The 144,179-nt window shown below is 39.9% G+C and overlaps 1 protein-coding gene, 1 long non-coding RNA gene and 1 other non-coding gene across 4 annotated transcripts; 1 reads left to right on the top strand and 2 right to left on the bottom strand.

Annotated features, from left to right (window-relative positions):
* Positions 1-38,210: 38,210 nt before the first annotated feature.
* Positions 38,211-141,713, bottom strand: RERG (RAS like estrogen regulated growth inhibitor). 2 transcript variants are annotated; one of them, XM_036300465.1, is made up of 5 exons: positions 141,485-141,713; positions 137,436-137,599; positions 50,524-50,580; positions 41,877-41,950; positions 38,211-40,050 (listed from the first exon to the last, which is right to left on the bottom strand). In XM_036300465.1, the coding sequence occupies exons 2-5, from the start codon at positions 137,494-137,496 to the stop codon at positions 39,643-39,645; spliced, it is 600 nt and encodes a 199-aa protein (XP_036156358.1). In that variant the 5' UTR covers positions 137,497-137,599; positions 141,485-141,713; the 3' UTR covers positions 38,211-39,642. The 2 variants fall into 2 exon arrangements, with proteins under 2 accessions (XP_036156358.1, XP_036156359.1); XM_036300466.1 differs by having other exon boundaries at positions 137,436-137,591.
* On the bottom strand, positions 57,208-57,391 carry LOC118652410. Its single transcript, XR_004966636.1, has one exon. It is a non-coding gene; the product is annotated as a U2 spliceosomal RNA (small nuclear RNA).
* Positions 129,794-142,629, top strand: LOC118651372. The gene is made up of 3 exons (XR_004966211.1): positions 129,794-129,803; positions 134,843-134,846; positions 142,486-142,629. It is a non-coding gene; the product is annotated as an uncharacterized LOC118651372 (long non-coding RNA).
* Positions 142,630-144,179: the final 1,550 nt, after the last annotated feature.

Here is a 144,179-nt window from a genome sequence, read left to right as displayed (position 1 = left end):
TTCTGTGTCAGTTCACCTTATTGCGGCAGGCCCTCCCTTGTTTTCCCATGCTTCCCACGTGGAGTGCAGGGACATTTTATTATTTCTGCATGGTTGGTTTCTGTGATTAGGCTGCTCAAACTGCCGTGTCTGCCCCTGCCTATGTTCCACCTGCCTTTGTTTCCCCCTGGACCCTTGCCCTGTCTGTCTGCTTTTCAAGTTAACCCTCTCAGAAGGAAATTAACAAAGTATCTGCAAACACCCTGAGGCCCAACGCACATCCAGCTGTGAGACTGGTCTGACCAAATTTCATTATTCAAACATTCAATCTCATTTATTCTTACTTGTGCCAATAATTAACAATAGCAACAGACTAAACTTTTCTTGTTTCATTTAGCCACTGGAAGCATTAGTATTTGGATATATCTGTTAATTTACAATGTACCCGTTAGTCTTAAGTCTTATCCCTAACAAGTCTTTTGGGGTCTCAGGACTTTTTTTAACTTTAAACTTAGATTGTCCTGATTATAAATATAGGGCAATATACTTAACATTTTTAAAATTAATTTTAAAGATATATATATATATATATATATATATATATATATATATATATATATAATTAGAGGCCTGGTGCATGAAATTTGTGCACTAGGGGTGGGGGGATGATCCCTCAGCCCAGCCTGCCCCCTCTCACATACTGGGAGCCCTCAGGGGATGTCCTACTGACGGCTTAGGCCTGCTCCCTGATCCCCTTGGGGAGCAGGCCTAAGCCACAGTCTGGCCTCCCTTTGTGGGAGGAGACCGGGCTGATCAGGGGAAGGCTCCAGCCCCATCACCCCACTGCTGCTGCCACTGCCAGTCACCGCAGCCACCAAGGTGTTTTCATCAACACGGACTCCAGTCCCTTCACCATGAAAAAATGACAACTTTCTTTAGGCATTTTCAAGATGTGTCTTTCATAGGATATGACATTTCTTTATTATTATTTTTTTTTATCCTCACCTGAGGATATGTTTCCATTGATTTTTAGAGAATGTGGAAGAGAAAGGGAAAGACAGAGAGAAACATCAAAGTGAGAGGAACACTTTGATTGGTTGCCTCTTGCATGAGTGCTGACCTGGGCCCCAGCCAGGGAAGAGCCTGTAACCTAGGTACATTCCCTTGGTCAGAATTGAACCCAGACCCTGTGGTAGAAAGGCCGAGGCATTATCTACTGAGCCAAACTGGCTAGGGCAGGATATGATATTTCTTAGCCCCTCCAGCAGCAGACCTTCATTTTTTTCTCCAGGAGTGTGGTGGAAAAACCCTACATCACCTTCTTGGATTCTTATTACCCAAGTTACTAAAATATTACCAGTGGCATACAGGGAGCTTAGCCAATGAGCAGTCAGAAAATGTGTTTCCTCTGTAGTTCACACTGACCCCTGGCTTGGCCCTTGCCCAGGCCTAAGGTCTTAGGCTGGGCATTAGGCCTGGGCAGGGGACCCCCAGCCCTGTGCAATTTCTGGCTCCACCCCTGCCCAGGCCTCAGGCCTCTGGCCAGGGCATTAGGCCTGGACAGGGGACCTCCAGCCCACTTCAATTGCCTACCCAGGCCTCAGCCCTCTGGCTGGGGCCTGAGGCCTGGGCAGGGGACCCCCAGCCAGTTCCAATCGCAGGTGCTGCCCCTGCCCAAGCCAGAGGTGCATTAGGCCTGGGCAGGGGCCCCCCAGTCTGCTCCGATCACCTGCCCAGGCCTCAGGCCTCTGGCTGGGGCATTAGGCCTGGGCAGGGGACCCCCAGCCCTGTGCGATTGCCAGCTCCACCCCTGCCTAAGCCTCAGGCTTCTGGCTGGGGTGATCGCTGGCTCCGCCTCCCTGGTCCCCATCTACAGCCCGGATCCCACAGGTGGTGTCTGGTGCTGCCCGCCCCACCTGCAGTATGCAAATTTAATGGCTATCTTTGTTGGGTTAATTTGCATACTCTTCTGATTGGCTGGTGGGCATAGCGAAGGTACAGTCAATTAGCATCTTTATCTTTTATTAGTGTGTATATATATATATATATATATATATGAATTTGCTGTTTCACTTTTTTACACATTTATTGGTTATTTGTTGTATGTGCCCTGACTGGAGATGGAACCTGCAACTTTAGTATATCAGGATGACACTCTAACCAACTGAGTTACCTGGTCAGGGCCTAGAGAAACTTATTTATTTACTAGAGGCCTGGTGCATGAAATTCATACACAGATAGGGTCCCCAAGCCTGGCTGGCGATCAGGGCCAATCGGGGCATTCTGGCTGCCTACCAGGGCCTTCCTTCCCTCATCTGCCAGCTGCTGGCCAGGGTCTTCCTTCATTCCACGCCACTCCTTATGGTCAGTGCATGTCATAGCGAGTGGTTGAACTCCTGGCCTGTCAAACTCCCAGTTGGTCGAACTCCCAAGGGGACAATTTGCATATTAGCCTTTTATTATATAGGATTTGTTTATTTATTTTTATTTTAAATTTATTTTTATTGTTGAAAGTATTACAGATGTCTCCTTTTTTCCCCATTGGCCCCCATCCACCCCACACTCATGCAAACAGCAGAATGACCAGCTGCTATGATGCACACTGATCACCATGGGGCAGACGCTCAACACAGGAGCTGCCCCATGGTGGTCAGTGCACTCCTACAGGGGAAGCACCACTCAGCCAGAAGCCAGGCTCATGGCTGGCGAGCATAGCGGTGGTGGCAGGCACCTCTTCCACCTCTGCAACAGCGCTAAGGATGTCTAACTGCTGGCTTAGGCCCACTCCCCAGGGGGAACGGGCCTAAGCCATTAGTCAGGCATCCACCAAGGGCTCCTAGACTGTGAGAGGATGCAGGCTAGGCTGAGGGATTTCCCCCTCCCCCTCCCCCTCCACTGAGTGCACACATTTTATGCACCAGGCCTCTAGTCTATATAATAAAAGCCCAGCAACCATTATGGCAGAATGACCGGAAAGACCAGTAGCTATGGAGCACTGGCCACAGGAGCTGCCACCAATGCTTCTGCTGAGCCCAAGGGCCCCAGGGCCAGTTGCACGGCCGCTGCCAAGGCACTGGTAAAGAAGAATGCAAAGGTGGCCAGTGTGAGTGTGCAGCTTGAGATGAAGGCTCTGTGGGACAAATTCAATCAGCTGGGCACTGAGATGATCGTCACCAAGGCTGCTAGGTCAGGGAACCACTCTCCCTGTTGTGACCCTCCCCACATGGTGCCAGTTTTGGGCAGTGGGTTTTGGCCCGATCCATGTGAGCAAGACTGAGAAGCAGGGTGGAGGGTGTGGCCTGGCCACCTGCAGGTCCCTCTTCGCACAAGCCAGCTCCTTTGCTCTCTGAGTACTGGCTCTAGCAACAGCCACCTGGTGTGCTGGGCTGGAGGGTACTGCTCAGGAGGCCAGGAAGACAGTGGAGAGAAACCCTGTGGACCGCCACCCGACCAGCAGCCCAGGACCCAGCACTGCCAGAAACAGACCGGCTCAGACACACTGAGCTTGGGGGGAAGGCAGCCACCTGTGCGGGGCCTTGCCACCAGCTGGCTCCCAGTGGATCCCACCTCAAAGGAAACTCGGTCTTTGGTTCCTTAGTTCAGTCTATCCTGGCTAAAGAGGAGCAGCTGGGCACATTTCAGGGGAGAATTAAGACTCTAAAACAGTGTGTTCTGTTCTGTGGAGATTGCTACCCAGTTGTCTTAAGCCTAAATTCTGGGTGTTTGTGGGGCCTGGCTCTGCCACTGGGGCCCGTGTTTTCCAATTGGACTGTATTTGTTGTAAGGGCCCAAAGAGAAGAAGGGAAACAAGTTTTTTGATGCAATGGATTTGAGCAACAGACAAAGGTGAGTGCTAGGCTGTGTCTAATGTACACACAGAGACACCAGCTCTGAGTCCGCCTGGCCAAAGGGAGTTCAGGGCCTGTTTGCAGAGCCTTATGGAGGTTTCTGTTCCCTTGCTGAGGCTGTCCTCCCTGGGAAGCCTGGGGTCCATGCTCAGCTCCAGCTCAGTGGGTCTTCTCCAGGCCCCTCCCCCTACCCCAATCAGCCCCTCCCCGCAGATTGAGGGTGGGGCCAGCAGGCCAACCTCCCGCAGCCCCTCCTCCCAGATGGCCTGGCCCAATCTGCCCCAAATTCTGGGCCTCTACTATGCATATATGTTCCCCTATTAATCTCTCTCCACCCACCCCCACCCCTGCCTTCTCTCTGAGGTTCATTAGTCTGTTCCATGCTTCTATGTCTCTGGATCTATTTTGTTCATCAGTTTATTTTGTTCATTAAATTCCACATATGAGTGAGATCATGTGATACTTGTCTTTCTCTGACTGGCTTACTTTGCTTAGCATTATACTCTCCAGGTCCCTCCATGCTGTCTCAAAGGTTAAGAGATCCTTCTTTTTTTATAGCTGCGTAGTATTCCATGATGTAAATGTGCTGCAGCTTTTTAATCCATTCATCTACTGGTGGGCACTTGGGCTATTTCCAGATCTTAGCTGTTGTAAATTGTGCTGCTATGAACATAGGGGTATATATAGTATTTTTCAATTGGTATTTTGGGTTTCTTAGGAGGTATTCCTAGAAGTGGGATTACTGGATCAAATGTGAGTTCCATTTTTAATTTTTTGAGGAAACTCCATATTGTTTTCCATAGTGGCTGCACCAGTCTGCATTCCCTTTGAATCATTATGTTTATATGAAGGCAGAAGAGCTTTTTAGGCCTTTGGCTACATATGATGTCTCAGCCACAGGGAGAAATACTTCTATACGTAGGTGACTGACTCCATTAGGGCTGGTAAAGTCCAGATATCATAGGAGGTTGGCTTTACTTTAGGGCTATGAATACATTATGGAAGGAAATAGGGTAGACTGAAACTCTGTAGATTAAAAACTTAATTCAGTCATGGATGTGGGAAAACAACAACAACAACCAAAAAACCCCCACACTGAACAATCAGCAAACCATGGGTCTTGACATTTGCCTGACTTAGGTTCAAATCTCGCCTCTGCCATGAATAGATATGTAACTTTGGGCAAGTTACTTAAACGTTGATGCCAGTTTCTCTTCTTTAAATGGGGATATGAAAACATTCCTCAAGAGCCAGTGCAAGGAGGTGAATGAAATAAATCATGTGAAATGTAAGTGGGTTGTAGACCATCAGTAAAAAATAGGTACTGGCATTAAGGTTACAAATTTCTAAATTTTTCTAATCCACTTACTACCATCATCATGATGATTCTCCAAGTCTCTGCTTGCTTTTTTTACCCAGACATTTGATTAATTAGATCTCATTATTTTGAAAATGTAAAAAAAAACCCGACTCAAACTATTTTTGTCAGCCTTCTTTTTGTGTAAGTTGTACTATATTGCCAACATAAGGATACTTAATATTCAAATAGAATTGTCCAAAAACACTTTGCTCTGTAAAATATTCATTGGAAGTATTGTATCATCAACTTTGGACATCTAATAATTTATCTTATTTTAACTTAATAAGTTGGCTAATATTTCTGTTAGAATCTTTATTTGATAGCTGTTAGTTTCCTAAATTCACAAGGTGGCTCATGACCTTGGAAAAAAAGATTAAAGCATCAGTTAGATGCATATAAACATAAACAATGTACCCTTTTGTAGGGTTTGCCACTTGAATTTACTTTAGAAATACTTACTGTAAGCAAAAAGCAAAGAAAGGCCAGAGAAGGAGCAGTGCCTCAGAAATTCCACTCTCCATTTTCAAATAGACTCTGTCCTCACCACTGCCTCATATCCTATAGAAATTATTCAATGTGTTTGTCAGTATTGGAATTAAAAATAAGAGTCTTCATTAAAATAAAATAGACTAAATTAGTTCAAGTGATAAAACTATTTTACAAATTCAGTTAAGACCACAGGAGCCAAGTTTGGGGGGCACTTATTAAAACATTTTAGGATGGTGTGGGGCTTGTCTCTTGCATTTTAGATACATAATTGGTATTCTAGTTAAGGCTCAGAGCTAAATGGAAGTAGCTACCAAATGGACTACCTTTTATGACCTATAGATTTAAAGCACATATTTTCTAACTTTAAATAATTAAAAAATAGTTATTTCTGTTTAGAGAATTTAATATTTCAATTTCTTGTACATATGGAACAACTTTAAATTGAGAGTAGGACTGATCTATTGCAATCCTGATTTTACCCCCATTTTCTTGTTTGGATTTTTTTTTCCTTATGATTCATTTTGGGTCAGCTGTTCTACTTCAGGGATTTAAATTCTTGATCTTTAGGCTTTTGATATTAGAGACTTTCAGTTTTCTTTCCCTTGGCAACCAGCTTTAATTGCACCAATAAGAGTTCTTTCTGTGATCATAACTAAAAGGGCTATTTGTAGTTTGCTTTTAAAAATATTCCCTCTCCTCTAAGATCTCTTGTGTCCTTTCATGTTAAAAAAGCAGAAATTAGTCACTGCTATACAGGATGTCCCCCTAATTTGAATCCTGAGTATATCTTTTTTCCCCCCAGTGAGGTAGTTTCTGTTACTTGACTCCATAACAAATTATAACATTTTTGTACTGTCTCATTACCTATAAATCACTTTCATATTCTCATTTGAACTTTATAATAAGCCTACGAAATAGTAAACTCACTTGTTGAACCCCTGAACTTAAATATTGACTGAATAAAATGTAAATATTACATCTTATTTTTTAAAGTGGGTATTCCAAGCATTGCAAAGTTAAAATTATTTTTTGAAGTCACTAGGTAGAATTTGGACTCTTTTTTTCAGCTTTTCTAGATCACAGGGCGAGGTTTTTTCCTACTACATGATATCACACTGAGCATATTTGGGACTTCAGTTTTTGTAATTATTATTGTTAACGTAAAGTTTACATAGAGTGAAATATTCTGTTATTAAGTGTATAATCTGAGTTTTGAGAAATGGATTCACATGTACAAAACCAACATGCTAGTCAAGGTATTGAATATTTCTATTTCCCCCAAATTCTCTGGGGATCTTTCCTATAACTCCCACCCCAGACAATCAAAGCTCTGATTTCTTTTCCCACCATAGTTTAGTTTTGCTTGGTTGAAATATCCTTATAAGTAGGATCATATAATAGAGAGGCTACTCTGTCCTACTTCTTTCACCCAGCATAATGTCTAAATAGCTTATTGTATAAATGTTTATTATATTTTATTGCTGAGTATGTAGCACAGTTTTTCATCCATTCTCCTGTTCACGAGCAGTTAGGTTGTTCATTACTAGTATATTTAGCTATTATAAATCAAACTGCTATAAGCATTTGTGTACAAGTTTCTTTGTGAATACAAATTTTCATTTTTGCTAAGAGAGTTGCTAGGTTATCTATAATAATAAAAGAGTAATATGCTAATTAGACTGGACAGCTGAACGACCTTCTGGACGTCATTCTGGACGACCTTCCTGAACGACCAGTGGGTGGGGGGTGGGACCAGCAAGCCTGCTCTTCCAGGCCAGCCATGGTGGTCCCAGAGCTGCCCCTTCCACAGAGGCAGCCACAGAGGCAGCAGTGTGGGCCCAGTTCGGTGCCATGCCTCTGCAGTGGCAGGGGGACAGGGGGCGGTGCAGTCCTGGAGCCTCCGCAGAGGCTGGACGATGGGGTGCAACCATGGCATCTCAACCTCCCATAGCTCCTCCCCCAGCTGGCCTGGCCCCAGATCGCCCTCCCCTCACCAGTGGGTGGGGGCGGGGCCAGCGCTAAGAAGCAGCAAGCCCAGCTTCTGGTTGAGCCACACTCTCCCCTCCACCCCCATCAGCCAAAAGCGGGGCTCATGGCTGGTGAGCACAGTGGAGGTGGTGTGAGCCTCTCCAGCCTCCATGGCAGGCAGGCAGTAAGAAGCCAGGGGTCCTGGACTGCAAGAGCCCCGGACTGTGAGAGGGATGTTTGAGTTCCAGCTTAGGCCCAATCCCTGGGGGGTCCCGGACTGTGAAAGGGCACAGGCCGGGCTGAAGCCACCCCCCAGTGCATTAATTTTGTGCACCGGGCCTCTAGTAGGTTAGATAAAAAGCCAAGGCTTTTCCCAAAGTGGTTGTTCTATTTTATGTTTCCATCAATAATGTATACTATTCATTCCACCTCCTTATTGATATTTAGTATTGTCAGTTTTTAAATTTTAGCCATTGTAATGGGTATATAGTGGATGTCATTATGGTGTAATTTGCATTCCCTTGGTTAATATGTTGAGCTTTTTTTCTTGTCATATTATGCAATTCATGTATCTTTCTTAGTGTAGTGTTGAAACTTCCACCATCCCCCCAGTTTTAAAATAAATTGTCTTTTTGTCACTGAGTTGTAGATATTCTTTATATATTCTGGATACATATCTTTTGTCAAGTGTATGTATTGTGAATGTGTTCTCTGAGATGGTGCTTGCCTCTTTATTTTCTGACTCTGTCCTGATAATGGAGATCTAACATTTTTTCTGTTATTGTTATTGGTTTCTGCATTCTAAGAAATATTTGCCTCAACCCAGGTTTCAAAGATGTATTTTTTTCTGAATGTTTTATAGATTCAGATTGTACATTTGGGTCTGTAAATTTAATTTTTACATTGTGTCCATTAGTGTGAATTTTTCTGTATGGTGTAATACAGATGTCAAGACTAATGTTTTCCATGTGTATAGTCAGTTTCAGCAACTTTCATTGAAAAGGTGTTTATTTCCTTATTGAATACTTTATCTTCTTTTTAAGTCAGTTGACTGTATAAGCATATTTGTTCATGGACCATTTTTTTTGTTTGATCCTTATGCCAACATTGCAATATTTTAATTATTGTAGGTTAAGAGCAAGTCTTGAAATGATAGTGTCTTCCAATGATTTTGTCCAAATACTTTTGACTAGTGGAGGCTCTTTGCATTTCCATTTAAGTTTAGAAATAGTCTGTTAACTTTAGTGAAATCCTGCTGAGATTATAATTAGATTGTATCCCAATTTATAGGTCAAATTGGGGAGAATTAACAGTTAAACAATATTGAGTGTTTCAATCTACGAACTTAGCACATCCTTTCATTTACATAGGTCCTTGATTTCTCTGTGCAGTGCTATGTAGTTTTCAGTATATAGACCTTTAGATGTCCTGTTAAGTTTACTCCTCAGTATTTTGTTTTGATAGTATTGTGAATGGAATTTTTTAAGTTTATTTTTAATTGTGTAGCACAGAATATGGAAATAAACTGATTTTGCATTTTGACTTTGCATGGAGAGCTTCATAACTTCACATAGTTGTTTCATAGGTTACTCAGATGCTAAGCGACCGGCTGATCAGCTGACCAGCCGGTAGCTATGATGCGCACTGACCACCAGGGGGCAGACACTCCATGCAGGAGCTGCTGAGCGACAGCAACTTTGCAGAGTGCCCTCTGGCACTCCAGGACTTCTCAGAGGATGTCGAACTGCTGGTTTCGGCCCAATCCCACAGGCCAGGCCAAGGGACCCCACCTGCCGGAGGGGCCCCGCTCACTCCACAGATGCTCTTTGAGCCCTGGCGCTGCCCCAGGTGCGGCTGGCTTATTGCACTGTATTACATAACTTAAATAAGTTTAAACTTTTAGGAGAATTTTCTTAGTTCTCTAGAGCAATGGTTTTCAAAGTCTTAGACAAACAGCTTCAGTATCATCTGGGGAACTGTTAGAAATAAAAATTTGCCGGGAGCCGGTCCATGCTTGCTGTTTCAAGGGACCTGGCATATATAGCATACTGTTCTTAATATGTTTGCTCACCTTCTTGGCACTATGTGTTTTAACCAAGGTCTCTGAGAAAGGTTGTTTCCCCAGGTAGGGATTTTCCCCTGAAGTTAGGGAGGGAATAAAACCTCTTAACTAAGTGCCAGGTGGGTAATTAATCACTTTAACTATGAACAATCATGCTTAAGCTACATAATCTTTACTCCCTGGAATGGAGATAAGAAACGCCCTAACCTTTGGAATAGAGATTGATAGGATTGGAATCAACTGGTATAAATACAGATGTAAGAAGACAGAACCAAGGAAGACAGAACCTACATAGAACCTAGAGACAGAGGAGCTTCGCTGGAGAGAGCGTGGCAGAGGATCCTGGACAGAAACTGGCAACAGAAACTAGAGACAAAACCTAGCGAGAGAACATGGCAAAAGATCCTGGACTGAACCTGACTATAGAACATGGCAAGAGAACCTGACTAGAACCTGGTGACTGAACCTGGCTGGAGAACCTGGAGAACCTAGCAAGAGAACATGGACACAGAACCTGGCTGGAGATCCTAAGCAGAACTTCGCTGGAGATCCAGACCAGAACTTGGCTGGAGATCCTGGCTAGAGATCCTGGCTAGGCTGCTGATCAACTGAACGCTGTCTCTGTGTCAGTCCTTCTTCGCCGACTCCGTCTACACCTTTGGGGACCCCTGGACCTGCTGGGGTTGGACCCCATCAAAAATTGATTGGTCTCCCCCAGCTGGTGTGACTCAGTGGTTGAGTATCATCCTGTGACTCAGGAAGTCACTGTTCAATTCCCTGTCAGGGCACATGCCCTGGTTTCAGGCTCCATCCCCAGTGGGAGGCATACAGGAGACAGCTGATCAATGATTCTCTCTCATCATTGATGTTTCTCTCTCTCCCCCTTCTAATATTGGCGTATTCAGAAACATAGCTTGGGATACTGGTTTGAAAATTTTATGCTTTGTAGTTTAATATGTGCCTATTTATTGTTTTGGTAAAAGTAACCACAGTGTACAATCCTATATAATAAAAGGGTAATATGCAAATTGACCCTAACAGCAGAATGACCAGAACGACCACTCAACCAGTCACTATGATGTACACTAACCACCTCTCGGTCCCTTTCCCCAGTCGGTGGCTCCCATCACCCGGTGGCGAATGGGGAACTGGGGGTGGGTGGTGGGGGACACAGATGGTGCTAGGCCAAGGCCCCTACCCCGCCGGTTGCCCCACACAGAGGGCAACCTATGGCAGGGCTGGGACAAGTGAGTGGGTGGGAATGGCTGACCTCTCCATCCCTCCCCTAGGCCAGCAGGCTTTAATTGCCCGATGGCGAATGGGGGACTGGGGATGGGTGACGGCGGGGAGTGGGACCGGCTGCCAGCAGCTAAGGAAGATGGCCCTGATTGCAGACCAGGCCTATATGGACCATACCCACTCACGAATTTTATGCACAGGGCCTCTAGTATTTAATAAAATGTTCACCATTGCTATAGACATCCTAAGCACCTATATCATAACTGCAAACACTGAAAATGTTAGCAGCAAATGCTTGTTTATGCTTCAACTTTTAAAATATGAAATCTAGCCCATATGAATAAAATGAGATTTTAGTTTCTCAGGCAAATCTGTTTTCACTATGGCCACAGAGAAATAAGTTACCATAATAGGCAAGATTATTTGCTCATTCATTCACTTATTAAATTACTGTCTAACAATACTCATTTCTACTTCCTCGCCCAGGAACACAATTTGACCTTTCATTATGAATTGCTAAATAAAATTGAAAATTCATGTATTCATTGTCCTATTTGAAAATAATGGCATTTATGTTTCCTTGCTTGTCAAAGTTAATTTTGGGGAGATTGGTTGTAGTCAAGTCTTGTTAAATGAGCTTTCAAGAGTGGAGTCATAGGTTTGTTGGGATTAAAAAGACTCATAAAGATAACTACCTACAATGGAAACTGAAGTTTCTTTCCTATGAAAATTATAAGATGTTGAGTGTCTGATGCTGGCATTACCGCCACTCACATATGGGATTTTGTACATTGAAATGAATTCCATCAAGTTAGCTAGAAATAACCAGATGCATTCTAAATAATTGCTAAAAGAAACCCTCACAAATTAAGTCTGAGGTAGGGTTATATTAAACAGTTACGTTTGCTGTTATGGTAAAAAAACTTTATATTAGTAATAATGCTTTTAGAAATGAGACATGTGCAATATTTTCCACATTGTTTAGATTGCTTAATGCTTATACTCTCCTTCAGGCTCTATGGCAGTGGTTCTCAACCTTCCTAATGCCGCAGCCCTTTAATACAGTTTCTCACATTGTGGTGACCCCCAATTTCACTGTTAAAAAATGAACATAATTAAAGCATAGTGATTAATCACAAAAACAATATGTTGCCGGAAGCCGGTCCATCCTTTCTGCTTGACACAGTCGCTGCAGGATAGAAACATCTGCACAGCATATGTTTCAAGGGACCTGGCGTCTATGGCATACTGTTCTTAATATGTTTGCTCCCCTTAGCGCTGTGTGTTTTAACCAAGGTCACCTCTCCGAGAAAGCTTGTTTCCCCAGGTAGGGATTTTTCCCTGAAGTTAGGGAGGGGATGAAACTCCTTAACTAAGTGCCAGGCGGGTAGTTAATCACTTTAACTACAAACAATCATGCTTAAGCTACATAATCTTTACTCCCTGGAATGGAGATAAGAAACGCCCTAACCTTTGTAATAGAAATTGACAGGATTAAAATCAACTGGTATAAATACGGATGTAACAAGACAATAAACAGCAGAACCTCTCTGGAGATCCAGACCAGAACTTGGCTGGAGATCCTGGCTGGAGATCCTGGCTAGGCTGCTGATCAACTGAACACTGTCTCCGTGTCCTTCCTTCTTCGCCGACTCCGTCTACGCCTTTGGGAACCCCTGGACCTGCTGGGGTTGGATCCCGGCAATATGTAATTATATATGTGTTTTCCGATGGTCTTAGGCGATCCCTGTGAAAAGGTCATTTGACCCCCAAAGGGGTCGTGACCCACAGGTTGAGAACCACTGCTCTATGGGGTCCTGTGAGATTCCTAAAGAAAGGTGTTGGAAACTTTTGAGCTTCAGGGGAGGATACAAAACTAATTCACTAAAATTAGGTATACTATAATGTATTGTAATTCTAATAAACACTGAAAGAAGAATTGATTGAAATGATTAAAGCAGTCGATTTAGGTGATAGTGGCACTGAAAGAAGGGAGGAACACTTGGCCTAATTGCCTTCATCTATAAGACTTTTCTGTGTATGTTAATCTCCTCTTTTGTAAGATGGCTATGTATGTCACTGGAACCTTCTGAAGAACTGAAACTAAAAAGATGAATGAGTAAATGCAGCGCTAAATATCACTGCTAACCACCAATATTTGTAAACCAGTGTTAGTCTAGTGTGTACAAGCTAGCTCAAAGATCAGGTTTTGGAAAGATTCCTAATCAGCATTCTATCTCAGTGACTGGGACCTGTAGGAAGGTCACATGTCCTTTCTGGTCTCAGTCTCCTTCCTTATAAACTAAGGTTGTTGAACTAGACAATCTATGTTTCTTTCTGGTATTTTATCTTACATGTTGAATTTCACAGATTAAACTTTTATCTTTCTGGTTACAACTGTGATCATTTGAATTTATATAGGTCTTCATGACAATTGGCATCAGAAATTTCAAGAACATTTGAAAAATACCAAGTGGAATTTTCTGTCAGGTTTAGTTAATTACAGATACAAATGTATTTTCAGTGGAACTTATAGAGAAAGGAAATCAAATATCTTTCACCCCAGCAGTGCTGTCCAGCCCTTAACTAGAAGTGAAGTGTTTCATCATTTTAAAGTATAAAATGCCTCTCAGTGCTGCCCTTATCCAGTGCCCTTCTGCTATTTATCCTTTCTGGCATGTTAACTTTTTTACTTGATTAATGAGTAAATTGAGATTGAAATAGGAATGGAAAGGGACTTGTGTTTAAGTCATTGTGAATAAAAATGGCTGGTAGGTTGTACTGCTTTTTACTATTTTGAGAAAGGAGTGTTTATCTTCTCCACACTGTTTAGGAATAAAACAACTTTCCATCAAATGCAGATATACATGTGCGACCCTAAAATAAGGTGGTTTGGGATATGAGAAGAGTCTGTGGTTGGTGTGTAGTCTTCTGTTATTGGCCAAGCCCAAATGCAGCTATGTCTTCTAGAACACTCAGGAAAACTACTCTTAAGAGGTAGAATTCTAATGAAATAAAAGTGCTCTTGCTTTCTTTCATACACTTACAATCTTCAATATTTGTAACAGTTTACTATAATGAATAGGAATCTTGCCTTCTCTTACTTTATGAAAAAGTATAGTTTACAATGCATAACTAGATGAAAGGAGTGTTTAGCATAATTTGAGGACAAAAATCTTTATCATAGGTTTTTAAAAGAAGATGGAGTACAGCAAATTTCCAAAGTATCCTGAAGGTATTCTGCTGTAATTGTATTATGCTAGAGTTATGGCTTTGTTGACCAGTGTCGACATACGTATTTATATCATTTCATGAATAACTATAGTGAGTCTTCACTTAATGTTGTTGATAGGTTCTGTGACTTTAAGTGAAATGATGTATAATGAAACCAATTTTACAACAGGCTAATTGATATAAGCAAGAGTTAAGTTCTGCTGGCATCTCATCAACATTATAATGAAATGATGTTATTCGAGGACCTGCTGCATTTATGATTAACAATGACAAAATTCTATGCCAAAGCAGCTTTGCCTATATGTAACTATTATTTGCTCCCAACTTGTATGATATGATAGATGGCTCACCGTTCTCATTCTGCATGTTTTTTACATAATCCTTTTGAAACATTTGCCCTCCTTTTATCTGCACCGCTCTCACACCCATCCTGCTGTGTGGGTCTGGTCCTCTATCAACAATGACCTCTATCTAAACACAACATTAAATCAATATCAATTAAATGTTAAAATTTGTCTTTCTCTGAGGGCAGACATTTGTCTCATTTATCTTTGTACTGTGGATAGCACTGTGGCCAATGGAACACATAGGAAGAGGTCTAGACTTGTGGTCCTAAACTTTTTCTTAGGGTCTTGCCTCAAAAAATCAGCTTCTTGGAAGCTATGAAATTATTGAAATAGCACTGAGCTGAGCATTTCTGTTATTATTTTGTAGAAAATTGAGAGCAATTTGCCCAATTTCTCTGAAGTTTTCTCTCTTTGTCCCAACTTTTTCCCCCATGAGGATTTACTAGTTTATAAGGTCCATAAAGGCAAAGGCAGACTCTTTTTCATCTGTGTGGACTTTGCAGTGCTCTGGACACAGCAGATAAATATTTTCTTGAGTAAATGCTCACCAATTATGTCCGATTGAGAGTCTTATTACTATCTCAAGTACAGTGTTTTGCTAGCCACGAACTAGATTATGAGGATGCCATATTTGTGGTTATAAGAGGTGAACATATTATTATAAACATCAGCACAAATGTGTCCCTTAGAGAAGATTTTATTGGTTTACAGGAAAAAAGAAAACCTTATTCAGGTTTAGAAACTGAAACCCCTGGGCATGGTGGCAAGCAGGAGGATGATCAACAATTCAGATTGTTGGCTCTGCAAAAGAAGGGATAAGAGTGAGGTGAGCGGAGTCAGGAGCCGGGAGGGCTGTGGGCTGTGAGGGATAAAGGCAGAGGGAAGCCATAAATACTTCTTAGGTACAGAAAATCCTTTCTATGACTGGAATCTGTTTGCCTTGCTTCAGTATAGAACCCTTTTTTCATCACCTTCAAATCTCTAGTTGAGACTGACTGCATTCATGAATAATTTGGGTGAGTGTTTTGTATTTTGTTTTACTTTGATCTTTAGAATTTAAAAAAGATTGTTCACATTGAGACTAAAAGATCAAGGACCAGAGAGATCAGGTATCAGGAGACATATGTGGTCACAGGAACAATGCACAAGAATCTTGGGAAGAGCAATAGACTTCCACAGGCTATGGGAATTCTGAAATATCTTACCTGGCTGAGATGGCAAGAAGGGTCTCAGTTAATCAATACTAGATAATCGTAGCATTTACTAAATACCACTTTAAAAGTACAGTTAACTATAGTTTCTTCTTTTCTTGGCATATTTGAACTTCTCAAGGATGGAATTATATCTTATGTCTATTTTGTTTCTCCTCCCATCTCAAAAACACCGACAAGTGACTTACAGAATAAAGTTTACAGTTGGTCAATTTGAAGGAAGAAAATGAATACATTAATGAATTAGGCCATTTCCTCACCATTTAGAGCCAATAAATGACCAGACACACACCGATTTCAAAGTACTTTTATTAAAATTGTGAGCAGAGAAGAAATCTTCTAAATGTGTTGCCAATAATACAGGTTCCAAGAAACAATGAGCTCAGTACCTCTCAGATTTTACTATGCTTCAGAATTAGCTGGAGGGGTTATGAAAACATATTTGGGGGGTTCTGTACAGACTTTCTGATTCAGTAGATCTGGGGTGGGGCCCACGACCTTTGCATTTCCAACAAGTTCCCAGGAGACCCTGATGTTTCCAACATAGAAACCACACTTTGTGAACCACTGATCAAGGTGATACATTAAAACACAGAGTGTTCTTCACAGGAAACACAGCAGGAACATTTTGTTCTTGAAATGCCTAAAATATCCTTCACTGCCCTGTAGCATAACAAAGCAGACGGTACTCATATCGTGCTTCCTTAACTCTGCCACCCGCCTGGTGTGCCCTTAAATTAACCACAAAATCTATTTGTACTTAGGCTTCTTCTTACAGGGGTGCATGGTAACGTGCATATTCTACAGGCTCTTTCCAGCTTTCCTAGAATGAAGACCCTCTTACTACAGAATTGAAAGTACTCTTATGAAGAACGTTTACTAAGCTCTAGTGATTCAGCAACATTTCCCCCCAGAGGCTTTTGTTACAAAATTCTCTCATCAGCCAGACCCTGAAAAGGAACACACTCATAAAAACAAACACACCAGCAATTGACCTTGATCAATCTTTTATGCCTTGTCTAGTACAAAGATATTGAATGTGCCTGATTTAGACTGAGGTCTAGTCTCTCTACCATCACGCACAGGCCACATGGGATAATGGAGCAGTTACCCTCTGTCTGTACCCAAGGAGCACCTTAGCTCTCAGGGCCTGTGCTCATTAGTTCAGTTGGAACAGTCTTCCAAAATAAAGGAAATAACTTTTCCCTTCCCCAAGGTCTCGAAGCAAAAGCCTTTCAAACTCATCTTTTTTTTTTTTTTTTTCTTCTTTCCTGTGGTAAGACAAGATTTATGTTTTAAATTCAGCCATATGGGATAAAAATATTTAAATTGTATTTCTTTCTCAAAAAAAGATTCAAGTTCTCTAGAATCAGAATGCCTCTTGAGGGCTCTGTCTATGCAGAGGTTGGTTTGTGAATTTACAACAGTCACATAATTTGAAGGCAGAAGCAAAGCCTAAACATTAATTTTGAGCTTCTCTGTATGGCGATATGCATGCAATTTAGTTAATGGTGAGCATTTCAAGTTTATTTTCTCATTAGTCTTGATGTTTGTTCATGTTTTGACATTCATTGATGCTGTCTAGACAAAATGGATTCTATTTCTTTATTGTTTAGTGTGGGATAGAGCTTTGAAAGGGGATGAGCTCCGAGTTTGGTGCCCCGTGTCTGTGAACCGCTGCATGCATTGCCGAAGGAACTGGGGCAGCATTAGGGAGTCACATCTGGTGTCGGACAGCTCTAATTTTGAGTTTTCTGCTCAGCATCCCTGTAAGTTCTATGCATTGGACTGACATTTGGATTCTGGAAGGCAGGGGAAAATGATGCAGACAGCAACAGACTTCAAAATTTTAATAAAAATCAAGGTACTCTTAGAGCAATGATACACTTTTATTTATTTTTTTTTTTTTAAAATACATTTTATTGATTTTTTACAGATAGGAAGGGAGAGGGATAGAGAGTTAGAAACATCGATGAGAGAGAAACATTGATCAGCTGCCTCCTGCACACTCCCCACTGGGGATGTGCCCGCAACCAAGGTACATGCCCTTGACCAGAATCGAACCTGGGACCCTTGAGTCCGCAGGCTAATGCTCTATCCACTGAGCCAAACCAGTTAGGGCAGCAATGATACACTTTTAAACACAAATTCCCTTTCCTTGATTCTACGACAAAAGTGTATTCATGAGTAGGAAGAACACAGGTGCCATTTTGTTTTATGCTAACTTTCTGGGCAAATGTTAATAACTAGAGGCCCGGTGCACGAATATCATGCATGAGGGAGAGGTGTCCCTCAGCCCAGCCTGCACCCTCTCCAATCTGGGACTCCTCAAGGGATGTCTGACTGCCCTCTCACAATCCAGGACTTCTGGCTCCCAGCCGCTCGCCTGCCTGCCTGCCTGATTGTCCCTAACCGCTTCTGCCTGCCAGCCTGGTCACCCCCTAACCACTCCCCTGCCAGCCTGTTTAACACCTAACTGCTCCCCTGCTGGCCCGATTGCCCTTAACTGCCCTCCCCTGCCGGCCTGGTCACCCCTAACTGCCCTCCCCTGCAGGCCTGGTCCCCCCAACTGCCTTGCCTTCCCTTGCAGGCCTGGTCCCTCCCAACTGCCCTCCCTTGCCGGCCTGGTCACCCCTAACTGCCCTCCCCTGCCAGCCATCTTTGACCACATGGGGGCAGCCATCTTGTGTGTTGGAGTGATAGTCAATTTGCATATTTTCTCTTTATTATATAGGATGCTGTCTTTTGCTCTGAAGTGCTTCTGTTTGGATGGTATCCATGGTCACTTTATTTATTAGCAAGTGCCCACCGTATTAAAAAAAAAAACCAAAACTTTTTTGTATGTATATTAAAGAAGTTGTAAACATTTTCTGATTTCTTGTATGCTTACTATTTCTAAAATGTCTGGGACAGCAACAGGTATTTACTTCAGCAAATAATTAGCTTCTGATTCAAAGAGGGTCCCCAAAGACATATTGAAGTTATAATGGCCATGAAATGCGAGATGTGGCATCTAGGTGACACCAGTCCAATCAGTGATAATTGGAAATTTATGATCCATTGTTTATATAGGTGGAAAAAAATGACTTGACATCATACTAACTACATTTTGAATTATTAATAGAGCTGTCTGTAGGGTTGAATTATTCAGGAAAAAATGAAGGAATTGTAATGGGTGACGTTTACAGATAAAAGAATCATTTATGTGAGAATGATAAGAAAGTTTTGCAGTGAAAGGGGTCTTCCCTCTGCTGTTCATTATTTATTAATATTTATTGTTATACTAGTAGCCCGGTGCACGAAATTCGTGCACTGGCGGGGGGGGAGGGGTGGCGGGGAACAGGGCCCCTCAGTCTGGCCTTCACCCTCTCCAATCTGAGACCCCTCAGGGAATATCCAACTACCTGTTTGTGCCCACACTTTTAACAGATAATAGCTCCATTGTTGTTTCTTTCTTATGCTTAAAACCATTGGAATTAGTAAGTAATCAAAGTGTGCATACATTTTGGAGGGACACCCTGTGTATCTCTAGTCAGCGGTGAAAGAAACCAACAGCAGATTTGGAAACCCCAGACAGGGAACCTTGCTCACTTCCCACATCTCCCCACTTCACTTTCCACCTTTGTGGGCAGCAGGAGAATCAATGTTTTCTCTCATTAATTTGGAAAAGCACGTCCTGTCACCTGCTGCCTGGCAGGAGTGTGCTAGGCCCCAAGCAAGTGAGGCTCAGTCAGGGCAGCCTTCGCTCATGGGTGCTGGCACCCAAAGTGCACATTCCCCCTCTACAGTCGCCCTGACTATCCCACTGTTTCACTGAGAGGACGGAATTCCTCTCCACCTCTGGGTTCTTGATCTTGAACGCTGACCGAAGGGACCTCAGCGAGGGCCACCTGCGCCCACCAGGTGTGTCTGTCTGCATCTGCTCCCGCCTCAGCACCTGCATTAACCCCCTAGAGGTGATCTCATAGCTGCACTGGCCTCCGTGGGAACAGGGCATCACCACTCCGCCCTCTCACTGACATCTCATAGGCGCCCACCCTCAGCACCCAGAACACCCAGACACTCTCCAAAGGACGTGAGCGCATCAGAGGGGATGTGTGCATATCCTGTGAGGATGTTAGGCATGTTGGGTTGATGGAAGTGCGGTGGAGAGGCGGGGGGGAACTTGTGCACGCCTTGGTTTGCAACTGTTGCAGGCGCGGGAAGGTGACAGTGTGCTAGGGGATGTTCGCACGCCAGGGGGGATGTGCACACTGGAGGCCTCTGGCTTTGCAGATCCGCAAACCCCCATGGTGCAGCCAGGAGGACATCAGTCTGGCCCGCCACGGTGGCTGTCCCTGCGATCCTGCACCTTCTGGGCCAGGAGGTGGATCTTGCGCAGCCACTTCTGGGCACTGATGGCCTGCAGGTGCTACTTCAGCTCAGTCTGCAGGCTCCGCTTGGCGTGCTCACAGTTGTCACCACTGCCATGTGGGGAGTACAGGCCACCCTCCGCTGGCCTGCCTCCCCTGTCCAAAGGCTCTCTGCGCTGCTCACCTGCCCAGAGTGACTGGGGCTGGGCGGAAGCCAGGCGTCCTGCCCTGCCCAACCCCGGCCGATCCGACCCTGTGCAAGCTGCCACCCCGCCAGGAAGGGTCACGGATTCAGGTCTTGGGACCGCGGACAGCCTCAAGCGCTGCCCCCCACCTGCCAGGTCACGGATCCGGGTCCCAGACTGCCAACAGCCTCAAGCGCTGCCCCCCGCCCAGCAGGGTCACAGATCCGGGTCCTGGACCACGGACAGCCTCAAGCGCTGCCCCCCGCCCGTGAGGTCATGGATTTGGGTCCCAGACCATGGACAGCCTCAAGCACTGCCTCCCGCCCGCCAGGACATGGATCCGGGTCCCAGACCGCAGACAGCCTCAAGCGCTGCCCCCCACCTGCCAGCTCACAGATCCGGGTCCCAGACTGCCGACAGCCTCAAGCTCTGCCCCCCACCCGCCAGGTCATGGATTTGGGTCCCAGACCATGGACAGCCTCAAGCGCTGCCCCCCACCTGGCAGGGTCACAGATCTGGTCCCGGACCATGGACAGCCTTGCCCGCTGCCACCCACCTTCAGTATGCCTATTAGCTGCCATCTTGTTGCTTCAGTGTGGGGGTCCCCACTGGGGTGCCTGGCCAGTCTGGGTGAGGGGCTGAGGGCCATTTTTAGGCTGCCTGCACCCCCTTCAGGGTGGGGGTCCCCACTGGGGTGCCTGGCCAGCCTGGATGAGGGGATGATGGCTGTTTGCAGCTGGTCACACCCCCTTCAGGGTGGGGGTCCACACTGGGGTGCCTGGCCAGTCTGCGTGAGGAGCTGAGGGCCGTTTTCAGGCTGGCGGGTGACTGAAGCTCCCAACTTCTCCTTTTATTCTTTTTTTTAATTCTGGGATTTATTTACCTTCTATGGCTGTCACTGGAGCTGAGAGCCGGCTTCATTTAGCTCTGAGGCCCGGCTGCAGCTCTGAGACCTCGGCTGCTGAAAGCAGGGATCTGGGTTTGTTTGGATTCTATAATTGAAACACTGTTGCAATCCTGCTGGCTGAAGCCCAGCTGGCGGAAAGCAGGTTTCTGGGTTTTGTTTAACTTCTATAATTGCAACATTGTTTCTTAGAGTGCAAGCTCCGAGGCTTGGCTTCCTCCTTCACTGGAGCAAGCAAGCCTCCTGTTTGTTCAGCTGCCTGGCTGCCAGCCGCCATCTTGGTTGGCAGTTAATTTGCATATCACCCTGATTAGCCAATGGGAAGCGTGTCGGAGCTATGGTTAATTACCATGTTTGTCTATTATTATATAGGATAATTATGTTCGTTATCTATTTAAGTCATAGCTGTTACCTTATAGTATCAATAAACATCATAACTTTTTCCATAAAAATTACATTCTGACCAGCATTTTCTGGTTTCAGGTAAATAAAATATTGAGCACAAACTTTATTCTTAGTACTGTCAAAAACCATGGAGTATATAAAGAAATAATTTAAAGTTCAATAAAGAAACACAAGACAATTATACAAATGCAAATTCACAATAAATAGGATGTATGATTACAGTACAGAGTGGATGACATAAAATTTTAAAGGCTTTAGGAGGTGGCAACTAGAATGTGCCCACTATCTGGGCCTTCAAAGGATGTACACTGTGCTCAGTGCTGATGTGCCAAATGTCAACCCTTTGGGAGCACTCATGCCAAGTGCCCAAACAAATTGCAGCCAAGTTGGCAGTGCCATTAAACAAATGGCACAATAAAAAGAACCTCCTTTTAATTTATGATTAAACAACCTCAAATGCAGGGGTTGTTTCGTTCCGCATGGAATGAAGATGCTTTCTGGAAATTCTGGGCACAGGAACAGAGAAGGTAAAAGAGATTGAGGTCACTAATGTTCTGAGAACATTAGAAGAAATTGTGATTGATAGGTAAACATTAAATAACATAATTTTGAAAAATCCAAATAGCTACCAATTTTATAATTGTCTTTCTGAAGGCTAAATATTTAATTAGAGAATGAATAAGTACATTTTGGGAATTTTTAAAGCCCCTTTTCCCATCAGGGAGATAGTAAAACATTGAGGAGCAAGGAACTATGGGAATCTTTGCCCTCCATGTGCCTGGCAGGATGAAAGTAGCTAAACCTGACCAGGCAGAGAACTTGGCATCATGAGAGTGGCAGCCTCTAGTTTTCTTACCCGCTCTTCCTAAAAGCAATAATTTTCTTTTTCCATTTACCCAGGCCAGAGTAGTAAGTACCAGTTTTCATATGTGCAATTGTCATAAAAAGCTACTAAAATAATGTTTTCTTGAAGATTTCAGGATATACTCACTGAGAAAGGGATTTATATTTATAGAATTTTAGGCAAGAAGGGGAAGTAGAAAATTTTCTCATTGAAGGAAACAACTTATCTTGCTGCGAAATTCAACATAGGAAATTTTGAGGTTGTAGTTAATGTGTTTAGAATAGCCATACAATAGCAGTCTCTTATGAAAGGCTTTAAAAATTTTTTTTGGTCTGAACTCTTAAGAAAGGTGAGGATGTAACACTGAAAGAAATGGAGTGCCAGGAAAATTAGGCAGACTAAAGCTTACAGATGAGAGCAGGGTCAGAGCTCAGACTGGGCCCTCAACTCAAGCTGGCATACTTTCCTATACATAAGTACCTGCCATAGCTCAGTTATAGACCCATTCCCAGTAGAAATATTTGCATGGAAACTAGATAAAGCTGGTTTCCAACTGTCTGATATGCTAACGTTAACTTACATAACACTCAAATGAACATTTTGTGAATACACCTGAATTATTAGAGATGATTCTTCCCCATCTGGTAAAATCCTACCTATACTAATAAAAGCCTAAGTGGTCCTCGCGCCCTTGCATGGTGCCCTGACGTAGTCACAAGATGGCCACCACAAGATGGCTGCCCTCACATCATCACAAGATGGCCGGCAGGGGAGGACAGTTGGGGGCGATCAGGCTGGAAGGGGAGCAGGTAGGTGTCAATCATGCCAGCAGGGGAGCAGTTAGAGGCAATCAGGCAGGCAGGCAGGTGAGTGGTTAGGAGCCAGCAGTCCCCGATTGTGAGAGGGATGTCTTACTGCTGGTTTAAGCCCTACAATATGACCTCACTTATACGAGGATCAGCCCTAAACTGGCAGTTGGACATCCTCCAAGAGGTCCCAGATTGGAGAGGGTGCAGGCGGGCTGAAGAACACCCCCCCCCCGCCCCCGCGCCCCCCCTCCCCCCATGCACGAATCTAGTTAATCTATAAAGAACCAGTTCTGTATTCTCCGAAAAGAGAATTCATCTACACTAAGATAAACAAACATGAACCTGGTACACAAAACCTGCCAAGACCAATTAAATCTATCTCCGGAAGATGAGGATGAGTTTGGTATAGGGCATGCATATTAGCTTTTTAGGGCTGGGGGCTTCAACAATATGTTTGTTTTTGCACAGTTCTGGAGTCTAGAAGTCTGAGGTCAAGATGTTTTCAGACTTGATTTCTCCTGTGGTTTCTCTCCTTGGCTTGCAGATGGCAGCTTTCTGGTTGTATTCTCACATGGTTGCCTTTCTGTCTGTGTTGTCTGTCTCCTAATCCCCTCTTCTTATTAGGACACCAGTCATATTGGATTTGGGACCTCCCCTCCCACCCCCTCAACAGGCTCAGTTTACCATAATTCCTCCTTTAAAGGTCTTACCTCCAAATAGAGTCACATTCTGAGGTATTGGGGTTAAGATTTCAACACGTGAATTTGGGGGAATACAATTTAGCTCCTAACAGCATGTATGGGTTAGAGGTCCTATTTCAGAGAATCTCTGGGCTGCTTAAAGGCGCTGCACACCTGGGAATGTTTGGAACAAACTTCATGTAGTTCATAATTGTGCTAATAACAGGCTGAGTCTCTTTTTTTATAGTGAGTGATTATTTTTTAATTTTGATTTTATTTTTTCCCAATTATAGTTGACATTCAATATTATATTAGCTTCAGGTGTGCAGCATAGTGATTAGACATTTCTATAACTTATGAAGCGATTCCCCCTAATAAGTCTAGTACTCACCTGACACCATGCATAGATATTACAATATTATTGACTGTGTTCCCTGTGCTGTACTTTACATTCCTGTGACGATTCTGTAACTGCCAATTTGTACTTCTCAAGCCCTTCATTTTTTCCACCCAGCACCACCCATCAACCACCCTCTCATCTGGAAACTATCAGCCTGTTCTCTGTATCTATGAGTCTGTTTCGTGTGTGTGTTTATTTTTTTTTGTTGTTGTTCATATATTTTGTTCTTTAGATTTCACATATAAGTAAGGTCATATTGTATTTGTCTTTCTCTGTCTGACTTATTTCACTTAGCATAATACCCTCTAGGTCCATCCATGTTGTAACAGGCTGAGTCTTAAAGGCAGTCTCTATTAGAAGTCAAGAGCCCAGAGCCAGGAAGCAGTATGGGATGCTGGGAACATATAGAATTTGTCATAGCAAAGGCAGCTCTTTTGACTGGTAGTTACATGAACTTAGGTAAATAATTTAACCATCTCAAATCTTAATTTTTTATCTGAAAATTAAGGATAATATCTATCTCATAGGTTATTTTTATAGACTAACTATAATAATATGTGAATTGACTAACATAGTGATAGACAGATTGCAAATATTAGTAAAAATATTAGTAACTATTAGTAAAAATAGGATTCTAGTCCTCCCTCTGCCACTCATTAACTGCATTCCTGTTTTCATTTTCTATGGCTGCTCAAGTAAATTACCAGAAATGTAGTGATTTAAAGCAACACTAATTTTTTGGTTCTGGAGGCCAGAAGTCTGACATGGCTCTCATTTGGTTAAAATCGGGGTGTCAGTGGGTTGTGTTCCTTTCTGGAGGCTCTAAGGGAGAATATATGTCCTGTTCTTTCTAGCTGCTAGAGACTGCGTGCATTTCTTGGCTTATGGTTCCCTCTCTCCATCCTCAAAGCCAGCACTGGTGGGTCTAGTCAGCATCTCACTACTCTGTTCCAGTTGTTGTCACATGTCTTTCTCTGGCTCGCCAGGGAAGAGTCTCTGCTTTTAAGGACCCATGTGATTAGATTGGACCTACCTGGACAATCCAGGATAACTTCCCCGCCTCAAGGTCCTCTACTTAATTCCGTCTGCCGGGTTCCTTTTGCCAAGTAAGGGGATTTAAAAAGTATTATTATAAGTCATGTATTCACTTTAAAATGTTAAAAAATATAATTAAGACATGATTATTTTGAAATTAGGTTTTAGATCTATTCATTTGCTATACAGCAAATGGTAACAAGCCAGGGAGAGAGAGAGAGAGAGAGAGAGAGAGAGAGAGAGAGAGAGAGAGAGAGAGAGAGAGAGAGGAAAAGAAAGAAAGAAAGAAAGAAAGAAAGAAAGAAAGAAAGAAAGAAAGAAAGAGAGTGAACAAGACATTGAAAGAAAGAATAATTTGAATAGGGAAATGGAGATGTAAGACAGACTACTTATTTCAGATTTCTGACAGGTTGAACTCTACAATGTGAGTTCATTGTATTCATCCTCAACTACTCAGAGTTAGAATTTAAGGTCATATTTCAGGCAAGACAAGACCACAGGTCAATTTGCTAACCTCAGATGTAAAAATTCTTAACAACTGGGTTATTTTGGGTCCCATGGAAAACAAATAACTGGCTTTACTAACTGGACATTTTGAAGCTGGTGGTTTTGGCTCCATAGTTACAACTAGAATCGAGGATCAAAACCAAGCTTGATTGTAACCGAGTGGATGCAGATGTGTCAAATAAAAAATGACATTTTTATCTTGGACAAAGATCACAGATTATATGCTCCCAAATTTAAAATTTTGACTTTGTCATTGGGCTATAATTCTAGTTCTGATAACCCCCCCCCCCCGCCCCTTTTCTGGAAACAATGGCTATTTTCCTACAGAGATTGAATTTGTCTGGGTAGCTGATGTCAGATTTCTCTTATTTATGGATTAGTTGCTGGTTTGATTTTTAAAAGTCCCTAGCTGCATCCTCAGAAACTCATTAGAAGGTAGAAGTTGTAGTAGCTAAAAATCAAGAGAACTGCAATTCTTATGCTTTCAGTTTAATATAATTACTGCAAATGTTATCAAGGTTTTAGAAGACCATGTCTTCTGGGCTATTGAAACCAAAACCAAAACAAGGCATGACACCAACAATCAAATGAATGATGATCTGGTGCATGAGATTGACAAAAACATAAATCACCACAATGCAAGTTAACAAGATCTGGGGAGATACTAAATGGGAATTTATATGCATACTAGGGACCCAGTGCACAAATCCATGCACCTTGAAAGGAACTGTGGGCTACGAGGCTGTGGTAGGCAAAGGGGCGGGCCTTGGCCCATCCTTTGCGCCCCCATCCAGCCCCTCCCACCATGGACTCCGGTTCCCTCTCTGCCAGCAGCCCTGCTCCCTCTGCTGCTGCTCCCATGTGCTGATGGCACCGGCCCTGCTCACACTTGCTGAAGGCACGGAATGATTGGGGCCAGTGCCAGCAGCAGGTGTGAGCAGGGCTGGTACTATCAGCGGGTACAAGTGGCAGCTGCTGCCCCGATCACCCCTCAGGAGCAGGGGGAGGTGGAGAAGCCCTCAGAGGTGATCAGGGCTGGCAGCCGCTGCTAGCACCTACTGATGGTGCCAAGTGATTGGGACCAGTGCTGGGCACTGGCAGCAGGTGCAAGTGGCAGCTCCGGTGCTGGCTGCTGGTGTGAGCGGGGCCAGCACGGGCAGCAGGTGCAAGTGCTGGGCAGGACCATGGCACACAGGAGCAAAGAATTTTCAGTAACCACCAGATGCTCGCCCCGATGGCAGTGACTGGGACCCCACCTTGGTCTGGTGCCCTGGCCCACCTGCTCCACCATCCCACCATGGCTGACTCCCACCATGTTCTGCGCATGCCCCCTAGTGGTCAGCACATGTCATAGAGACCAGTTGTTTGGTTGTTCGGTTGTTCTGGTTGTTCTGCCATTTGGTCTATTTCCATATTAGCCTTTTGTTATATAGGATATGCATAACCCATGGATAAAGACAATAGAGTGGTGAGTGGCAAACACCTGGGAGGGGTGGCTGAGGATCAATGGGAAAAACAAATAGACAAAGAAAGGGGACATCTGTAATACTTTCAACAATAAAGATAAACTTTTAAAAAAAGATTTGAATAAAATAAAGTGATCATTATAAACTAAGTAATCTGTGAAAACAAAGAAGGAAAAAAAGAAGTCAGCAAAAATTTCATTGAAAAGGTGGTATTTAAGCTGAATCTTTAAGAGAAGGCAGTATTTATTTTTAATATTTGTTATAGTGTATTTTTCTTACCTTAAAAGTTATGCATGTGCAGGTTATTTACCAGACCTAAACTAGTCCTCCATAATCCAGTAAAAGGCAACAATACTAGCATTTGTCTTTTTTTCTTTTTATGCACAGTTCTTACATATTTTATATATCTCATGGTTGAGATTTATTTGTATAACTTATATTCCATTTATAATTTTTTAAAAAGGTCATATGCACTTTCCGATCGTTTCAAAAATTTGTCAATACTATTGCAATGTGTTTGCCTATCCTGTAATTTTAAACAAATCCCTTATAATTGGATATGTAAGTGGCTTCATTTTTTTAATTTTTTATTTGCTTGTTTTTTATTTTTGTGATGAGACTTACTAGTAACAGTACAATTAATATCTTTAATATTTCCTTTGTTTCGTTTTTTTTTTTAATTTTCTTAAAGTAGTTTTGTAGAAATGGACCTTTAAGTGTAAACACTTGAAGGTGTAAGGGGCACATAGAGAAATAGTGTTCTAAATACAGGTAGCAGCATAGTCACAGGCAGTTGTAAAAATAACTGGAAAATAAGCATCTAGAAAGAGGACTATGGATGTAGGGGTGATTTTCCACATAGACCCTTTGTAATATCTACTTTAATTCCCTGGACCCATCCATGCCTGAAGCCCTGATCCCCGACCTTTCCACTCATGCTTAAGCCAGATTGCATAGTTTCTGTTAGCTATGCATGAAGATAGTATACTGACTAATACAGGTCATGTAGTTCTTACGTGATACAGGAATGAGTTTGTTAAAGAAGAGGCAATATTTATGTGTAAGACTCTATATAGTGAAGGGAGAAAGTAAAATGCACCCTACTCCCTCTTGAGCCAGAGTTCCTGAGAATTCCCAGGATGGAAGAACTTGCTCTGGACAAGTTCAGGGATCTTGAGTAACAAAAACAAGGCTAGATGGTCAACTATACTGCTGAGTATTTATTAAGTTCACAAACATCAAGCAAATTAAACATTGAGTAAACAAAATGTTATTGATTTTTAAGGTAAGCTTTAGAGAGTGTGACGAAGGAGCCCAAAAGAAGTGGGAGCAGCAGGAGGAAGTGCAGGATTTTAAAGAGAACAGGGAGGAAGCCAGGCTCCAAGGCAACAGTGTGAAGAGCAGTCATTGTGAGAGAAAAGACGGCGGGGATGACAATTTTCTGGAGGGTGAAGAGGAAAATGGGCTGACCTTAAATGAGAAGAATTTCTTCCCAGAGTACAGTTGTAACTGGTGGGAGTAAAAGCCCTTTGAGGAGGCTGTGAATTGGAGATATGAGAAGAGAAACCCGGTTTGCAGACTGGATCTAAAAAGTCAGTATGACCGGCTGGCTGAGCTGGACCAGCTCCTCCAGTTCAGGAAAAAGTCAGCCAAGTTTCCGACATCTATGACTCTGAGGAGCCATGCCATGCAGGAGAAAGGGAATAGAACATGGCTGGCCAGAGAGTTCTGACAGAGGAAGTGGGAAAGGATCTTGAAAGCTTGGCTGCGATGGATTTCGAACCACAGAGAACCACTGAGGAGCTCAGTGGTAACTGAAGGGGCTGATAGTGGTGGGAGCGAAGGGCACTGTTAAAAAGCAGCCCTCACACCACATCACCGAGAGACACCATTTATTTACCCAAAGGCAGAAAGATAAACGAATTTACTGTTCATTGAATGTGTGACACAAGTGGAAAGGTCTTATTTTTGGAAGAATGCTACTGAAAATAAGAGTAACATGATTTGTGGCATATTCTTTCCAGAAAAATGGACATCATGCTTATGACAATGATTGTGCTACTACCATCCTCGAAAAAAGGTGTTTGTCTCAGTTTAAAATAATAAAAGTTTCACCTGAGGGGAAAAAATAAAGTAAGCTTTAGCATAGCAAATATATTTTAATCAATTTATATATACTATTCTTTGCTTGCTGGAAATATTTAGGCTTATCTCTCCTCTACACTTCCAATAAAGTGGTTGTAAATTTGTTTTGCTTTATTGCATACTGAGGAGTGTTAAGTCTAAGCCTCCTTCCAAATGATCAACACTTTCTAGATTTTAGGATTTTGAGCCATTGGTGCCTACCTAGATCCATGATTCCTTCAATGAAATAGAATAATCAGATGCTTGAGATGGAAAAAACTTCAGGTAATGTTGTAATCATTTCCCCATCACTTTCCCAGCACTTGGGTTAAACAATTTTCTCTCATTCCCTTGAGAACTTTAGGCTATAGCCCAAATCACCAATTGCCACACCTCCGCACAAACTTTTTTTTTTCTCTCCACAGCACAAATTATCCTGGGTCTTACATCACTGAAGAGGTTTAGCAGTTTATCCACAGGCTATTTGGGATGCTGCCTTAGGCATCAAACATTAACGTATCTAACTCCTTTTCCCATGTCTTAGATGCATTTCTGCTCAAATTAAGCAAGGGTGGCCCATTAAAGGAGCCTGGTAAATTGATGCCAAGGCTTTTTCAAGACAGTGTCTTATCTATAATAATAAAAGCGTAATATGCTAATTAGACTGGATGTCCTTCCAGATGACCTTCCGGACAAAGCCGGGGCTGTGAGGGAAGCCCCGGTCCCGGGTGCCAGAGGGAAGCCGGTGCTGGCAGCCAGGGGAAGGAAGGCCTACTCTTGTATGAATTTCATGCATTAGGCCTCTAGTCTGTATATAAAACGACAAGATGGTTACAGAGACACTGGCATTGAGGTACACAATATTGGCCTGAGTTCTTTATACCATTTTAGTTAACCAAGTATTATTATAAAGTTGGAGGTGAAACACTTCATTAGAAATCCAGTTCTTCCCTTCTCCAGAAGCTATATGAATGAGCCAGTCGAAGTTCTTATTAAACTCTTAGAACATCAGAAAACCAAGGCTCCTGCACAGTAATGTGAAGATCTGGCAGATCCATGTGTACGGTAGCAGAAAACTAACAATTTAGAGATACTTCCCAGCCTACAAAAAATTCATAGATTATTCAGAAAATGTATACTTGAGATATCTGATATAGTTTTCTTGTTCTGTCTTTTTGGCCCCAAAAAAGAGGTTGTAATGTTTTAATATATTCAATCATCACTTAGGGAGCTTGTTAAAATGCAGATTTCTGGGCTCTATTCCCATATATTCTGGTTTCATAAGTCTGGAGTGGGTCCAGGATTTAAATTTTAAACAAGTGTCCCAGATGACTCCACTAAGTGTTCCATGGGCTATATTTTGAGAAACATTTTCATAGGGAATAGAGTACTCAGCTGTGTCAGGATAGCCTGGGGATTCCTATAGTCCCCAAAGCTGTGGATTTAACCAAGATGTCCCAAGAGAAAGTGCTATTTATTATGGGTTCAGATTCCCCCCCTTCATGATTTTCCCTTGACTCTTTAGAAAGGACATGATTTGCAATATGGAAGTAACATCTGGGGGTTGGCAGTCCAGAGTGTAGCTAGCTTAAGGCTCAGCAGAATTCAGGTACAACAGTATAGTTTATGGGCTGGTGCCCGGTATTTACAGTTGGTGAGAAGAGTTTCAATCTGCTTTAATTGCTCATGATGTTTTACTGTCATGATCAGATCATTTATCAGCATCCTACATTTGTCCAGTATAATTTCTGTTCCCTTCTCTGAGTGGTGACTTTAATGGATTTTTTCTAGTCAAGATGGTCGCTGGAGACAGGATGTTGACTCACTGTTAATTTCAAGTGGGAAGGCAACCACAGCTGCATGTCTCTTGCTTGTTTGTTTCTGTCATTGTCCCTGAGAAGCTTGAATGGATAGTGCTTTGCCTGCTTTGTGCTCGCCTATCTTTTGATTGTATTGTATTCCTTTACTCCAAGAAAAGCATTCATTTGGTGTTCTAGTTGACTTGTGCATACTATTTACTATTAACTAAGAATTAGAGTAATAATTAGAGTACTTTTTTTTTACAATAAGTCAATATGGCTGTGAAATGTATCAATTTTCCATAGAAAAATAGCTTGGAAAATAACTAATTGAAAAGGTGGCATTTGCACATGGATTTGTGCACTGGGCCCCTACATCTATAGTGTAGATAATTAAATCTGTTTGCCTATTTCTACCCACCTCCCGAAGGTCCAATAGAATATGTTGGTAAGAAACCTGGCAAAGTGAATTTTAAAATTCAAGTTGTAATTTATTGGGCTTAGGGACAAAAACTGAGCAGATAAATGGAAGCTGGATGCCCCCTCTCCTGAGAGAATGGAGGAGGACTAGCATATCACTCATTTGGCTATGGTAGCTGAGTTTATTATATGTTTACACTGCTGATTTAAGCACTTCATACAGAGAAAACGTAGCAACAGACAAGTGTTGCTCTTTAGCTTGGCACTAAAAGTGGGCAGGTGGCATCACTTTATGCAGTAGGTGCAGTCTGGAAAATGTGTTTGCAAAATGAATTTTTATTTAAAAAAATAACACACTAAATTTTCTGGAGGTGAAATTTAAAATTTTTTTTTATCAATTATAGTTTATTTTCAATATTATTTTGTTTTGGTTTCAGGTGCACAACTCAGTAGTTAGATAATCATATACTTTGCATAGTGTTCCCCTCGATATTTCCAGTGCCCATCTGGCACCATACATAATTATCACAATATGATTGACTATATTCTTTATGCTGTACTTTACATGCCATGGTTATTTTGTAACTACCAATTTGTACTTCTCAATCCCTTCACCTCTTTAACCCAGTTCTGCAACTTCTCTCCCCTCTGGCAACCACCAGTTCACTCTCCGTCTGTGAGTGAGTCTGTTTCAATTTTGTTTGTTCATTTATTTTGTTCCTTAGATCCCACATATAAGTGAAATCATATGGTATTTGTCTTTCTCTGACTGACTTATTTCATTTAGCATAGTACCCTCTAGGTCTATCCATATTGTTGCAAATGGCAAGATTTTATTCTTTTTTTATGGCTAAGTAATATTCCATTGTATATATGTACCACAGCTTTTTTATTCACTTGTCTACTTATGGGATCTTGGGTTGCTTTCATATATTGGCAATTGTAAATAATGCCGTAATGAACGTAGGGGTTATATATTTTCTTTCAAATTAGTGTTTTGGGTTTCTTAGGATAAATAGGAGGTAGACAAATTTTAATGGGAATTCTATAATGATTGTTTTTAAAGGTAAAGCTAGCAATTCTTTTTATAAATTCAATCCTAATGTTTTAATTTTAAAGCAGTGTAATATATCGGGGCCCAGGAAAATGTAACAGCCTGTTTTCCAATCCCATTGCTATTTCATTACTTTGCTACAAATTGAGAGGATTGTATTAGGTGATTTCTATGAGCACATTCACATCTAAAATTCAGGATTCCAATTTCAATGTTTTAGTGACTAGATTTGTTCAAAATAAGTAAGGATTTAGACTCAGATGTTAAAAGATTCTAAACCTGCCTTTTAATAGAGAAGTCACTAGTCGTACATGGCTATTGAGCTCTTAAAATATGTTTGATCTGAATTGAGACACACTGTAAATTGAAAGTACACATTAAATTTCAAAGACTTAGCAAAAAAATGAAATATCTCATGAATTAATAATTTTTATATTGACTATATATTACAATGATAATATCTTACATATATTGGGCTAAATAAAACAAATTAAAATGAACTCCATGTATTTTGTTTTTACTATACATGTAAACCTTTTTAATTTCAATAATTTAAATTTGGGCAATTAATAGTCTCAAATTTAAATAAATTTTAAATAGAACATTTTAAGTTCCACATATGGCTCACATGATGTTTTTATTGGGCAGTTCTACTTTAAAAAGATAGCATGTCCTACAAAGGAATCCTTCTGAAGAGGAGACCTCTCTATCACTGGTGTTATTCAAGGCAAGCCCTGATGATGTAGAAGAAATTCTTCAAAGGTAAGATGAGCACATTATTTTCTAAAATATAGTTCACTGGAAACTGGTCTTGCAAGGTGCATCACCAGGGCCAGTGAGTTTTTAGGCAACACTGTGCTACTAAACCCTTCTTACTGACGCACAACCTTAATTGGCATAACGAAGCTCAAGGAAGTCAGTAATGAAACCTGCTTTTCTTGTATTAATCATCTGTTTCCCAAATTCATTTGAAACAGAATCCTTTTTACTTCTTAAACTAGAGGCCTGATGCATGAAACTCCTGCAAGAGTAGGCCTTCACAGCCCCGGAGGCTGCCTTGATCCCTGGCAACCACGCCGGCTGCCTAGATCCCATGGCTGCAGCCCCTGGCTTCGTCCAGAAGGTCGTCCAGAAGTTCATCCAGAAGGACTCCCGGATGGCTGTTCAGTCGATTTGCATATTACACTTTTATTATTATAGATGGTAACTAGTAACACTCTATGGACTCAAAAAAGTTACTCTGGGAAATGCTGGAGGATTAGATAATCACCAGCTCCCTTTTGTCTGTTGTGTATTTATGGGAAGTTTATAGGAACTCATCTCCTGTAAATTGTACTTGTGTTGATGCATGTTTCTTTTGTAAAAAAATCCTTTCTCCAGTCTACATAAAATATTTTATTTCACTTTTTAAGCTACTTGAAATATTACCAGTTACACGTGTGTGTGTGTTAGCAATCATCCTCTTAAAAATTCCTAATTTTCCCCAACCCCAAAGAAGGTATAGAGTTAAGGGTTTAAGGAACCAAGGGAGGGGGCACCAGCATGTGTGGAGAGATATAGAAGGAGAGGTGAGAGGATGCTGAAAATAAATTTTTTAAAATTTTATGTTAATGTATTCTTCACAAAGAAAAGTGCTATGTTGTGGGTTACACAGATTTCTATAAACCTGCTGGAGAAACGAAATATGATTTATAACTTTGTTTTCCAGTGAAATTTCATTCAGCACTCCCAAAAGGCAATTTACAAGCAAACGTTAGGGACATAAATTACAGTTGGACACTACCAATATATAGATAGACTCAGAAGCTCAGGAAATAGAAGTAATCAATATCTTGTATTTGTTTCTATGTACTACCTTACTTTTCGCAATAAGCCCTTTGCTTCCCCAAGGAGTGAAAAGATGAAGAGGATGACAAAGTAAAATTTTTTATGACAGTGTTTATAGAATCTTATGAATCATAAAGGAACATCAAGAAGGCATCATCAGCTACTTCCCTCAGTTACTGAACAGTGAGGTTTTTATTCTTAAAAATATTCTTTCATAGAACAAACCAAATTTTCTTCTCTCATAAAACATGTAAGGAGTACATTGACACATGCACACACACACACACTCAAAAAGCCCAAACACTTGTTTATAGTTCCTAAGGAAAAATAAGATAGTTTGGATACAAGGGAACAGAATGACAATTTCACTTGCAATGGGTCTGCATTGACTGGAGGTACTGCAGCCAGGGAGCCTGAAATGGTTATAGGAGCATGGAGAATTTAAGTGGCACTATTATTTGAAAATATTATTTTATTAAAATAGAAGTGATGCAAATTAAAAACCTATTCAGAGATGTTGAACATTTGTTTTAAATAGATTTTAGGATGGCTTTCTTGGACTTGTCCTTCTTGCTGAATTCCCAAATGACAGATGTTTCTTTTTCTAATCAGTGTTTTTTAAGTTATAATAAACCAATTTTAACTTTACAAATGGATGAGTTTTAGAAAATGCATGTTGTCATATCACTACTATAACCATCATAATATAGGGTGTTTTCATTATCCTAGGAGGTTCCCTTGAGCCACTCCATGGTCTATTCTCATTTGTTATCCTCAGACTCTGGTGACCACTGATCTGCTTTCACTATTGTTTTCTTTTTCTAGAATTTTGTGTGGATGGAAGATTATCATATACAGCATCTTGAGTCTGGCTTACTTTAATTAGCATAATGCTTTGAGAATCATCCGTTTTCTTGTTTAGTAGTATTTAATGGTGAAAATACACCATAATTTGTTTATTTATTCACTTATTGATAGAGACTTGAGTTGTTGCCAATTTTTTTACAATTATGAATAAAGCTACTATAAATGTTAGTAGATAGGTCTTTATGTGAACATAGATGTTCATTTATTTGTCTGGGGACATACTTAGGAACAGGATTGCTGAGAGTATGTTAAATATATGTTTAACTTTATAATTATCTTCCAGACTGTTTTACAAAACGACTGTAGCATTTTGCTTTCCCACTGGCAATGTAGACATCCTCACTGACCCTTATTGTTAGTCTTTTTGAGTTTAAGCCATTATATTGGTTGTGTACTGGTAATACATTGCAGTTTTAACTTGCATTTCTCTAATATCTATAAGCATCTTTTCATGTAATTATTTGCAAATTATATATCATTTCTGGTGAATTATCTACTCAAAACTTTAACCCAATATTTTAACCATATTATTTATCTTGTTGTTGAGTTCTACAAGTTTTTTATGCATTCTGTATATACATTCTTGGTGAGATATGTATTTTTCACATAGTTTTCTTCCAGTCTGGCTTGCTGTTGTGTTTTCTTGGTCTTCTAAAATGACAAATTTTTAACTTTGCTTTTATTTGTGCGTATTGTTTTCTAAGAGATCCTTGCCTAACTCAAGGTCACAAAGATTTTCTCCTGTTGTCTAGTTTGGAGGTTTTATAGTTTTGGCTCTCATGTGTAGGTTGATGATCCATTTAGAATTAATATTTGTATATGATATAAATTAGGGGTTGATATTTATTTTTCAGATGCATATAAAGTTGTTCCAGCATTACTTGTTGAAAATAAATATTCTTTTCCCATTGAATTTTCCTGGTGCTTTTGTCGAAAATCAACCAACCATATAAATGTGGTTCTGTCTTTGGTCTTTCTATTCTCTTGCAGGGATCTAAATGTCTACTCTTACATTAATAACATGCTATCTTTTTAGTGTCGCTTTATAATAAGCACTTAAAAGCAGGTGGTTTAATATAAAAAGAGTCCTATATATGGGAATACAGAATTTGCTAAATGCAGCATTTCAAACCTATGAGGGAAAAGATTTATGCCATTTTTTCCCTCAGAATCTCCCAATAAGTTATTAGCTCAGGACAACTGAATTCATCTTGACCCTGATTAAATTTCACCTAGTGAACTAGCTACTTTTTTTATTACAGTACTCTCAAGGTGGGCATGGGTTGTTTTAATAAGAAAGCTTGGTTGGTATTATACTTAGAATCCAAAATGTTGTTTTTATTTACAAACTTGTAAGTATGACACTTTACTGAAAAGGAAGATGTTGAATTAAGGTCTTATTCCCTCAGTGCTGTGAGGCACAATATTTAGGAATAAAGCCTTTTGAATCTTAAAAGAAAAGGAAAGCAACTCCAAACAGCAAACATAGGTAGTGGTAATGTGGTGATAACAACCCATCATTATTATTCAAGAACACACAGGTTTCCATCATTAAAATACTATTTTAAAAACCACAACGGTTTATAACCTTCATTTGTGGAAAAGCCTGCGGCATGAGAGGAATAAGTAATTTATATTTGTGCAATCTCATGTTCTTGTGTAATTACCAGTTGGGACTTAAGCCAGTGGTTCTATGCTCTTTTAACAGGTCTGGATTTGTATGCATGTGTTGAGGGGAGTTGCTGCTGTTGGTGACTATAAATTTCACCTCCTTAGTGTCTGGTCTAAGATGGCACCGGGATACTTCATTATGTCTCCTTAGGAGTTTGCTCTTAATAGGAGCTGGCTGAGCTTCATTCCCAGTAGAGGGAGGAGAGAATGAAATAGACTGTAATTCTAGAAGATGGCAACATTAAAAAAAGCAATTTCACTCTGCTTTCATTTTTCCTACCCTGTCTAAATGGATATTACTGAAAACTAATCACAGCTAAGTCAGCTACTAGGTCCATTAATATATAGTGATGTAAACTTGAAGTTTTATGAATCTTTGCCTTTTTTTTTTACTTCCAAATCCCTTATTTTTTTTCTTTTAATTCCTTCTCTCTGTTATCCTTCCCCCTTTATCCTGAAATATGATATATGTAGTTCTTTCAACTGCTTTCAATTACACTTACCATCACCTTTCATATCTCCATATTTTAGTTTCAAGCTATTCCTTTTGCCTAGAATATTTTCACCACCACCACCACCCCCCCCCCCCCCCGGAATAACTTGTATATAGTCTTCAAGTTTTAGCTCAGACACAATCAAATGAACTAACTTGTGTCAAGCTACATGTCCAACTTATATATCAATATTTGTTTCATGAATGAAAGCATAATTGAAGCAAGTCTTTATCAGTTTTTCTTCTTTCCATGTCTTCATCTTTATAGCTCAAGAACAAGAGTCATATATCAGTCTATTAATATTTTACAAATGTCAGCATGGGCTCCAGGGTCTGACTTTGCCTCTCTGGATTAAATCCTGCCTCTACTCTCTAAATATGCAAACTTGTGGTTCAATATCTTCTTCCTTGCAATTGTAATCATAGTACCATCTCTTGCATAAGATTATTGTGAGGATTTGATGAAATATGCACCTGAGCATTTAAAAAAATCATATCTATTATTGCGAACTGAAGCTTTTTATATCACATTCACTGATTCAGCAACTCTACGATTTGAATGTCCCCTCAAGTGTCTATTAAAATTTACAAACATTTCATGTTATCACAAGAAAGACTGTTCTAATGTGAGAGAATGTGAAAATTATGTTTTTTATTATATTCACACAAAATAGTTACACCAAGTTGTCCAAATGCATTTGGTGAATTGAAGCCTCCAATTCTTACACATTTTTATACATATATCTATGCATTTATAAATACACACATATGTAAAAGATACATATTTTCTTCTAAAATAAAGTGCCCAAGTCTTGATATATGGGGGCAAAATAAGGAAAAAAGAATCATAAGGTTCTATCAGTTATAGACTGTGCATTTTCACAATAAAAGAACCTGTTTTATACACATTTATTTGGGTATAGTGAACTTTAATCAGCCACTCTTTTCTGAATTTTCCTACATGAATTAATTTTTCCAAAATACAGGGTGGGGAAAAAGTAAGTTTATAGTTGTGAGTACACAAAACACAGATTATTCTGGTATTATTGTTTATTAATTATTTTCCACATGAACAGCTGTAAACCTACTTTTGTCCCAACCTGAATTAGAAGAAGTCATGTAACCAACATAATGCATCAGAGGCCAATTTTTCTTACTGTGCCTGGCACAGAGCTTGGCTCCCCAACACAAGGGTATTTCAGCTTTATTCTTAATTTTTCTGCTTTTGGACAAATGAATCAGATATCTCTAATTCTAAACCTTCTGTTAGCATTCAATAAAGTTACGGTTTGGTGAAAATATTCCTAGTGTCTTTACTTCACCCCAGGCTTGGTGAGAAAGTGCATAGCAGGATCTGAGCAGAGGGGTCCTGCTGCCTCTGTTATAATGAACTCTTGTTGGAGTTACAGAAGAAGAATTAGGGTGCGATGGCCAAGAAATAGATCATTGAGAGAACCAATTGAAATGGAATTCTCTATTACACAATAGAAAACCTTGGGAGAACATGTTTGAATTTAAGAACAAAATAAAGGTTCAAGAAAAACAAGATAATATAACATAATTCAGAAAATCCTTGCTTCAAATAGGAACCAGGACACCATTCCATGCTCCAGTCTTTCAGCTACTCTTCCTGCGTTTTTACTGTATATCCTATTGTCTTGAACTTCTAAGGTGATCATTTGTAGACTTTGATGAGAAAAGGAATTTAAAAATGCCTTTGAAAAGATTTCAACCTACTGAAGCAAAGTGATGATGCCTAAAAATAGCTTAACATGAACCCAGCCATTTCAGAATCTCTGGTGATTACATGTCCAAATTGCAAGAAAGTGTACCTTATTCAAGCAGGGAAGGGAGTAATCGTCAGCACTGAAATTGCATAAAACACTCTATAACTTCTCAACATATAGGAGGCTGGGAACAAGGGGAAGCTCAGATAGTTCCCAGAGTTAGAGTGAGGGCTGGACTATTTTCTTTTATTTGGGGGGATAAAAAAGGGAAAAGGACAAGAAAGTGTTTCCAATGACCCGACACACCTCCGCAGGGCCTCTGCGAGAACGAGCTGCCTAGCTACTGATTTTGGTGAGCATCTTGTTAATGGCTTGCTTGACGTGTGTGGTGGAGCTGCGTCGCCTTGTCTTGCCCTGCACCATCCTCCGGCGACGCACTTCTCGACACAGCTCATAGAATATCTCCGTGATGTTCCCTTCTCCAGTGCAGGCAGAACACTCATAGAAAGCACATGCCAATTCCGTGGCCAGCTTCTCTCCTTCTTCAGTACTGACCTGCCTGGAGTGGTCCAAGTCAGCTTTGTTTCCAACCAAGATGAGAGTCACATTCTTGGGCTTCTTGATCTCATCCAGAATGTTCTTCAGGGGCAGCATTTCCTCAAAACTTCCTCGGTCAGTGATGTCATAGACCAGCACAAAGCCTTCCCCCCATCGCATGTGTCCTTCCCTTTGAATGGTGTCTTCCTGATGGCAAGAAAACACAGCAGTCAGGAGACCTGGAAGTAATCCCCGTGTAGAGATGCTGCTGATGTTAAGAGTGATCCCTTAATGACTATTCTTTCTAGTCAGTGTCATTAAAAGTTCTTGACAAGCTTACCCTCTCAAATTGGTTGAGAATAAAAGCATTCCTTACTCATAGCAAGGTATTTTAGGAAACTAAAACTTCTCTGTCTGCTTAGTCCTTAACTTTCTGCTTTTAACTTTTCTTGCTACATCATTAAATCTTTAATCACAAGAACTATAAAGAAAGTACCATCTTAGTTAAGCACACTGCCTCTGGGACTTCATCACAATTAAGGAATCAGCAAACAAGTAACAAAGTAGACCTTACTTCACCCCTTAGAGATCAGAATTAGAGGCACAGCTTAGTGAAATAGCTTTGATTTTTTGTTGTTTATTTGTTTTATCTCTATATTCTTCAGATTATGGATAATTAGCCACCAAGGGCAGAAAAAATGAATAATCGTATAGAGAGTCAAACTCAGAGTCTGGGGCTTTTGGCTTTTTTTTCTCTCCTATTTCAATTCTCCCAAAAATTATGTAGAACCAATAATGATAGAAACTCATTTGAAGTGATTTTCAAAGGGTGTTTGAAAACGAATGCTCTGAGAACTTCTGTAAAGAAAGATTCCTGTTTAACTTTATCAGAGCATTTCAAAACACTTTTAAGCATGAAAATCTATTAATATCTTGCAATTTGCCCTTCAAATTATGGGTGGGCAATGTGAATGTTATGGTATTTTCCAAACCCCTTGAAGTACTGAGTAATTTACATAAAGATGCATACACAGGCTGTTGCAAATACATCGATACATAAATACTTAGATAATTAAATTAAAATGTCTTTATGAATCACTGGTTAATTATAGTAAAGTATCTTTCAAAGGGTGTGATCACTCCTTCCTAGGAAGGCAGCATGTGTGATATGAAAATGCATTGCCTTCATGGGCTCAGTGACTTCTGCAGGCATGTACTTCCCTGCTGCCTCTTTCTAGAATCAGTTCTGGGTAGAAGGTGAGAACATGTATAGGAAACAGATGGTGATGAGAAATAAAAGTATATAGTTACTTGCAAGAACATTTCTTGGATTAAATACTTTAATGCCAGTCTTCTTGGGGTCATAGGTCACTGATAAGCACCATGAAATCCTTCAGCTTCCTAATTCTCATTCCTAGTGATCATTCCTATCTTTGGGAACTAAACCTATCTATGAACCCGTTGGTAATCTCAGAACTGACTGACCTCAGAGCAAATTTATATTAAATAAATTGTTATTGTTTAATGATATGGCTCATATTTTCAATAGGGTGTGGTGAGGTCTAGAAAGAATATTAAAGGAGAGATTCCTAAGATAAAAGATTCTGAAAAAAGATTCTGAAGTCATATAAATTTAGAATATAATATATACTAAAGTTCTTAATGAGTTAATTTACACATAAGCATAATAAATGCTCTGAGAACTTCTGTAAAGAAAGATTCCTGTTTAACTTTATTAGAGCATTTCAAAACACTTTTAAGCATGAAAATCTATTAATATCTTGCAATTCGCCCCTCAAAATATGGGTGGGCAATGTGAATGTTACGGTATTTTCCAAACCCCTTGAATTACTGAGTAATTTACATAAGGATGCATACACAGGCTGTTGCAAATACATTGATATAGAATTACTTAGATAATTAAATTAAAATGTCTTTATGAATAACTGGTTAATTATAGGAAAGTATCTTTTGTTCATATTATGCACATCTCATTTGAATCAAAAAATATTTTAGCTGAACCGCTTATTCACCTGACCAGCAGTATCTAGTATCTCCATGGTGACAACTTCATCATCGATGGTAGCTTGGTGTCGGTAGGTTGATTCTGAGGGAATGAGCAAAAAATAAAAAATAAAAAAATAAAAAAAATAGAAGATAAAAAGGTAAATAAGATCATGGTTTGATTTGATCCTTAACATTACAAATTTGTTACAGGAGTATGCCTGTTTGGTGGTATAAAGGAAGGTGCACAGCAGGAAGGAAAGAATGACTGCAAGAATGTGCCATCTTCATATCCTTAGAGTTCCCGGAACAGACTTTCAGGATATGGCACATGAGAGTCTCTTTGCTTCTTGCTCATTTTAATCTCCTATGAGGCCAGCTTCCTGATGCTCTCTTCCTTCTACAATGAGGCCTCCACATCCTAAAATGAGAAAGTTATTCCTACAGAATGCATTCTACCTTGATACTAAAAAATCCAGTTTTTGGAAATCACTGTTTGTTACTGTTCCAGACAAGATAACATATAAGCAGGAGCTTCCAATTTCTTTCTAGACCTCAACCCTAGAAATGTAATAGGCATTAGAAGAAGGTGATGGTTATCCATGTAAAAATTATCATGTAAAACTTTGAGAAACCCTTGTGGCAATAGAAGGTGAATGGGCCCTGATGTTTGGGGAACTGGTGAGAAAAGTAGAGGGCTAGGCAGTATGGAGGGGAGATGGAACAAAGCAGAGTTCTCTTGCTCTTGTTGTCTCTTCAGGATAGAAAAACAATGGCAGCTCAGCACCAGGCAGGGGTGGGGAACATCCAGCCTGCGGGCTGTATAAGGCCCAACAAATCATTTGCTCTGGCCCTGCCAAGGCATTAAGGGTGAGTTAATTAAATGTTTGACCAAATACAGCAGGCTAATTTTTAGGTTGATAATTTTGTATGGCCCACAAATGATTTATAAATATCCAAATGGCCCTTGTCAGAAAAAGGTTCCCCACCCCTGATAGAATGGTCCCCAAGCTCTATTGGGGTGAGAAGTTAGCAGGTGTTAGAGTTTTTGGTGGCTCTGAATGTGCCCCTTTGCACATGAAATGGAAACCAGAGGTTAAAATAAATACCAATTAGTGCTGCTCTATATGAAAATCCAAGAAGATATGAGAAAAGAAGTAAAAGAGAAAACAGTAGGAAAAAACGTTAGATAAAGACAGCAAAAACCAAAGCACGGTGCTTGAAAAAAATTTTTTTAAAAAAGAGGTAAGCAGGGAGGTAAAAATCTGGCAATGCTATCTAGTAAATTAAGAGAGAGGGTGCAATCATACAAAATTTAACACAAAAAGAGGAAATAGCTACATAGTTTGATGAAATAAAATAATATTAGGAACTGTATCACAACTGATTTCAAACCCTAATAAATTCTGGGAGAAGACAATGCATAGATTAGAACAATGAGAAATAGAATAGTTAACTAATTATAGCCAGTAACTACACTTAAATGCTAATTGTAGATTTCTCCTAATCATAAAGAAACAATTGCATATAATTGGTTTTACAGGAGATTTCCATTAAACATTAAACACATTGTTCTAGAAAATATAGAAAGGTCAGCTACCCAATTCCTTTTATGGGGCATTATGTTGATTCTCATAAGAAGTATTACAAGAGAAATAAGAGAAAAAAAGAAATTGTAGGCTCATAGATTAAAAAAAATCCTAAATCAAATATTATTCAATTGAATCTAACAGTTGTAATAAGAAAAGTACGTCATGATCAGGTAGAGTTTATTTCAGGACTGAAAAGACTGTTTAAAATCTATCGATGCAATTTAACACATTAAGGGACTAAAGGGGGAAAAATCACATGATTACCTCTATAGGTAGATCTAGAGCAAGATAAAATCTACATAAATTTAAAATGTATGCATATACAAAAATACATTTTTCAAAACTATATATATATATATATATATATATATATATATATATATATATTAGCTTGCACATACTGCTTACCATTTGAACAAGAATTGTTCTAAATGCTTTACTCATATTAACTCACTTAATTCTCGTAAGTATCTCATGAAGTATGTGTTACCATTAGCTCCATTTTACATGAGGAAACATTTAGGCACAGCAGCACTAAATAACTTGCTACAGGTCACACAGTGGCAAGAGGTAAGTGGATCGGAACCCAGGAAGACTGGCTGTGGAAATTTCAGCTTTTAACCACTATGCTAAGTTCCAACCGTGTTGGATTATATACCTGTGGAAAGAGGAGGGCAATGGTGTCAGAATAGGGGACGTGGGAAAAGTTAAATGAAATAAAGGCCTCACACCTATCTGACAGGGTACCAGGACCAGAACAGAGTGACTAACTTAAGTATTAATTTAATTAGCTCAGTTATTTGCATCTAACCCACTCAAATCACTAACCAATCAGCAAACCAAATAAACCTAGAAGTTTCTTTCCCATCAGGGTAGCCGGTAAGCCAGTGCTTTTAGTTTTTCCCCCCATTTACCTCATGGTCCTGACTTTCACTTCTTCATCTCATCAAATATTTTATAGTTCTTTTTTGGCCACGGTTTTACGTTACTTTGCTGTAAATCTACTCAAAATACAAACTACAAGAAGGAGACTTAACCCAGTAGCATAACTGCCACCAGCCCTGGACAATGATTACTGTCCTGGGCACGGCACATTGCTGATGTCTTTTCTGAGAATAAAATTTAAAGATGAGATTATACTCTCATCTTTATATTTTAAGAAATATTGTTCTCATTCTCCTAGAATATGCAATCCATAGGTGGTAAGTCCGATTCTCAATTCTAGGCCGTTCCACCCACTTACTCTTTTAAGTTAAAGGGAAGATTGTTGTTTTGCGTGACTTAATGCCCTAAAATACCATTTACAGCGACTCATCGCTAAGTGTCCTCTCATTCATTTCCTTCTTCATCCCCAGGGTCCCAGCTTGGGGCCGAGAGGCCCAAGAGAGCAGCTCTGGAGCTGGGGTCCACGCCCTGTGTCTCCTCCCTGCTGCCTCCCCTCTTTAAGGGGCTGGCATCAGCCCAGCCCGGGAGACTGGAAAACGGAGTCTGGGCTCTCTTCCATCTCTTTGCACCAAAAGTCTGACAGACAGGGACATTTTTCTCTGCTGCTTCCATGATAAATAGGATATGAATTTCAACCACAGAAGACCGCAGTGGGGGGAACAGAACATAATGGAAACTGTATGAAGTTGGGTGATTCTGTGGCTGTTAGTGAACCAAAACGAAAACGATGAAATGCAGGAAATGAGGGAATGTCTGCCACCGACGACGTAGCCGCGGGTGGCAGCAGTCATTTCATCTAAGCCGAGTGCTGGTTTCATGCCATTTTGAGCATTTTTTTTCCGTTGAGTCTCTTCTCTCCTTGGGGATCCCTGACTACAAGTAAAATAGTGGAAGTGCCGCCCAGAGAGGCAAAAGTCTGTACCATGTGCTAGTTTTTCTAAAGATAATTCTTAAAAAAAAAATGTATTAGGTACTTTTTGAAACGAATCTCTGCTATTTATTTTATTAAAACATTTTTATTGATTTTAGAGGGGAGAGTTAGAAACATCAATGAGAGAGAAACATTGATCAGCTGCCTCCTGCACGCCCCCTATGGGAATTGAGCCCATAACCCTGGGCATGTGCCCTGACCAGGAATCCAACTGTTACCTCCTGGTGCATGGATCAATGCTCAGACACTGAGACACACCAGCTGGGCTCCACTATTCATTTTAGAATATTAAAGAAAATGTGTATGTGTTTGAAGGGTAGAAATACTTTTCATTTTTCTCATACTGACAGAAAATGACATTTTCAGTCCTTTTTATGCAGTGTAGGGGGATGATTATCTAAGAGATATTTCTAAATGAACCAAAATGTTGTATACTTGTAAAACCAATATTAGTACGAATATGGAATTAGGCATATTAAAAATTATGTCCGGATTGCACTGTATATGAGAGATACATGGCTTAAAGCATACATTCAGTAAATAGAAGTATATTTTTATAAATAGAAGTATATTTTGTATACTTTAAGAGAAACTGATGCTCAAAGAGGTCTTGTATGGTTGATCCTTTCACTAATTTAGCTTTTGTAGTAAATTTTAACATATTAATATGGACAATTGGCCAATACAGTAACAACAGCAGTTAGTAACATTGATTTGTGCTAGAGTTGAAATTGTACTGACTTGAGTTCTATTGCTGGTCTAACCACAAACTAGTCACATAATTGTGGATAAATTTACTTGGTTGGACACTTATTCTTATTTGTCCAATGCTGATCTCAAAGTTCCTTTCTGTGCCAGTATTAAAGAACTATTGAATAGTTCTTTGAGTTGGTTAAGTACTTCTGCTTTAATCTTCGGTGGAGAGACTTGTTCTAGGTGTGTCCCTCTCTTTGTATGAGCCTTTCTAAGCAGAAATGCAGGCAGAAAGAACCAACCACAAAATAATATCATCACTGAGTTGAATATGTCTCCCAATTCCTACCCTCATTCTTGTCTGAGTCTTTACTAACCAGATAGACACCATGATCTATTCAAACACAGAGCTGGGAGCCTCTATGGGGCAGAAGTAGTGGTCAGTGCTGAAAGGCAATCTCTCTTAATGCCCCCAACACAACACACCACACCACACACACACACACACACACACACACACACATACACACACACACTCACACACACAATTGTACATGATCTAAACTTTTGTCTGTGTTCTCTGACATGTTCAGTATTTTCTGAGGGTAATCTGACTCTTGGAAATTCAATTCTCTCCTGGGATCTATTCAGAACATGGATCCTATTGTTTTGCAACCAGAACATTGCTGCTACCACCATCAAGAAGTTTTCCTGATTAGGTGGTCTAATTTCTAAATCTCACAGGCTGCAGTGGTGATTTTCAAATGTTGTGCTTGACCAGCTCTGGCCTCTGACAAAGATTTCACTGACCCACAATGAAATGAGAAAAATTTAGGGGAATTTATAATTGTTCGATGTAAATAAATGATTGAATATTTTTCTTAGATTATTATATCCTCCAAAACTCCTGAATGCTAAAAATATTTCTTCTTTTATGGAATGCAAGTGTCTATTAAGGGAACAAATTTAGTTCTTCCTTACCCTCTGCCCCTTGCTTACACCCCTAATCATAATTCCTACAATGTTCCCTCTCCATTAAAAAACAAACAGGAGGGAGAGGAAGGAAGAGATTAACCGAAGAACTTATATGCATATATGTATAGCTCATGGACACAGACAATAGGGTGGTGAAGGCCTGGGGCAGGGTGGGAGTCAGGTGGTGGGGGGAAAGGGAAAAAAGAAGGGGGGGGACATCTGCAGTACTCTCAACAATGAAAATATTTTAAAAAACCCACAAACAAACAAATGCCAAAACAAAAACATTGCATCCTGACATCTAAAAAGTTGGGACTCACTTGCTATTAGAGTAGCAAACATTTCCTTCATAGAATTATTTCAGAATAGTAAATATTCCATTTTTTATTAGTATGTTGAATGGTGTTTATGCCCTTCAGCTTCTCATGAAACAATAATTCTGTTACAGATTGAAAAAAAACTGCTCCATATTTTTAAGGAAGGCACTGAATTCAGAATTTAAGACTATTTTTTTTTTTGCAAATACCCCACTTTGCTCTTTAAATTTTTATTATCCAATTACAGTTGCTATTCGATTTTATTTTATATTAGTTTCAGGTGTACAGCATAATGGTTAGACAATTATTTAATTTACAAAGTGATCCCCCTGATAATTCAAGTACCCACCTTTGCTTTTTAACATAGCCTTCTCTATTGGTGGTGGATTTGAAAAACTCTATGACAGTATGAAGTTTAGTTCCGGAAATGCTGACAGCTCTTGGGTCAAATGGATTGGGAACTCCTCTAGGCTAGAACATTCATGACTTCTCACACGTGCGCACACACAGACACACACCACTTTCCAGCATGAGTCCATGAAAGCCTCACCTGGGAGTGAGTCATACAGCAGCTATTCCTGACGTCTGATCAACACTCTTGTTGCTTAGCAGCTGCAACCCTTTCAGAGCAGCACCGTACAAGGTCACTCGAAACAGTTTCATTATTCTAGTGAGGAAGCCTGCACCACAGATAACTGATGCAGGCAGAATTCTGTCTACAACAATTGTTTCTCAGAATTAATGAAACAAAAACAAAAGTAAAATTGGTTCACCTAAGGTATTAACAAGAGTAATGACTGGAACATATTCAGAGAGAGTTCAAAATTCTTATGAGATCATTTTTATAAGCTTCATCTTTTGTTGAGATGTACTGGTATAACTAAATGAAATTAGTATTTTTCCACTGAACTTCCATAAATCATTAAGAGTCTCAGGAACTTTGTAAAGCTTATATAAGTAATAAAAACTAAGAAGAGAGTAAGTATTTAGGTGGAACAAACAACAGAAATGAATGGTTTTTTTTAAAAAAACCAAATGCATTTTTAAATCCAACTACATCATTTTAAAATTAGGTTATGGCTATATTAAAAATGTATTAAAATTATTGATGGTGAAAAACAATTTACCTAAAAGGAAAAACAGAGAAGTAAAGATCTCTTAGGTTAAAAAATTGACCATCATAAAGATGTTAATCTTCTCAAAGTAATTTATAGTTTTGATGCCCTTCCAATAAAAATTATGTCATATTATGACAGAGTTTTAAAAATTGACCTGGAAAAATAAACTGGAAATAGCAGCCAAGATAATTTTGTAAAACAGAAAAGAAGGAAGGCTTTCTCTACTTGGGTATTGTGTTCTAAAGAGCACATAATCATCAAGAGTGTGGTACTTGTGTAGGATGTGAAAAGCAAATTTAGAACTAGTTCCTGGTGTAAATGACCCATTATACCTGCAAATGATCCAGTATACCTGGGTTCAACCAACTGTGCATCAGAAATACTTGAAAATAAAAGGTTATATGTTGCTAACATGTACTATGTAGTCGGGTCTGTACTGAACATATACCAATATTTTTCTTGTCATTATTCCCTAAACAATACAGTGTTAACTGTATTAGTATTATAAGTAATCTAAAGATAAAGTATATGGGAGGATATGTAGCTTATATGCTAATCCTATGTAACTTGACATAAGAGATTCCAAAGACAACTGATTGCATAAAAAGCAGCATTAGAAGTAGAGGGGAAAGGTGGAGTATTTCATAAATAATAGGGTAATAATTGATAAACTATTTGAAAAAATTGTTAGGCTTTCAGCTTATACTTCTCACTAAAGTAAGTTCCAGATAGATTAAAACATTAGAATGAAATAAACAATAAAATCATTCTATCCCCTTACCTGTTCAATTTTCCTTCAGAGTACTTATAGCAATTGACACATTTAGTTGGCTATTGACTCTTCTTCCTTTTTTAAAAATATATTTTATTGTTTTTTTACAGAGAGGAAGGGAGAGGGATAGAGAGTTAGAAACATCAATCGGCTGCCTCCCGCACCCCTCCTACCGGGATGTGCCGGCAACCAAGGTACATGCCCTTGACCAGAATCAAACCTGGGACCTTTCGGTCCACAGGCAAACACTCTATCCACTGAGCCAAACCAGTTAGAGCTGACTCTTCTTCTTTACTAGTCAATGAGCTCAAAAGAGCCAAAGCTCTCTCTTTCTGCCTATTGATTTATCCTCAGCACCTAGAATAATCTGACACATAGGAGCCTTTAACAAACATTTGTGAATGGATGAGTAAAGCAATGAAAGGAGGCACAGGGGGAGAAAAGGTTCCCTTTTAAACTGAACATAGGTGACAACTGCAACAACAGTGACAGCAACAGAAACAGCCCCAGAACAAAAACACCCAGGAATCCTCTCTGCTCATTTCACCATCTGAGCCGGGCCAGCTCAGCCTGGGACATGGGCCTGGGAGTGAAATACTGTATGCCTTTCCCTCTTCCTCTGGGTTTCAGTGTTGGTGCCCTTTGGGAAACCAACTAGGGATGACAAACAAAAACTCAAAGGCTTCATTCAGAGTAAAATCTGAAGCTTAACTTAGAGCCTCTGGATTTTTAGCATTGTTTATAAGATAACTAAATATATTTCTAATAAATACTATGTTTTGAAAAATACATGTGATAAATACTTAAAGCACCGACATTATTGCTATTTTCAAGATATATATGTCAATTTTTGCTTCTTCTTTTGTATTTTTTAAATAGGCTCAAAGCAGTTTCATTGGGGTTGAGAGAGGAAGGAACACAATTTATTTATACATTTTCCCCAAATCAGTATTCATAAGCTTTAATTTACTGTTACACTCTCCTTAACATGCCATTCTATCCCACATCAAAGTAGCCATGCCCACTGTATCCTCTGTCTGCCATTGGAACGATGCCATGTTTCCTAATGAAAGAGCATCATTTGTACCTACTTCCTTCTTGTCTCTGATTTGACCTGATTTTTTCCTCTGAGCATTAAAATCCTGCATTAAAATCTAAGCACAAACAGCATGCAACATGCATCTAGCTTCTTAGAGGAAGTCTCCGCATGATTCAATAAAGCACTTCTAAGACATCTGCAAGGTGCTTAAAAATGTTGCAACATAAAATGCCATTCTCTCTTTAGGGTCATAAACTTTGATTGGAGAGTAGGAGGAAAGAAAACTTGACCTACCGAGGGTGGGATCGTATTCCCAGATGAACCGCTTGGTCAGGAATCGCACTACAAGAGCTGTGGGGAAAAAGAGCAACATATCAAACATATTTGTTAATTTTCTTATAGTTTTTATCCTTACAAGGAAAGAGAAATAGCCCATCAAATCATATGTGTCTTGTATTTCCTTGGAATATAAACCCAATACATTTATTTACATTTACTCAAGTTCTTTTTCAATTTTATACTGTGGCTTAAAAACTGGTATACTGTTTTACTGGGTTTATTATGGATTAATCAACACTTAGATTTGTTACTTTAGCCACAGGATTAAAAACAAATAAAAAAAATCACAATGTGAAAATGCTTACATGTACAATTTTTAGCCAAACAATGAATTCAGACATGAGCATCACAATACAGGTGTCTAAGCTTTGACTATTGATAACGATTGATACAGGTGAGTTTTAGATGTGATATAATTGTTCCTGTAATGAGAAGACCACTAGCTGGTTATTTGTATTATAAAAATATTCCAGATTAAGTATTTTATTAGTGACTCATTAAAGTTCATCAAAAGCAATGCTGCTGAAATACTAGAGTCAGGGCAAGGATCTGGCACTGTGCTAGGCACTTCACTTGCATAATCTCCTCAACCCTCACTTCATCCCTAGCAGGCAGGTACTGGGATTGGTCCCATTTTTCAGATAAGATAACTGAGATTCTGAGAGTTAACTAATTTAATTGAGCTCACCTAGCTAGTTAGTGGCTGAGTCCGGTTTTTCACCCAAGAAGTCTCTTTCCAAGCCTGTAATTTGTCCATTATGCTAAAGGGAATTTAAGGCCTAGCCTAGGCCAGTGGTCGGCAAACCGCGGCTCGTGAGCCACATGCAGCTCTTTGTCCCCTTGAATGTGGCTCTTCCACAAAATACCACAGTAGTTTTTAAGAAATTTTTTAGAGGGGAGTGTCATAGACCCTACAAAAATGCAATAAAAACTTTGGACCCTTTCTCTGGAAAAATATACACACAGTTTGGTACATAATGTCGGCAGCTCATGAGCTCTCTGAAGACGGTGGGTCTTCCTGAGATCCCACTGACCCCAACTAAAGAATCAATGTCTGTCATATTTTATACTTTAAAATATACTTATTATTTGGGTATTTTTCTTTTTATGGAAATGCCCTGTATATAGTAGTCTAAAGATACTCCATGAAGAAATATGACTAGTTCATTGAAAGTTACTGTCAGTCTTTTCTTTATCTACTAGAGGCCCAGTTGCATGAAATTTGTGCACTCAGGGGGGTTCCCTCAGCCAGGCTTGCACCCTCTCATAGTTTGGGAGCCCTCAAGGGATGTCTGACTGCTGGCTTAGGCCTGCTCCCCACGGAGGTGGGAGAAGCTCCCACCACCGCTGCTGCACTTGCCAGCCATGAGCACTCCCTCTGTGGGAATGCACTGACCACCAGGGGAAAGCTCCTGCATTGAGTGTCTGCCCCCTGGTGGTCAGTGTGCATCATAGTGACTGGTCATTTTGCCTCGGGCCAAAACAGGCTCTCTGACCTCCCCCAAGCGGTCCCAGATTGTGAGAGGGCATAGGCCAGGCTGAGAGGCACCACTGGTGCATGACTGGGGCTGGGGAGGGATGTGGGAGGTGGCCAGCTGGGGAGGGACCCCGGGAGGGCTCCAGGGTGTGTCCAGCCCATCTTGCTCAGTCCTGATCGGCCAGACCCCAGCAGCAAGCTAACCTACCAGTCAGAGTGTCTGCCCCCTGGTGGTCAGTGCACATCATAGCAACTGGTCGACCGGTCAACTGTCTGCCCCCTGGTGGTCAGTGCACGTCATAGTGAGCGGTTGAGCGACCTTAGCTTATCATTAACATATTACACTTTGATTGGTTGAACGGCAGACCAGATGACTGGACACTTAGCATATTAGGCTTGTATTAATAGGATTGCTTACGTTAGAGTCAACAGAGAGATCTATACCCACTATCATAGTGTTTCATATGAGAGATCACAGTGCCCATCGCAGCGAGAACCTCATAAAGCAGGCCACAAGCATACGTGGCTTGGCTAGAGACTAAAAGGAGCAATTTGTTTCTAATTACTGAGTGTAAGGCTGGATGTGAGCCAGCATTTTTTGCAGTGCCTAAAGTAGCAGGCCACTGACCCTGCAGTACTTCCCACAGGGAGTGCACTGTGGTTTTATCTTCAGTTTTCAGTCTGTCGCTCCTCACTCTCTTGAGACTCACGCAGTCTTTTTATTGGCATGTAAGAAGTCGTAAGCACCAGACAGATATATTTTTCTGTTTTTATTTTATTTTTTTCAACTGGTGAAGAAGAGTTTATTCACATGTTGTTGTTTTGTTTTTTAAAGGACGGTGTTGAATATCAAAGAGATATGTGCTTTAGAGTCTGCTGGGTACATTTGAAAGAGTAAAATAAACGTCCTTATTTTAAAATGTCAATATTTACAAGACATCAGAATCTTTACACTCTTTGTAGCTATTTAAATTCACAGGAAAAAAACTGGATATAAAGTAAAAAATTTGCAAGAGGTCACGTAGTTTTCCAAAATGGTTTTGGGGACATGCAAGCAAAAAAAATTAAAAAATTAAAAAATTAAAGACTGATTAGTCCTATTGCTGATCTTTTTTAAAAAACTGAATTTATTGGGATGATATTGGTTCACAGAATCGTATAGGTTTCAAGTGTACAACTCAACAAAACCTGATCCACATTCTGCATTGTGTGCCCATTGCCCCAAGCACAGTCTCCATCCCCATTTTCCTCCCCTTTGCCCACCTCCACCCAGCCCCTGCCCCCCCTTGCCCTCTGGATATCACCATACTGTCATCTGTGTCTATGTATTATCCTATCCTATATAATAAAAGGCTAATATGCAAATTGTCCCCTTGGGAATTGGACTGACCGGGAGTTCGACTACCTACTATGATGTGTGTTGACCTCCAGGGGGCAGCGTGGAATGAAGAAAGACACTGGCCGGCAGCCAGGGGAAGGAAGGCCCAGATGGGCCCTGATTGCCGGCCAGGCCTAGGGACTCTACCCGTGCACGAATTTCATGCACTGGACCTCTAGTGTATATATGTTTATGTAGCTCAGTGGTAGAGTGCTTGCTTTCCATGTATGAAGCCCTGGGTTCATTCCCCAGCATCTCTACAAGGGTCCTTTTTAAATCAGCAGCAGCAATAAACAACTGCCTGCAGAAGCCAAAGAGTTTCATCTTTTGTTAGAATATGTAGTTTTAACTCTAAAGGTTATGATGTATAAAAATGCATTTATCTGGCATCCTCAAGCAATGTGCTATTAAAATTAACAAGATGTTTTACATAACATTGGAAGTACCCCAGTTACAAGACCATTAAAACTAATCATATGTCCAAGAAATATTTCTAAGATGTATTAGACACTCCATCACCTCTCAGAACTGAGAATACTGAACATAACTGAATCATTTTTAAATGTCTGGAACCTTGATCAGTGCCCTGTGCAGCTATGTGGCAATACTTTTAGGAGCTGTAGAGTGGTTGAGGCAAAGCAACTCCAGAGTACTAGGGCTTTAAGTATTTTTAGTTTTTGAATACATCCAAATATATATTTTTAATATACACATAAATATAAATTGTTTTCCTTCCTCAAATACCACGGCTTTCTCTGTTATGCCAGTCACTGAGACTATGTGTAAAAACCTATCTATTCATCTGCTTTGCTACTTGTATTATTCCAGAGACTGATAAGCCATATTAATAAGCTTGTTAGAATTTTGTCTAATATTGGAGTAAATTAGCTCTGGGTTTTCATTCTAAGGAATTTGTTCTCTTGAACTGGATTCTGGTACACCTTTGGGAAACGACGTTAGCTGTTGATAAGTGGGTCCTGCTGACTTCGGATTATTGGCTCAGTGTAGACAGCCCCCTTCCAGCAGGGCAGTGTTGCTGGGCTCAAACAACAAAATCAATAGGAACATTTTTTATATTCTTTTTGAAGAGACACACATCATTATCTGATGGTTGCTCTAACAACAGAATCATACATTTGTTTAAAAATCCAATCTATTTCGAGTGCATTGAAAAACACAGAAAGCACTTTGAAAAAATTGACGTCATATGTTTCTTATTTGATGATGTGTGTTTGTCTCTCGCACAGATTATTCATGGGAAAGACAAACACATTTTCTAATGTTAGCTTTTCAATAACATATTAATTTAAATTATTTGTCTAAAGAATGAAGATAATTTTACCTCTGTGGATGTGGTATTTGTTAAAGGCTCTGTTGTTATTGAAATTGTGATTGAGGTGCGTGGGTGACATTTCACAATTTACTGATGTAATTAAAAAACAGTATTTTTTAGCTCCTGATTTTATTATAATTTTACTATGGCATATGATTTTTTAAAAAATCCTCACTCGAGGATATGTTTTTCATTGCTTTATTTTAAGAGAGAGTGGAAGGGAGGAAGGGAGGGGAGAGAGAGAGAGAAATATCATATATTGGTTGCCTCCCTCATAATCCCCAGTTGGGCTGGGATTGAACCTGCACCCAGGTATGTGTGCCCTTGACTGGGAGTCAAACCTGTGACCCTTCAGTGCATAGGCCAATGCTCTAACCTCTCAGCTGCACTGGCCAGGGCTATGGCACACAATTTTCATATGTGATATATTCTACCACTTCTCACCCCCTGTACCACTACCACTCTCATCACTTGGTTTTACATGTTAACAATAACACTGTTGCTTCCCAGTGGTATCCCTACTTCATCTGCACCCCAGAACCCCCTTAAACTACTTTCACTGATTCAATTAAAACTTATACCAGCTCATGTCACATGTTTCCCCCCAATTCTCCCTGAGCTCATCTCATTGGATTAATATTTATTGAGTACCTACTCTGTTCTGTTCTAGGTGTTTGGACTAATCCAGAAAACAAGTCAGATTAAGATCCTTGATTTTACAGAGCTTATATTCTATGAGGAGGATACATAAAAAGTAAAAGTGATAAGTTACATAGTAGATTAGAGGTGATACATGCTATGGGATAAAAATGTAGAGCAGCGTAAGGGAGATGCAGCATTGAGAGATGATGTGAGTTGTTATTTAAGATAGGGTGACCAGGCGATACATGAAAGAGATGAGGGAAGGTATCTTGGAAAATAGTGTTCCAAGAAGAGGGACCAGTCAGTGCAAAGGCCTGAAGGCAAAACAGTAAGGAACATTAAGCAGAATGAGCAATGGCCAGTGTAGTAGGATAGGAGGACATTTCCTGCCACTCTCCCAGTCAGGTCTTCCATAAACACCACTACCACCACCAACAATAATGATATTAATAATATTAATAATAATAAAAACAACTGGAGTCATTATTTAATATTATTATTTTACTTGATTCCTTCTTTATAATGTATACTCCAGGAGGGTATTTTATTTATTTTATTCGTCACTGTTTTCGACTGTATAGAAGAGTGTCTGTCTGGCACACAGTAGACTAAACAATACTTGCTAAATAGATGAAAAAGTGTATCAATCTAAGTCACAGTTTACTTTCCTTAACATTAAATAATAACCAGACATTGAGAGAATCTGCAGAAAAATTAACACAACAGAACTCACAGCAGAACCATGCCATCATTTTATAACTTTGTCTTAAAAGGTTACAAAAATATATTATCTGAAATGCCTTGGCTGTTTTATTCTTCTTCTACAAATTATACTTCTATAGTTTATTAAAATAGTTACTATATATTTTTTTCTTTTGAATACCCTGTCCTCTCCATCGCCACCATTCTGAGCAAGGTTTTCTTATGAAATAAAAATGGTGGTATTGATAACCTCTGCTCCCCTGGAAGTCTGATATAAGGTCTTGTCTTTCTAGACGTTTGAAGGTTTGACATGTTTGATGTGTTACAGTTAAGTCTCTGCATTCTGAAAGATCTGATTTTCTTTCCATTGCCTTGAAAACTCATATCTTTTCACTAAATAAGCCAAACGTGTCTAATCTAGAGAAGACCATTTTCCTCATTTTACCTAATTTATAACCTACTTGGATAATTCTTCCTCATATGTGGTTTATTTTTGGTGTTACTGGCATTGAATTTCATTGCTATCAAAAAGAGCCAGTTTCTAAAAAATGGAAAATTCACTAAGTAGAATGTAATCCATGGATCCACCACACCTCTTCTCTTGGTTCCCACAGAGGAACCACTACTCCCGACCTCTGCTATCAGCCCTAAATTTACCTCTAACCTTTCAGTGGACAAAAGGCTTCAGAGAAGTACAAATAAGCATACTTACAAATACAGGGTGGGGCAAAATTAGGTTTACCGTTGTTCATATAGAAAATAACACAATAATTAACAAATAACGATACAAGAATAAACTGTGTTTTGAAAGCTCACAACTGTAAACCTCCTTTAGCCCCACCTTGTATAAAGAGAATTCTACCCTAGATTTTTGGTGATAGTTTATTGGTTAAATTAACTTTGTATAATTAAGTATTCATTTTTTAATCATATTAGCTGTTAGATTAAAGTATATATATCCTTAGGAAATACCATTCGGTAGTTTTAGATATGTTTTAAATACATATAAAAACACTAATGTACTTCTGGAATGCTAACTATCAAAAGGGGAGTTTGTATTGAATGCTGATTATTTATTTCTCATAAACACTCTCAGAAGTAAGAATTACTGTTTCTATTTTATCCATTGAAAACTGAACTTAAAAGTAAATAAATTAGTCTATTTTACAGAGCAGTTAAATGACAGACTGAGACTGAACCCAGGTTTGTTTACTTTACTTACCACTATATTTTATTAAACTGATAAGAACAGATACTACACTTGATCTTAGCCAAAAGGCCGAGAAGCGATTATATATTTTAATATTTCTATGAATATGATTCAATTCTCAATGGCCAGAATTATTTTCCATATGAACATTGATCTTACAGAGAGGCATGTTTTCAAAACATTTCTGTTCATGACTAGATTTCTTCATCCTTAATGGGGGGAATATCCATGACCAGAAACCATGGCAACACAGAAAGAGAATATGAATTTCAAGGAGCAGGAAGGAGACGTTTATATAAGTAAGATTTTTGCTTTTCTCTTGAAAAGGTCTTCAAAGATGCAGCAAAGGAGGAAAACAAGAATCTAATGATGCAGACATTATATGATACAGATAAGTAGTATGTGATGAGCAACTGTTTCCTTATTCATCTCCTCAGTCGTTAACAAGTTCATTCTTTCAACAACAAAAAACAGGATGCCAGGAACCATTTTAGGCAACCAGGAAGACAGCAAAGAAAATAAGAGACAGTTCCTATGCTTGAGCAATTGAGAGTCTGCATCTTTGCATGTTCTGGGAAAAAGATACCTGGGTAATTTAGAATATTATCCTATTCAAGTCCTGTTATGATGCCTAGCTAGCTAAAAGAAGGCAGGCCAGACTGAGATGAGTCTAACTAACTTTAGTGCCTCAGAGGGGGGAAAACATCTGTTTTCTGGAAGAGAAAATGTAACAGACAAAAATCAGAATAGTACGTAGTATAAAGTGTCAATCCTATGGACACTTCTGTTGCATCTTAGAGACAACAAACCAGAAGGTTTACCTAAAATCTAAGAGGAAGTTCAGTTTCACCTTCTTTCCTCCCTTACCTGGACCGCTGTCATTCTCCTCTCAAATCAAGCCTCCAGATCCAATTTCCTTCTTCCCTGAACCCTGGGTCCAACACTCCTGTCCTTCATACCTTATTCCTGGGTCTTTCTTCAAACATCAACTACCAAGTTCATATTCCCTTTAGCAGTCCTCTTTTTCTATGACTAGCCTCCTTCAAGAAACATGGGCCATTGTGCCTCAAACCAAAGAGTGAAGTATGGATACCTGGGCACTGAGACCTGATCTAGGCCATGTGGGGGCCAGGACAGCTCTTTGAAGTTTTGGCTTAACAGCCACTGATGATTGAGACCAAGAATGCGCCAGTTTGGAATTTCAGGGTCCCTAGGCGAAGCCATTTTTGAATTGAGGGGCTGGACTAAAAGGGGATGGACATAGGCTGGACTGGAAACGAGATGTCAAAAAAACCAGCAAATTGTGTGCCTTGAAGTGTCAGGTCTTAAGAAGAGGGGCTCAGAGCAAAGATGTGTGTACAGAAATCAAACCTCAGGCAGATAAACTGATATCTAAATTTAATAATTTTCAAATGCTTATCCATTTGGCTTTCTCAGGAAACCTTTCTCTCCTCCCCACATTTGTGAGTTTCACACACATTCATTTAATCAATAACTATTTATTCAACACTGTGCTAGGCACAAGAAAAAAGCAAGACAAGAGAATTCCCTAAATAGAAATGACTTCATACTACAGCTACATGGTGAGCTGAGCCTTGATGAGTGACAGCTCACTGATTTAGGAAGAACATTCCAAGCAAAGAGCATCATGTTGCAAGGCCTAGACAAGGGAGAGCCTGGATCAGGGAGGAATCACATGTTGTTCAGGGCAGGTTGAGTAATGTGTGGGTGGAGCCACATGGGGAGAGTTTGTGAGGTTCTTCAGAGCCCAGGCTGTCAAGGAGCTTATCTGTCACACTGAAGAGCTTGGGTTTTACCCTGAAGTCTATGGGCAGAGAGTTCTGTTTAGGGAGGTGGCTCAATTTGATCTGGTCACCTATAAAAATTATTCATTGATTGGATATATAGAGAGTAAGGGAGACAGATTAGCCCATATGGAATAAAGTTCGGGGTGTATCATTATTCTCTGAGGTCAAATATAATGAGTTAAAGTCAAGTAAGTTTGGATGTGAACCTGTTGAATGAGACAATGAAATCATCCAGGTAGAGGAATATCATCGGCCCATCCATCCATCTATCTACCCATGTATCCTCTATCCTTCCCTTCATACTTTCATTGCCAGAATGACACTTTCTAGTGATTGGTAAATGCACTGGGCATGTATAAGATGTTCCATGTGGATAGTTTAAAGTAAGGAAAGTGGAGTTAGCACACAATTCTATTTTCAGGCTTATCTCATGGTGTCCTCCTTTGCTTCCTATGTCCTCCCCACCTCAACTCTTCAAAATTTCTAGCTGAAGTAAAAAAAAAATAAATAAATCAACAGATCAGACAGGGGACAAAAATTTGTTCATATACCTGTAGTTTCTGACGTAGCTCCATCCCCCACTTCCTACTTCATCTCTCCCTTGCTCTATTCCTGTGCTGGTCAAAATAAATTGGCATTAAAAATCCTTAAGCCTCATAAAACACAGACAGTGAACAACTTAATGGAAATTTAAAATTAATGTAATATAGAAGTGGATGCTTTATAATGCCAGAAGTTAAAATGAAAAGTAAATCAATTCCAGATGGAGGTTTAAGGATTGCCTTTAAATTACTGTTTGTTTAAGCCAGAAAATTTTGACTTACCCTGCATCTGACAAAAATACCACTCTGAGAAAGAGTTACAGAATAAATGTCACTGTTCCTTGCAAAGAATTTCCTAAAGGGAAATGGTATAACCTCCAATAATTATTAGGAAGCACTCCTGTCTCTGAAAACTTAGCCTGATAGTCTAGCTTCATGGCATTTCAAGTTCTGAAAATTGACTTTTTTTGCTGTGGAATGGTAAGATAAAGGCTAATTTATGTATATATATATATATATATATATACATATATATATACTATATATATATGTATACTATATATATATATATATATATTTTGTTTTGTTTTTCTTTCTGTTTTTATGTAAAGGTTTATTTGATAGTGACAACTGGTGGGGATGACTAATGAGAATGGGAAAACTGCCAGGACCATGACTTGCAATTTCCAACATATTTGTTAGGAAGCAAAAGTATGGGAATGCTTATAAAGAATGTAAAAAACCCCCAAAACAACAACTTTATTTTAAATAAAAAAATTAACTTGTGTGATTGAATGAAAATAAATTCTTCCTGGATTTAAATTTGAAACCAGAGGAGTTAAATTTGGAATATGGTAATCAACTGGTTTGGTTTTGTCTTTTCATTTATATCTTGAAGGTTAATAAATAAAAAGCAATGGATTCTGTGCCCAATAATTTAATCCAGTTTTATATAAGTTGAATCATTTTAATTACGAGTGGTACTTAAGAAATATATCGCTAAATTTCCCAAATGAGAGTTTTAAATTTAATAATTTATAATTTTTTGTCATTTTAATTATAAATAATATTTCACAAGGCATAATATTTAAGTAAAATTATTTGTATTACATTAACTATTTTCTAAAATTTTAAGAAATTTGGATATAAAATTTGAACTTTTAATTTTTACTTTGTTCTGGAAGAAGAAACAAGTATGTTAATATCTTAATTTTTTTCAATGCTTATATTACCAGAGCACATAAGAAATTGGAGATTGGAAATATTTGGACTTTGTTGAGGCATAAAAGTGATGCAAAAGAATTAAGTATCCCAGAGAAGCAGAAAAATATCTTGTATAACCCCACTGGATGCCTTAGTTGATAAAGAATCAAGGATTTTACAAGTTACTCTGCTTATACATACTCTCTGCTCCACACTCATTTTGCTTCCTGCCTATATGGGCACATGTAGATTTACAGGCTTTGCCAAAGGGTGGGGGGGCGTGAACACTCGCAATAGGGTATCTTCATTTGCAGCTGCATTACCACTCCTACCGCTATCTTAAAACAAACAAACACTCTTAAAAAAACATGGAGACTTAAAATGTCACAGTGTGTATGAAAAACTTGAGCCTGGTAAAATAAGGAAGTGAGAGGAATTGGGGGAGACTGGGCTGGAAAACTCCCACATTATGAAGAGCTTATAAGCCAAGCTATGAGATTTATAATTATGCTGAAAATGATGAGAAAGCATTACAGTATTATAAACACAAGGATGAGATGATCATCACTTTGTTTTATAAAGGTCATGCTGTTTCAGTGTCAAGATGAACTGAGCAGATGCAGGTAAGCCTGGAGACAGGAAGGGCTATTAAAGAGCTATTCCAAAACTACAAAAGAAAAAACAACAGAGTAAGACAGAATGGCTCTTCCTTCACTCCTATCCAGTATTATATGTGGGTGTCAAGTCGTGATTGGAATTACGCAGCATGAGGTCGATTCAGTCTGACATCTTTCACTTAGCAATGTGCATTTAAGGTGCCTCTGTGTCACGGCCTGGCTTGAGAGCTTATTTCTATTTACTGCTGAATATTCCTGTGTATGGATATACGGCAGTTTGTTTATCCAGTTACCCATTGAAGAACATCTCGATTGCTCCCCATTTTTGGCAATTATGTTTAGGCTGTAAACATTCGCATGGAGGTATTTATGTAGACATAAGTTATCAGACTGCTTGGGTAAATATTTAGAAGCACAATTGCTGGATTATGGTAAGATTATGTTTAGCTTTATAAGAAACTGCCAAACTGTTTCCCAAAGTGGCTGTACCATTTTGCACTCCCACCAGAAATGAATGAGTTTGTTGTTTCAAATCCTTCTAGCATTCCATATTGTCAGTTTTGTTTTTATTTTGGGGGGATTTTTGCCATTTTAATGGGTTGTATTGTTATCTTATTGTTTCCTTGCAATTCTCTAATGACAAGTGATGTTGGGAATATTTCATATGGTTATTTGCCATCCATATATTCTTTGGAGAGGTGTCTGTTCAGATTTTTTGCCCATTATATAAAAACTAGAGGCCTGGTGCATGAAATTCGTGCACAGAGGGAGTGTTCTTCAGCCTGGCCTGCACCCTCTCCAATCCGAGACCCCATAGGGGATGTCTGACTGCCGGTTTAGGCCCTATCCTTGCGCCTGTTCCTGCCTGCCTGATCATCTCTAACTGCCTCTGCCTGCTGGCCTGATAACCCCTAACCACCCTCCCCTGCCAGCCTGATTGCCCTGAGCCGCCCTCCCCTGCCGGCCTGATCGCCCTTAACGACCTCTGCCTCAGCCCCTACCACCATGGCTTTCTCCAGAAGGAGGACCAGATGACTGGAAGATGTCCGGTCAACCCAGTCTAATTAGCATATTACCCTTTTATTAGTATAGACTAGAGGCCCAGTGCATGAATTCATGCACGGGTAGGGTCCCTAGGCCTGGATTGCGATCGGGGATGTGGGCTGTCTTATCCAGTCCCGATTGGGGCCAATGGGGTCAGGCCGGCTGGGAAGGGACCACGGGAGGGCTCTAGGGCTTGTCCAGCCCTCTTGCCCAATCCCCATCAGCAGGACCCCAGCAGCAAGCTAACCTACCGGTTGGAGTGTCTGCCCCCTGGTGGTCAGTGCGCATCATAGCGACTGGTCAAGCGGTTGACTGAATGGCTGGCTGATTGGTCGGACACTTAGCATATTACACTTTTATTATATAGGATATGCTATTTTTTAGAGCAGTTTTAGGTTCATAGCAAAATGAAGCAAAAAATAGAGTTTTGCCCCTGGCTGGTTTGGCTCAGTGGATAGAATGTCAGCCTGTGGACTGAAGGGTCCCAGGTTCGATTCCAGTCAAGGGCATATGCCTGGTTGCAGGCTTGATCCCCAGTAGCGGGCATGCAGGAGGCAGCTGGTCAATGATACTCTGTCATCATTGATGTTTCTATCTCCCTCTCCCTCTCCCCTTCTCTCTGAAATAAGAAAAAGTTTATATTAAGAAAATAGGGTTCCCTATATCCCCTATCCCTATACATGGACAGCCTCCCACACTATCGACATCCTACAACAAAGTGGTACATTTGTGACAATTGATGACTCTATAATGAGACATCAATATCACCCACTTGACAGTTTACATTAGTTTTCACTCTTGGAGTTGTACATTCTATGGGTTTTGCAAATGTATAATGACATATAATCACATTATAATATCATACAGAGTAGTTTCACTGCCTTTAAACCCTGGGCCTATTCATCCCTCCCTTCCTCATAACTACTGGCAATCAATGACATTTTTATTGTTTCTATGGTTTTGCCTTTTTCTAGAATGTCATATATTAGGAATCACATAGTGTATAGTCTTCCCAGATGGCATTATTTACTTAGTAATACACATTTAAGGTTCCTTCATGTCTTTTCATGGCTTGACTGATCATTTCTTTTTAGTACTTAATAATATCCCATGGTCTGCCGAACCGGTTTGGCTCAGTGGCTAGAGCGTCGGCCTGCGGACTGAAGGGTCCCGGGTTCGATTCCGGTCAAGGGCATGTGCCTTGGTTGTGGGCACATCCCCAGTGGGAGCGTGCAGGAGGCAGCTGATCGATCTCTCTCATCGATGTTTCTGGCTCTCTGTCCCTCTCCCTTCCTCTCTGTAAAAAGTCAATAAAATATATATTTAAAAAAAAAAAATATCCCATGGTCTGGATATTCCACTGTTTATTTACCCATTCACCTACTGAAGAACATCTTGGTTGATTCCAAGTTTTGGCAAATATGAATAAAGCTGCTATAAACATCCAGGTGCAGATTTTTGTGTGGACATATGTATTCAACTCCTTTGGGTAAATACCAAGGAGCACAATTGCTGGATTGTATGGCCAGACTATGTTTAGTTTTGAAAGAAACTGTCAGTTTTCCAAAGTGGCTTATCATTTTACATTCTCACCAGCAATAAATGAGAGTTCCTATTGCTCCACATCCTTGCTAGCATTTGGTGTCAGTGTTTTGATTTTGGCAATTCTCATAGGTGTGTTGTGGTATCTCATTGTTTTCATTTTCAATTCTGTAATGACATATGACATGGAGCATATTTTGACATAGTTAATTGGCATCTGTCTATATTCTTTGGTAAGATGTCTATTCAGATCTTTTACCCATTTTTAAAATCAGATTGTTTTCTTATTTTTGAGTATTAAGAGCTCTTTGTATATTCTTGATAATAGTACTTTATTAAAATGTCTTTTTTGCAAATATTTTCTCCTAGTCTGTGGCTTGTCTTCTTATTCTCTTGACAGTGATTTTCCACAAAGAAATTTTTAATTTTAAAGATGTTCAGTTTATCTCTTTCACAGATCATGCCTTTGGTGTTGTACTAGAACATCATTGCCCTACCCAAGGTGTCACCTAGATATTCTCCTATGTTGTGTTAGTTTTACATTTTACAGTTAGGTCTGTGGTCTGTTTTGAGAGATTTTTTGTGAAGAATATAAGCTCTGCATCATGATTCTTCTTCTTCTTCTTCTTCTTTTTTTTTTTTTTTTTTTTTTTTTTTTTTGCGTGTGGTTGTTTCAGCACCATTTGTTGAAAAGACTTTGCTCCTATGTCAAAGATAGTTGACATTGTGTGTGTGTGTGTGTGTGTGTGTGTGTGTGTGTGTGTGTGTCTATTTCTGGGCTCTCTATTCTGTTTTATTGACCTATTTGTCTATTCTTTCACTGTCCTGATTACTGTAGCTTATAGCAAATCTTGAAGTCAGGTAGTGTTAGTCCTACAACTTTCTTCTTCTCTTTCAATATTGTGTTAGCTATTCTGGGTCTTTTGCTCCTCCATATAAGCTTTAGAATCAGTGTGTCAGTATCCACAAAATAACTAGCTGGGATTTTGATTGAGATTGCATTGAATCTTCATATTAACTTGGGAAGAACTGCCATCTTGACAATTTTGAGACTTCCTATTCATAAAAAAATGGAATTTATATAGTTCTCTTTGATTTATTTGGTCAGATTTTTGTAGATTTCCTCATTTACAACTGATATATATTAAGTTAGAGCTGTACCTAAGTATTTCATTTTGAGGTACTAATAAAAATGACACAGTGTTTTAGTTTAATTATTCATTGCTGATATATAGGAAAGTGATTGACTCTTGTATACTAACGTTGTATCTGACAACCCTTGTTATAGTCACTTATTAGATCCAGGAAATTTTTTTTTGTCTATTCTTTCAGATTTTCTATATTAATGATGTCACTGAACAAAGTCAATTTTACTTATTTCTTTCCAACTTGTACACACTTTACTTTATTTGCCTTACTGCCCTAGCTAAAAATATCCAGGACAATATTTAAGTGGAGTGGTAAAAGGGTCATCCTTGCCTGATTCCTGATCCTTAGCAGGATAACTTCTAGTTCTCACCATTAAGGATAACGTTAACTGTAGATTTTTATAGCTGTTATTTTTCAAGCTGAGGAAGTACCCCTCTATTCCCAGTTTACTCAAGAGTTTGGTTTTTTTTTTTTTTATCATGAATGACTGTTAGTTGTCTGTTAGATTTTTTTTTTTTTGCATCTATTGGTATAATCATGTGATTTTTCTTCTTCTGCCTGTTCAGATGATATATACAGTAATTGATTTTTAAACCTTGAACTAGTCTTGCATATCTGTGATAAATACCACTTGGTTGGGGAATAATTATTTTTATAGGTTGTTGGATATGGTTTGCTAAGATTTATTTTAACCTGTGTCTTTATATTTAAAGTTATTGTGTGTATTTTTTTGAAGACAACATATAGTTGGCTTGTGTTGTGTGTGTTTTTATCTACTCTGACGATCTCTTTTATTTGGTGTGTGGAGATCATTCACATTTAAAATGATTATTAATATAGATGAATTGATATTTACCATTTTTCTAATTGCTTTCTATTTGTTGTAATTATTGTTTCTTATTTCTCCTTTCTTCTTTTTCCGGCTTCTCTGGATTTAATTGAGAACTGTATATAATTCTATTTTCACTCCTCTCTTAGCATATCAGTATACTTTTTGGAGAAAATTTTAGTGGTTATTCTATAGTTTACAATATACATATACAATTAAATATACTTTAAAACAATATTGTACTGCTTCATAGATAGTGCAGGCTATTTTATAACATGATGGTTCCAATTCTACTCCCTATCTCATAGCATTCGTCATTCATTTCTTATCTATGCTGTAATTACCCAATACATCATTACTATTATTACTCTGAGCTATAGTTATCTATTAGATCAGTTAAGAAACAAAAAATTTAGTTTACCTTCATTTATTCCTTTTCTTGTTTTAATGTAAATCTGAATTCCTGTCCTATATCATTTTTCTTCTCCACGAAGAACTCCTTTTCTTTTAACCTTTCTTGCAGGACAGCTCTGCTAATGATGAATTCTGTTAGTTTCTATTTGCCTAAAAAATAATCTTTATTTCTCCTTTACTTTTAAAGAATAATTTCACTGGATATAAACTTTTAGGTTGGAGTTTTACTTCTCTATGTACACTTTAAATAATTCTTATACTCATAAATTTATGTTATCTTTAGCCTTAATAATCCCAGAGTCATTACTTTATTTAAATTAAAAGGTTGCATTTCAGATTAATTTTATTGATTTTCTTTTCTTTTTACCACAAATGACACAAGCATATTCTCTTGCTGGCAATTTATTTAAGAGTAAATTGTCAGCCAAAACCAAAACCTAACAGCTGGAAATTTATGGAGAGAGAGCAATGTTTCCACGCAGCTCACTGGAGTAGTTTACCAGGTATAGGAAGATTTCTTTATACTTCATCTTTTTTATTCCTTTTGTTCTGAAATAAATTAACTTTAAAAGTTCACAAAATCATTGTCATTTCATTTATTTATTATATACATGATCCTTATATGGATGTATGATTGATAAGGCTGATGTGGTGTGATTTGAATGTCAATTATAAGTTATTGATAGTGATTTATCAATTAGCCTCTTTTTCTGTTTTGCTTTTTCTAGCATTTTTTTTCTGAATAATAACATGTTGGGTCAGAAGGGAAGAGAAGAAAGAAAGGGTGGGTGAGAAGAAGTAAATGTAATACCAGTCTCTTTCATTAAATCACCTAAAAACATCACTGGCATATCTTTATATACACTTTCTGAAGCCATATGTTCTGCTTTTGAAGTAATTGGCACAGATTTTGATGCATCTGTTGGCAAAATCACACAACTTAACCAGCTCTCTTCTAGCTGTCCAAACTCATTCATTCTTCACAGTGTGGGACATAAAAGCAATCTGCACCATAGCAGGGAATACATTTGGATACAGAAAGAATAGTGTCCTCACAGAACCCTTATTTCAAATCCAAGGGATTTGGTTCAATGATCTTCTTTGGTACATGCTCTTCTGGGGAGGAGGGAGGAGGTGATGGGGTATTAAAGTGGTAGGTCATGTTGGTAACTATTACCAAATGCATTTAATATATATCAGGCTTGTATTTAAGCCCACTAAGAATGAATTCAACAGTAATTAATAATTCCTTCCATAGAACAACTAGAGAAAAGATAAAGTAAGATATATATTTTTTCTATGAGTTTTAGAGTTTGAGACAAATGTTCACAGGTTTAACCCATTTCATTCATTCATGAAACAAGTCTTTACTAACCACTATAATGTGCATGGCATTGAGCTGGTTGCTGAGTAACAGTACTAGCCCTGAGGCTTTATTTTGTTGTTCATTCATTCAATCTTCATTGAGAAACTAGGATGCACCAGACTCCTTTAGGATGTAGAGAGGTAACCAAATAGATCAAAGCTTTGTCCTTGAAGCTTTATGGTCTTTAGAAAGACAACTATTAAATCCAAACACAAGTCAATAGTGTGATATAGGGTAATAAGTGCTATGGAGAAAAAAAGTAAAACAGAGACACGGAAGAGGAGTGGAGGGGTTAGGATGGTGTACGTTTTAAGAAGAGTGATCAAGGAAAGCCTCACTGATAAGTTGTCATCTTGGCAGAGACTCAAAGTGGGTAAAGGAGTGGGCCATCTAAGTACCTGGGAGAGAATGTTCCAGGCAGAACAAAGAACAAACGCAAAGGCCCTGAGGCAGATATGCACCTGGCAAGTTTAAGTAAAAGGAGGCAGCCATTGTGGCTGGAGTAGAGTGAGCAAAGGGAAGAGTGGAAGAAGTGAGTAGATGAGTGTAAGGACATCGAGTGGAGGCAGAGACACATCAGATCATCACGAGGAAAGTGACGTAATCTTATCGCTGCGTGGATAATAGACTATCAGGGTTAGGGCAAGGGAAGTAGTAAGGAGAGCAATGGGGAGCTTACTGCGATAACTGAGACCATGGCAGCTTGGACCAGGGAGCAGCAGTGGAGGTGATGGGAAATAGATTTGCTTCTGGATTGGCTGTGGCGTGTGAGAGAAAAAGAGGAAATTGCAAGGATGAAGTGCCATTTCCTGGGATGAGAAAAGGCTGAGGGTAAAAAAGATTTTAGAGGAAAAGTCAGGAGTCAGTTTTGAACAAGTAAAGTCTCTGACATCATTTCGACATGCCATGGAGATGTTAAGAGGCAGTGGGATATAAGAGCCTGGAGTTGAGGGGAGAGATACAGGCTAGAGATGTAAATTTGCAAATATCTCAGTATAAAGGTCATATTTAAAGACACAAGACTGGATGAGGTCACCTGGAGACAGTATGGATGTAGCAGCAGCCTGAACACTGGTGCACCTCTAATTTTTAACAGTTGGGATGATGCAGGGGAAATCAGAAAAGGTGACAGAAAATATAGTAGGAAGAAAGCTAAGAGAGTTTAGAATCCCAGAAGCTATAAAAAGAAAGTTTTTCATGAACAAAGGGTTGACCAACTGTTTTGAATACTGCAAATAAGTAAGAAGAGGACTTACAATCGGATTTAACTATGTGAAATCATTGGCTATGGGCTGGTGTGGATAACAACTTAATTGGAGTGAGCTCAAGAGAATATAGAGAAGAGGAAAAAAGAAGTAAATGTAGGCTTTTAAGCTATTATCCAATGTGTCTAAATAACATAACAGTTCTTGGCAATGTACCCATCTTAAACATTTATTAGCTATCATTTTGTTTGATGGCACCACACAAATTTAGTGAGATGTATATTCAGCGACTATTTAGTAGTGCAGCAAATTTAGTTTTAATGTGCAATGCTATAGAACCAAGACCAGAACGGAATGAAAGTGGGGGATAATGTGGTGAAGCATTCACTTAAAAGTGTTTTTTTAAATAGGAAATCTCTTGGATCTTTCCCCCATTTTCTTTTCCTATTTAAACTGAACCTTGACCTCCGCTCCCCCCAAAGGAAGGGAAGCACAAACACAAAGAGAAACCAGGTATTTATCTCTGGACTTTAGCATTCCAGAGGCCAGTATCTTGGCTTTTAAGATTAGATTATAGTTAGAACCCCCTTCTTACCCTTGACCCTTAAACACCCCCACCCTCAGATGCCTGAGATAAACACTTTTTCTGGCCTAGGAAGAGAGAGGACAGTCAGAGAGAAAAGCAAGTGATAGAAATTTTGTTGTGGATCTATGTCCCTTCCCTAGGTTGTGTCAGTGATGTGGGTGGGGTTAGAGAAGAAGAAAGGGGCAGAGATATCCCTAGGTAGGTTTAGGACATTTAGAACATGGGAGGACATCTCCTCCATAGCCTATATTGGCCCCAAGAGCCCTCATCAAATGCCTCATGACTAAGGAGGGACAGAAAGGGCAGCTCATGAGATGACCAGGCAGATAAATCTCAAACAGGACAGAGAGATACTGTCCAGATGCTTGGCACATCCAAATGCTGGCCACAGCGTGCCACCAAGAGCCAGTGGGCCCAGGAATGTCCTATACTCTGACAGGGGATTTCAACAGCAGATGTGCTCAGGTTCATCAGTGGATGGTACACAGTGGAGGGACACATGGAGAACTTCCAGCGCTTGATGTAAGCCCTCCTATGTTTTATCTCACAACAGGGAGTAAAGAGGTGGCAGTAAAACCCTACAGTGGCTGAATCGACCATTATTCCACTAAAAAATTACAGGCTACATCACATAAAAATGGACTATTTTAAGTTTCATGTCAGAACACAAAATAAGACTTAGCATTAATATTATGTTGTTTTAGAGAAGTTTACCAACCACATAAGACTCACAATTGCATAGAAAACGTGCCTACAATATCTTTGGGAAAAGCTGTGATGCAGGCAAATATAACACTGTACTTGGAATGGTAAGAACTGAATTGGAATCCTAGCCCTGTTACTTTCCCTAGAATCTCAAGCAAGGTAATGATGCTCCCTGAGCTCTAGTGCCCTTACTTATAAAAGGACGACAAGTAAATGTACCTCACAAGACTACTGTGATGATCAAATTTCATATATATGTGTTTTATAAACTCTAATTGTTCCAAACTAAAGGGTAAAGAAACTGGTAGCAGGTGCTGAATGTACCAGGCTCCTTGTACTATGGTAAAATTCTATGTGTTTTATATTATACTTTTACTAGAGGCCCAGTGCACAGGATTCATGCACGGTGGGGGGTGTGGCCTACAGGGATCTGCCTCCTGTGGGAGCAGTCACTCATCCCGGTCAGCTGAGTGGTGCTCCCCCACTGTGGGAGCATCTGCCCCCTGCTGGTAAGTGCACATCATAGCGACTGGTCGACCAGCTGTTCTGGTTGTTCTACCCTTCAGTTGCTGGGCTTTTATTATATAGGATATTTAATATATAGGGTGGGGCAAAAGTAGGCTTACAGTTATTAATATGGAAAATAGTACAATAATTAATAATAATATAAGAATAAATTCTGCATTTTGTGTACTCACAACTGTAAACCTGCTTTTGCCCACTGCTGTATAATATATTACATTTCATTACATTAAATTATATTACATTACTAGAGGCCCAATGCACGAAGATTCGTGCAAGAATGGGCCTTCCTTCCCCTGGCTGCCAGCACCGCCTTCGCTCCTGCCGGAGCCACGTTTCTGCCTTCACTCCAGCCCAGAGCCACCTTTCCACCTTCCCATGCTGCCCAGAGGCCTGGAGCGGCTGGGGCAGTACAGAACACCTGCATCCCGCCCCGCCCCCTGGTTGCTCAGCGCCTGTGCGTGTGCACGCTGCTCACAGGCCCGCCATATTTGTTGGGTTAATTTGCATACTCATTCCTGACTGGCTGTGGGGCATCATGACAATATGGCCAATTTACATATTTGTCTATTATTAGTGTATATATTACATTCTGGGCTTTTCTGGGATAACCTTATTGTACTGCTATTGTCTTGGCATGCTTTTTAATAATGCCCCTTTCACTCTCAAAAGTATTTTCGTTTGGATGATAAATTACATGGTCACCCTATATTTATTTTCCATACAATCTCCTTGCAGGGTAAAGGGGATATTTTTATCTTTTCCATGGATGAGGCATCTGAAGCTTAAGTGGCTTTAGTAATTTACCTATGCTCTCACAGCTGTTCTCGCTGTGTTACTGAAAATCAAACCTAAGTCCGTTAGCTTGAGCGGTCTGTTCTGGCTGCTGTCCCATCGTACCAGGTATCATATTCCCCTGCTGAGGATGCGTGTGTCGACTGGAGCACTTCCTCTGGAGCACAGAGCATGGGCCTGTTTGGACTGACAGCAGCAAGTCAAGAGCAGAGTGCAGGCTGAGCCTTGAATTCCTGAGCCAGCAGCCTCCCAAATCCTGTTTACCTTCAGCGATCTGGCCTTTGCCTTGGCTTGGCAAGCAGTACAAAAGCATGCAGATTAGCTGTAAGCAAAGCAGCTCAGAAATATTACATGAACAACCCATCTCTTCAGTTTTCTTTTTATTTGGGTTGTATTCAAAAATCCTTAAAAGAAAAATCGACATCTCCCTCAAGTCTGTCTTTTCCTTGGCATTCCAAAGCTTTTAATTGTATCCAGCTTATAAATCTAATTTAGTGAACCCTCAAAAAAATAAAAAAAAATAAAAGAGGATATGTTTGCTTCCATTAAGCCTGGAGTAAAGGTTTATGCCAGATCTCATTTTAACAGAATGAATTCACTATTCCCTGGTAAACATCGGATGAGAGTTGTAATTATACTGGTGACCAAAAAGACTCTGGTTTTGGTTTATAAAATTATGTGATCTTAAGTTAATATTATAAATCAAAAAGACTAAAATCTTGGCCTGAAAATGAATATTATTCCTATTGTAAAATTTGCTTCAGGCAAAAAAAGCATTTTGCAACATTATTTAACTAAAACTGGGTCTTTACAAGTCAAATGAGATGGATATGTGAGGGAATGGTCTTTAGTTAATTCAGGCTGATATAATCTGAACAGAGATGGAAGAAAGAAAGAATCATTTTATAACTATAATTATGCAGATAATATTCATTACCAGGATAGTGAGGGCATAAGTTATCATCCTCTTGTACCGATAAAATATGAGGAAATGGCAACTTTGTTTTGAAATAAATGTGCGTGTAGACCCTGTATGGAAATTGTGCTCACTGACCCAGACACTGCTATCAAAATGGCATGAACATTCAACATCAAACAAAATATCACCCCAGAATGGTTAACTGGAGACAATATTTTAATTCATTAGAAAGTTGCATGCATATATTAAGATGCTGAATGAGAAAAGAGAGACATTGAATTGCTTTCTATTTGGGAAAATGTATGTTTATAAAATTGGAACGAATCCTTCTAAATTTCTACAGGATGAAAAACGCGTTTCAGGGATCGAAGAGCACATCTAGAATCCGGATGGATAATAGACGACACACATCCAACATGATTTGCAAGACTCCCTCAGAGGAACATGGAGCAGGGTCTGGATCTGGGATGCGCTTCACAGAGAGAGTGGTCAGGAAGATCCCAGGAATTGCTGCAAAAGTTGCAAGCAGACTTGCAGCTCAGGGCGTGAGTGCAACACATTCTTAGATCATGTGAACCGAGGCCGGGGGGCGGGGCGGGGGGGGGGGGGCGGAATCCAGAGGGAGATGTTTCCAGAAGAGAAGGTTACAAGTAGGTTCAAAGCCAATTACAAGTGAACTGTGGGTAGTAAAGTGAAAGGACACCCGGAAGTCCAGGCAGAATGGCCATCATGGGGATTCTGGGGATCCCAGAAGGACCCCTGGAAATGCTAACTGCAGTAAAACAAGAAGGGGGCAAAGAAAGAACAAAAAGCTGAAAAAACAATGACGAAGAACAGCAGAGGAAGGAGATGCCAGGAATGGGCTGCTCTGGTGAGCCTCCTGCTTCTGAAAGAACGTGGAGCTGAGTGCCGCAAGAATCAAATTTAAAGACACTGAAACAGATTTCCATCCATGTCAGCACAAGAAACTTGGTCAGGAATAATCTAACTGTATTCATTGTCAGGGAAGAGCATTGCGTGTGATAAGTGGTACATGAGCCCCTGATGCCCAGGGCAGAGCCACTGAGGGGATGGGAAGTGCATTAGAGATGGTCACTTGCATTCAATGACTTATTCCATAGGCATTCAGAGATTTTTAAAAATATTCACATGTTCCAACTGCAATATACATGTGTCTATTTAGCACTGAAATTTTGGTCTTTACATGAGCATCCACCTTTTGGACAATGATCCCATTAAATTCACTAACTGTTAATGTTGTGTCTAACAGTGACCCAGAAAAAGAGGGCTGTGTTTATTTGTTCTTTCTTAAAATCAAGAACATTTTCACCTGTTTTTCTATAACTTCATCTCAGGCTTCCCTTCTATAAGCTGAATTCTGACACTTAATTCTAAGCACTTAAGAAAATATTAAAATGTATCATTAGACTTAAAGCAAAAAAAAATGTATTCATATCCACTATGTAAAAGGGAAATGCCATGCTAGGCACTGTTGGCCGGGGAAGGGGATGAACTATAAAAGCACAAGACAGAACTCTGTCTTTGCAGTGCAGATGGGGAGGGAGATGTTCACAAATAACAACAGTACACAGCAGAGTGTGACCTGTGTTACGCATCAAAGTGGCAGAGGCCATTGTATAGGAGAGTATAGGATATTTAATTCTAATGGAGGGAATTCTACTTTTAGTAATTTATCAAAAAATATCTACTGGACAAATGCAGAAAAAATATGGACCCAATGATTCCTATGTCAGTATTTAGCCTACACTGGATTGTGCCAACATGTCAATTACTCTGATACTAGATTTGGAGTAATAGAAAAGTATTTAAAATAAAGTGTGTGTATATAAAAAAATGATACACACACTTAGGACCAGCCTACAGACTCTCACTATCCTCCTTTTGTGCCTGTAGCTGACATTACTATTTGATGATGGCATACTTTCCTCTGTGCTTACAGCAGGGCCTTAGAAGCCTTCTTGCCTTCTTTTTTTTTTTTTTTTTTATAATATGTTTTTGATTTCAGAGAGGAAGGGAGAAGGAGAAAGAAAAACATCAATGATGAAAGAGAACCATTGATCAGTTGCCTATGCATGCCCCCTACTGGCGATCGAGCCCACAACCCAGGTATGTGCCTGGACCAGGAATCGAACCAGTGACCTTCTGGTTCATAGGTCGAGGCTCAACCACTGAGCCACACCGGCTGGGCAGAATTCTCCTTTCTTGACATATGGCTGCTAAGAGATGCTACCAGCTGACTGAGTTGACCGAGATGCCTGCATTGTACTTTCCAGGATAGAGGCACTCCTCCTCATGCCATGCTCCTTGGATCTGTGTGTGTCCTTGGTCTACTATAAACGTATGATTTGTGTATTTTATATATGTCTGATGCTTCAATAAAATTCACATAAAGAAACCACAAATGAATAGTCAACCCAATACATTGAGCAGTAGGTGGAGAACTGAGGTTTCTCACTTCTGCTTCTGGTTAACATTTTGCATTTTAGAATAAAACTTCTTTGGGGAAAACTATTAAGACTTTCTAAAGTGGGCCCTTTCTGCCTTTCTGTAATCTCCTGAATTGATAAGGACAACCTATCAATTATAATTATAAAATAATGACTATATAATACACTTCCAAGCACACAACAAGCAAACTAGTCTGTTCATGAATAAATACCACACCCTGGCTCACTCCTGATTTCAATCCTTTTAAATTTAAATTTCATGATATTTCATTCATATTATAGTATTTAAATATGTTAGAAATGAAGAATTATTTTGATTGTGTAAGTAAATTTAAACTCAAGTGGTTATCAGTATACTTCTCATATGTAGGTGAAAAGTTAACCCGCCACAGAGTGTAATAATATAACCATTTTGGAAAATTATATGGCAATATCTACTACAGGGAAAAATATGCTTACCCTGTGACCCAGCAATTTCACTCTTAGATTTATTCAGAAATGCATACATATGTTCACCAAGAGTCATGTACAAACATATCCATAGCAGCAATATTTATAAGGACCCCAAACTGGAAATTTCACAAATGCCCAAGAGCAGAATGGCTACACTGTGATAGGCCAGTCAATAAAACACTTTACAGTCACACAAGTAGACAACTTAGCTCAATCTTCCAAGTGTAAAACTTAGTGAAAGTACTCAGATGCAAAAAGAGGTTATGCTGCACACTTCCAGGTATGTGTAGTTCAAACACAGGCAAGCCAGTCTAAGTGTTGGAAGTCAGTCTTCAGGGCTGATTTCTCAGGGGCTTTTCATTTGTGAAAACTTGCACAGCTTTAAACTCATGACTTGTGCATTTTTATATATGTCTGATGCTTCAATAACATTCACATAAAGAAACCACACACAAATAGTCAACCCAATACATTGGGCAGTAGGTGGTGAACTTCAAGCTCTATAGACAGTCAGATCTGGGCTAGGATTTAGACTCTATGGGCTCATTTGCCACATGACTTGCACAAGTTATCGAGGATCACTGTTTCATTTTCCTTATTTGAAACAGGGATAAGAATATCTAACTCACAGGATTGTTATGACAGTTAAATGGCATAATAAATATCAAGAACTTAGTATAATGTCTAACATGTCATCATAATGTATTAATAATAACAGCTAACATTTATAGAGCCTGTCCAATGTACCCAGTTCTGTTCTAGGGACTTAATTTTTCTCCTTAAAACCCTGTAGGTGAGGCCTTTACTTGACAAAAGAGGAAACTGTAGCATAGACTTTAAATTATGCATCCAAGATAATGCTGCTATGAGGGGAGGAAAGCCAGAATTAAAATCCTAGCAGGCTACATATTTAACAGCTGCATTACCTTATGTAACAAGGACCTAATAAATGGTAGGTATTACTATTACAAGCACAAACGCTGGCAGAGATGTAGGAGGTTATAGGGAAGAATTGAGTGTGGGCTAAATTGCTGTTCTGCAGGAGGCAAATGGTAACTCTAGAGGTAGGCTTTGAAATTCTGTGCTGAATGGCTGCTACTATTAGTATGCAATCACCATACCTAATTTGGGATAGGAAATGAAATACATAAATGCAATATTATCATTGCACTTTATAAGTGGAGACAACAGCTGCATGAAAGGTAAGTGACAAGCTCAGCCTTGGTCCAATCAGTGCCTGCGCCCATAGAATATACTCCAGGAAAACAGTCTACCTTGTTAGGCTGTATCCAAAACTAGTCTTGGCTTTGGTGGAACTATGGGTGATTATTTTCCCTCAGTATTTCCAACATTTTCTATAATGAACATGCTTTATTTCACAGTGGAAAACTGACTTGAAAAAGAAAATCAAGTGAAAACAAAAATCAATCTCTGTACAGAAATAAAAACCACATGTCTTTTAAATGGAAAACATGCTTATTTCTCCTTTGTTTCTTAGAAGTAGCTTGCCAGGCACCATCCACAGCTTTGAATCATTTACATAAACACACCCAAGCCAAGTGTTTGCACGCAACAGTTAGATTGCACCCACATTGGCAACTGAATGACTTCAAAGGGCAATGGTAAAAACTGATATTCATGTCAGTGGAACTTACATTAGATATTTCTGACAAACTACACACCAGTGATTTCTGTAGATTTTAGCATCCTAAGTAGCTTTGAAGGAAAACCTTATTAATCCTGAGATGGGGAAAAAAGTACTAAGTGGTAGCAAAAGGTACAAATCCTTCAGGTGAAATGGAATGTCCAGGAATTGAGTGGTGCAAGAGAATTGTGACCATCCACTAGAGGGCGCTACCAGTACTATGTACAAAACTTCCTCAGGAAAAGTTCAATATCCCTTTTACCTTTTACCTCCCCCTGCCCCTAAGTAGAGAAGGCTGATGTGATGAGGTCATTATAATTCCACTTTCATAGTGTTTGTTTTTCCTGCATAAATCAGGTCAGTTTGTCCTCCTTATAAAGGGCTCAATGTGTTATATATACTGTTAAGGCTGCCTCAAATTCCTGTAACCATTTGATTGTAAAAGTGTTATTTTACAATGTTGCATGTTTCCCATGTGCTAAGAACTGACCTTGTCATGATGATGGTATACATGAATGACAAGACCACCTTCTTGCCCGTAGGCTGGAGATAAATAAGTGGCTCTGAAATAACGACGAGGCACGTGAAATAATCCAGAAACTATAAAACATAGCAGGTCGGTGCTATTTTGTTTTTCACTTCTAAATACTATTGTTCAGAGGTGACAATATCAGCCACAGCCATCGTGGAAAGCCATCTGAGGAAGGCACAGAAGGACAGCAGAAGCCAGCATGAGCAAAGTCACAGAAGTAGAAATATCATTACTATGGAGAAGGAATGCTTTTAATTTAACACCAGAGGTCCGGTGCACGAATTTGTGTACATTGGAAGGAAATAATTAGAAGAAATATTTTAATATCGCTATTCGGCCTTTATAATAGAAGTGTCAACCAAATTCACGATCGACGATGACAGATGGAAACATACGCGTGCGATTGGCACCAGCGAGAGCCTTATATATATAGATAAACTTGCTTAATTAGACCTGCTTTCTGATTTAGCTAAACTTTTTCCAGCCCAGTGAAGCACCCCAACTTCTCTTTCAGGTAATTGTCAGCAACAGAGCAGTAAATATCAACATGAAGCAGATTATTATTGTAGATCACACAGGGAGAACAAAGAGTAAAATATTTAACTGCAGCAATGTTTGACTATATTCTGTGCAGTGAGAAAACCTGAAGTCATTTTCAAGGTCCACCATTTCTTACTTCTTTTCAGTTGGGTCAAGTTTCTAAACTTTTTAAATCGCTGTTTTCTGGCTAATGAAAAGAAAATAGGATTCTACCGAATCTCCTATCTACCTACTCCAGGACTGCTGTGAGGATCAAATGAGATGAGGCATGGGAAAACACTTCACAGACATTTGGTTTAAGTCTAAAATTTTTGCACCTTGCTATAAAGCAAGTCGTGTTCTTGGGCTGAAAAAACTCCACGGAGCCTAGTTGCTAAGGAGAGGAAGCCAAGCATTCCTACGTGACGTTATTACCCGGCGCCCACAGCCACTGTTTCTGGGCTGGGCTCTGGGCTGCATTTTGTGCCATGGGGTCTCAGCAGCATTGGCTGCGATTTGGTGGGGTGTTGCTCCTGGGTGGTGGTGGGGCCTGTGTCCCACTTGGGGGAAGCCGAGTGTTGCTTTGTTGGTGCCAGGTCCGTGGTGCTGTTTCTTTGTAAAATGCATGTCCCGGCAGCTCCTGTGTATAGTGTCTGCCCCCTGGTGGTCATTGCACATCATAGCGACCAGTCAGATGGTTGGAGGGACACTTAGCATATTAATCTTTTATATATATAGATTTCTAGTTGTCCCACACTGGTTTGGAAAACTTCTAACTGCACCAATTCACTTGCTTTCAAGATCAAGTAATATTCTGTCCTACATATTGGAATAGGTGGGTTTTCATATTTTCTGAATCTGTTACCCACAGTTTTTTTCCTTTAACAGAGTAGACTGAAGCAAGCCACCTCTTGGAGACCGAGGCCCTCACCTTGTCCCGCCTGATCCTGGACATCATAAGGGTTTGTTCTAAGAACAGAGAATGCATGGCACCACCCATCTGTGCCCTGAGACTTCGAGTCTCATAGCAGTGCCCAGGAGTGACGTGGAACAGCGGTAACTTGAAGGGAGGAACCCAGTCCAGCTGGAAGGCCTCCTTGTGGTTTTCCATGTACTAGGAATAGAAATTTGCTATGAACAAATATATATTTTAAAGTTAATTTTCACATAGTATTTGAAATTTAATAGAACTTTTTTTTATTAAAACCAGACCTAGTACACATGTTCTTAGGTATTAAAGCCTAATACAATTACATTACTATTTGACAAAAAAGAGATTCTTTTGTCATAATAACTTTTCTTTAAAAATGGCACTGCTTTTTACTTATATTGAGTTCTCTACTTTTAATGCTATGCTTCTCAGGAAAATGGTATTTTCTTGTTAAATTAATGTGTGCAGACAAGCATTTACTCTCCACACATCACCATGACCTCCTCGTAAGTCATCACTCCTAATATTTATGGCCTAAGAATGAGCTAGTTTGGGTGAGTCACATATTTACACTTAGCCCAAAGATTAAGAAAAAAAATTAACACCACAATTTCCCTTAAGTAATGGAAAAAATGTGACTTGTTATATTTTTTTTCCCCCTGGGTCAGTGTTTTTCCAGCCATTCCACAGAGCCCTCTTGTCACCCAAGGTTTTTTGAGGTTTTCTTGAAAGAAAGGATAAGGGGAGTTGTGACGGGTGTTTAATTTTATATTTGATAACAATCGTCTGCTACTCTAAGAGAACACAACTAACCACTGTGAAGGTTACTGTTCTGGACAGCGAAAAATATGAACCAGTGGTATAGACTTTGAATATCTGGAATGAATGAAATTGAATTGAATTTACCAAATAACAGGCCCCAGACAAACATGCTGTTTATAAAAGAGATCCTTGACCCCCAACCTAGAGATATTTGCTTATCCAACATAAAAGACGAAAAGTCTGGTGTTTATAAATGAAGGAAAACAATGAAAATTGGGAAAATGCCAAGGAGGTCTATGAGGAAAGAATAAAGAGCCATGGTTTCTGGAAAAAATAGGACTACTTGAAAAGCCTTCATAATTCACAGAAAAGGAATATTCACAGTACATTACTTATGCCATCCTATCATCTAAATAAGACATCTATAAGAAATACATTCACTGAAGGCATGTTATGTGATTTGTATACATTTCACTAATACATATGATCCTCTCTGGTGATTTTTCAAGATAGATATTATTATTATTATTATGGATTAAATTGATATTAATAGTGAAATCCGAGCCCTCTGTGACTATGAATGTCGCCTTATTTGGAAATGGGGTCTTTCATATGAGGTCATTAGCTGGGCCCTAATCCAATATGACTGTGTCCTTATAAAAAAGGGGAAATTTGGACACAGAGCAAAAACAGACATGTACAGAGGGAAATGATGCGAAGACACTGGGAGAACACGTCACCCAGCCAAGAAGTGCCTGAGGCCACCAGACGCTGGGAGAAAGGCCTGGAACAGACTCTGCCTCAGCTCCCAGAAGGAACAGACTGTGCTGCAGATGCTCTGACTTCAGACTTCTAGTCCCCAGAACTATCAGGGAATAAATTTCTGTTGTTTATGGCATCTTGTTATGGCAGCCGCAGGAAACAAAGACAGATCTATATTCCTAATCCCAGTCTTCTGGCCTCCCATTTAGCCACGGGAGCTCCCTGGCAATCAATGCACCACAGAAGTTGTGTCCAGACTGCTCTTAGAGTCCACCACCTGACCTGGTTCTGGACCATCTCACACAGCCATCCACACAGAGCAAGTTCCTTTTAAAATTTGCCAGACCAAAGCAATTAGGAGGGCAAATCTGTTCTAAACACTCACACATTGCATGATGAAGCCAAACAAGTTCTATTTTGGTTATTGCTCTTCATGAAAGAAGCCGTGACCCTGATCATCAGAAAAGAATCAAGGGTTGATTTTATTTCATTTCCTTCCAGGAAAATTTGGCCAAATAGCTGGAGTCATCTGATTAATGAGGATTGTGCAGAATGTGAAAAACACTGGAATTACAAGAAGTGACCATGGACTTCCACTGAGAGCCAAAGCACATAGCTAGTCTTTTGTGCTTCCATCATCTGGCAGCTTATTGGTCCTCTGCCCAGCAGGGCAATCAATGTCAAAGCTTGCCTGTCACACTCAGCAACCGGGTTCATAAACACGACCTCTGTGTTTTACCTGGGTAAAAGGAAGACTTAAACACTCTCATGCAAACAGAATTGTCACAATTTAAATATTTCCAATAAATTAAACTTCAGAATGGACCTGTCCCGATATTTGATGAAGGAGCTTTAGAGAAGCTAGTTTACATGAGATTATAGTATCATAGGTTTTCATCTTTTTTGCAATGTAGGTTACACATTCTGAGGCCTTTAGACACTGATGCCACACCGTGGTGATCCTCGCTCCACAGAGAGACTTGGAAAAGAAACCAAAAAGTATATGTATAAAATGATCACTTAGGATAACAAACTCAGGTAAGAGATATTCAGACTGAAAAAAAAAAAAAGACCAAACAAGAAAACCTAGATGAAGCTATGAAATGCAAGCAATGAAAAATAGAGGAGAAAAAAAGCAGGCATAGTATCTATAATAATAAAAGGGTAATGTGCTAATTAGACCAGACATCTTCTGGACATCATTACGGATGTCCTTCCTGACTAAGCCAGAGCCCAAGGCAAGCCAGTCTGGGTCGTGGGTGCCTGCAGGCGGCCTGAGGCAAGCCAGTCTGGGTCCTGGGTCCCTGCAGGCGGCCTGAGGCAAGCCAGCCCGGGTCCTGGGTGCCTGCGGGTGGCCCGAGGGAAGCCAGCTCAGGTTCTGGGTGCTTGCCAGCAGCAGGAGGAGGGAAGCAGCCTGGGTCCCGGGTGCCAGAAGGAAGCCGGTGCCAGCAGCTGGGGGAAGGAAGGCCTACTCTTGCACTAATTTTTGTGCATCGGGCCTCTAGTTAGAACATATAAAGTAATCTAACACCACTAAGTTTTTTTTCATCTTTCATTTTTCAGAAAGGATCTATGATGCATTGTAACTATCAGAAAAATATGTGCACACCTGGTGCCACCTGTATAGGTGTGACTAGAATCCGCCTGCTGGAAAAGAAAGGATTTAAAAAAAAGTAGAGAAAATGACACATAAAAGGACAACTTAAGTTTCCGGCAAAGCAAACATATAGCTAAGTTGATCAACCCTGCAGCATAGTCGTCCTGGGCTGTGTTTTCACAAGAAAATGAGGGTGGAGAGAATCACAAAAGTCTTGGCGCCAATCCACCCCTGTGGCCTGCTAACACAGGCCCAACTCCCCAGAGCACTGGGGTCGCCCTGGAATTGCTGCCAGAAGAGATGCTTTCATTAAAATTGAGGAGGGAGGAAAATAGGCAGGAGGGTTGGGCAGTTATTCTGGGACCTGGAGGAGGTTGGGGCTGGGCGGAGGAGGGTAGCTCCCTCTTCTGATTGAGAAGCGCAGGGTTAGACGTGCTTGAAGTATCTAACAATTATCTTGTTCTAGCACTTAGAGCCTTCTCCATTCCTGGGGTCACTGCAATACTCCATGCGATACCGAAAGCAGCCAGTTGTTAAGCCAGGGTATTCCCCATGATGGTTATGCTGGGTTTATGCTACAGAGCAGAGTTCTTTTATATATATATATTTTATTGATTTCAGAGAGGAAAAGAGAGGGAGAGAGAGAGAGATAGAAACATCAATGATGAGAGAGAATCATTGGCTGCCTCCTGCACACTCCACACTAGGGATCCAGCCCTAAACCCAGGCATATGCCCTGACCTGGAATTGAACTGTGACCTCCTGGTTCATAGGTCAATACTCAATCACAGAGCCACACCGGTTGGCTAGAGCAGAATTCTTAACCATTTTTGTGCCCTGGCCATTTTGGCATAACTTGTAAACTAATTCTCAGAATAATCTATATATATAAAAGCCTAAGTGACCATTGCAACCGAATGACCAGAACAACTGAAATGACCAGTCGCTATGATGTGCACTGACCACCAGGGGGCAGATGCTCAATGCAGGAGCTGCCCCCTGGTGGTCAGTGTGTTCCCATAGCCAACCTCACCTGGCCAGCCAACTTCCTGAGGTTCCTCCCACCAGCTGGCAGGCCACAATTGCCCAATTGGGGCCAGGTCTTGGGCTGGGATGGGGAACTGGGGGATGGGTGGCGGTGGATGGGGCCCCTTTCTCAGGAGGGCTGAGGGCTGGCTCCTCCTTGGGGCTGGTGGCCAACCTCCCATGCCCTGCCCTTCCCCCTGGCCGGCAGGCCCCAATCGGCCAAGCTCTGATAGGCCCTGATTGCCAGCCAGTCCTAGGGACCCCACCTGTGCAAGAATTTCGTGCACTGGGCCTCACAGTGGTTCTGAACCTGTGGGTCGCGACCCCTGAAAATACATCCTGTATATCAAATATTTACATTACAATTCATAACAGTAGCAAAATTACAGTTATAAAGTAGCAACGAAAATAATTTTATGGTTGGAGGTCACCACAACATGAGGAACTGTATTAAAGGGTTGCAGCATTAGGAAGGTTGAGAACCACTGCTAGTATCTTAACATATATATAACATAAAAGTCATATAATTGCCAAAAAACCAGCTAAGTTGAAATAGCACTATTAAAATATTTTAAAATATTAGTATACTGTTAGAAAATTGTTAAAAACCAAATTTGTGGTAAAGCAATTGCATTATTCTGTTAACATATTAAATAAGATCTAGTCACAACTTTAATAATGACCTAATAACTATCATAATCTTTAATTATGAGTATTAATGACATTTTGAAATATGAGAAACAACTGGTATGATTGAAAAAGTCTGTGACTTCTATCAGTGAGGCAATTCAAGGTGTGACTTTCAATACTGTGATCTGTATCTACATTCATCATGGAAAGCAGAGCTCAATTTCACTTAAACAATATTTAAAGGTTAGTAAAAATGAAAGTAATATGTTTTCCCACCCAATTTCTAGTCCCCTGAAATTGATTTATAGACTCCTTGGTGGGCCTGGAGCTGAGGTTAAGAATTCTGCTACAGAAGTTTACCCATCAAATATCACATCAGTTTTTAGCAATTGTACTATGATTACCAACTTTTAAAAAGTTAATTTAATCTCTAGCTCCTTGATGATTCAGAAGTGACTTTCAAATCTTACAGTAAGCCAAGAGGTAACATTGTGAGTATCAAATAGTTATCCTGTAGATTAGAGAAATGCTTGTTAATGAAACCGCTGGGTTCAGAAAATCTGCAAAAGCTGTTGATATTTTCTTTCTAAATCAGGATTTGCAACAAATTATACAAGAGTCTGGAATGGCATTACCATTGCACCTTGAGTCCTCAGGAGAAGGAAGTAGAGTGGGGCCGATCAATATCTATAATAATAAAAGCATAATATGCTAATTAGACTGGATGTCCTTCCAGAAAACCTTCCAGATGAAGCCGGGGCTACAAGGGTTGAGGCAAGCCGCCTCGGCTGCAAGGGAAGCCCGGGTCCCGGGTGCCAGTCAGCAGCCAGAGGGAAGCCCAAGTTCCAGGTGCCGGTGACTGGAGGGAAGCCGCTGACGGCAGCCGGGGGAAGGAAGGCCTACTCTTGCATGAATTTCATGCATCAGGCTTCTAGTAGTTAATAAAACAGGAGAGTCAAAGCTTCATGGAACTCTGATGTTGGGCAGAATTTGGTTCAAACATCAACCCTGCCACTCACATTTGGCAAGCCATCTTACTTCTCTAAACTTTAGTTAGCCGAGCTGTCAAATGGGGATAAAAGTAGTGCTCATCTCAGAAATATTAAGGGACTAAAAGAGATAATGTGTATGATGAAATGCTAAACCAGTGCCTGTTATAAAATGAGAACATGAGGACAGATCTGTCAGTCATCTCTCAGCCTGTCTGCTCTTCAGCTCCTCTTTGTCAACCTGCTATAAACTCTCCCTGTTAGTGGATAGGCTGGTTTGCATCCTGAACTCTAGATCTGTTCTTTCTAGAAGGTAGGAGAATGGAGGAGAGCCCATAGGTTGCATATATAGCAGATGCCCAGCCATACCAGAACAGCGTAAAACTATTCGTAGTCAGCAGATAACAGTGTAGGTCTGGTATCAGCTCTAAAATATTTTGCAATTTTGGGAAATATTTTACAACCCAGCCACCCCCGGGTTTTTTTTGCCAAAATGTCATGAGGGACTGTGCAGGAAGCTTGAGAACTATAAAGTAATTTGTCATATGAATTCCCACCAGTTGGTGCTGACTTGGAGGATGTGATTTATAGGCTATTCTTGGGAAACAACCATGTTCCTATTTCATGAAAATACGGTGCTAAAACTGATCAACTGCTTCCTGTCCTTAAATGTTATGGCTAAATTTATCATTTTTACTCTTTTTAGTTCCTAACTTATACTTAAGAATGCATAAACAAACAAACAACAACAACAAACACAAGAAAAGCACCCCCCCCCCCCCCGCCCATGAAAACAACTCCCAAACACACAAAGACGACTGATTACAGGGAAATGAGAGCTCTTACTGCTTATTTCAGGAAGCTGGCTTTGATTTCTTACCCCAGTGGACTGCAGATGACTGGGGAAATTTTGCTTCCCAATACTTGTTGGTTATTTTTTGGGAAAGTATTGTTAAACACAGAAAAAGCTATGAAAATAGAATAACTTTCATATACTCTTAATTCAGATCCACCCATTATTTACATTTTGTCCTCATTGCCTTATCATTTTTTTCTCTCTATATATGGATATATTATTAACACTTTTATGTACCATTAGAGAATAAGTTGGAGATATACATCTCTAAATATTTCAATATGTATTCTTAGTAATAAAGACATTTTGTAATATAATAACAGTATAATTATCAATATCAGAAAACTTAACATTGATACAATATTATCTAATATTATCTAATATTATCATATTTAAACATCTTCAATTGTCCCATGCCTTTTTTCATCCTTACTAAGGATACGTTTGTTGATTTTAGAGAGAACGAGAGAGACACTGATATGAAAGAGAAAAAATTATTAGCTCCCTTACTTGCCCTGATTGGGGATCGAACCCACAACCTAGGTATGTGCCCTGACTGGGAATTGAACCCACAACCTTTTGGTGTATGGGACAATGCACCAACCAACTGAGCCACCAGCCAGGGCAGTCCCATATCTTTTATAGTTTTTTTTTTCCTGGTCTGAGATCTAATCTAGGAGCCAATATTATACCAGTATTTAGTTGTCATATCTCTTTTAAATTGAAAGATTTCCTCAGTTTTTAAAAGAAAATATTTCAAGCCTATGGCATGTTTGAAGACTACAAGGCATCTTGAAGAGTATACAGTTTTTGAAGAGGGACAGACTAAAATGTTGCTCAGTGAGATTTGTCTAATATTTTCTCATGATTAGGTTCAGTTTCTGCATTTGGGGACAGAAATGACATTGTGTCCTTCTCAGTACATCATATTAGAAGGCACAAGTTGTTGGTTTGTTCCATCATTGGTGAAGTTCATTTTATTCACTTGATTAAGGTGGCATTTGTTTCAGGTTTCTCCACTGCAAAGTTGCTATTTTTCCATTTGTAGTTAATAAATAACTTTTTAGGACATACTCTGCAGCTATGTAAATATCCCGATCCTCATTCAGCATCTGCTCATGAACCAATTAGTACTATGATGGTTCCCCCAAGTGGTAATTCCCTACATCTGTCATTCTTTCCGCATTTAATAGCGGGTATTGTTCTGCAACTTATTGTTGTTCTAGACATGAACTCATATATTATTATTTTATCAAATGAGTTGTAATTCATTACTATCAACATTAATTTTGTCTCAGAATTGTCCAGTGAGAGCCCTTCCAGGCTGGCTTCTGTGTCCTTTGGACAGGCCCCCATCATTTCTCGAACACAACGATGATAATATTTCATTCCTTTTTACTTTTATAGGAAGGAGAATAATGGTTGATTTAAACTATGTATGCATTTTAAACTTGTATTTAGTTTTTCAGGACTTTTAGTTTTCTTTATGTTAGTTATTAATTACAGACATTTCTTCATATGTACTGATAAAAGAATAAATCAGACCCCAAACAAAACAACAAAGTCCAACCACATTTGTCTTCCTGAGAATGGAAGAGACTTAGTGAATGCTTGCCTAAGGCCATGAGGAAAATTCTGCTATTCCATTGTTCATATAAGGAGGAAGAGAGCAGTGGGGATTGCCTTACATTTTGGAAAATGGACAGGGAGAAAAATGGCCATAGCTACTTAGCATCTATGACAATGTTTTTTATAAAACTGCAAATATGTTTCATTATCATGGCTGATATACTTTCTAGGTAGTTAAGCAGTTTTAATTTGTGGAATTCTATATATAGTGTAGCATATTTATGTTGTTTTTGCTTTAAATCTTTTTCTTGTTGGTCAGCATAGTAGCCCTGGATGGCCCTGGTCACTTTATGAGCTAGAATGAACCACACAGGGCCCGAAGCAGATGCAAGAGATGTGTAACTGCCACTGAAATGTGTGTGTGTTTTTTAAGCCCACATATTTGGAATTTTTTAAGGGTTCCATCTATAAATGAAGCATAAATGAAACACACAGTAGAAGATATGCAGAATGTGGAGTGTGACCTTAGGTATGCTATTAAACGTTTTCACTGCAATTTCACCACCTCTAAAAAGGTTTGATAACACTTACCTTACCTACCCTACAGGGTAATATAATAATTAAATGAGATAATGCACAGTAAATAAAATACTCTGCATGTGACCAAGAATCACACTTTGCCCAAAGACATGGCATAAATGTTGGGAATTAAGAATCCATTTTATCCCATCACATGGATAGTAGTATAATAGAGACAGAAATTTAAGAACCGAGTGGACAAAGTATTATCTTAGAATACTCCATATGCACTAAAGCTTTTGGGGGTAATGTTTCTTACAAGCTGAGGCACAGTTAAATGTTCAGGTCTACCTGGTATAAATAAACTATCACACAACAAAACTTCCAGGTGAGGAAAACTTCAGAGTTGGTTAAAGTGTGCTCATTGGAGCCCGTTAATCTTCCTTTAAGCACTCTCCTTTCTCAGGATAAGCTGGTTACTAAAGCTTTTTGCACAGTACACAGACCTGCTCTCCATACGCTCTGAACCTTCCTTCTACCTTCTTCCCATTTATATTTTCCCTGTTCAGGAGCTACTCAGATTTGTTTTATTCAGTGTCAGTGGCCTAATTGCTTCTACTAGAAGTACATGCATTTTAGGAAGAGACTTTATAGATTCCTTCATTCCTTCGTTCATTCACTCAAAAGATATTTATGAAGCACCTATTCTGCATCAAGCTCTGTGTTAGGAGTTTGGACTCTGGCCGTGCATTAAGTCTTGGGAACCTTAAGTAACTTGTACATAGTTGGTACATGGCAGAGGCAGAATTTAAACCCAGTTTGGCTCTTGTATCAGTACTCTCTGGTAATGAAAATAAAGGGAGGGCACTATAGAAACATATTCTAACCCTGTTCAGGGTAGAAATGACCAGCTTTCCTTAGTCTAAGCTGAGATGTGAAAAATTAGAAACTGCCTTGCACCTGAAATCTATATAATCTTATTAACCAACTAGAGGCTCAGTGCATGAAATTCATGCAAGGGACTCGGCCCTCACAGCTGCAGCTTCATCCCAAAGGCTGCCTGGAAGGACGTCTGGAAGGTCGTTTGGCTGTCCGGTCTAATTAGCATATTATGCTTTTATTATTATAGATTATTATAGATGTCACCCAAATAAATTTAATAATAAGAAAAATATTGATTCTCTTATGAAGTTTCCAGGGTTCTTATACAGGACAATGGAAGGGGAATGAGAAGAGAAATGTGTGAAGGCAGAAGAACCCAAATCTAATTGTTTAAATGGCTGTCTACTTTGGTTATGCACACAATGGACCAAGGCCCATACAGAGCCCTCCCAGGGCACTACCATCAGGAGCAAGCATGGGGTGAATAAGTCAGAATAAAGAAAAATATCAGAAGATCAAATTTTTCAAAACACCAAATTCATCCTCCAGCTAAGAGAGGTAGAGAGCTTGGGTATATGAATATTAAGTACACAAACGAAAATCCAGAACCAAATATTCCATGAGTCTTTTCTCTCATTCTTAGGACCAACTTCCAGCACACCACTTTTAGAACAAAGGAATAGTTAGTACTGGAGTGGAAAAGAGAGCACAGAAAGGTTTTTCTATCTATGCTCATAAGGATCTCTTTTGTTATCAAGTAGAGAAAATATAGCATGAAGAATGAGAATAATCACAACCAAATTTATTGTACAGTTATAAATTTCTATTTCTCTCTATAAGTATAACTACATACTTCTGGGCTCTTAGAGATTATCTAGCCCAACTCCCTTGTTGTGCAAATGTGAAAATAGACACAGAAAGAAAAGTCTTATTTGTGGTCACACAAGTCATTACAGTGAGGAGTGGAACCCAGGCCTCCTCACAATGTAGTGCCAGGCTTTGGAATCCTATAATATACATTTGTGTTTTGAACAGTTTAAATTGCTACCAGTAGCAATAACTGTATAGAGAGTTATTCACATTAAGCCAAAATTTTTGCTAAGAATTTTGACAAACTTTGCTGAAGCAATATAAGCTCTTGAGCCCCTAGCTGTGTTATTGAGGATCCCTAGCTTCATGGTGACATGGCATTTCTGCCTTTTGTTGAAACATGACAGATGTAGGTGGAGATCATTAGTACTTTCCTTTGCTGTGAGCCAACAGTGCTAGTAGCACCACGCAGACCTGAGCAGACCCTACCCCTGCTAGGTGGCCTGACATTCAAAATTGAGAAAGGCATAACATGCTAGGAAAAATGGATGACTCAGTCTGGAGGGAAGAAAAGGGATGATAATTAACATTTATAATTTCATTTTGTGACTCAGAGCGCCATTTTTCCTAGATTGTATTTCAAATAGCACCAGTGACTTTTAAGATGAATACACAGATTTAAGAAAGAAGGGATGATGACCCCTAAGAATTGAAGTTCAACATGGATGTGAAGAACTGGGCTAGAAGGGGGAAATGTTTCAGGCAGATGAGAGGACATAAATCTGGGACAGGGGAAAGGAAGTCATTTGATGGTCAGATGGTCTCATATGCAATTCCAGATCTGCTCCGTGGACATGTATCCTAGGGTCTAGTCAGGAAACAGAAACCATTTTAGGTCTTTGAAACAGGGCATTTAATAGAGGAAAACTGTTACCCAAAATGATGGAAGAAGTGAGAAGCCAGTTAGAAGATGGGGAAGCCACGGCAGAAAGTTATAAGCACAACTAGAGCTGAAGGGACAACAGGAGGTGGCTGGTAATCAGAGCGTCGCATATGGAGATTCCAGAAGGAGTGGAAGGCAGTGGAGACTTCCTTGTGGGAGAGGGGAATCACAGAGGGAAAGTTATTTTGAGGTAATTAGAACTCTAGATGGGGGCAGTTACTACAGGAGAAACCATAGGAAACAGAGAGAGAAATGCTGTGGTTTTTCCCTCCTTCCTGTCCTTTCATCTTCTGTCTCACATTGGCCAAACATACTGGGAAGAAAAGGACCAGGGAGTCTAGGAAATATAGTTCCATTTGAAACAGAGAAGAGTAAGACAAGGGTTACAATAAATCAGAAATTACTCAGGTTGACCATCACACATCACAGTTAATGCTGTCAGGCACCAGCAGATCCTGCTCCATTGATCTCTGAGCCAATCCTGACTGAGCAAGTTTTACATTAGCACCTCCAGTACCAGGGGGTCTGGATTTGTCCATTCCCCTCTCTAGTGATTCTAAAGTGAGCTCCAAACTCATTGTCTATTTGCTAGACTTTGGCTTCTCCCTAGACAACCAAAGTATCCGGGCCAACATAAAGTTAACCTCCAGCTCACCACAAAAGCCTACTCTGGATCTGAATTTTCTGAGACCCAAAAGCCCAAGTAGCTCTTTTTAATTCTTTCTTCTAAGGGACATGAGAAAAACCTGAATGCTCAACTTTGCATCAGTTGTTGACCTCAAATGGTTAATCACCAGGCACCTTGGTATAGCCATCTATGAAATGTCCATCCCCACCATTGAGTATCCCTACTCATCAGATTGGAATGCCTTGATATGGTCAACAGGAAATTCCCATGAGGCACCATGTCTTCATCCTTAGACTATCAACCTTGGGAGCAACAGAACCGCTGGTTTGAGCCCTGCATATAGATCACTCCAAGTCCACTAAACAATCACATTGAGTTTTCCTTCTCTATCTTTCCCTCAGTAATTTTCCAACCATGAGAGATGCTAATTAGCATAAAATAGTGAAAGGTGCATGAGAATAAGTTAGAAATAAAACCAAATTTCCTTTGCAAACTTAACCTTTTGTCCTCAGAGAGAATCCAAAAAAGGGTGTTACTGAAGTTTTCCAGTGAAGGGCTCTCTTCATTAAGCCAGAGTGCCACTCTGAAAATTTAACTGGAAGAGCAAGTTGAAAGTAAGCCTCTTGGCACTGAGGACTGAGCTCTCTCTTCGGGGATTCAAACTTCTCCTCTACAGGCCAAATGAGGAGGGGGCACGGAGTGTAACCAAAACCCAAATGGATTGTGGGGACACAGCTCGGCTGCTTTCCTTCTGCCTATCCCCCTGCTGAGTCCTGGTGGCATTAGTCATCGCATGGTGGCAGCCACTCCAGGACTGCAAATTACGGACTTCTGTCTCTGCATGTAAACTGTCACAGTGCAACTAAGGGGACTAGATTGGAAGCCCCACATACCAGCTCCTTCTTCTAGCCAACAATCTTTTAACTTCTGCCAAGGCTTTTTTTTCACTAAAATAAAGTTGCTTGGACTCCAAAAATAACATCTGTTGCTCAGAATGACATTCTCAAACAACATAATAAACTATACTTACTGAAAATATACAGTCTGTCCTTCCCTACAGGACATCACAGAATGGACGACATGGGATTCTGGGCTTCCTCCTCTCATGCACTGCCAGCCCCTGGGCCAATAATTTCATTGTCATAGGTGGTGGTAAGAATGACCATCCACTTGTAGCATGTAGTGCCTGGGGTGGCTTTAAATAACAGCTCAACCCAGATGAAATGGGGAGGCTTTCAGGAGCAGAATGCTTTTTTTAAAAAAAACTAGGGTCATGGTGCCCTGGGGTTGCTACCAGAGAGATCCAAGAAGGTTAAAAAATAATAACAATAACTGTAAGACTTCCAGCATAGTACATTTTTAGTATTCCCTGAAAGTGAACTCTGCTCAGGGATTACCTATCCCCTTAATCAAACCCCCAGCCCCCACCTAGGATGACTGTAATTTGCTCATCTTAGAACCTTATCCTCTCTACTCTCCACCTCAATCTTTTAGAGACAGAAGAAAGACAAAGGCAAGGAGGTGCTTGGATAACAGTCTGCTCCATGACTATAATTAGCTCCCCTGAGTGTAGGTCACTAGTTACAAGAGAAGTGGAAGAGGATGTGTAGGTGGTGTGTAATCATTATCACTACTAGTGACAATTCCAAACACTCATTTCGACATGCAGAGTAAAGAAGGACTCGGCCCCATGAGCAGCCATCATTTCTAACTTGGACAAGAATTCCAAAGACATTTCCATGATTCTCAACCTCTAAAAGTATGAGATGTTGCCTCGCTATCTGCTTGGGCAAGGGTGTGTGGTGGAGGCAATGAAAAAGTGGCTGCCAAGGGCAGGGGAACAAGGAAACAGCTAGTGATCCCAGGGATTCTTACAGTCCGGAAAATATTGAAAAGGAATATTCATTACCATGGGCTTGCAAGGAGAATTTTTAGAAATAGAACATCATATTCATCCATTTCATACCTTGATTCTATGGAGGTTTGATGCAAAGAGGATGGGAGAATGTAAATTTCAGTCTCAACTCTCCCATTTAACTTTGGAATTCTGGAAAAGTCACTGAGCCTCCCCGAGCCTCAGTTTCCTTATCATGGTGACAATGATGATGATACCCACATTCCCTAATATACAGGTTACTTGAACATCACATTAAGTTATGAAATTATAAAAGATATAGTACTTTGCAAGTATTATTAATATTAATGTTGTTATTATTCAGAATGTTGGAATTAACCACTAAACTGCCTGACAAAGGGTTGCACTAGATGGCTTTTAAGAACCCTTGTGACCCTAAGGTTCTATTATCCTACATGCTCATGCATTTCTCATCATCAAAGGTCAAAACACCAGTGAAAATCCTCTATAATAAAGAGGTAATATGCAAATTGACCATCATGCCCTTGCACAAGATGGCTGCCCCCATGTGGTCAAAGATGGCCACCACAAGATGGTCGGCAGAGGAGGGCAGTTGGGGGCAATTGGGCTGGCAGGAGAGCAGTTAGGTGTCGATCAGGCTGGCAGGGGAGTGGTTAGGGGGTGATCAGGATGGCAGGCAGAAGCAGTTAGGGGCAATCAGGCAGGCAGACAGGCGAGCAGTTGGGAGCCAGCAGTCCCAGATTGTGAGAGGGATGTCTGACTGCCGGCAGTCAGACATCCCCTGAGGGTCCCAGATTGGAGAGGGTCCAGGCTGGGCTGAGGGACACCCACTGCCCCCCCAGTGCATGAATTTTGTGCACCAGGCCTCTAGTATAATATAATTTATTACAAGTAAGTCAAGTCATATTAAGGAGACAATGCACAAGCAAGCTTTGGACATCCCCTCTGCCAAATGCAGAGGAGAATTTTCTTACCAAGTGTAGGGCATGTGTAAAGATCCCAAGCGGTAACCTGACTTGGCTTTTCCAACTGGGCTCACCTGGAGGCCCAAGCCACAGCAAAATTTCTCAGAGACTAGACCCAGTCTGGAGGGTATGTGACTGTCTGCTGGGTTGCTGTAGGACAAGTCCACCTCTAGACTGGCCCTTCCTGTTTGTTCCATTGTGAAATCAGAGGAGATTTAGGATCTGCATTCGAAGGACCTCATTCACTCCAACAATGCTTGACTCTTCTAGGGCAGTGGTCTAAAAAGTTCAGAATCGCTCCGAAGGCTTGTAACAGAGAGATTGCTGAACCCAAACTTCAGAATTCCTGATTAGGTAGGGTTGGGGTGGGGCCTGAGAATTTGCATTGCCACCATGATGCTGATGCTGACTCTGGTGGTCTGAGGATCACATGTTGAGAATCACTGTTGTGGAGGAGACCTTACATACCCTGGTATCTAAAATAAGCCTGTAAATATGCCTCCAAAACAAGCAGTGTCATGAGCTGGTTCTGATTGAAGCTGGATTAGAAAAAGGGGCTTTCACAAGTTGAATGATGTGCATAAGCTTTAAAAATAATGTAGTGATGTAAATTACTTAAAGAAATATTCTTTTTTATGTGACATTTCTCTTTTACACATGTTTATAAAGACACAAAATTATTTGGTATCTGTTTTGTTTATTAAATCTCCCCCCACCCCCCGGGCTATAAAAGTAAATAAAATTATAATTGGTTCTTTGCCCAAATCAAGGCAAAAAGCTTTCAGGTTGGCAACAGGAATTTATAATTTGTCCTTTGAAAGTTGAAAAATAATTAGAAATTATGCCCTGGGAGAAGGTAAGGTCAATTTTAGAGCTCGGTTTTCCCCTTCATTACCATATACCTGCAAGTCTGGTTTATGATTGCTTCTCATCTAATTAACCAATTAAGCTCTGAGTCTTTTTGTTGTCACACTCAGAGCTCCAAGGCTCCCCTTCAACAATAAAACATGTGCCATTCCCTACTTTCCTAGGAAGATTACATTACATGAGATTTATGTGTTGTTTACATGTTTAATATTAATGATGCAGCTGCATCCTCTGTCGCTTCCATCATCCACTATAAACCAGAAGTGTCAGCATGGTCCATCTAGCCTTGGCCCTCACTCACTCTGCTTGGTTTGTCAGCAACCGAGCAACCCAGCAGTGAGAGTGCCCTGCCCTAAGTCTGAAGATTAGGCGCCTCTATCTAGCTTTAAGTTCATTGATTCTAGAACCTCCAGGAATCCTTGGACTCCCCAGACTTTTTCATTTGTAACACGGGGACAATAATCTGTGCCTGGACTCCTTCCGAGGGTTGTCTGGGTGATCAAAATAAGAATGCGGTATGAGTGAGAGCACTTCGGAAACTGTTAAGCTTTAAGAACAGCGAGGTCTCCTTCTTCCTGGTGTCACATTGTGGGTACAGTGTATTCTCGGTGATGGATTGCTAGTTGGCCCTGGTTTGTGCTCACAGGCTGCAATCCTGCTCCCAGTGAGCAAGCAGTAGCTCAAATGCGTGCTGCTGGTTCCCTCGTGGAGACGGATGAGAGATGATGATGGCTTCACACCAATTTGCCACCACAATAATGCTAGCATTTCTCTGCTGTGGTATAGGTAATAAAGGCAGTTCCAAATAGGCAATCTCACTTAACTTTTAAAACCCTGTACACTTAATATTATCTCTTCCTACCCCCACCCCCCAATTTATAAATGAGAAAACAAAGATACAGCTTTTACTATCTTTCCAAGTACATAGTAAGGGGCAGAACACAGCCCTCACATGATCTTTCCATCCTTAAGATGCTTCTCTTCTAGGAAACCAAATTTAAGTGCACAGACAGGCAGGTGGATGGGTGGGCAGATAGATGAATGGATGAATGGACAGACAGACGGCCGAATAAAAAGGTGTGTTCACCTGATACACTAAAGCTGTCTTTTTCAAAAGAGAATATTATTTTAACAACTTTTGGGAATAAAAGGTTTGAATTGATTTAAAAATCAAAGGAATTCCAAGGCAGGAAAGTAAAACAAGAGAATAGGAGTTCCCTCTGGTTTGCCAGTGAAATGAGCCATAAACCTAAATAAACCTACAAGGTTTGAAGTGGTGAGGTTTAAATGGTTTCAGCTCATGACAGGTTCTATAAGAGGCAACCTATAAAGACAGATCTGTAGTATTCCTTCTAGCTATAAAGAGCTCCCTCTCAAATGTGTCTAGTATTATTATGCATTCCTAACCAGACATTCATGTGACACCAATTTCTGGCTCCTACTAAACTTCCCCTTTTAATGATTAACCCACATTTCTATAGAGAGCAGGCGATGAGACCATTAATAGAAGCCAGACACCACATAAGCAATGAAACAGGCAGGACATACATCAACACATCATCAGCTTAAAAGTGTGTATGTGTGTGTGTTTGTGTGTGTGTATGTGTAATATACAATGCAGGAATTCTGGGGAGACCATATGTTAAGACCCAGCTTGTAAAGTATTTTTAATTGTTGTTAACCCTACCAAATTTAAAGGAAGTTAGAAACACATATATAGAAATGGTACTGATAAATGAATTCAATTACTTATAAGACTTAGGATCACTTTAACATACAGATACAATTTTATTTAAATAAAATTAATACTTTAAATTATTTAAAAATAAATATTAAAAGAGTGAACCTTAATATAAACTATAGACTCGAGTGACAATGAATTGTCACTGTAGGTTCATTGATTGTAACAAATATACCACTCTGGTGTGGGATATTGATAGTGGGGGAGGCCGGGTTGGGGGTCAGGAGATCATATGGGAACTCTCTGTACTTTTCATTCACTTTAGCTGTGAACCTAAAAAAATTATATTTATAATTTTTTTTAAAGGCACACATTCTGGAGTTGTAGTCTTCAGGATCATTGCTATCGAGTGCATTTTACAAACATGCAGAGACCAAAGGCTTCCAATCCCTGAAACAATGTTAGTTTGGAATCTAGTTTAACTGATGGTCACAGATCTTTGCTCTGAATATACATGTTTTTAGAACATAGAATGGGCAGCCATCTTATAAGGAAGTCTGAAGAGCTCTGAAGTGTTAAGGTACTTAATAAAAATGACATTTCCAGCTCTCACTGAGGACACCGCAACTTTCCCATACACTCTGCTTCCTAGCTACTTTAGCTCCCTAAAGAGAAAATGAGCTTAAGCAACCACCTAAAAAATACAAATCACTTTCCTAACAATCAAAGGAAGTAGAATTTACCTTTCTCTTTTACTGCCTGACTGTGAGCACAAAGCTCTGCAGACAATTTAAAGAAGCTTCAGAAAAACCTCAGCTATCTGTATAGGTTATTGTTCTTTCTGATTTGTTTTGGGGGAAGTGTCTTAATTTCTCCTCACTTTTGAAGAATAGCTTTGCTGGATTTTGAGTTCTCAGTTGACAGTCTTCTTCTATATCCTTCCATTGTTTTCTGTTCTTCATCTTTCTAAGGATAAGTCAGCTGCTACTCTTAAGAGGATTTGTTATACATGATGGACAGTTTTTCTCTTGCTGCTTTCAAGATTTTGCCTTTTGAAAGTTTGACCATGATATGTATGGATGTGGATATCCTTGAGTTTATCTTAATGGAACCTTTTTTATCCTTCTGAATTTGTAGACTAATGGGTTTTTTAAAATCAAATTTGGGGGATTTGGTGCTATTATTTCTTTAAGTAATCTTTCTGATTATTTCTCTTTCTATTCTGGGATTCCCATTTTACATATGTCTGTATCCTTAATGGTGTCCCAAAGTTCTCTAAGGTTGTATTTTTCTCCTTTTTTTAGTTTCTGTTCTTCATACTAGATAATCTCAGTTGGTTTATATTCATGTTTACTGATTGTTTCTTCTGCCAACTAAAATTTGCTGTTGGGCTCTGCTAATAAATTTTTCATTTTAGTTTTCATAACTTCAAAACCAGAATTTCTATTTGATTCTTTACTTATAATTCCTATCTACTGATATTCTCTATTTGGTAACTTTCATTGTCATGCTATTCTTTAATTGTTTTCACATATTTTTCTTTAGTTCTTTGAAGAAATTTTATAAGCTGATTTAAAGTCTTGGTCTAGTAAGTTCAAGATATGAGATCCCTCTGTGACAGTTTCTATTGACTGCTTGTTATTCTTTGTATAAATACTACCTTATCATTCTTTTGTGTGTCTGATAATTTTTTTGTTGAAAATTAGACATTTCAAATAAAAAATATGAAAACTTGGAAATTAGATCATCCCCTCCTGAGTTTATGTTGTTATTGTTATTATTTTCTTGTTGGTTTTGCTGCTGTCTGTTTGTTTTGTAACTTTCCTGGACCAATACTGTAGAGTCTCTATTCTCTGTAATGTGTAATTGCTTAAGTCTCTGTTCAGTTAACTTATTAATTAGCTAATGATTGGTCAGAGATATCTTTAAATGTCTTGAAAAACTTAGTCTTCCAACCTTTATTGTTAGGCTCTGTGTATGTGTTGGGGGCCTAATTTCTATGCTCAGTCAGTCAGTTTACTCTCCTCCCTTAGATTTTATTTTCTGCTTGCACAGATTCAGGGTCATCCAGAGGTGAGAGACTGGCAATCTCTCATGTCTTTCCTGGGCATGCATACAGCTTTGTACATGAATACAGCCTCCTAGGTCCCCAGGAATGTTTGAGCTTTTCAAAACATCCTATGGGCATCGTATTTCCCTTATCTTCCTTTTAAGTTTCTGACCAGGTTCTTGTTTATTAAACAATTACTACTAATATTAAGCAATTACTACTAATATATATTAAACAATTACCACTAATATATATATATATAAATATATATAAACATATATATATGTATATATATATGTGTATATATATATGTGTGTATATATGACTTTTTCTCCATCAGATGCTTTGAGTCAGATCAAATAGCAACTGCACCATCAATGGGCTTTTCCAGAGGCTGTGAGAGTAAGTCAAATAATGACAATGTTCTGAAGATAGAACTTTTTGTGGAGCTCCAAATCCAATCTGCCTGTCCTTCCAGCTACCATCTTTCACAGCTACCCTGGTTATGAGGCTGCTGGTTTTCTAGGCTACTGCAGAGCTCTGACAAGAGTGATAATAGTAGATCAAGTTAAAGTGTCCCAAATCCGGAGGCCGGGGGATTGTTAAGGGTGGGGGAAAAAAAGGAGACATATGTAATACTCTTTGTAATACTTTAAGCAATAAAGCAATTAAAAAAAAATAAAGTGTCCCAAATCCTATAGATCTTAATGAGGTTCATCAGTTTTCCCTGAATAAATGCTTTTCAGGTTGTTACAAGACTTTGATTAATTTCCAGAGGTCTAAAAAGTTGATTTTGATGATTTTTCCAGTGTTTTCATTGCTTTTATGGGAGGGTAAATTTACAGAGGTCCTTATTCTGCCATTCCAGAAGTCCCCTACCATTATTTATTCTTAAAGGGAAATGGAATTTGGTTAAAACTTCTCACAAGTGATCCTTCACTTTTATTTTCATCTATTTCATTTAGGTGATTGCATATTTCAGTTCAAAATTCATGAATTATGATATGGCAAAAACCTAAGTTTTCCTACTTCATATCACATAACTCCTCATATTAGATTAAATATTCCACTTCCAGTGACCCTCCTTTCTATTTCCCCGATTTTGGTTGTGCCTTTCTTACTATTCTTGCTCAGAACAGAACACAGACCTTCACAGAACATAGGAAGAACTTTTCATTTCCCTTGTTATAGGTATTATGTTTATACTAGAGGCCCGGTGCCTGGATTCATGCACCAGTGGGGTCTCTCAGCCTGGCCTGCGTCCTCTCGCGCAATCCAGGACCCCTCAGGGAATTTCGGATAGCTGGGTTTGGCCCAACCCCCAAAGGCCCGATCCAGACAGGAAGGAGCCCAATCCCCACAGGTCCCATTCCCATAGGCCCAATCCAGAAAGGAGGGAGCCTGATCCTGTGCGTTGAGCGTCTGTCCCCTGGTGGTCTGTGTGCGTCATAGTGACAGGTCGACCGGTCGTTCAGTCACTTAGGCTTTTATATATATATATATATTGCTGTGGTTTATCAGCATATACACTTGCTTGAATATGTGAACCTACACAGATTCTTACCAGCTTGAGTAGGACACTAGATAATTAAAATTGTAAAAAAGATGTAGCCTAGGTTAATTTTTTGCTATTGGAGATGAGGTACTTTGCAACACTGGAATTTGAAAATGGCTAGGTTAGTCCCCTGAAACACATCTTTACAACTGCCTTCTATGCCTGTAAATACTTTAAAAAAACAATAAAAAGAAAAAATCCATCCATCTTTCATGATTATAAGAATCTAATTTAAAATACCTGAGTATACAAAATTTTAGTTAGTGTTTTATTTTGCTTTTCCTTAAAAAATATTTTAACATTTTTTAAGGTAAGATATCTTAACATTTTTAAATGTACGATTTCTTCTCCCATTGGATAATGCATTACATTACAGTACCTGTCTAATATTTGATATTTCAATTAAAGAACTCTCATTAACTAACCACACACATATACACACCTTAAAAAACAAAATATGAAAAGGGTAAACAAATGTATTTGACTACTAAACCTTTCTAATATTTTATTGAAATGTTATCATCATATATGAAAGCCACTGATTTTATTGAAAATTTTCTCACCCAGTTTTTCTATATCTAAATGACATACAAGTATTCATAATCTTGTGTTTAATTCTCAATAAATCTAAGAACAAATTTTGACATGATGAATTCTAATTTCTTAAAAACTTTACAGCTCATAAAAAATTCTCCCTGTATAATTTAGCTGACTAATTTATGAGTTTCACTGAAATTCATACCGTTGCTTAATGGAACACTTTAAAGTATTATTTCTTTCTAATAATTCAATGGTTCCATGTTTGAACATGAAAAGCAGTAAAAATAATCACAGTATATTTTAACATTGAAGACACCTAAGCTGTCTTCAAATTTACCAACCTTCTATTTTATAAAGATAAAGACAAACTATATTTGAAACACAGAGCCTGTGAAGGATGGGAGGAATGAAGAAGCGAGAGGCAAAACGAGAGATGCAAATTGTGATCTGATTGCATCTTTTTCTTTTCAACTTGCATCACCCATTAAATTATTTTTGCTACTTATAATCATGATATTACGCTTTACTATTTGTGGCATTAACCATAAGCACAGAGCACATGGAACAAAGGCAGTTGGAAGCCTACATTTAGACATTGAAATGCTATAATCTCCAGATCTCTCCTTTTTGGCTTTTTTCCCAAGTAGGTTGAAACTCTTCCGTGTAAGGCTGAAGGAATACATTTCACATTTTTATTGCTAAAGTGGGGCAGGAAAGGAGAAAGATAATTGCTATAACAGAGGGATACTTTCTAATCCGCTCATTTTGTCTATGTATTAAGAATATGATTCTATAATGAAATAACTTCAAGAGTAGCTCTAAGCACTCTAAAAATGGCTAATTATATTGTTTTTATTCCTTTCAACTATTCTTCTTACTGAAACATGCTACCTTCCTATGCCACTTAAAATGACATCACTGTATTTTCTGCAATGTTTACTATTATGTATTTCTTTGGGTGTTTAGTAAAAATATAAATACTGGGACCTTGGCATTACTAAATGGACTTCGTCCATACTCTGCAAAATTCAAGTATCAGAAATAATTAATACCTAAGAACATATCTGCATTGTTTTTCTCATTAATTTTATAGACCACTGTTTTAAATGGGAAGAGAATATGCTTTGAATTCATGGTGTCCTAGATATGCATTCCAGGTTCATTTATTATTATGTGGCCTTATGCAAGTTACTACCATATTTGAGCCTCAATATCTTTATCTATAAAAGATGGATAATGAAATCTGTTGTGAGGACCAAAGCATAAACATGAATTAAATGATTGCATTAAAAGGAAAGTTTGGCTCCTATAAAACTCCAAGACATTCATCTAGGACTCATACACAGCAACATTCTTTAAGCATCTCAACTTACATGGAAATTCATAAAGGGATCATCACATTAGAGTTGTGAAAAAATCCGATTCCCTGGAGAGGTTTCCCCTAGCAGCATATCACTCTTTTCTGGAGTTATACCTATGTTAAAAATCAGCTATAACTCTTTCATCTCAGTTACAAGAAGTGAGTGCCTACCGTAAACATTTCTTAATTTATTGCTAAGAGTTTGCATCAAGTAACTTACTACTTTTCATAGCTGACGTGTTGCCTAAAACACATTTTGCCAGGCGCCAGTTAAACAAATATTTTGGACATCAGAAATCTATATATATAAAAGCCTAAGCGACCATTCTGGCCAGACGAATGGCCAGTAGCTATGATGCACACTGACCACCAGGGGGCAGACGCTCAATGCAAAAGTTGCCCTGTGGTGATCAGTGCGCTCCCACAGCCAACCTCCCACAGTCCCTCTCCTCAGCAGGCCAACCGGCCCCAACTGGCCCTGATCCCTGATCATGAGGGACCCCACCCATGCACAAATTTGTGCACCGTGCCTCTAGTGTAGAAATAAAAGAAAAAAGGGAAGGGAAGTGGGAGAGCAAGAGAGAATGTGTGTTTATGTGGGGGTGGGGAGGAGTGGGTGGTAGGAATGAGTGTGTATGTATGTCGGGTCAGGGGTGAAAGTATCTATACTTCTTAGCTACCCTGGGGCCAAGTTAAACCTCTCTGTTGTCCTGTAATTAATACAATTGCTTCTAAAGATAGCAGTGATTTTTCTCCATACATGACAGGGCCATAACTTTTTGAAAATTCTCAAAGGTAGTTTAGAACAAAAGCATCTCAAAAGCCAATGTACATCCAAAGAATTCATATACATATATGCATAATCCATGGGTACAGACAATAGTGGGGTAAAGGCCTGGGGAGGGGATGGGAGTAGGGAGAAGGGGGGATCAATGGGGAAGGATAAAGGGGACATCTCTCATACATTCAACAATGAGGGTAAATTAAAAAAAAACAACTATTGTGGAAATAAAAGCCAATGCAGTTTGACGACAGCCTGAAACCCAGGGCTCTGCACCACCTTCATCCATCTAAACTGAACTGCAGAGCTGCAGGAGGATCTCAGCCGTCAGTCACTGTTCCAAATCTAGGATGAGAGTTCCCTACTCACTCCAGAGCAGCCCCCGCCCCACAGAGCTGCAATTAAATGTGCAGATTTTCCGAATTTCCACCACAATCTTTGAAGTACCTGGCTTATTCCCCTGACTATATTATCTTCCATATTTAGGCTGCGTCTTTCTCCAAAAAATTGTTGGGAAACATTTGCTTGCTGCTATGTAACATCCAAAAATACCGAGGCATTAAGAGACGTGTGAGAAAATGCCTGTGGGTTTTCTTATTCCAGTTGCCATCCCTGAAAGCCACAACAGAGTGAGTCACTGCTTTTCACGGAGAAAATTACCAATTGAAGGAGGAAGCAAAATGAGGCACTGAGGGGTCTGGCGTGGGCAGCTGCAGCGATGGTCAGGCCTTATCAAGGCTTGTTCCCTGGCTGCGGGGGCTTCAAAAGATCCCGTCTGACCTCACAGGAGTGCGTGGAACAGCACTTCACAAGCCTGGACACACATCATCAGCGTCAGTGGCCGGGCCAGAGTTGTAATGAAAAGCAGGTGGGTTGAGTTTAGTTGTTTTGAGAAGAAAGAGGAGGAAGAGATATGAAATTCACACATAGGAACTTATTTTGGGAGGTTTCCAGTGGAGGAAACCGAAAGGAAAAAAAAAAAAAGATAGGATAACATTATTCCTTAGCTAGGAATTTACCTTTTTTTTTTTTTTTCCCTAAACTGGAAAGTCAAGAAATATAATGTAAGACTGTCCTTTCAAACAGACTCATATTAATCCATAAGCAATTGAGATGTTGGAATTTTACTGCCAAGGGTTGACATAGGAAGTGAACAAGGGTTGAGGTATAAAACAAAAAACCAAAGATGTGGTCCTATTTCCAGGGTGAAATGGACCCACAAGGCACATCCACTGTGGGTGCTGGGAGTCCCTATCCTGGGCCAGTCAGTCTGCCAGAAGCCTTCTTCAAACCGGTCCTTGGGGTAAGAGGTGAGAGACCTGGGGCCCTTATGTCTGAGCTACTGGCCAGGCTCTGGCTAAGGAGGTCTGCCTCTCTGCACAGGCCCGACAGCCAAGCTTCCTGCAAGCAGTAGCTCTGAAGACTGTGGCCAAGAATGCTCAAATGCAAAACCCCAGGCCCTTATGGCAAATCCCATCAATCACCCGCAGCACCCTACGCCTGGAGGCACAGCCTTGGAGACTGCAATCACACTGGTGAAGTCAGCAGGGGTGATGTGCAGTCCTCCTATCTGCTAGGAACTAGGCGGCTCTGAACCCCCACCTATCCTATGCACTACTGATAAAGAAATCTCCGAGGTGGGTCTGTCTGTCTGCCTCACTCATCAGATGGAAAGCTCACTGCTACTCCATGGGGATCTATCTTCCCCTTTTGATGTGGTGAGATATGAGAGGAGGGGCTCCCAGTCCTGTGAGAGGAAAGCAGAATATTCCAGTATTCTTTGTCCAAACTGGGGAATAAGACCACACAGCCAGGTTGCTTCTGGTTGTCAGGCAGACTGTGAGATATAAAGATATTTCATATGTTTTCAGCCTCGATTCTTCCAACATGTACTAATGATTAATAGTGACAATTTTATTGCATCCAGGCATTCATTTTTTCCACTGATTTCTTTTTCCTTGGGAAACATCCTTTAGCCAGGAAGAAAGCGAACGCAAACATCAATGGCTTTAAAAAATCTGGTTTGGGTTCACCTTTGCATCCGAGACTCTGGTTTCATTTAGAAGACTTTATAGCGGTCTTTATTTGGACTTGATAGCAGTTCAAATGAAGCCCTCAATCCTCCCAGGGCTGTAGAGGCCTTAAATGAGTCCCAAAATGACTGAGTCATGTGGCTTTAACCCAGGAACTCAAAAGCCAGCAAGCTAGTCTTCTTGATGCTGAAAAATCTTAACCCAAACAATATGTGAAATATGAAATTCCACATTCAATTCAAAGGCTGGCATGGGGTTTGTTTCCTTGTTTGTGTTCACAGATACCCCATTCATCACGACAGCTAATAGCTGGGCCTTGTAGACTTTGAGAGTGAGCAGTGAGTTATTGTCAGGAGGCAGTGCAGGGTGTGGGCAGCCAGCATTGCTAAGTTTCAAATCCTGGCCGTGTCATTTATTTAACCTCTTCTCCTCAATTTTCTCATCCGCAAGGAGGGGTGATGTTAACTATTTCATAGGGTTGTTAAGAAATTAATTAGTATATGTAAAATGTTTACAACAAGTCCTGGAACATCAGAAGAGCTCAATAAATGTTAGATTTTATTATGTCTGGGATAACCTACTCTCCATCCCACATAGGAAGAGGGAAAATGACTAAAGCCTGCTAAGGTTGCCCCTCTACGTTTATGTCAATGAGGAGAGAGTGGAAAAATGGAGAAACTGTGATAAATGATGTCTCACATACAAGCAGGTGGAAAATGCTCTGTGAGGTCATTACAAAGGTGTGGCCGAATGGCTCTGCTATTTGAGGAGCCAAATCTCTGGAAGAATGTCATTATTCCTGACCACTGGCAGGAGCCATCTGGAAATCCAGTCATTTTCTCTTTCATACTTTGCGGAATTAAATTACAGTTCATGAGACAATTTTATCTCAGAGGAAGAAAACAACTGACAGGGTAAGCTTGAAAAGGGTCTGCTGGCTTCTTGCTAAAAGAATTATCCATCCACACCAGGTAATTCCACCCCCAAGTCTTAAACATAACCAAGACCAAAGGACAGCCTGGCTAATAAGTTTCAGAGGTCAAAAAGAAACAACTATTGACTCATAGACACAAGATCCCATCAGTGGTACATGTCTTCTTTCTTCTCTCCTCATCGAAAGCCATTAGATATTCTAGGAAAGATGAGCCAGTTTCTAAATTGCAAAGCATGTGAATTCTACATATACATGTTGATTACAGAATGATATCAACAAGTGATATAAACTGTTCATCTTTATATTCTGATTTATCAATAATGTTCTTTCACTTCCTGATGACCTCAAAGTATTTCACAGACATTATCTCATGAAGAAGGTATTAACAGGAGATTCCTGTCCAAACATTATTAAAAAGGGGGCTGGAAGATACGTGGGATGGAAGACCTAAATTTCAATGAGTGTAAAAATAATAACTTTATATGTAATAATATATTATGTAATAATAATGTATTAACTCATTATCTATCATTTTTAATGGTTTAGAAAATATCCTTTTAGTCATGATATGATGTCTATTTTAACATAAACCTATAAGACAGGAAGGAGAATATATAATTGTGACCAAGAGAGTACTAGAGTATTAAAAGTGAGTAATCAACCTAATTTAGAATTGTAAAAAGTAATGGCAAATAAAAATAATTTTGTTTATAACTTTAAATGTGTAATGGTATGCTCATTCTATACCATTTTTGCAACTTAAAATTTTGTGTGTTCTTCCCGAAATATATATTGATAAAGAAAAGCCTTTCATTTTTTGGCAGCCAAAAAATATAGGCATCTATCTCAATTTGTAGTGAAAGAAAACCAGTGAAGGCATGAAATATGGTATTTGATCTAAACTTCTAGTTCAGGTATATAATTCCTAACTCAGGAAGAATATTTCCCTGATGTTAACTAAAGTTTTATGCCTACAGCATGTTTATTTTAACAATCTGTCATTCTGGATGCCAAAGAATTAGAAAGCTATTAGAATATTTTCTTTTCTTTAAATAACTGCCCTCATATATTATTTTAAAAATATTGTTTTATTGCAGTTTATCTTAAATCCATAAAAAGCACAGCTCTTAACAGGCCTGTGAATAGTGTGGAAGGCGATGGCTCAGCCTGACTAACTTTAAACTCACACATTTCAGGTTTGCCTGCCATGAATCCAGCTTGGAATAATGACCACCTTTATCAGAACTATGTATCTCTTCATCTTCTATGAAGAGAATAATAAGAAGCCTGTAACCAAACACTTAGTATTTCTGATTTCCTATCAAATTTCTGTGGGAGGCCACGTAACTTTTCTAAAAGTAAAAGGTGCGATGTGAATTCATGGAAACACACCCTATACCACTGTTACTCCTCAGCGTCTGCAACCAACAAACACACATGTCAAACCCAGTGACACTCATGATTTGGAGGCAAAACTGGGGACGGGAAGGAAGAACTGGGGAATCGCTCAATGCCTTTCACTCTGTTTCCTCACCCATCACCAGTCATCTCCAATAGGGTGCTGGAAGCAAATGTACACGTCGGTCTCTCTGGGTTTTAATCTCATTTTTAAAATTACTATATTTTATATTTTTAAATAAATAATACAGTAATGACAGGTAGCTAATCCAAAAGGGCCTCATCCAAACAAAAGAGAAAGAGTTATTCCTTTGAATATAGGACTTGTCTTTTGGGGAAGAAGGTCTTATTTATCCTCAAGTGGAGGTCATTTGCTTTCGTAAACTTCTGGCTTGCTTCTTAAAAAAGAAAGAAATGTGACCTACAAAAAAGTTTTCTAGATAAGATACAAGGAACTGGAATGTCTGAAATTTTTGAATCCAGTAAACTTTCTTCCCCACATATGCTACGTGATCACACTGGCTTAATTTATCAGGAATGCAACGATCCAAATCGGTATCCCGAGCTGCAAACCTGGGAACAGAGCGTGTTTGAATGGATGCATTTAATAGCAAGCAGCAGCAGCAGCAGCAGACCATAATGACAGAGGGCGTGTCAAAAGCAGTCAGAGGCGAACTGGGAAAAATGCATATTATCAAGTCAACTTTGGGGCGACTATGTGATTTTCCTGTACTCTTACTTCTGAAGAGGGCCAGCCCTCAGGAGTTCTTTCAGAATATGAACTGAGCTACTTCCAAAGTCTCTCTTAGGTGGCATGATTTCACATATCACAAGAAAGAGTGAGGACAGGCATAAGGAAAGACATTCTGTTTTAGACGTAACTTTACTTCCCCTGAACCTAATGTACTACCCTGATGGAAAGTGACCGAGAAGCATCTCCAGGAATTTGTCCGAGACTACGCACTGCACAAGTAGCCTCCATGTGATTTCCCAAACATTGACTCTACTCCTAAGCAGACAAGGTCTGAGGGGAAGGAGTACCGGGGTGGAAAAACTAGGACAACAATAATAATGATAAATAATACAATACTTAATAAATAATAATATAAGAATAAACTGTGTTTCGCGTACTCACTCTGTAAGCCTCCATTTGCTCATCCTTGTATGCCCACCCTTTTTCTGATGGTTATCTATAACTAGAGGCCCGGTGCACAAAAATTTGTGCACTCGTCGGGGGGGGGGGGGGGGGGGAGTCCCTCAGCCCGGCCTGTGCCCTCTCACAGTCTGGGACCCCTCGGGAGATAACAACCTGCTGGCAGGTGGCAACCTCCCAGGTGGCAGAGGGCAGGTCCAATCCCTAGGTGCAGCCCCTGGTCGGGCTCAGAGCAGGGCCGATTGGGGAGTTGGGGCGCCGCCCCCTGTCATGCACAGAGCAGGGCGGATCGGGAGGTTGTGATGCCACCCTCAGTCACGCTCAGGGTAGGGCCAATTGGGGGGTTGGGGCACCGCCCCCTGTCACACTCAAGGCAGGGTCGATGGGGAGGTTGCGGCGCCACCCCCTGTCACGCACAGAGCAGGGCCAATCAGGGGGTTGGGGCGCTGCCTCCTGTCACTCACAGAGCAGGGCCCATCAGGAGGGTTGGGGCTCCGTACCCTGTCACACACAGAGGATGGCCCATCTGGAGGTTGGGGAACTCCCACCTGTCACTCACAGAGCAGGGCGGATCAGGGGGTTGGGGCGCCGCCCTCTATCACCCACAGAGCAGGGCCGATCAGGGGGTTGGGGCGCCGCCACTGTCGCACTCAGGGCAGGGCCGATGGGGAGGTTATGGCTCTACCCCATCTCACACAGAGCAGGGCCCGTGGAGGGGGGGTTGGGGTGCCGCCCTCTATCACCCACAGAGCAGGGCTGATCAGGGGGTTGGGGCGCCGCCACTCTCACACTCAGGGCAGGGCCGATGGGGAGGTTATGGCTCTACCCTGTCACACACAGAGCCACAGGGCGATCAGGGGGTTGGGGCGCCTTCCCCTGTCACGAACAGAGCAGGGCAGATAGGGAGGTTGTGGCCCCGTCCTGTCACACATAGAGCCGTAGGGCAATCAGGGGGTTTGGGCGCTGCCCCCTGTCACACTGATCCCGGTGCCGGGAGGCCTCTCAGCTCCGCTGATCCCGGTGCTGGGAGGCATATTACCCTTTTACTATATAGGGTCGAGGCCTGGTGCACGGGTGGGGGCTGGCTGGTTTGCCCTGAAGGGTGTCCTGGATCAGGGTGGGGGTCCCCACTGGGGTGCCTGGCCAGCCTGGATGAGGGGATGATGGCTGTTTGCAGCTGGTCACACACCCTTCAGGGTGGGGGTCCCCACTGGGGTGCCTGGCCAGTCTGGGTGAGGGGCTGAGGGCTGTTTTCAGGCTGGCGGTGACTGAAGCTCCCAACTGCTCCTTTTTTTTTTTTTTTTTATTCTGGGCCAGCTTTAGCTCTGGCTCCAGCTCTGAGGCCTCTCCTGCTGAAAGCAGGTATCTGGTTTGTTTGGTTCTATAATCGAAACACTGTATCAACTCCAGCTCTGAGATCCCGGCGGGCTGAAAGCAGGTTTCTGGGGTTTTGTTTAGCTTCTATATTTGTAACAATGTTTCAAACTGCAAGCTCAGAGGCTGGCAAGGCAGGCGGGGAACGTTGGTTTCCTCCGTCACTGAAGCAAGCAAGCCTCATGTTCCCTTAAAGCTGCCTGGCTGCTGGCTGCCATCTTGCCTGGCAGTTAATTTGCATATCGCCCCAATTAGCCAATGGGAAGGGTAGCGGATGTACGCTAATTACCATGTTTCTCTTTTATTAGATAGGATAATAAAAGCATAATATGCTAATTAGACCAGACAACCAAACAACCTTCTGGACTTCCTTCCGGATGACCTTCCAGATGAAGCCGGGGCTGAGAGGGCTGAGCTCCTTTCATGAATTTCGTGCATCGGGCCTCTAGTTTTTATATAATAATTATTCCTCCCAAACCAGTAAATTTTATGTTGATTGCCCTAATTGCCAAAATACACTTAAATTGAACCCAAATTCTGCAATGTTTCAACAACTAGAATACAGAGCACAAAATGCTTAGTTTCTTTGCTCCTGAGATATGGTCTACCTTCCTAGACAGTATGGTTGTCATGGCATGAAATTCTTTCACCTACAGCTTGATATTCTAAGACCTTCATTTTTCTCTCTATATTAAAAAAATGCCTCTTTCATCTTTTTCATTGGAAGGAGAAAAGTCTGTGGTAATTAAGGCACCTCTGTTTGTCTGATTATTTTTCCCTGTGTATAATCTGGTCCTGGAGGGCTCACCAGAAGCTGATCTAGCATAACAGGGATTCATACTTATTAGAGAAACTAAGTTATAAAGTACTGTTTCTGAATAAGTTGCTAAAATTCCAGAAATAAAGTTCAATAAGGAAGCATTTAAACTTGGTGGCTTGATCTTGGGTTTAAAGGACAGAGACATACTATAATAATCCCTGTTGATTTTTTTTTAATGGAAACTAAGGTTTATTGCACAATATACAGGAATTTTCAAATACATGTGCAATTTTATACTTACAACTTTACATGATAAAAGGTTGTTGTTCCCATTTTACTGGAAATAAAACTGACTCTCAAAGTTAAGTAACAAGCTAGTCTAAGGCCATAGAACGACACAGTTACAGAGCACACTAATCCTGAATGAGCTTGGAAGCGGACTGTTCCCTAAATGAGAACATCCCCCAGCCAGCACCTTGACTGAGACCCTTCGTGAAGAACTTACCTAAGATGATCCTGGGCTCCTGGCCCATGAAAATGGTGAGATAATAAATGGCTGTTGTATTACATTGCTAAATGTGTGATAATTTGTTATGCAGCAATAGGAAACTAATACAAATACCATCTATCTTTATAATGTATGGGTCTCAAGCACACAAGGTACAAGGTACTACATTAAATATCTGTGAAGAGTAAATAGTTAAAACAACTTCTTCTATGGTATTGCACTTCTGAACAATGAGGAAATCAATGGTATTCATTGTGCCAATCTATAAGGAACATCCTGTCTACCCCCTCAAGGAACGCTGATGAAAGACAAGCCTTAAAAAGTTTCTCTATGTAGCATGCAAATATTCCAGAAGCAATCAGCAGGCTATTGGCACGGCATGTTTCAACATGAATCCACAGGCTCTGGAGTCTGGTTGGAAATCAGAATTTTTTGACTGCCAAAAATGGTAAGGCAAGTCAGAGTTTAAAATTATATACTCCTCATCTCCTCTCTTCCTTCACCTCCTGACCTCAAATGTGCAATAAACATCCTCTCGCTTCTAGGAATGAAGGTTATATTGGTCCTCATGGATTCTTCCCCTTACCATTTGTGCTGTGCAATTCTACACTGAAATCAACAATTAAATTCAGAATGACAGTTTTGGGGAATGCCCACTAGCTTTTGCATGCTGAACAGGCCAATGTCTACCTAGGAGAATCATCTGTTTGCATGGATGACAAGCTACCTGAATGGCCAATTGACAGAAACAGAAGCTGCACCACTCTTTTTCCCTCCTTGAAACAGCACTTTCTGCCACAATAGTTTTAGACTTGTCTTACCACTCTAAGAACATAATATATTAGTTTGACAGCAAACAAAAAATGAACATACAAAAATACCCAGTAATAACAAAGACTCATTCCCTAAAGCTACAAATTAGTTGCTCCTGTCTGTTTCAAAGACTTATAGGGCTGATTAATTCAGTATTTGGAAAACACGACTGTTTGCTCTTATTCTCAGCTATGATGAGGGAGTCAGGTACTCAGTGAAAGGTAGAGTTATGCAATTAGAGAGCAGATTTTTGAGCCTCTATTGTGGGCAAGGAACTAAGCTAGGATCTACACTGGGCAATGGCTCTTAACCTTGGCTCTCCCTGAAATCACTAGGGGAACTTTTAAAAATGCTGAGGCCTGGTCTAGGAATTTACTTAGATTTTTAAAACACCTCCAGGTAATTCTAGTGTGCACCCCCAGGTTGCATAAGGGAAAAAACCTGGGAAAGATAGCTCCTCAGGAGGCTTGCCATTCAATTCAGTGAAATGAATTAAATTTGAACCCTCAATAATAACATTTGACCATCCTATCTTCATCTTCCAAGCCTCTTTTCTCTGACTACCAAGTCATCTCCACCACTGGTTCTCAGTGTCTTCCTCCCCTTTCTGACCCCCGATAGCGTTCTGGGCAACTCCAACTTTTCTGTGAAAGAGATATTGAAAGAACTCATTTGTTCATTCATTCAAAAATATTTATTAAATACCTACTCTGTTTCTAGACATTGTGCTAAGCACTGGGATACACAACAAAGTGATTTAGTCCCAGCCCTTAATAGCTAGAATCTAATGAGAAAATAGATAGGACTTCAAACTATTGGCATGTTCTGTGCCTTTTCACAGTAGGTACAGAGTGCAGAGTACATTACCGAAGGAGTACCGAGTCTGATTAGGTGAGTTGAAGGATGCTGTAGGTAGAAACCGAGCTAAGCCTTGAAACTGTCAAAGGGGATGGCATCTGTGGTTAGAATGAAAAACATGTACAAAACCATGGATGCATGGCAGAGAATTGTGAGTAATGGGCCATGGGCTGTGGATTTGCGGGAGCAGAGGAAGTTCAGAACAGAAATGAGGTGTGGAGCCATCATCATGCCAAACACCTAAATGATTTGTTGGATTCTTAGAAGTGCCCACATTGTCTGTACGCTTTATAAGTGTTTTCTTGTCTAAACTTCATGGCAAACACATGGGCTAGGTGTACATATTCCCATTCACAAATGAGAGAATGGAGGCTCAGAGAGGGCAAAAGTGTTGCTCCAGGTTTGTAGGCAGTGGAACCTGTTCTTACCTAGATCTGACCCCAGAGCTCAAGGATTTCCTGCTCTACTATACTGACCCCTTTAAAGAAAAAGAGATATCCAGGCAGGTGCCAAACTTGTAACTGTGCAATAACCGGGCTTCCAGTGGGGACCTTTAGCCACTTCTCATTAATTTTTCTTCGGAGTTACTAAATTAGTGCTCTCTCCCCATATCAACCCCTCTCATATTTGTCTTGAGTATAGCTTAGACATAAGGATTTTTAAAGCTTCCCCATCTAATTCCAATGTGCACCCAAAGGCTGAGAATCAATTGACAGGGGATGCAAAAATGAGTAGGGAGGCTCCTTATGAAGCTTGTGATTCAATTCATTGATCATCTGCTCCTAGAACTCCTCACTCCCCTAAATCTGGGATGATACTACTGTCCAGTAGGAGAAGATGCCTCATTTAGTGTCAACAGGGATTTTTTTTTCTCTTAGCAATAACAGGATATCTTAAGGGAAAATGCTGAAGTCTGACTCTCTGGGGAACAATAATGATTTTTAAATATCTTACTGCCTTATTAGTGAGCAGTAATTATAAAATTACTAGCATGGTAACAACATCAATAAGTGAATTTTTAAATTTTTTTCCTGTTCAGCTTCTATGGCAATTCATATTGCCTAGATGCTCGTTGGACTAAGCCAACGATTAACCTTTATGGGGGAAAATTTTAAAAGCAGTGCACATTTTATTCTAAAGTTTTAAATCTTCTTCTGAGTAAGAAGAGGTTAGGATGAATATAAAAATAGTTGTGATCCCTCTGATATATTACTTAGAAAATCTGGCTTTGAGGCAAAGAGATGAGAAAGTAGGAGAGAGGAATGGGGAGGAGGAAATGACTTGACTCAGAAGGAGAAGAAGAAATAAAAAAAGAGGAAGGATTTGAAGGCTACTTCTTCACAGCCATATGGGATAAGTGACAAAGAACAGACCCTGCTATTAGTGAAAATCAGCTGCCAAAGTACAGGCCATGCAGAGAATAACAGCGCATTTAATTATGCAGTGACAGTTGCAGCGCTGGGGATTTCCCAGAGATTAATGGAGCATCTGGGAAGAGTCGATGGCCCTGGGGACAGCCAAAATGATCCCAGTCAATGAATAATACCCAGGAAAAGCCTCTAGTTCACTTCACTATGAAGCAGAAAATGGAGGAGGAATTGGGTGCTTGGTTTGGTTTCTTATTTTTTTCTTATTTTAACAAAACTGACACACAGATAGATTGGTTTCAATTAAGACTCCTATAGAGATAGATGGTCTAGCTCATCTCTGTTCAAATCTCTTGACTATGGATAAAATTCTTCCACTATCCCAGGCTAAACTGGGAGTTGTGACCAAGATAATTTTTATGGAGGTGGGGATGGGGGAGAATAGACTTTATAAAATTTTAGCTTTCAAGATATAGAACCACCATTCAAGTCAACATGTAGGTTAAGTGCAATGATGAAATCCAAGTAAATGACACTCCTCTTTTTGGAGAGCAAAGCTTACAATGTACCTGAGAATAATTGCTGTATTTAGCACAACCAAATGCTAAATATTAATATATTAATACAAAATTTAAATATGATTTGACTGACAGTCATAAAGTTCTGTAGATCTGGAGTCTTAGCATTATTATTAATTTGTTCATACTTCAGTGACCAGCCATAATACTGTTAGCTCTTACGTTTAAGTACAAATGTGAGTTAATGCCATACATATGTACTGCTTCTCAGTCATTTGGTTATTTTTTAAAATATATATTTTTTATTTATTTTAGAGAAAAAGGGAGAGGGAGAGAGAGATAGAAACATTAATGATGAGAGAGAATCATTGCCGCCTGCATGCCCTGCACTGGGGATTGAGCCTGCAACCCAGGCATAGGCCCTGACCAGGAATCGAACCGTGACCTCCTGGCTCATAGATAGACATTCAACCACTGAGTCATACTATCTGGGTATCATTTGGTTATTTTTAATAGCAAAATTAAATATGTACTCTGGGACCTTTTTTTGAATTGTACTCAGAGAATTACATTGAAGTAAGATTTGATTATAATTTTATACAAATACATATAGTTTTCCTCTGCATTATCAGGAAATAAACAAATACAGATTTAAAAAATACCCCAAACTGAGAAAACTTATTCCCACCAGAGTAAATAAGATGAAGGAACACTACCAAGTTGGGTTTGTAGAGTTCTAGAGCTAGAATGGGTTCTTAAAGTCAGCAGTCTTATTTTAAGGATGAGGAATCCAGAGAGATGGATGACCTACTTGCTCAAGTTCAAAAGGCTAATTAGAGGCAAAGTCAAGACCATAACTTCTGGACCCCATCCCCACCCAATGCAATGTTCATGTATACCCCCCAGTGTTTTCTTTTTCTCACATGGCCAGCTTTAATGCCTCCTCGGTGAAGAGATGTTTATCATTCATGCTTTAATAGAATAGGCTTTGACAAAGGATAAGAAAGCACACTCTGCTCAGAGATCAAGCCTGGGTAAGCACTGTTACTTAGAGAAGGTCACAGTGTCTCTGCAGACATATTAAGAAAGTTACACAAACACATGTACAAAGATTCCTAGCCCATTAGCATTCTTCTTTGATCATTGTGCATCAAGAAATGCCCAGAAAGGAGGCAGTATGAAGTGCATCAATGAAAAAGGCATGGTCTTTGGATCTGTTCTTGCCCCAACACTACCACCTACCCTGAGCATGCCATTTGCCTTCTCTGAGCTTTGGCTTTACCCATGAATGGAGATAAACCTTACATATTTAATGTAAAGATAAAAATGAAATAATATTTAAATTCTATTTAGCACATAGTGGATGCACTATGTGTGCTTCTACTAATATCATATTAAAATTATATTTAGCGTACAATGGGTGTTCAATAATAAAATTGTAAAACTTTATTTGCTACTAGAGGCCCAGTGCATGAAATTCGGCCCAGCCTGCACCCTCTCCAATCCGGGACCCCTCGGGGGATGTCCAAACACGGGTTTAGGCCCAATCCTGGGCCAGCAGTCGGACATCCCTCTCACAATCCTGGACCAATAGCTCCTAATTGCTCACCTGCCTGCCTACCTGGTTGCCCCTAACTGCCCCCCCCCCCACCACCTGCTGGCCTGATCGCCCCTCACTGCCTCTGCGTGCTGGCCTGATCACCCCCAACTGCCCCCCTTGCTGGCCTGGTCGCCCCATGCTGCCTGCTGTTCAGTCATTTGGTCATCCCTCACTAACCCCCCTGCCCACCTGGTCATAGGCAGCCATCTTGTGAGGGCATGAGGGCCAATTTGCATACTACCTCTCTATTATATAGGATTCCTTAAAAGGGCTTTTCCAGCCAAAATTATCTTGCCATTATGCCAGATGCCTCACACTTCATTTATTTTCCATTGTTGAGAAGTATTGAGAGATAACTATCACCTATGCAGTAACTTTTTATTCTAAGCTAATTTTAGACTGAAAAAAGATTGTAAAAGTAGTACAGATGCTGAAGATACCCTTCACTTACATTCATGCAATGTTAACATCTTACGTAACCATAGTGCAATGATCAAAACTAATACGTAATATCGGTAAAATACACAATACTATTAACAAAACTACGGCTTCTATTTGGATCTTCCCAGTCTTCCCAACAATGTCCTTTTATTTTATCTTCTAGGACACAATCCAGGGCCCCATGTTGCATTTGCCTGTCATGCCTCCTAGTTTCCTCAGCCTTTCCTTCTCTTTCTCAACCTTGACACATCTATTGTTGACCTTGGTCAACTATTCTGTAGAATTTCCTGTAACATGGGTTTGTCCAATATTAATGCATGATTACATTGAAGTTATGCATTATTGGAAAGAATGCCACAGAGGTTACGTGCCCTTCATATCATCATGTCAATATGCCGATTCCTAGCAATATTAACCCTTGGACTTGGTTAAGGTGACATCTGACAAGTGTCTTCACTGTAAAGTTATTATTTTCCCCTTTGTCATTAATAAGTGTTTAAGGGGAGCTATTTTGACATGCAAAGATCCTGTTTCTGCTAAACTTTTACCCACTCACTCCATCAATGGTTGCTTCCAGCAATTATTACTGTGGTGTCTTAATGCTCTATTTCCCTCATTCCTTCTATATTTGCTAATTAGAATTGTTTTATAAGGAATACTTGTCCTTTCTTCCTCTCTTATTTATTTATTCATTATGACTCAAGGATATCCATTTTATCCTTTATGTTATAATCAATACAATTACTGGATTTATGTTGTTTGGTTTTTTTTGTTCACAATGTTCCAACTCAGGCCATTGGCAGCCCTTTCAGATGATAGACATATCTCCACCCTGTCTTATTTGTCAGAACTTCTTTACTCTCTGGCACCTTAAGGTGTTTCATGCTCACCCCAGCCCTGGAACCAACCATTTTCCAAGGAATTCTGGTTCATTTTATTGGAGAATTATACCCGCCTCTCTGAACACTGTGAGAGTCGTAATGCTGCACCCATTTCCATGCTTGCCACACTGGTATCCTCTCTTCTGTTTCCCTCAAAGAAAAATAAACTTAAAATGACAGTTTTAGAAACCTACCTGTGTCCATGACATAATAATGGACACATGGCAACACATATAGCAGAAAGAATGCTGATTTTAGAGCTGGGAGACAATTCATCAGCTTGAGTCTAGTTTGGATAGAAAAGGTGTGTAAGAGAAATTATAAATACATTGCAAGTGAGAGAATATGCCTTAGAACGCTTGGCTATTATTTCCCCTGCATGCATTTTCATGCTCCCAAGTATCAGTGGCAGGCATTATGATTCAGGTTATTATGCTATAAAAAGGAGACTTGCTTCCTTTTTATTCTCTACTTTCCCACCCCTCCCCCACAAGGATTTGAATCTGAGATTTCACTTTGCCAGGAGGAAAAAAAAGTAAGCACCTTTACAAGAACAATCAAAACAATGACTCACAAATTCTGCGAGGATTTAAGATGATTTCCCTGTCTTGAGAACCTTCAGGGGATTATGCGAAATCATATGTGAGGGCTGAGAAAGAGTGTGTGCAGCTGAGGACGGCAACAGTTGCTGGACACCCATTCACAGGGTCCGGGCTGGACTTAAGATAACAGACAGTGACTTCCAGCAGCAGCTCATTCCAGGCGTGAGTCAGGGAGCAAAGACAAAAACATTTCAGGATGATCATAAATGATCCTTCGGAAGTCACCAGAAACTGATCTCTGGCCACACTCTTTTTATATTCTCTCATGCACTGTCTGCTGCTCCTGTTTCCCAAATATACCTGTTCTCCCCTCAGCACCTATGCTTTTGAAAATAGGTTTTATTAGACTGTTTTTAATTTTTGAAAAAGAAGAAAAGACCTGCACTCCTGCAAAAGGTTGGTGCTCAGTGAAATCTGTAGTAGGAATGGTTTGCTCTTTTACTAGGATTCCGTTATCTCAAATTTACTCACTATATACACAGTTTTGGTGTTGTTTTAAAGCCTGGAGCCCATCTCCTCCAGGGATGCTTAACATGATGTCCCAGGTACAGTTGCCAAGAAAGACATTTTATTTTGCTTTATTAGTTAAAAGCAATTGTGTTAACAACAGCCGATCTCTTGCTGTGTCCATTTTCACCCATTGGTCGCTGTAGGATAATTGGCCACTGAGAGCTTGAGGAATCCACAGAGAAAATCTTACTGGTAGTGCTAGGTTCGCCAGGTGTGATTTCCAGCAGCCATCTCAATAGCCACTATCTCTGCAAGACCAACTTCCAGGTTGCCTGATGGCATGTGGTAACTTATGTCAAGGATTCGCCACTTCACATCCATTAGAAGCTGAGAGCTGTTTTGTTTTGAAAACTTCTCCATGCACTGTCTTCCAGCATACACTTTGTGGGAAAGTTAATGTACTGCCCAGAAAGCTAGAGAGCTTATCAAATGAATGCTTGCACAGTGACTTGAGCAAAGCTCTTCTGAACATCATTATAGTCATGGCTAATGAACAAGTAGTTGTTGAAATGGAAAGATTCTAATTAGCCACCTAAAGAAGGTGGCAGAATTGAGGGGATTCCCGTACCGCCTTTGGGAGTGTTGCTTTGGGTAAGGTCCAGTACCACTGAGTGTGAGCTTAGGGTGGCAGAAATGGAATGAGGCGCAAACTCTGTAGGACCCCCTCACCTTCCCTTCCTGCTGCACATATAAGCGGCACTGCTGTAATACCAAGGGTGCTTAATTAGGAAATGAAGAGTTGGATCAACAGACAGAGGTCATTGTTAATTTCTCAGTCTTTTCTGCCCACTCATTTGCTTCCTGCGAAGTAGGTGGCCTTCACCCTGTTCCACCAATGATTGATTGTGCATCCTGGTTCTGTAACCACCCATGGAAAGTCTTCACTTACCTTGTTAATGCACAGCAAGCTTGGCTGTTTTGTTCAGCACCCCCGCCCCCTGTTGGTTTAGTTAATTACCTAAATCCATTAGCATGCATTTGTCTCAAATTGAACTGAGGTCAAAAGAAAATCAGTTCAGGAACGTGGGAGGAAAACTGTGTGGCTGCCATATGGCACCAAACTGAGGCAGGCAGATACCTAGAAGTTGCATCACTAATGACAAATACACTGTTAATAGCTCATCCTCCTCCCCAGACGGCTCACAGCTTCAGTTCCCATACATTCCTGTCCCTGAATCGTGGTTCAAATGGATGTATGAAAAACGTAGGGTGAAGAGCCACTCAGTCAGGTGGTATTGTTTTGTGTATCTTGAGATACTTTACAAGCTAATAGAGAAGCATGTGGAAGGGGCATATCCATCCACCCTAATGCTCAATGGGCTGAATGCAGGCTCCATCCAAAGCAACATCCCCAAAGTTAAGTGTGTGATTTTGGACTACCTGAGCAACACGATCTAATGACTTACTTCCTCCTTTCAAGACACTTAAAATATGAGAAAGGGCCCGGGCAGTGTGGTTCAGTGGTTGAGTATTGACCTATGAACCAGGAGTCACGCTGGCTTGATCCTCAGTGTGTATGTGTGTGTGTGGGGGGGGGGGGGGGTGCAGGAGGCAGCCGATCAATGATTCTCTCTCATCATTGATGTTTCTATCTCTCTCTCTCTGAAACCAACAAAAATATATTTTAAAATATGAGAACGGGATAGTTATTCCTTCACAAGTTTACATGAGTGAGTCCTCTCTAGTGAACAATTTATTGAGCAGGATTCATCATGAGTCAAATAAGAATGCAGCCTAGCAGCAGAGATATGTGGAAATGAGCATGTCTCCCATCGCAGCAAAATGGTGTGGAAGTAGAGATTTTTATTTATTTACAAGAAAAAAGAACCTTTCGTTCTCCCCAGGCACAGCTTTTCTGATGGAAGAGATGAACCTGGGTTCTTGGACAGAGATAATGAATGTCATCAGCTCATTACGAGGCTGGTATAAACACGCTAGAAAACAGCACCTTGTCGTAATCATTCTTTTTCCCTGAGGAAATATTTTTCAAACAGATGCAACCTCAAGTATGGCTTCCTATTATCAACTGTGTGCAAGTTTAAAGTCTCGGTATAAAGGTCAAGCAGGACTCCTCTGCTTCCAGGGCCATGGACCTCGCACCAAAAATATGCTACAAGTCAACTCAAGTAAACACATGGATGAAGGGAAAGCTTTTGAGGGTTGGTGAGCACTTAGTTTACACTGAAAACAAAACCCAGTTGTTAAAGACCTTCAGAGATGGTGATTCCCCAATGACTGTCAGTAATTCTTTCAGAGAAAGGTATTTTATGCATAATTACACTGGAGAGGAAAGGCTATTCTTAAGCATTCATAGTACAGTTTATATTTTACAAGTACCGTTTAATCCTTCTTAATTGTTGCCACTGAAACCAAACATCCCAGGCGATAATGAGAAGAACAAGAAAGGCCAAGAATGAGGGAGAAAGGTTCTGAACTAAAATAACCAAACCTCATCCTTGGCATCTCAAGGGACCACAGGCCTCTTCAATCACAGATCAAGGGCTTCAATCTCACGTATAGTCACAACTGTTAACACTAACATTTACTAGTTACCAGGCACTGTTCTAAGTATGTTCATGGATTATCCCACTTAATAAATGACAACTGAGGCATGCTCTTATTCTCTAAATATTTATTGAGCACCTACAGTGTGTCAAACACTAGTCTGGGTGATGAGACTATTGCACTGATCAAAACACAGAGAAATACCTGCATTGTATAATTTACATTCTAGTGCAGCCAGAAGCAGCACAGCCATAATTTGAATCCAAGAAGTCTGGCTACTGGGATGTAAAGGTATTATAGCTATGAGCAGGTGTCATGAAATGCTGCCTCTTTTAGAGACCTGTGAGAATCTCATAGGTCACAAATACTTAAGTATGAAACAACTGGGAGATGTTTGCATTCTGTGATTTATATTTCGGGGGTGCTGAGATTGAGCTCTTCTCGACTGGAATAGTGCCAGCAGGGCCTTGCACTGAAAAGAGCTACTAGCATTGCAGTTAGCTCAGCTGGGGTCAAGTTCAGGCTCTGCCATTTATTACACATATGCTTGGGCAAGTTGTTGAGCCTCTCTGAGCCTCAATTTCCTCATCTGTAAGAGAAAAATTATAATAAGACCTATTTTTTTGTGTTTTGTTGAACTATTTAAATGAGATATTATAAATAAAATACTTTGAAAAGTGCCTGGTGTTACATAAAGTAAACTATTTTTATTATTTGCTACTCATGGGCCCTCAAACCTAGACAATAGGATGTCAAAAGCTAATCTACATTTTCTTAGGAATGTGAGTCCTGAACTGCAAACATTTTTAACTATACAGGTTGAAGCAGAATAGAGGCCTATAGCCACCTGTCCTCAGTATGTGGTGCATGAGGGGAAGAAGGGCAGACTGCCCTGCATTCCCTAGGGCCACCGTTTAGCCTGCCTCAGACACCCTGCTGCCTTTACCAAGGAACCTGAGTCTTTCATCCTCTGCCATCACCTTTACTTCCTTTAGGTCTCTGCTCCACGAATGTCCAGGTTACTGAGGGCCCATAAAAAGCAAAGATGCAAAGATCACAAACTGCTTTACCCATGAGGACTTCACTTGTCCTGGCCGCTCCTTACCTGATGCCTCGGCTCTTTTTCCTTCACAAAGTCTAGCTCTGTTTTCTTTGCTGTCCATTTTCCTATCCTCTCTTTTAGTGAGGATGTGCCTTTCCTAAATCCATATGGTTTAATCTACTGTTGGTAACCCCCTCTCCTATGTGTACGGTTCTCAAAGGCACGTCCTTCTTTACCGAGAGGGATGCAGATTCAAGTCCACTCAGGCCACAGCTCACTCCAGCGATGGCTCAATGGGCTAGCTATGACCCTTCTGGATGTTGGTCATCCCTGTGCATTTGGTCTTCCCCAAGTCTGATTTAGAGTTTTCACAGGCTAGTCTGAAAGTCGTAAAAGGGGACAAATATATGCACAGGCTCAGAGACCTTTTTCTGTGAAGAGCATATTGATTCTCAGCATTATCTTATTTTATGAAATCAAAGCTTCTGGGAACTACACTCAATTTGTATGCATAAGAATCCAAATTATCACAAACTTAGCGCCCCCAAACAACACAAATTTATCACTGTGCACTTCAGTAGGTTAGAAGTCTGATGCAGGTCAGCGGGGCCTCTCTGCAGGCTCTGGGAGAGAATCCATTTCCCTGCTTCCTTCACCTTCCAGGGTCCACTCACAATCCCTGGCTAATGGTCTCCTCCTCCATCCTCAAAACCAGCACATCATATCTCAGCATCCATTCCATTTTAGTCAAGTCTCCTCCTGACCTCAGTCTCTGACCTAACCTGGGAAGGTTTCTTCAATGTTAGGAAGTCATGTGATAAGGTTCGACTCACCTGGACAATCTAAGATAATCTCCCCATCTCAAGGTTCATAACTTCAATCACATCTGCAAAGTTTTGGGTTGTTTTGTTTTGTTTTGTTTTGTTTTGCTATGAAAGGTAACATATTCACAGGTTCTGGAAACTAGGACATAAACATCTTTGGAACAATTTATTCTGCCCACCACATTCCTCTCTCTGGCCTCCGAAGGGAATTGCACATGCGAATACACGCATGCCATCCGAAAGTCCTCAATATTCTCAACCTATTACAGGATCTACTCCAAGTCCCAAATCTTATCTGAACTTCATTAGCCCAAAAATCCCAAATCTCATTAACTACCTCATATAAATCAGGTATGGGTGAGGCTCTGGGTGGCAACATAAGGTGGCCTTTCTCCAATGCAGGTGTTTTGAAATAATTCAATGTTGTTATCTGCACAGTTTACGTCTTTTACCAAATGTTTCCTTATGCTGAGGGCACTGTGAGGAATGTTTTGTTGAGAAGACCATGTGTGCTTTGTTTTTTCTTTTCTGCATGCCCCAGTACGTGCAATTTCAATCTTCTCATTCTGACTGCAACTCTTTACTCCTAGGGTAGAGCTTAGTCACATGTTTTCCTTATACTCCTATATTCTAGACCACTATTTGGAATAACGAGCTAAACATGAGGCTCAAAGAGACTAACTAGTAAGCCCTTTAGTATCTCAAAATTTTCCATATGTTTAGAATGTAGAAAATACTACCATTTATAGTTGGTTTAGTTTTTTTCTGGAGTAACACTCTCAGACAATACACACATACACACACAAACACACTTTCATTAAGTAACAGTGGAGATGTAAAAATTATCTAAATTAATCTAATGGCTAGTCCAATATCTTTAAAATGTGGAGCTTGAGGAATTCAGTTTATTTCTACGTTTATCTTTATAGAAAAAGTGTTCTAAGATTAAAATGAGCTTGATATTTCTTGGAAATTTATTTTTATTTGCTTTTGTTCTTCAATAAAATGAAACCCTTTCACTGTAATAAAATTACTCTACAATAAGTTTTGGGTCATTCAAACCAGAACATGTTAAAAACAAAACTTATTAATAGTGTGAATGATGTTGGAGCGCGGGACAAGTATGCAGGACTTACAATAACCTTGACTGAGCAGACAGACAGAGGTATTTGGTAGACAATAATGAATATTCTGTAGAAGATCAGGTAAGATAAAAGTGTTTACTTACTAACTATGGCAATGCTACATTTCATAAATAAAAGATAACTAAAAAACCCTTGTTTTATGATACCTCATATAAAACACACTTACAAAATTATTTAACAAAAAGCTCATGATGGTTGCTTTGTGGAATTTTTTAATTGGTACTGAACAAAACCTTCTTTTTACTGGATCTTAAAAAATAATCTGAGAAAATTATATTGAGAGTTTCCATTTTGCCATCAAGTCTATGCCAACTATTCATCCAAAATAGCACCACCGTAATAAGTTTGAATAATGAATTATGGAATCAAAATCAATCTTCAACTATGAAGATTGTGGTGGTCCCTTGCATTTATAAGAAGCATCATAGTCTTTAACAATATTTATTGACCTAGACATCTCCAACAATAATTAATCATGAATTATTCATGGCAGACAAAAGATCTTTAGTTATCTGATGGGATTCAATCCTACCCAATCTGTCCTCGTAAAATGTTTCAAACCTTTTGGCATTTTGCCTTGTGTAGAAGTCTGATTCTTTGGTTCACAAGAACATCTTGTATTTCAATGAAGGAAACAAACAACAGTCTCTTATTGTGATCAATAATGAAGATAATCTCTGAATCTAATATTTTAAATACATATCATCATTTACATTTTTTGACTTGACTATGCATTTTCCTTAATGTTGACATACTAGGACTTCCACATTTTTAAAAGCTTCTGAGTTTTGCTTTGCGACACTTCCAGGTCAAATTGTTAATGTATCCTCTCTTTCCACCGAGGATGTTTAACACATTTCACATTTTTCATATATCACATGTTAAGTTCTTCGATCTTTCTTTAGAATTTCCATCCTCCTCCCTTACCATCTCCTTCACATACTGTTGGGCCTCAAAAGCCAACTAAAAGGTTTTAGCATGAAATCATAGGCAGAATTTGGAATAGAAATATTATTATAAACTGAATAGAATAAAAATGTAACATAAGGCTATAAGACCTCTTAGTTTAATCACCATTTACTCTGTTCTGGTTCCTCATTTTCTCTAGTAATGGTTCAAGCAAAGTAAAGTACTTTTCATAGATACTCATTAATCTAAATGAATGTTCATAAGTAACAAGGAGGAAAAGACTAGAGGAGGATAGGGGAAGAAAACATCTGTTGAGAATCTATAATTGTGCATGGCATTTAGTTAGAAATTTTGGGAGTATTGTAGATAAAAACACAGGCAACAGAGGCAAACTGTCTAGGTTTGAATCCTAGCTCTGCCAGAATCCTGTCACTACCTGTATGGCCCTGGGCAAGTTACTTACTTACTCCTCCGGACTTCAAGCTCCTCATCTGTAAAGGAGGGATAATAATAGGGCAAAATTTATAGAATAGTTGTGATGATTATAGATGATTATATGAGTTCATATGTGTCAAGTCCTATAACAGTGGTTGGCTTACAGTCAATGATATAAGCATTAGCTAATTATTTTGATTGCTGGTTTTATTATATATCATTTGGTTTTAGTGCACAACAACCTTACTCTTAGATGGTTATTATCAGCCGTAGCCCCTCAGTTAGAGCGTCCTCCCCATACACCAAGGTTGTGGGTCCGATCTCCCATTTGGGCACATACAAGAATCAATCAATGAATGCATCAGTAAGTGGAACGACAAATCGATGTTTGTTTTTTTTCCCTCTCTCTCCCTTCCTCTATTTCTCTAAAAATCAATTTAAAAGAACATGGTTATTATCATCTGCATTTTACTGAAGAGGAAACTGGAGTGCACCAAAGTTAAGTAAACTCACCATGCATATTAAACTCACAGTTAATAAATGATGAGTCAGACTGGCCTCCAAACCCACTGAAGGGAAATGAGGACTGATGTGTTAGCTCTGGGAAGCTTTAAAAGGGCCTTTCCTCCCTTGTTAACCATCACTTAGTTCCTGCCCCTTTCCTTTGTCACTTTGTTGTCCCCTTCTAATTTCAACATTAACGACATTTTGCAAAATAAAAAATAAAAAATAAGAGGGAAAGTTGTTCCACTTCTCACCATAACAATCTCACTGAACTTACAGTATTTTATTCTTATTGCCTCCTTCAAGGTCTCCTCCAGTATTTCCTACTGATATTTCTTCCTCTCACAGATTCCTATAGCATTTATGACCTGAACTAAAGTGCTAGAAGATTGTCTTATGTGCGATCTAAAGCACTAAACTGCACACACCTCAACATATAAATTTTTGATAGTAAGTAGGTTATCAGAGTTCAGCTTTTAAAAACTCATGATGAGCTCCATACTTTCTTGAAGGTTCTCCTTCCGTATCCTTCCCCAATTGTCTTTTCAAATTGACTCTGAGACTGAATTGAGTCAAAGCTCAATCCATTCTAAGATTTGTAACTTAGTTGTATTCATGCCATATAATTGACATTGCATCCATATCAATTTCCTGATGCTGATAACATATTGTGATTATGTAACAAAGATGTTATCATTGAGGGAAGCTAGGTGAAGGTTACAAAAGAACTCTCTGTACTGTTCTTGCAACTCTGACAATTTTCTAAAAATATTTCAAGATAAAAAATTGGAAAAACCAAGCATTCTGCTGGAACAAAAACTATCACTGGGTAATTTCTAATTGTGAGTCATACATGCCCAACAAAACACTATACAGTCCCTGAAAACAAGGACAGTCATATAGTTCTCTGAGCTTTTCCCACAATTACTAACACTGCATTGGGCATTTGGTGGGAGAATACAGAGGGTGGAAGAGTTGGGAATATAGGAGAAAGTTTGTAAATATTTGTAAATTAATAAGTGGAAGACATGAAATAATGGGTTACATTTGAGGACTCAGGGATTTAAATGTACAGTTACTATGCTCCTGATTTCACCTCTTTTGGAACACTGCTAGAAAAACAGATTCAAGATATAAAATAAAATATTTGAATGGAAATATAGTCCCAGGCATTGGAACAGAAAACCATTACTCATACTACCATGTGTGGCTGAGTCTTCCTTTAAAACTTCTAACTCAACATGTGTTGCCAAATGACTACGAAGCTGGCTCAGTTGTTAGGTTCCGTTGTAATTTATGAGGTTCTTAGTACAAAAAGAAGTCAAATAGTTTTCAGACAGATAAATATTCACAATATTTTACTCTTACTCTTTTGTTCTTGGCCTTACCTTTTAAACTGCTGCCCAAAGGTAGAAAAACAAAAGAGAACTTTTGAAAATACTTGTTAAAAGAACAGGAAATGCATCATCAAGAAAAAGATGTTATCTTTTCTACCCCAAACAGTGGAAACTTATGAACTTTTCTTAATGCTGCAGTTCTTTCTACAAAACCATTGCATAAGTTTTATAAATGCCACTGTCAATGAGCAATTTAAAATCACTTTTTCCAAATGTTGCAGAAAGAACAACTACCTTACTTTCATTTGGATCTGCATTAGCCTTAACTTGACTGGATGGAGCTTGGTGTTAATAAACTCAAGGTTATGGGTTCAATTCTGATGTGGTCTATTTTAGCTTCTCTGAGCAGAAAATTTGGTACCATGGTCTTACCTTATATGTTAAACCCCAGACACTTAATACTGCAGTTTAGTCCAACTCATGCCCACTACTGCTGAACAGCTCAAAGTATGACCTTAAAACCCAAGCTCAGCATGTCACAGTCCTTGAGGCTTACAGTTTTTTTTTAAACAAAACTTACCATACTAATATGAGAAAGAAAAATTCTAGTCTTAAGCAACCACAGAAAAGCCTCACATTTGCTCTGCCTCTCAGAGTATATTTTGGTCCAATTAGTCTGTCTATTCCCATTAGAGTATCAGCCTCATAGAGGCAGAGATCTTGCCTGTTTTGTTGACTGCTATACACCAGTACCCATGACAGTGCCTGGTACTCCATGCTTATTACATGCAGCTCACAGAACGCTATATGCTTTTTCAATGCTGACAACACCTATTTCAAGTAGAAATGGATTACTTGGCACACTTAACAATGGTTCCTAAAATGTGGTCCCCAGACTAGCAGCATAAGCATCATCTGGGAACTTGTTAGAAATACAAGTTCTCTGACCCTTTTATAGGCCTACTGAATCAGAATCTCTGGGAATGGGGTCCAAAAGCACATATTTTTAATAAGCCTCTGTGTGAGTCAGAGGCAAGCTAAAGTTTGATTTCTACCAATTTAACTCAGTAAAGAAAACCCTTTACCACACTCAGCTCTGATTCCCAGCAGCAGTCCCAAATGACATAAATCCAGCCATTCTAGTACAAAAGTATACATGCATATCTTGGAATGAGTGAAGGATGACTTTATGTATAGATATTTGAACCAATAAAAGTTAATCACTCTTATGCACTTTGTGTAGCAATGTACCTTGAATCCTAAGACAAGAATGTGAGATAGAAATAGCAAATTATATATATATATATATATATATATATATATATATATATATATAATGTATATATATATATATATATGCCTAATATGTTAAGTGTCCGACCAAGCGGTCGACCGACCGGTCACTATGATGTGTACTGACCACCAGGGGGGTAGATTGGTAGATTAGCCGACTGGTAGATTAGCTTGCTGCTGGGGTCCACCTATCAGGACTGGGTGAGACGGGGCCAGACACACCCTGGAGCCCTCCTGTGGTCCCTCCCGTGGTCCCTCCCCAGTCACCAGCACCGATTGGCCCCTATTGGGACTGGGCGAGATGGCCCTGATCAGTCCCGATTGCCGGCCAGGCAAAGGGACCCCACCTGTGCATGAATTTCGTGCACTGGGCCTCTAGTGTTAAATAAAATATTAAGCAAGGCTTAATATGTAAGGCTTCTTCCCAGATCACCCTTTTTATGGCACATCTAAACAGAACTTACTTAATGAATAGGGAAGTAATATGATATGATGTTAATGCCCCCACACCAAGAGCCAAAGACCTTTGTTTTTCTTTACTAGCTTTATTATCCAAAAGCCTCACTGGGATTCATCATCATTCCAATGAGCTAAATAATACCAAAGTGGAAAATTCTATGATTCAATAAGAGGATCAAGGGCCTATAATGTTCCAAAACTAACATATTTCTAGATGACAGAAAGTGGGAAAGAATGATACTTATGTTGGACCCAAAAGGCTCCTGACAGGCAAGAGGATAGATTAAATCTAACAAAACAGTAGTTAAAAAGGATGAAAGTAAACTTCTACACCTGGGTTAAAATACACATACTCAGATATAGGTTTGAGAAAATGTGATTCAGCAACAGCATATAAATATTTTTTAAGACTCATTTGCAATAAACTCCCCAGAAGTTAATATTGCCTCCACTGTCACCCTGAAAGCAACAGTGATTTTAGGATGTCTTCGCAGAAGCAAAGTGTCTACTAGCAAAACCACAGCTGTGCTCTGATCTGATCTTGGGTATCCCACACCTGAAATATCTGCATTCATTTTCAGGCTCAACACTTTATGGGTGGGGGTAGAGGGGGGCAGCAAAGATGGTGCTGTAAGTAGAAACCATGATTTCTGTAGGGCAAATTTGGTGACTACGATTAACCAGACTCGAAGAGAAACCTCAAGCATGGGCTGAGGCATGCTGGCTATCTTCAAATGTGTTAGGGGCTGTCATAGGGAAGAGGGGTTAAAAGTGCTCTATGTAACTCTAGGGGCTTAAATGTAAAGTCAATGAGTAGAAACCAATGAACAGCCTTTGGTTCCAAGGAAGTTAAAGTAACTAACAGAAAGAGTGGTAACAGTTTTCTGTGCCAATTTGGCTGGACTATAGTACCCAGTTATGTCATCAAACATTAATGTAGGGGTTAGCATGAAGGTGTTTTGTAGATGTGGTTAACATCTATAATCGGTTCACATTAAGTAAAGGAGATTAACCTTAATAATGTGGGTGGGACTCATGCAATTACTGGAAGCCTTTAGTGCAAACCCTGAGGTTTCCCGGAGTGAAAGAAATTCTGCCTTAAAATTGCAACATAATTCCTACCTGAGTTTCCAGCCCTAATAGACAGACAGACAGACAGACAGAAAAAAATAGAGAAATAGATGGATGGACAGATGATAGATAGATAGATAGATAGATAGATAGATAGATAGATAGATAGAGTGTCCTATTGGTTCTGTTACTCTTGAGGACTGACTGACACAGTTGTCTAAGGATGGAATGTTGAGTTCTTGTCACTGAAGATATTCAAGTGGAGGTGAGGAAACCACTTTGATTATAATAGGAAGTCCATTTAAAATATATGCCTCCTAATAGAGTTATAAAGCATGTATAGACTGCATAGTCTAATTCAATTTATTTGTTTTACTGAGGATCCAGTCTGCATTGATTACTGTCTGAGGCTCTGGGGCTATAATGGTGAGCAGAAATAGGTACTGCTCTTCCTTTTGGGAATGTACATGAATCCTGTACTATGGGCAAGCTATTCTAGAACACAAAGTTGGTGCTCAACCAATACTCAAATGAATAATTGAATAAGTACATAAAAACATTTAAGTTTATAGGGAAATATACAGGTACGTATATTTATACATTATGTGGAAAATATTTCTATTGAAAATATTTAAGTGTTTTAAAGCTTTGATTTTTAAATAAGGATAAGATTTGATTATCAAACAATTCTATAACAAGCCATGCTTCCTTCTCCAACAAGGCAGGCATCTAAACCATTTTCCTAAACAGTTTAGGCTCTTACCTACTGATCCTAAAAAAAAGACCCTGACTCAGTATCTACTTATTTACATATCTGAAAGGTCAAACTACAAAGCATAGAAACTGCACCCCCGGTGTAGTCTGTAATGCTGTGTATGCAGTGGAGGAACCTACAGCCGACTGCTGGGCTGAGCATGCTCCTCGGGTCTCCAAGGGTGGGCAGCCACAGAACTCCCCAGACTACTTTTCCAAGCAGAAATGTGAAGGAACACAGCGGGAGAATACATGAATTTCAATAATGAGGGCATCATAGTGTGAAGACCACATTTGTATTACAAAAATTTATAATTTTTCAAAGTACCTTCAAAGCCCATCCTGCCTGCATCAGTGCAAATCAATCAATCAATCAGCAAATGAATGTATCATTTGATAGGTGAATGAAAAGAGACATGATTGAGATGAAGCTACAGTTTTGACCCTACTTTTTTCAGTCAGGACAGTGGGTACTTTTTAAACTTTCAATTGTTACATCATATTGACAGGACATATGTAACATATTCTTTTTTTATAACAAGAAACTTATTCTCAAATAGAACATGATTCATCAGTTTCCTCACACTTGACCTAAAGTCCTAAGGCATGGAATACAGCATTGCAGGGGAATTTTTCTATATAGACAGGATGCTGAGAATCCCAGCTGTATTGACGGGCAACACACCCAGGGAGCCCAAGAAGCTCTGCCATGCCTTGGTTTATTTATTGATCACTGAGGATTATTTTATAAAAACAAAACTCATCAGTTTTATAAACCTTGTATTATAAAATTCTAATGACCATCTCATTTCCTAATGTAAGGTGTTTGAAAGGATATCAAAGAGAATGGAGTGATACAAAATGAAAACATTTAGTCGCAAAGTTGCAAAAACCTTCATAGAGTCATAAACAGGGATTCCAGACTTGGCTGTGGCACCAGGAAGCTGGGTGATCTAGGTAAGCATCTCTCTCCTCATATATGTGTGTGTGTGTGTGTGTGTGTGTGTGTGTGTGTGTGTGTGTGTGTGTATTTTAGAGTGCCTTTCTTTGTAATATAACTACTTTCATTTTTAATGGGATGGAAGAAATCATGGCTGTTTTTCTGAAACCACATCCATTTTCAAAGGCAGCTGTAGCAACAGAGGTGCGTTTGCACTGGAATTTTGGCTTCAAGGCCAGTACCACCTTGAACACTTGGCTCATTTCCCCAAACCCATAAGTTGGAAAAATATCAGGAATAAAAAGGGGAATTACAAGGATGATTTACAATTCTCTTCACTCCCTTCCCTCAAAGGTAGTCCTTGTCAGTTGCCAAAAAAACAAGGCAAGATCAAAATGGAACTGAATGATAACTGATAATTAACTACAGGAAAATATTTCAATGAATAAATCAGTCATCAGTTAAAAATAAGGGACCAATGAATTTTAAAAATATACTCCAATAGAAAAAAGCAGAGATAGGGATACTTCCTTGTGGTTTTGAAAAACACGTCTTGATTTTGTTTTGTTTTGTTTTCCAGTATCATTTCCTCCATAAGTATATTTTTTCTTAAGAGAAAAGTCTAATCAATGATCATTGCCAACCTACAAAATGTTTAACTATCCACGATTAAACAACTGATTTTGGTGATTTAATTTTCCTCCCCTTTTCTTCCTTTAGTTTGCTGTTTTTTCTAAGCCCACATAAGCACTATTCCTCCCCTTTGCTTCTCCTGGGCATGAGAGAAAGGTCAGTGCAACTTATGCCTTACACAGAGGTCTGAATTTTACATAGATCCAAAGGAAACACCTGCAATTTGGATTGGAAGAAACAAATGAAAATCAACTCACCTAGGCTGTTTGCCTCTTTTGGCTTTTCTATCTTTGCAGGTAAAGAAATGCCTCAGATAACCATATCACCATATTTTATGACAATGGAATGGCTATTTTTCTAGCCTCATCCAAACTTGTCTCAATGCCACCTTCCTCCCTTTGGTCCAATCAGATTAATATTACAATTTGCATATATTTTATTAATAAGGCATGCAAGCTAGTTACATTATTGTAATGAGATGCTTATATACCCCAAATACCCTAGCTGTTTCTCTACTTCTTTTAGAAGTACTTCGAAAACAATGTTAAAGACGCATCATACTACCCTATTAAGTGCGGAGTGAAGGGAACAAACTGGTTTATAGCGACTGGGAGTAGAGAAACATTGCTCAAACGCAAAGGTTAGTTCCATAAAGTACATATATATGTTAAATAAATGTTTGGAACAGTCACATTTTAAAATCAAAATTGTCCCCGTTCCACTTGAAAATGAGAGGAAAATACATTTCAAAACTTTTAATAATGGGAGGGGGGCGGAGAGAGAGAGAGAGAGCAGGCAAGAACTAGAAAAAGGAGGAAAAAGTAAATCACTTCTCTTTTTCTCAAGGGAAAAAATTTCACAGGCTTGTTTGTTTGGCACCCAATTTCTCGCTTAGCGATCTGAATCAATGACCCAAAGCCTTCACGGATGACTGCATCAATTGGCTTTTGAATTCGCGGATAGCATTACTCAATCAACTCTGAGACTAGCCTTTTCAAGAAATATATTTAGCTGTGGCACACAGTATTTCAATTCTACAATGAGAATGTCAACTGTAAAACGAAATGTAAAATTTCAGTTCTTTTTCTCTTAGCCCCTCCCACACTTACTACAAATTTGAATAATATGAGTCCAGGAGGCATTTAAATAAATATGGTGTGCATTTTGGGTATATGGCAGGTCTTATTGCTTCAATTACTTGGAGCCTATCAAAGGATGGGTTGACACACAGGTAAGGAAATCTATGTCTTACATGTCATGTTTTCAGGGCTTTACCCTTAGCCAGGGAAGAGAAAATGAAATGGGCTCAGAAATCTCAGAAATGGTGGCTCTATGCTTTGCAGTATCCCCACGGTTCTCATCATGCTGAACCAGGAAGCTCCGTAAGCCAACAAGTAAACTCACTAGAAGACAGCTTCAAAGTAAAATTAGAAGAAAGACGACTCCCCCAACACAAAAAGACCATATGTGTATAATATTGCCATACGGGCACACACACAACCCTCATGTGTTTTATCAGTGTTTCTTAGTGATTGAGACATTATTAAATTTTGCCTGTAAGGACACTTCTTTGGTCAACTCACCAACCAAAGAGTTTTGGTTAATGTAAAACTCAGTTTTAAACAGTGGTCGTATATATTACCTAGAATTAGAAAGCTGTCACTTTCAAATTTAAGGCTGTTAATTTATTGATGACATTAACATCTTCTGGCTGTCTCTCCAAGATTTCCAAGATATAAGCCATGAGAAATATAGTTCTGATTGTCAGTTGTCAAGCTGTAAGTGACATTAATCAGAGTTTCGATTTAAGAGAAAGTGTGTGTGTGTATATTTGGAGTGTGGTGACTAGCAATAGGGAATTTTTGTCTTATAATTTTTCTAAATTTTACTGAAAACCACTTGAATGTAAATATATCTTAGATTGTACGTTTCACTAAATAACAAGTTAAAATGAGCACAATTAAAAAATTTTTAATCTAATTATTGAGCATTTACTATGTGCCAGGTGCTGTTCTAATGAACTTGCATGTAAAAGCTTATTCAATCCTAACAACAACTCTTTGAGATAGGCACTATCATACCCTTTTTAGAGTTGAGGAAACTGAAAAGTTAAATAACTTGCCGAAGTTTCCAAGCTCACACGGCTATGCAAGTGCAGATTTGGGAATAAAATTTAACAGCTCCTGCTTTCGACTCTAGGATATTCTACTTTCTGTTAGCAAAGTCACAATATGGTCTTATTTACCACAAATTCAATTTAGTATTGAATGTAGGGAAAGTAGATGGGACCGGTGAGACTTCAGACCTCTGAAATAATTCACACAAACACAAGTCAAATCAGAGATGCTCAGCTTCTTTAATCCACGATCTCAAGCTGGCTCCCCCAGGAATAGTTCCCATGCTGGGCGTTTGGAGAGAAACACCTCACTTGAGCCCATGCAAAGATCATGTCCATTTTTGGGAGGCATAAGAGTAAGTGAGGAGCTTCAGTCATGTTTTTGTAGACTTAAAAAAACAAAAGTTACTAATACGACTGATACAGTCTGTACAATAGGAAGATGAACACATGATATAATGACTAAGCAAAGATATTATATACCCACATTTACAAAGATTTATAGAAGAAATTTAATAGATACGAAGTGCTCTATGGTTGTTTTTACTAAAGTATGGGTAAAGGTTTCAAAATTTTCCCCCATGCTTAAGTTAAACCAATAGTACTTTTCAATATGAGGTGTGGTTACAAGGCCTCAGGAAAATAAGTCTAATGTTGAAATAGGAAAACACTGTGCGGAAATGACAGACAAAAGACAATTGTTTAAAGGCATGTAGTCTGTCATTGTCATTTTTACCTAAATGAAAATAAATACAAGTGATAGAATGTGTATAGGCTTCTTCTATATAGTCTAAAGACTGCTCATTAATAAAGAACTATAGGATTTTAGAGTTAGCAGGGCCTTTGTGAACAAGTTTAACTTGAGCATTTTACATAACTAAACGAAGGTCATCAGAATTTGTAGTCTATGTGCAGGTGTTAACCTCAGCCATAGGAAGATGTACGGAGTGAGAAGACAAGAGGATGGTATGTGGAGCCCTGGGAGCTTTGGTTTTTGAGAAGTGGGCCCTGTGATGAGCAGCCATGAAGGCAGCTGGTTAGGGGCAATGGAGAGGGAGCAGATAAGTCAAATGTGATATCCTGGGAGACTGGGAAGACAGGAGCAATGGAAAAAATAAGTGATTGTACTGAACGATAACAAGAGGTCACAGAAGACCAGAACTGGGAAATGTTCATTATGTTTGTTGGCTATTGATGGGTGGTGACCTTAGCAAAAGCAGTTTCTGCAGCATGATTGCAATGGAAGATTGCAATGCTTTAAGCAATGAATGGGAGTTAAGTGCATTACGACAGTCAGGGCAGAGCCTACATTCAATAAACTTGGAGAAAAGAAAAAGACAGAGAAATGTACAAAGAAATGATCAAGGAAAACTATCAGTAGAGAATGAGAAAATAATCAAAACTATAAACAATTTGGGAGGAAGACAAAGTGAACTGGGGTCTAAACTCAGGCTGATGGGCTCACCTTGATAGGAGGTAGACAGCTTGCTCTGAGATGAATATACTTGCAGCTAAGAGGTTCTCCCAACTGGCTTTTTATTTTCAACTTTCAAACCATGTGGAATTTATTTTGATAAGTGATATAAGGGTAATAAATCCCCTCCCCTTATTGCCTATGACAAATTTTGGATGAATGAATAATAAACAGTCCGACCCAGGCCTTGACCCTTCAGTCACCAAGGACTCAGAGGAGCACAGGCCTTCCCACACACCCCCTGCCTCCATCCCCCACTCCCTGGCACAGTTTCCTCATTCTCCAGACCAGTCCACCGACTTCAGAAATTAGGCTCTCACGCCATCGGGAAACACCGAGGAGATTAATGGGGAGGAGTTACTCTATCTTCCATCTCGTGAAGGCTGGCAGTTTCTCAGCCTTGCCAACTATCTATTTTCTTTGCTTGGTTTCTGCCAGAGGCAAGAGCGAGTAACAAGTCAAAGGAAAGAGTGAAAGCAGAAAAGATTAAAAGAAAAAAGAAAGACATAGAATAGGGAAGATTTACTGCTGAAAATAAGCCAGAAAGCAGGTTAGGAAAGAGAGGTTGGTCGCAGAATTAAAAGCTGCACATGTGTGTTTGTTTAAGATGATGTGGATTACCTATTGTATTGGGAGATCCAAACGGGTTTCCCTCTACACACACACACTCCTACCAGGTAGCTGTTAGAGTCCTCTCCTAAGAACCAAAGGCTCCATATGCAGTAATTTATGGGTCTTTTCTCCGGTAAGAGATCAAAGCAACATTATCTGAAAAGCCTACTTAGCATCCTTTAATTATAAAATCTGAGGTATATTTTTCAAATTGGATTAGATACATCTTCACTTTCACCATTTTCACCCTGAATTTTGAAGGTATGCAAGCCTTTTCTCAGTGAGGAATCAAAAAGCCTTCAGCACTTTGTGAGAATTACTCATCGGAGCCAAAATTTGATCATTAAATTCAACCCAGAGGCCCTGGCAACTGTCTTGCTTGGTCACTCTAAGTTCTCACCAGTCCTCCCCGATTTTGGACAATAATGCAATTCTGTTTCTTTTAAAGACATATTTATTCAACTAGCATTTATTAAGCACACAATACATGCTTGGCATTTGACTGGTTGCTGAGACTAGTAAGATGAATGAGATATAAAATTGGCCCCTTAGGAATTCATATAGAGAAAAAGGAGCAAATATATTTTTAATTTCCGCAATCTGATTTCTTCAGAGGTTTGTTTAATATCCTTCCTCTAAATACCAAGACCGATGATATATCCATTGCCTTGCATATTATCAACAAAGCTACTTTATCATGAATAAGCAAAAGAGTACATAAAACTTGGCTATGCAAAAGAAAAGTTCTGGATAAAGAAAAAGAGACTTCATCTGAAAGAGCACATGAGACTATGCGAAATGCCAACCACCCTCCTGCCCAATCCCAGGAGGCAGTAACACACACACACAACCACAACAACCACAACCACAACAAAACTTACCTGACTTGCCCACGCCTGCTCTTCCAAATACTGCCAATTTGACCTCTGCACTTTTAGCCATGCTGGGTGGTGGTAGACAACTCCCTGTCGTTCAAACTAAAGAGCTGAGAAAATCGTTTTGGTTCCAGCCTTTGGGTTCACCATATCATTGCAAATCTGCAACCCTTAGACAAAAGAGATTTGCATTAATATTTATTAAGCATCTCCTCGATGCCAGCCATTATTCAACTTGATCAACATTTTCCATTTTGACCTTCACCACAATCCTGTAAGAGGGCTCTAGTAATTTACTGTAAATGATTCAACTATTAAATGACAGATCCAGATCCAGGACTTGAATTTCAATCTGTTTTGGTTCTAAAACATGTATTTTCACTTACAATAGCATTTTCTAAAGTACTTCCTCAAGAATATTTAATGAATATTAATATTTTCATTGTTTTTCTGTCAGTAATTGATAACAAATATTCAGAGTATGTGACTACATGCATTTACCATGTGTCTGTAAACTTCCAAGATGCAAACAGATGTGATGGGGAGAGTCACATTTGGAACTCTTTATCTATTATTTCCCTTTGGGCCAAGTAATAGACATTCATAGTAGTCAACCCCAATGTAACACAATTGAATTTGCATTTTAAGGTTTAAATTTTATCTCAGCTGACACTAGATCACATGATCAAGTCATGTGATCGATACTCATGTTCCAGGAATTGTTATGTAATATATAGATCATATTTTAATATTTTTCTTGGCACAATGGCCTGGTACACAAAAGATAAATGCCATGCCCTTTTCTATGAAAAATTCAAGTAAATTAGTTTATGATATTATCCTAACACTTGGGAAATTAATTATATTCCATAAAACATAAGCACATTTTATCTAAGTGGGTGCTTCAGGAATGACACCTGGGTTCTTAGTACCATAGAAATACAAAGTTGACAAGAGCCCTGGGCCCAGCTGATGCAACTCAGTGGCTGAGCTTTGACCTATGAATCAGGAGGTCAAAGTTTGATTCCTGGTGAGGGTACATGTCCAGGTTGCGGGCTCGATTCCCAGTGGGGGACACACAGGAGGCAGCTGATCAATGATTCCCTCTCATCATTGATATTTCTATCTTTCTCTCTCTTTACTTTCCTCTCTGAAATCAATAAAAATATTAAGAAGAAAAGAAAAGAGCCTTGGGGTCAACCAAAGAATCCTCCAGCCATTGCAGGAATCCTTATGAACAGACAACCATGCAACACCCAGCCTGTGTCTGAGTTACCACTCTCAGGTGAGGAGGGGAAGGAGAAACATTGTCAGCCTTTTCTTTTTGGCCACTCAGAGCCCTTCAGGTAGCCTAGCAGCTATGAGGACCCTTTGCCCCACCCCAGGCTCTACTTTCTAGGGAAGCGAGGGCCAGCATCTCCCCTTGTACGTCACGGGATGTAGGGTCTTGTTTATGCTTTTTTGACTTTCACCTTCCCTCTTCACCATATGCAGCTCTCTCCTCTGACACTTGCCATTTTAATTACTCTAAAAACGTGCCATCCACTGCATTCCCCACTAGAGATGTGACCTGACAAAGTGACCCAGCTCAAGTTCACTGACATTTTCTCTATTCATTATCTGGGCACCATGGTTGTATTGCCCCACAGCCACTCCTCTTCCACATGAGCTGCAGACTTCCCCACTCTGCACATCTGCAGTCAACATCTTAACCCTAAATACAAGACTTCACTTTTATCCTGGTTAAACTTAATCACATCAGTCTTCCTTTCATCCAGTTTTCCAGTCTGTAAAGAGAATTTTGAAACACAAATCTGTTATCTAAATGTGTAAGCTGCTCCTGCCAGCGTTTTGCCATCTACACATTTACAGCTGCTCCAGTGCAAGATAAAAGTAAAACTCCTTCTGAAAATTTCTCCAAAGACATCAACACATAATTGTTTTCTTCATTATGCATCCAAGCTATCAACCTGTACCTAACAAATTTTGTATGTACTGATTTTCAAAGTGCCAGAACTTCCCCTGAAGGATGAAAAGGTCAACATGAACATTGGCTATAGTTTCCTTCATCCTCAATAACGAAAAAAACTTCTTAGTAATCATTAATAGTACCAAACCCAGAAGCTTTAACATCTGTTATTTGTCCAGTCCCATATTTGGGCCAGGATCACAGGATGTCCTTATTTTAACTTTATATGCATTCATTAAGAAGAGGCCTCTGTGTTTAGTGCTTCATCATAGAAGTTTCACAGAAGCATAATATATAAAGGTGCATTAACTATGCAAATTCTATACAAGAATGGCAAGCATTTCTTTAAAACATAGACCATGCCAGTGTCTGGAGCTTGTATAAACAACAATTTGTTATTTCATGCAAAATTGTTCATTTGCATACACATAAAAACCTGGGTCATTACCTATTGTCAATACAATTGATGCTTCATGAAAGTAGCCATCAAATGTGATTTTAAAAAAAGAAAACCACATTTGTTAAGTCAGATATTTCAGTAGCTTTTCAGTAACTCCCAAATGGCCTCAGAGGAATAGGAATTTCACATAAGAAAGATAAATTGTTTGGGCTAATTTTTTCATTTACAACATAATAAAGATGCATCTGGTTATTCGGAATCTTATGTCATGTTTAGAAAAATGACTTAAAGGAAGACACAAACTGACATACATCCTTCAATATTTTATTTCTCTCATGAAAATGTCAAGTTACATAAATTGCTGTAATAAGTGACCTGTTGCCAAATTTCTGACGTTCAAAACAATTCATAGCCCTAGTTGCTTTGGCTCAGTGGATAGAGAGTGTCAGCCTGTGGACTGAAGGGTCCCAGGTTTGATTCTGGTCGGGGGCACGTGCCTGGATTGTGGGCTTGATCCCCACTGGGGGATGTGCAGGAGGCAGCCAATCAACAATTCTCTCTCATCATTGATGTTTCTGTCTCTCTTTCCCCCTCCCTTCCTCTCTGAAATCAATAAAGATATATTTTTAAAAAATTCATAAACCAAGACCTCCCATAACATGGATCTAAAAAAAAACTATTAGTTTTAATGTTGTGCCGAAACATTCTGGCTGAATCCAGAAGTTGCCATTTAGTTTTTATGTAGACAGTGCTTTACCAGGACAAAAACTTCTGAGTTCCTATAAATCCCAAAGCTAAACTTACATAAACTTAGATATTTAAGAGATTAAAGGTACGGTGATTTTTTTAAACAATAAAGACCTAAAAGAAAGCTTAGAAAGAAGAAAAACAGGAGCTACCCTCCAAATCCTACGCTATTAATGCATTAATTGATTCATTCCACATTTATGCTAAGCATATACAAACAGAGTGGCTACCTCCCAGGAGCTTAGACCTCTGACATTTAGGTCACTAATAACCTCATCTAAAAAATATTTAAAGAAAGGTTTCATTCATAATAAATCATTCCCAAGACTACTTGTCAAGGCCCATGCTTCCCACTTCCTCTTGGTTAAAAAAATAATAAAGAAAAGACAAGAAAAGCATCTTTATAAGGTACTAGTTTTTTCTAACTAACTTCTGTATTTATCATCAAAATAAAGTGCAGCTGTTTAGGGAAGCAAAGACTCCACCCCGGGCGTGGGAATGAGATTCTCTTTGGGCTGCCCCCTCTCTAGCCTTGAAATCAAGTTTTCCTCCTCTCATCACCCGAATTCTCCCTCATCTTACAACGCAGCACCCACAACCACGAGAATAATTGTACCAGACCCCTGGCTGTGGCGCTGCTCCGGGAGCAACAGGTACCCTGGATGATAAACAGGCCCACTGTGGACCGTTCGCAGGTCACTTGCTGGCAGCCTAGAGGGCCAATGCAGCCCAAGTCAAAAGGGCACGCTGGGTCCCAGCTCGCAGGGCGCTGTCAAACTCTGGGCGCCTGCGTTCACGGCTCCCTCTTGGGGAACCCCAGAGCCGGCCTGGGGGCCCAGGGACCAGGAGGACACACCCAGAACCCAGGGCTCAGGGACGCGGAAGGGTCTGCAGGAGGTCGTCCCGAAAGAGCCACCTGGGCACGTTCCTGACACTCACCTGTTCACAGTCTCCAGGCCCGGGAGAAGCGCAGTCCCCTGCAAGTTCGGAATCACTCCCCGCTCCACGCCGCGCAGCCCAGGGTGCAGGCTGCGTTTCGGAGTCGCTGGGCTGCGATCAGGGTTGCGAGCGGCGGCAGCAGCAGCAGCGAGTGCCAGCGGACCAGCCGGAGAGGAGTCTCCTCGCTCCCACTAGCAGCCTGGGGACTGCGGCAGGACGCGCGAGCTCAGCCCGCTCGCGGCCGGGATGCTGCAGTGCGGCGCTCGGGCGCCCCCTCCTGGCCAGCGGCCTGCTCCCGCCGCGGTGCTGCCTCCTCCTGGAGAGCGTGGACTATGCGCCTTCTCTGGGCTACACAGGAGTCAGGCTTCCCTGTCCCCTTGCTCAGTTCCCAGCCTCTAGGTTCTCACAAGAGGACCTCTTTCCTTGCTTAACATGTTGGGTGTGAAAGCATCACTACGTGGTATTTTCCATTCCTGGTTTTCTTTTTTAAAATATATTTTTATTGATTTCAGAGAGGAAGGGAGGGGGAAAGAGAGATAGAAACATCAATGATGAGGGAGAAACATTGATCCAGCTGCCTCCTGCACGCCCCACACTGGGGATGGAACCCACAATCCCAGGCATGTGCTTTGACCGGGAATCAAACCGTGACCTCCTGGTTCATAGGTCAGTGCTCAACCACTGAGTCACCAATTGGGCCCATTTCTGACTTTATTTTTATTTATTTATTTTTAAGTTTATAGTTTATTAATCCTCTCATGAAAAAGCTGCACAACCATCACAGATAAACTCACCGAAGAATCTTTACTCCTTCTTTTTGCCAGCACCAACATTGGCCTTCGCAGCCCTCCTGACATTCTTCGTTCTGTTCTTGCGATCCTTTCGCTGTTTTCTTTTTCTTTTTTTTCCCCCCCGCTCTTTTCTTGAGGTCTTCTTCTTCTCATATAGGCCATGTCTTTGCAAATCTGTGCTTGGGTTCATTTTCCTTTGCATGATCCAAGAAATCATGCCAAAGCCAGTGGTCTTGCCACCACCAAAGTGGGTTCTGAATCCAAACACAAAGATGACATCAGGTGTGGTCTTATACATTTTGGCTAGTTTTTCCCGAATTTCTGTCTTGGGTACTGTTGCCTTCCCAGGGTGAAGGACATCAATGACGATTTGCTTCTGCTGAAGTAATCTGTTGGTCATGAACTTCCTGGTCTGGATGAGTACCGTGTCATTCATGATGAAGGTTTATCTTCAAGCAACCAGAGAGGAAAAGAGGGCCACTCTTCCTTGGCCAATCATATTAACGCCCCATTTCTGACTTTAAATGATGCTCACAGCATCCCTTTGGGGTCCATTTGATTATCCCCGTGATACCCAAGAGGGAACTGAAAGAGAGGATCAATAACTTGTCCAAGGCTAGTATTTTGTTGGAATTAAGTCCAGGCCGGCTGGAATGGAAGCTGAGAGATGCTAGGAGGGACATATGTACCGAATTCAATTAAAATTTATCGTTACTTATTTGAGAAAGTGCCAAAAGCTTCACATCCTCCTTAGAAGATCAGCACTTACACTATTTGAATCAAAGTCATACTCCATCATGCCCAAAACCTAACAAAGATGATTAATTTTATGTGGTGCTAGACCTACTTTTACCTCTCATCTCATCTGATATTTATACCCCTCCCTGGGGTAAGCACTAGTATCCTAATTACAAGCCTTTCACAGATGAGAAGGTGACTGTCAGAAAGGTTAAATGCCTCCCCAATGACTATCAAAGGAGCAGGAAACATCTAGGCTATTTTTTTGATCCTCAGCATGCCTCTGTCTTCCCTTTGTCCAGTTCCCTTCCCCCTCCCGCCCCCCACCCCCGTGTTTTGCAGAATGCTGCATGGCTCATCTCCATTTGTCTTCCTTCCCTCACTTATACACCCATCCAATGTACCTGGCTGATGTCTCAAATTTCTTAGCTTCTGGCTCAGTGGCAGAACAATTTGGTAAATTAATCCCTGCCTGTTGTTAATTGGGACAAAGATAAGATGAGGAACAGCTTAGGTTGGAATCTAGGCTTGGCCACTTAATAGTTGGTTTGCTGGAGAGTGCAAAAATGCAGCTTCCTGGTGAAGCTGCCCAAATGACATGCCTCTAATGCCTGGCCTTCCCTTTGCTTCTTTCCTATTATTAATCACTAGCTAATTAACATGGTATCAAACTTTTAACTAATACAAGTACATCAAATTCTTTCACCCTGATACAAAGATGTGGTTGTCACAGCTGAGAATGGAACAAGAATAACCTAATACAGGCAGAAAAACCTGGATTATGTAATGAATTTTGAACCAAAGGGCTGGTTCTCCTGGCCAAGCTGGCACTAAGACTTTTATTGGTTCTCTAGTAAGAATAAATTTCAAAGTCATGTCAAAAGACTCTTGTGCAATATATGCCAATGTAGGTAATTATTCCTGAGTTTGCAACATAAATCAGTCATTCTCGGATGACCTATTTTTGTTTTTGTCATAAAGTCCCAAGTGAAAGAACTTCCTCAAAGATCCAGACTAGGTAAAACCCCACCAGTTATTTTGTTAAGATTCTGCAAATCAAGTAAGCAGACCTCTTAGGTAAATGTTTTTAAACATTTAAAAAACTACTTGCACTGTTATGCAACAGATAGTCTGATGAATGCACAGCCAGAGACAACCAAATGACT

The sequence above is a fragment of the Myotis myotis genome, unplaced genomic scaffold (assembly GCF_014108235.1).
Source record: "Myotis myotis isolate mMyoMyo1 unplaced genomic scaffold, mMyoMyo1.p scaffold_m19_p_3, whole genome shotgun sequence".
NCBI classification, from domain to species: Eukaryota; Metazoa; Chordata; class Mammalia; order Chiroptera; family Vespertilionidae; genus Myotis; species Myotis myotis.
The sequence above is the reverse complement of the archived record's forward strand: the minus strand, read 5'-3'. Positions and strand labels throughout refer to the sequence as shown.

Excerpts from the sequence above, each read along its gene's own strand:
- RERG (XM_036300465.1), bottom strand. The coding sequence starts at position 137,496 with ATGGCTAAAAGTGCAGAGGTCAAATTGGCAGTATTTGGAAGAGCAGGC. Across the intron at positions 41,951-50,523 it reads GGAATACGATCCCACCCTCG|AATCAACCTACCGACACCAA; the intron begins GTAGGTCAAGTT and ends TCATTCCCTCAG. Across the intron at positions 40,051-41,876 it reads TACTAGATACTGCTGGTCAG|GAAGACACCATTCAAAGGGA; the intron begins GTGAATAAGCGG and ends TCTTGCCATCAG.